The sequence below is a fragment of the Homo sapiens genome, chromosome 8 (genome assembly GCF_000001405.40).
Source record: "Homo sapiens chromosome 8, GRCh38.p14 Primary Assembly".
Classification (NCBI taxonomy): Eukaryota; Metazoa; Chordata; class Mammalia; order Primates; family Hominidae; genus Homo; species Homo sapiens.
In genome coordinates, this window is record NC_000008.11 from 110,911,988 (window position 1) to 111,033,883 (window position 121,896).

General features: G+C 33.8%; 1 long non-coding RNA gene and 2 pseudogenes across 2 annotated transcripts; 1 reads left to right on the forward strand and 2 right to left on the reverse strand.

Moving 5' to 3' along the window:
• Positions 21,276–22,546, reverse strand: MTCO1P47 (MT-CO1 pseudogene 47; annotated as a pseudogene).
• On the forward strand, positions 22,968–23,651 carry MTND2P35 (MT-ND2 pseudogene 35; annotated as a pseudogene).
• On the reverse strand, positions 25,703–115,446 carry LINC01608 (long intergenic non-protein coding RNA 1608). 2 transcript variants are annotated; one of them, NR_125417.1, is made up of 6 exons: positions 115,319–115,446; positions 102,917–103,045; positions 93,543–93,662; positions 92,674–92,782; positions 91,427–91,463; positions 25,703–25,740 (listed from the first exon to the last, which is right to left on the reverse strand). It is a non-coding gene; the product is annotated as a long intergenic non-protein coding RNA 1608 (long non-coding RNA). The 2 variants fall into 2 exon arrangements; NR_125416.1 differs by lacking the exons at positions 25,703–25,740; positions 102,917–103,045 and adding an exon at positions 70,963–71,153.
• Positions 115,447–121,896: the final 6,450 nt, after the last annotated feature.

Below are 121,896 nucleotides of genomic sequence, written 5' to 3' on the forward strand. Positions count from 1 at the left end.
TGATGAATCCTCAAAACATTAATTTGTTTGCACTCTCAGGCTACCCCCCTCTGTGGGCGGAATAGCTTCCACAGCCAGAGGACCCACAGGCAGAGAGATGAAGAAGCCATTTTTCATATACAGAAAATGTCTGAAAATGCCCTCCCGAGGGAATGTGGGCAGTTAACACAACAGATGATAGTACAGAAATTACCTGTTCAGTTATCATGGGGGCTTAAAAATTAAATCACCTGGGCATAAATGTTTTAACTTATTATTTTTCTAATAACATTTTAAACACTATTTTATTGTAGCAATTTTGAAAACCTAGAATATAGTATATGGTTTAAAAAACACTAAAAGCACATAAACACCACCACCCAGGAACATCTAGTAATAAAATATGTCTACACACACACAAACACATACACATATAAAATTCTATTTTACAATAATTTTTACCATTTTGCTTTCTTCTAGTCTCCTATTCTGTAAATTCATATGCAACCACTTACACTTATCCTGTTTTGTATTTAAGATAATATTTTAATTAACCTATTCCTAATGTTTCTAAGTATTTCATAACAATATTTATCAGAATATTTACATAAGTTCCATCTACTCTAGTTATCATACATAATGAGAGTTGGTGTATGGTAGATACACCGTTTGGCAAAAGAACTTAAAATTATTTAAACAGAAGGTATCTAACTTTTTGAAAACTTTTACATATAATGCATATTCATTGTAGCAATTTTGAAAATCTCAGAAAATATTAAATATGTCAAAATCACATAAAACTAAACCACCCAGAAATAATGAATTATGCCATAAACATTCAATTCTATAAAGGGTGCAATAATCATTTTTGCCATTTTATTTTACTCTGCTATTACATAAATATTCACGTATATGTTCGTATTTTAATTTGTAAGATGATGTTTTTTAAAACCTCACATGCAATGTTTCAGTTTTTTAGTAATCACTTTTTCTCAGAAAAATTGTGTAAGTCCCATTTCTATTAATCACCAGCTTTTGAGTTCATAAATTATATATACTCACACACAGAAATATACAAACACTATTGTCACCACCACGAGAAAACACATGGGTTTGTCTTTTTTCTTCCAAACTAATTTAGAACTCATTTTTGGCACTTTTATACATTTCATTTAATATATTTCCTGTCAAAATGTTGTTATTTTCAGAATATATGCCACATACTTTTATATGTCTATATAGGGAATAATTTTTTTTGGAATAGGAATCTGCTTTCATGGCAATTGATACATATATGTATTTACACACATGTAAAATTTGCCTAAAATCAATAATTAGGTTTTCTTGATACATTAATAAATGACTGATTCAGGGTAGGGAAAGGATCTCTATTCAGCAATGTTGCTTCAAATACAGTAGAATAAACAAATAATTAGCTGAAAAGATGTTAAATCAAAAACTTATATTCAATCCACACTAAACATCAAATTAACCCAATCTAAGACTCACAATTCATAAACTGCGTAGTGAGCATACACACACACACAGACACATAAGCACACACACACAGTCGCTAATGTCCAACTTTCCCATTCTACCCCAACTCACTAGCTATAGAATTACTCAATTTATAGTTCAAATGTTGGATTTCGATAAAAAAATTGTTCTTGTTTGGGGAGCTAAATTAATTTGAAGAATCTTAGCTTTTAAAAGACTTTCTATGCATTATTACTTCTTTTTAGTTTACAAATGCATAATTTGTGAACTCCATTATTTCATATATGAAACACTAATGGAAAATTTCAAAGCCAAAGCAAATATTTTCAAAGTATTTTAAAGAGAACCCAATTTTTTAAAAAAGGAGGATTAAAATCACAAAGTATACTTTTTGTTGATAAAATGGATATATTTTTAGGCCACTGCCAGCTGTATTACTGGCTGAGGGCTATATACCATATTTTCTCACAGTGAAAAGATTTAAGTTGGTGGAGGAAACTGAAGAACCTTCAGGCATAGTCACTGTTTACGTAATTATAATAGGTTTATGACTACTATCAGTAATTTCCTACTTTAAATAATCTTTACAGAGAGAAATGGCTTCCAGAATATATGCATACCAAGTGCAAATCTGAAAAAAAATTTTCTGTGAAACTTATAAACTTATAGTATACTAAGAATGAAACAAATTTCAAAAGTTATTGAAAAATAAACAAAACAAAAACAAACCAACATCACTCCATGAAATAAAAATAAGTTTCCTAAAAAAAAAAAAATACATGGTTATGTTCGGATCCCTAGTTTTTGAAAAAATGTTATTAAAATTATATCAATTATAAATGTAACCCTGTTTCCACAAAAAAACCTGAAATGTCTATACATTTTCTATATCAGTCAATATTATGAAGCTTTTAAAAATGGAATTTACTGTAAAACTTTAAATAATCAAAACAAGGAAGAACTATGTCCCAAGACTATTTTTGTTATTTTAGTGCAAAATAAAAAGTAAGGAAATCATAGTACAATAAAAGAATGTGAGCATTTTCCTTGGAGGTAATATAATTGTATTAATCAGTGTGGACTGATATAACAAAGATATCATAGACTTGGCAGCTGTAACAAGCATATCTCACATTTCTGGAGGCTGCTAACTACAAGACCAGCGCACTGGCAGTTCTGATGATTGATGAGGGCTCCATTTCCTGGTTCATAGATGACAATTTCTAGCAGTATCTTCACTTAGCTGAACTGGCCGGGGGCTTTCTGGGATCTCTTTTATAAGGTCACTAATTACCTCCTAAAAGTGTCACTTCCAAATACCATCATATTGGGTATTAGGTTTCAAAATATGAATTTTGCAGGAACGAAAACATTCAGTTTCTGGCAATATTGAAACTTTTAATGATAAAGGAAAAAGCTCAAGGAGGCCTGAGATTTAGTTCTGCTTGGCCTGACCTATGACTAATTTAGTCTAGGAGTAAACAGTTAGGAATATATACAAGTTTATCATACCATGATATATGGTCGGAATGATTGACAGGTGGTTTCCAGAAGAGTTAGGAAGTGCCAGGACAGTAAAAATAGCTATTGAGAAAAGAGGACCAAAGCTTCTCAAAAGTTCTGATAATACTTTATAACCTCTGGCCATATTTTCAGCACTGTGGAGCAATGTAGAAATTTTAGAGCTAGTAAAGCTGTGTCTCTGCCTAAAAACTACATTTAATCTCTATTCTTTGAAGCTGCCTTGGAGCAGATAAGCTTCTATGTCCTTTAAATTAAAGAAACTTAAGTTATTCCTTATTTGTGTCAACTATCTTTCAACTCACCACCATTATCCTATCACAGTCATACATATTCTACAGTAGATATGTAATTTTATCACACTGCTACTGTATCTTTATTGTTATATATCATCTCATCACATTCTATTTTATGCTTTTTGAATTTTTGTCTTTTAATACTCTTTTGACTAGCATAAACTGTTTTGAATATAAGAGGCCTGAACTTAACTTTGTTTTACCATTTCCTTAAACCTTTTAAAATACTTCTTGCTGATTCAGATTTCTCAAACTCTGTAACAGAAAACGAGTTTAATTTTGGTTTCAAATATTTCTATATTTGGCACTTCAAATTACAATCCCTGTTTCTTTTGTTCTTCTATTTTGTTCATCAACCACTTATTTTTTCTTTTGCTTTCATTGTTTTGTTTTTCTTTTTTTATACTGAGATGTTTTAAAAAGATGATAATGACATTAATTTTATAATTACCTGCACTGACCATTTTACATTAGATCATGTCTTGAGTTGGTAAGAAGGAAAAATATTTAATGGTAACAATTAGTAATAATAATGTGATTATTACATTGATCAGTGAAATTTCATAGAGTATGTTTTATTTGCATTACACAATAATAAGTTAAAAATATATTAGTGTCTTATTTTAAAAAAGAAGAGATACAAGGTCAAAATATGTAAGTAGTTTTTCCAAAATCAAAATGGATAGACAATTATGTGGCTAATTCTGGAACCTAAATATAAGTCTTCTAACTTCATGCTAAGACTGTTTCACCTGCATGTACTCCTTTTCCTAAAAAAGTACAGGCTCTCAGAGGGATATAAAAATTGTTTCGATTGGCCGGGTGCAGTGGCTCATGCCTGTAATCTCAGCACTTTCGGATGCCAAGGTGAGAGGATCATGAAGTCAAGAGATTGAGATCATCCTGGCCAACATGGTGAAACCCCGTCTCTACTAAAAATATAAATATTAGCTGGGCATGGTGGAGTGCACCTGTAGTCCCAGCTACTCAAGAGGTTGAGGAAGGAGAATCACTTGAACTCAGGGAGGTGGAGGTGGCAGTCAGCTGAGATCATGCTACTGCATTCTAGCCTGGCAACAGAGGGAGACTCCATCTAAAACAAACAAACAAACAAAAAACAAAACAAACAAAAAATTGTTACAAAATGTGAAACAAAATAAACTTGATTTGAGAGTGATTATATATTTAGTTTAGAACTTTGATCTTTGTAGGCAATGAGTTAAAATAGTACTATCACTTTCTTTGTATAATTTGGGCATTCAATTAGATCTTGAAATGTTTTGCTCAGTTATCTCTAAAATAAATGAATAAAAAATAGTGGGAACTGGTATAAGAATATAAAAATAAATATAAAATATACAAATCTTTGTTTTAATTTTTTGTGGCAAAATATAAGCCTTTGCCAAGTTTTTATTGTTTATTCAGTTAGTTAATTACAAATATTTTAAAACTTTAAAAAATATTCTTTATTTCCTACAAGAATAAAGTGCATGCATGTAGACATGTTATCATCACTACTAGATTATCGTTACAAATAAGAAAGAAATTTTAAAATTTCCAGTGAACCACTCCTTCTCCATGTTTTTCAGTGGGAACTCAAATCTCGGCTTCAATTAGATCTACTTTTATATTTTTCCCAATAGGGTAAAATTTAATTCGTATACACTACAGGTTATATTTTAAAACATACCATGTGTGACAATTCTGTTTCCAACATGAACATTATGCTGACATTGCATTTCTAAAGTGAGTGATTCCTGACACAAGGAGACATCCTAGGCTACTGACCTAGAAAAAGCTGGCTCTTCTTCAGCCAGTTTCGTTTCTCTCAGCTACTAAGAAAAAAACACAAATTCAGATGCTATTAATAGCCAGATTCTAAAATCTACCCTGTCATTGTAATATCTATTTAAGCCTCTCAAGTCTCCCAGATTAATGGAAGCCATTGAGCAGAGATCTACTACTGGGTCCTGTATTGGAAAGTGTTGGGTTTCTTTGTCAAACACCAATGGCATGAAAAATCTTGATAATAAAAAGTCATGAATATACCTTATTAATTTAATTTATATATATTGTGATGATTGTAATTGCAAGTAGGATAGCATAATTCAGTTATGAATTGTTTGAGAAGCTATATTTATAAATGTAGTTTCTCAAATTATGAACAGGAAGAAAAGTATGACTTACAGGTAACTAACAACGGTTTAGCACCATGAACTGTAAATTTAAATCATTTGGCCCCTTTATAATAAAATTAAAACACTTCTTGATACACAATATTTTTAAAAACCAAGAAACTGAAATTAACTCTAATATTAATTTGTGTTTTAATTTTTGTAATGATATGTTACAATTTAAAATTGTTTTATAGAGAAATTTTATATTTATTCAATTGTGTTTCATTCTGTTCAAGATTTTATAATAATTAATATGTTTCTCATTTGGAACAAGATGAAATAATTCAATAAACCATATTTGTTATAAAAATAAACTCAAAATTAATCTTAAACGCTCTTTTTAATAATTCAAACTATGAAAAGTTTTACTACTGCTTTGATGTACTTAGTAACATAAAATATTTTGTGTATTAAAACAAATAAATAGAATAGAATAATAGCCACAGAGAAGATTAAAATTATTAAGCATAAATATTTCAAATAAGGAACTTATAGAAAAAGTAAATACCCACATCTCTTTTGCAACTAGTGCTCCCAAACATAAGACAATTAATTTAAAACATATCTACCTCTGCGCATTTAAAACAATGAAATAAACATGTCTTTTCAAATTCTATTTGTAAATATTGCAAGCATTAAATTATTCTAAAGTTTAGGTTGTATTGGTTAATATTTAAGTATCATCTGCATTTAATCAAGTCAATATATATCTGTATTTATTAAGAGTCTGTTTTACATGCAAACACTGGCTAAATATAGAGAAACTGAAGCAGTAGAACTAAGTCAACTAACAGACGTGTATGTATATGTGTGCGCGCACATGTGTGTGTGTTTTACATCTTCAAGAGCCACACAATACTGCTGGAAAACAAAACTGAACACATAAAAAGAGAAATTATATGTGAAGTTATAAAACACTTCTGCAGAAGCAACACAAATATTTCAAAATATTGCAAATATGCTAGAATACGTCTTAAGAATTGTTATGATCAGAAAGAGTTAAAGCCACATTCATATTTAAAATGTTGAGATTACTTCCCTTGAATTTAATTTATTATGCTGTGCCCATGACTTCCACTTGATACTTGACATTTCCTTCTTTCTTTCCCAATCTGAGCTTTCAGCTGAACCGCAAAGAATGAACACGGTAGAAGTCCTTGTCAGGAACTAAGTTCAATGACACAGCAGAGAATTCAATTTCCTGTTGTGGCTTAGAGGCCAAGGGCATGATCAGTTTATTTCCAAAGGGTCAACTTTGTATGGGTGTCCTTTGAGTGACGTGGCCTGAATGCAGAAACTTCTTGTCTGATTTCTCAGTCTCACTATACACTTAAAAGAAAATGGAAGCGAAAGTATCTCTCATGCTTACTACCTAGGTTGACTCTTTTCAAAATACTCCGATCTTGTCACATTCAATGTATCTATATTGAGTTCTTTAAGAGGCAGCTGTAATATTTTAATCAAGATCAAATGCCAATTCTTCAGCACTGTTTCTATTTTATTATGCTAACTTCTAAAATCAAGCCCTACTTAGAAAAATTAGTTGTAAACCAAGATAAGTTAGCTGGGTGAGGAGTAGATACATTAGTGCTTCACCCAAGATACTAGTACGTATTCACAGAAGGAGTAGATAATGGTGTCTAAAGCATCAAAAGTTTGGAGATGGCCAAGTAAACTGGATTATTTTCTTTCTGTCTTTTTTACTTGGAAACTAATGTTAATAAGAAAACTTTCAGTACACATCTCATAATGAAAGCCAGATTGCACAGAACTGAACAGTGAGTGTGATCTGAGAAGTGCTGACAGTGCATAAATCTACTCTTAAAAATTTTAAATTGGAAGGTGATGATATATAGTAAGCAATTGTTAGGGTCAAAGGTAGTTATTTTATTTTACTTTTTAAGCTAGCATAGGCTTGAATCTATGTTTATAGTGTTCAATGAGCCCATGGAGAGAAAAACAATGAAGAAGAAAGAACATTATTTATGAAAATAGATTTCTGAGTATATGGATGTGGTTAAAGTTTCCATTGAGAGAGTGACTTTGAAAAGGTAGAGAAAAATAATGTTTATTAATGATTAAAGTGAGGTAAATTTGAGCTGTATTGTTAAAAGGTGGGAGAGTATAGGTGGGAATTGAACAATGAGAACACATGGACACAGGAAGGGGAATATCACATTCCGGGGACTGTTGTGGGGTGGGGGGAGGGGGAAGGGATAGCATTAGGAGATATACCTAATGCTAAATGACGAGTTAATGGGTGCAGCACACCAACATGGCACATGTATACACATGTAACAAACCTACACATTGTGCACAGGTACCCTAAAACTTAAAGTATAATAATAATAAAATAAAATAAAAAGGTGGGAGAGTAGAAAGAGTTTAGGTAATTAATAGCTAATGCTAATGCACTCTATTTAACAATGAAGATAGCAAGATAATAGGAAGTGTAGTAGTAAGGGTTTATGGATATTGATTCAGGACTAAAATGATGCTAAGAAGAAAAAGAAAGCTTGAAAATGCAGAAAATCTAAAGAGTTTTCTGCAGAATGTTGGTATCTTTCTCTACAAATAATTTTTCATGGCTCAGTATACCTGAGGAAAGAAAGTTTTTAGGACTGATCCCAGAGTGGCTATTTGAGGGCAGAAAATGCAACATAACAAGAGTGTAATGGCCCTTAGATAGCTGGAAAGAGGAAGATTACGTGGTTGATCATAAAATACAAATGAAATAAAAGAGAAAATTCGATCAGTAGCATCAGATAAAGTGATTCTTACTGGAGAATAAACGTACAAAACTCTTTGATGAGAAAGCAAAGTGACACATAAACGACAGATATGAATATGGAGCTCTGACTGAAGATACAGATATTAAGATTTATTATTTCTGAGGGTGATTACAAGGCTCACTTCTGGCCAAGGAATTGAGAAGTTGAATTTGAGAGCAGGTGAAGTCATTTAATTTGAAGAGACAAAAGTTTATTTTATGGTGCTTATTATTCTATTTGATACTGAGACCTTACATGATGCTAAGGAATGAAAGGTAGAGAAGAATATGAGCCTAGTGCCAAAGTCTTCAATAAATGTGGAAGGGGACCAAGAAATACATATATACTGGGACAAGGAGCAGAGATTTTCCAAACTACGCTTCCCAGTGGAGCCAATATATCATAATTATTTTGCTTTAAGCATGTATTTCATTATGCAACTAATAACTTTCTGAAAACAAGAGACTAATATGACTTCTGCTCCTGTCATTTAACTCAAAGTGTTTCAACCCATTCCCATTATTTATAACTACATGGGTCCTGATTAAAATACACCTATGGGGTAAGATGCAACTGGGATACAGTGAGAAGACTGGTACTCCTAACTGTCAAAGGTAATTATTTTAAACTGTTCTGAGAATTAGGAGAATAGAGTTAACACAGAGCTGTTGCTAGGATATAAACATTTCTCAGAAATTTTCCATATACAAACTTCATCAAGATCAATAGCTTTGGTTACTCTCCTCTCAAATAGTAATTAATTGAGAAGGGCTTAGGGCAAATTAATTACTTCTTTTTGTTTGAGCTTACTCATTAAAAATAACTTTCACATAGATCATAATAAACAGGGTTTGCCACAAAGTAAGTGCTTAATAAGTGTTGTTTAATAAGATTCTAGCAATGAATACAATGCTTTATAATATTATTATATTAAATGTAGAGTGAGGAGGGAGCTGGATGTAAGGACAGTTTTAACTTACAATACAGGAAAATAAACCCTTATTTCTTACTCTGTCTGAGAAGTAATGGGGAGGTTGGGTGGGGGTGGAAGAGAGAGAGAGAGAGCGAGAAGAAAGGAGACTAATTTTTATGGCCAAAACAAAGGTATTTCCATGGAACCTTTTGTTAAAGCCTCTGAAAAAGAAAAGAAAATGCCTAACATATTCTAGCCAGAAAAAAAAAAAAAAGGTTTTTGGAAAGATTAACTGAATATTTGTTAGTGTCTGTGGTTTGTTTAATTAAGTCTAAAAAGGTATGTCTGAAAAAAGTAATTTGAGTGTGAATTTTGATACATAGACCAGACTGGAACCATATGAAGAAAACCACAAGCTTTTTGAGAATTGTGTTGGCAAAAATGATGACAGTCTGGATCAAAAGGGAATAAGATGGTTTAATATGAAAAATACTTCTGTTCCTCCACTTTTTAAATTGAGAAAGCAAGCTGATAAAGCAACTGAGCTACAAAGAAAGGCATATTCTACAATTACTTTTGCAGAAGCGGGGAAGCAGGAAGGCAGGAAAGGACAAACCTTTTAAAGAAATCAGCCAAGAGCTTTGAAAAACAATGCACTGGGGAGCAAATTTTAGGGAACAAAGCTGAGGCATAAACAGAGGATAATCTGAGTCTATAGGGAAGAAGGACAATATTTTCCAAGTAGGATTTCCAATAATTATGAACCAGTAACTTCTTTCTTCTTTGGAACTCTCATTCTCCCCTTTTGCAAAGGGAGTATTTATTGCAGTTGTTCTGTCCCGGTTCCATCATTGGGTATATTTGGCAATTAACATGTATTTTCATAAATCTTCAGATCATGAAGAGCTGTATCCAACCTTAATGTAGAACATGGTATATTGAACTTCAAGGCTAATAACATGCATAGATAGGATTTGTGAGAACTTGATATGAAAGTAAATACATTTCCATATGAGAGAGATATGTGTAATTATAACCAAGAGAGTGAATGCGATAGAGGTAATTGTTAGCCTCTATTTAGAGAGAGATATGTGTAATTATAACCAAGAGAGTGAATGCGATAGAGGTAATTGTTAGCCTCTATTTATTAATTATCTCTGTATCCACAATCTTTCACATCCCATTATGTATTTTGTCTCACTAGAGGAATACAGAAATTCTTTTTGTTAATTTTTTTAAGCGAAAGCAAGTGTGTTAAGAAAGTAAAGGAATAAAGAATGGCTGCTCCCTAGGCAGAGATCTGAAAAATTCCTCTCCAGGCTTGAATTTGATCTCCACTGTTAACACTATTTTTGGCTAAAAAAATGTAGTAAAAATGACATGTGTCATTTTAAACCCTAGGTCTTAAGGAGAATTGCATGTTTCTTCTTGCCCACTTGTTCTTCTGCCCATGCCATCAGAAAACTTTTCACTGGATATCTGCTGTCCTGTCTGCTGGGCTTTGAAACAATACTAATGGGTGTGTGTGTGTATGGGTGTGTGTGTGTGTGTGTTTAACTTTAAATACATAAATGATAAAACCCCATGTGCGATGAGGAGCTAAGACCTGGACGTGGGGTGAAACAGCTCAGCTAGGCACAACAGGTATTACATGATCTGTAGTAGATCTGGATGCTCATCAGGATGAGATCATATCCTTATTTCCATAAGCCATTATGTTTTTGGAAGATGAATTGTCCTGGAGATATCTTATATATCATTTGCCTTCTTAAAGCCCTAAATATGTCTCTGTGTATGATAATTATGTCACTTATTTAAAATTACCTACACACAAACACACACACAGATTTGTATGTGTTTTTATCATGACATAGTTTCAGGACCTTGAATGTAGGGAAATAATAGAAACTAAAAGAATGAACTTCATAAAGTTTCCCTAAAGGAGTGTGAGAAAACATTTTAAATTTCCTGTTTTCAAGGCATGATAAATCTCTTGTTTTATTCGTTTAATTCCCTTCTTATATCCTTACCCCCAATTCAATTTCTCTTTCAATAGATGACATTAGATGACTAGGGGTCATCTAATGTTTATTACCGCTGTGGTTCTATATGCTTTTGGAAAATTTGAATAGCCATACCAGATACATATAATACATTTATATACATTATACCATTTTATTAGTATTTCACTAAATCCTATGTGCTTAAGACACATTCATATTGGTATTAACATTTAGAACTTTGATTTCTTCTGCTACATTTACCACAGGCTATACATGCATTCCTCCATTAATTGACAACTAAGTTGTCTCCAATTTCTTAGCATTAAAGATAATGCTACAATCTCTCCTCTTAAAAGGCATTTGAATTAAGGAGAGAAACTGGGCTTTCTGAATGCTGAAAAGAGTCAGGAATCTATAAATTCTGCTTCATGTCATGAGATATTTGAGGTCCGGTAACACATGTAGAAAGATAAATAAATTAGAGCCAGCAAGATATTGATAATATTCTACTCTACAATTTATTTTTCTCCCCATTATGACAGTTATTTTTTTAAAACAACAACAACAATCACAAAATGCATGATATGGTTGGACAATTTGAGGTGGAATTAGAAGGTCTTGAGATGACAGTACTATAAAAAAACAAATAGTGGAAATAGGATATGCAGTATAAGTTTTCATAAATATTAGTGGAGCAGAGGGGGGGGGTTTAAATGGCATGCAGATTACTATATTACCAACACAGGCTATTTCTAACAACACAAGTTGTCAGTTTGAGAGGTACTTTTCAAGAAAAGAGAACGGGACCTCCTCCTTTTAAAAAATGGAAATATTATACACCAATAACAGACAAACAGAGAGCCAAATCATGAGTGAACTCCCATTCACAATTGCTTCAAAGAGAATAAAATACCTAGGAATCCAACTTACAAGGGATGTTTAGGACCTCTTCAAGGAGAACTACAAACCACTGCTCAATGAAATAAAAGAGGATACAAACAAATGGAAGAACGTTCCATGCTCATGGGTAGGAAGAATCGATATCATGAAAATGGCCATACTGCCCAAGGTAATTTATAGATTCAATGCCATCCCCATCAAGCTACCAATGACTTTCTTCACAGAATTGGAAAAAACTACTTTAAAGTTCATATGGAACCAAAAAAGAGCCTGCATTGCCAAGTCAATCCTAAGCCAAAAGAACAAAGCTGGAGGCATCACACTACCTGACTTCAAACTACACTACAAAGCTACAGTAACCAAAACAGCATGGTACTGGTACCAAAACAGAGATATAGACCAATGGAACAGAACACAGTCCTCAGAAATAATGCCGCATATCTACAACCATCTGATGTTTGACAAACCTGTCAAAAATAAGAAATGGGGAAAGGATTCCCTATTTAATAAATGCTGCTGGGAAAACTGGATAACCATATGCAGAAAGCTGAAACTGGATCCCTTCCTTACACCTTATACAAAAATTAATTCAAGATGGATTAAAGACTTAAATGTTAGACCTGAAACCATAAAAACCCTAGAAGAAAACCTAGGCAATACCATTCAGGACATAGGCATGGGCAAGGACTTCATGTCTAAAACACCAAAAGCAATGGCAACAAAAGCCAAAATTGACAAATGGGATCTAATTAAACTCAAGAGCTTCTGCACAGCAAAAGAAACTACCATCAGAGTGAACAGGCAACCTACAGAATGGGAGAAAATGTTTGCAATCTACTCATCTGACAAAGGACTAATATAGAGAATCTACAATGAACTCAAACAAATTTACAAGAAACAAACAAACAACCCCATCAAAAAGTGGGCAAAGGATATGAACAGACACTTCTCAAAAGAAGACATTTATGCAGCCAAAAGACACATGAAAAAATGCTCCTCATCACTGGCCATCAGAGAAATGCAAATCAAAACCACAATGAGATACCATCTCACAGCAGTTACAATGGTGATCATTAAAAAGTCAGGAAACGACAGGTGCTGGAGAGGATGTGGAGAAATAGGAACACTTTTACACTGTTGGTGGGACTGTAAACTAGTTCAACCATTGTGGAAGTCAGTGTGGCGATTCCTCAGGGATCTAGAACTAGAAATACCATTTGACCCAGCAATCCCATTACTGGGTATATACCCAAAGGATTATAAATCATGCTGCTATAAAGAGAAATGCACACATATGTTTATTGCAGCACTATTCACAATAGCAAAGACTTGGAACCAAGCCAAATGTCCAACAATGATAGACTGGACTAAGAAAATATAGCACATATACACCATGGAATACTATGCAGCCATAAAAAATGATGAGTTCATGTCCTTTGTAGGGACATGGATGAAACTGGAAACCATCATTCTCAGCAAACTATCGCAAGGACAAAAAACCAAACACCACATGTTCTCACTCTTAGGTGGGAATTGAACAATGAGAACACATGGACACAGGAAGGGGAACATCACACTCCGGGGACTGTTGTGGGGTGGGGGGAGGGGTGAGGGATAGCATTAGGAGATATACCTAATGTTAAATGACGAGTTAATGGGTGCAGCACACCAACATGGCACATGTATACATATGTAACTAACCTGCATGTTGTGCACATGCACCCTAAAACTTAAAGTATGATAAAAAAAAATGAAAACATTAGATTTAAAAACAAGCTTCAAATAAAATACCTAAGACTATTTTAAATAAAGATATAAAACAAAAGAGCAGAAATCTGGAAGTAAAAACAATCTGAAAGTTCATACTAATTCAACATCAAGAGACTTGAGAATGTAAAAAGAAATAAATAAAAATAAACAAGCCAACAAATCATACTCGAGAAAAACAAAATAATATCATGCAATGGGAAATGAAAGGAACATATTCCATTTTTTCTTAATTTGTTTATTACAGAGCCTTCATAATGAGAGATTATCTTTATATTGACCATATTCAATGCTGATCCCTACTTGGCAGGTCATAGAAGTGCTGCATAAAATTTCTATAAGCTGTCTTTTTTTTTTTTTGGCTACTTCAGTTTTCTAAAGATATGCAGCAATAAATGTATTAAGGGAATCAAAGAGCATGATGGAAGAGAGGGAGGGAAAGAGGAAGACAGAACACAGACAATGAAATTACCTTTCAGGTAGCACACTGAATTAACAAGATAATTGAAGTATTAGAAAAGAAAAAGAACAATAAAGCAAAGAAAGAAAGAGATAGAGAAAAGGAGGGAGTGAGGGAGGAAGGGAGGGAGGGAGGAAGGGAGGAAGGGAGGAAGGAAGGAAGGAAAAAAGTAAGAGAGAAAAGAGAGAGAGAGAAAGGAAGGAAGGGAAAGAGAAGAAAAGAAAGAAAGAAGAAAAAAATAAAAATAAAAAGAAAAGAAACGAAAAGAAAGATAGAAGGAAAGAGAAGAAAGAAAGGAAGGAAGAAAGGAAAGAGAAAAGAGACAAAAAAGAGAGAAAGAAAGAGAAAGGAAAGAAGGAAGGAAAAGGGAAACAAATGAAGGAACATAAAAAAGAAAGGAATTGAGAGAGAAAGAAAGCAAGCAAGAAAGAAAGAGAGAGAAAGGAAGGAAGAAAAGAAGACAGAAAATAAAGAAAAAAGAGAGAAGGTAGTAAGAAAGAAAGGAAGAGAGAGAAAGAAGGGTGGAGAGAAAGGAAGGTAGAATGAAAGAAAGAGAAAAAAGAAAGAAGGAAGGAAAAGAAAGGAAGGAAGAAAGTAAAGAAAGGGAAGGAAGTAGAGAGAGAATGGGAAGGAAGGAAGGAAATAATATAGAGAGAGAGGAGGGAAAGAAGGAAGAAAAAGAAACAGAAGGAAGAAAGGGAAGGAAGGAATGAATAGAGAAAGGAAGGAAGAAAGAAAACAAGAAGGAAGGAAATGCATTTGTATATATAGGTAACTCAAACATGGCATGAATTGCAATTGTATCAATGAATTTGGTAGAAAGATTTTTCATGGATCTCTGCTTAGTATGTAACGCAGCTGCAGTGCTCAGTTGAGCTGGCATTGTGATGCTGCAGCTCTTGGAGTGGATGTGGTGAGATGTCAGCAGGGATCTTGGGATGTGGAGATGCAGGGGCTGTTAGGCCCCAGGGCACGGTGCAGTCTGGTGGAGTCTGGGCTCTAAAATGGCAGCATGCTTCAGGTGCTTGGCTCTTGGGAGTTGTGTGGGGCCCAGCAGGACCTCTCTCTCTTCGGAACAATGCCATCAGGTGGATTCCAGGCAACTCCCTATACCAGTCTCAGTGCTTGCAAGCGCTGAGGGCCTCTCCCATGGCTAGAAATACAGAGGATCATAGTGAGAATGTGGACCACTGGGAATCTCTCACTCACCTTTTCTCCTGCACAGAGAAGAGTCTCCTGGCTCCAAGTTGATCTTGGCCAAGTTGTCTGTTTCATTTTCCTCTTCTTTCATGCTCCACAGCTTCTCTGCCACTTAACTGCTAAATTTCGATGTTCTCTCTTAGATACTTTAGTCAACTTGTGATTCTGTACTCACTAACATGGTCCTTCCTTGCAGAGATGGCAAGTGTTGGATGCTTGTAGTCAGTCTTCTTGAAGCCCCCTCACATAAATAGTTTTTATGCCTGGAAATGACACAGCTTTCCTTTTGCTAAGCCTTTAGTTCAAGCGTTTGAGTAAATCAATTTAGAACTTGAAATTCAAATTCAAAATAAAGGAGAAAACTAAAGCAATTGTAATTATCCGTATTTTAGACACTTTAAAACTTTTTTCCTTAATGGTAGATAAAATAAATACTATTTATTCTGAATATATATAATATATATAGTAATATATATATATTAGTAGAAGAAGTAGAATTTCTACAAATGAACTTGTTGAGAATCAGGATGATCTCACATAGATTGTTTTAACATGAGACTGTCTCTTAAATCTTCTTTGAAGTATATACATTCTCAGGGCTTATAGACAGAATCAACTCTTTCTCCATTGTGTTCAAAATGAGGTCTAGACATTTTTCTTCTTTTAAATATTTCTCCATGATTTTAGTCTCTGAATTTCACATAAACTCTGAATATATTTATAGTTAATCTTACTGGAACTAGAAAAAATCTAAAATCAATTTATGGAGAGGAAATCTTTTAGAAACTGGCTTCTGAAAATATGATGTAAGGCCCACCAGCCTTGACATCATTTGGAAAATCATTAGAAATGTAGAATGTCAGAATTTATCCCAGGCCTATTGAGTTAGAATATACATCTTAACAAGTTTTATAGATAAGTGGGCACATTAATATTTGAGACACATTGCTTTACAGGATGAATCAAAGGTTGGCCTGATGCTAATCATTTTCAGTGTCCAATTTCTTCAGGATGTTCAGGTACTTATTTGCTGAAGAAACATCCATTTGATGAAAATAGATTGATCAAAATATCCAGTAAAAGCCCTCTATCATTCATTTAATGCTATTTACCATTTGGTCATCATGAGTTGATGTAGGAGATCGGTCAGGGTGGTAGGAAAATTTGGAGAAAGATGCAAAGCTTCTTGGAAGGCCGGAAGGTTTTACGAAAGCTTCAGAAAAGGGTTTGGCTGAAGGCAGCTGAATTCTCTCAGAGTAGATAACAAGGAAGTGTAAGGGAATTGATCTAGATAAGTTAGTTTACTTAAGCCTGGAAACCTGGCCTTTAATCATTCGCGTGCAGGACTACCCTCTCTCTGGGAGATGGTGGGGGGTGAGGGTGTGACTATGTGAATTGCCCACAAGTGTGTTGACTCAAGGCCTTTGTCATTAAATTTATACTGAATAGATGCCCACAATGCCAGCTTGTCAGTGCTGTGGCTGTTGACTCTGTACAGCACCTTCCTTGGTGTCTGTGGGTGGCCCGATCCCCTAGCCCACTCTTTCACTGGATATCGCTGTCCAAGTGCATTTGTTCATCCGTAGTTTAGCCAGGGTCTGCAGGTCAGACCCAATAGGTTCAGTATTATCATTTTACCTTTCTATACTCACAATTCAAAAAGAGTTTCAAGGCTGAACACGGTGGCTTATGCCTGTAATCCCAGCATTTTGGGAGGCCTAGGTGGGCGGATTACCTGAAGTCAGGAGTTTGAGACCAGCCTGGCCAACATGGTGAAACCCCGTCTCTACTAAAGATACACAAAAAATTAGACAGGTGTGGTGGTGTGTGCCTGTAGTCCCAGCTACTTGGGAGGCTGAGGCTGGAGAATCAATTGCTTGAACCCGGGAGGTGGAGGTGGCAGTGAGCTAAGATGGGGCCACTGCACTCCAGCCTGGGGAACAGAGTGAGACTCTGTCTCAAAAAATAAAAAAGTTTCATGGACCCAAAATAATTCTGTTGCATTTAAGCTATTAGGACAGAGAGAGATACAGAGCTGTGTGTAACTCTATTATTTAAAAATGGACCTAGTTCATTTTTACACAATACATGGGAAAGGACCACAAAGCTATTTGTCATTATTAGAGGTCAAATCCAAAAAATAATCTCACTACTGTCCATTGAATTGCTGAGACCCTAAAGCTTTGGAAATGCATTCTCACTTATTTTGAATAAAATATAAAGGACTCTTTATGTTCACAACTGAAGGTTAAAGTCATACTTTATATTTACTCTAAGAATAGAGTAATACTACACATATTTTTCCTAAGCATATTTATACAATTAATATATATTTATATAACCATTAATATCTAAATAAAGTGACAGCATTTAATTTTATAGTATGAAATATTACCTAAAATTCCAGAAGTCTTAACTTTTACATTCTCAACAACGTTAGTAAGTTTTATTTGATTTTATTTAAGACCACTGAAATAACATAGTTAAATCTACAAGGTTTAAGGGCATGAGATCAATTATAGCTAAATAGTACAGAAAGGGAGAATAATTATGCTTGCATCCCATTTGTTGACAGTTCTAAAATACGTTTTGCTACAGAGTAAAAGTGTTAGACTTATGATGACCAATTATTATATGATTTTAAATTCTGTTATAGAAAGCCTAGAGGGATTCCTTTTTTCTTATGTTTACTTGCCAGTTTTTAGCTTGTCCAAGGATGGGCAAAATTTATCATTTTTCTGTTTCAGTCGTTCAGTGCTTGTGAATTGTTATGTTATTGTTTCAGTTTGGATAGATGTGCAATTCTTACATTTTGCTTGAGACTCTGGTTGGACTCAATACCCAGATACAAAATAAAAGTCAACAAAACCTTTCAAGTTTTCTATTAGATTTGGATTGAAATAGGTAAAGTCAGAAATGTTGCAAACCAAATTGGAAAAGTGAAAAATAGCCCAAGGGCAATAAAGCTCTTAACTATAAAAGTAGTTAGCAGCATCATCACACAATTTAGGACAACACCAACCTATACACTGAGTATAGATAATATCAAGTTTCCTCATTGAAGAACTGAGTGTCTGCAATTTTATGCTCTTCTTTTTTAATTGTACCATTCAACAAATCTTTGCTTGTCACAGCTAAGAGTCAAAATTAACTCTATGTGGTACAGGATACACCTAGGTACTTGCACTAATAACTATGTATGTGTTAACTAACATATTCTTTTAATAAAGTTTTCCATTTTTAGTTCATTTTAAAAATGATATGTGACTTAGTCAAATATTCTCAAAATTCATGAGTGGGCAGAAAGTCATATTCAAAAACAGTTATTAAAAAGCTTATTATATGCCTTTGATTTTAAATTAACACCAGTATGATACTTTTCTAAAACTCATAATAAACATAAAAACTGAAATATGAAAATCCAGCTTCAAAACAACTCACTCCTATATTTGATTTGACCCTTATATGTTAAAACTAAATACTAACCCCAAATTATGTTATTTAATAATGCAAAATTATAAGTAATATATTACAAAGATAATTAAATGCTTCTCTATATCTGAGAATTTCAGTTATCAAATTAAAATAGAATTTTATGGCAGCATCTAAACATTGCATCTTAGATTATTTGTTTTCTAATTCTATAAGTTGATAGCTTGGTAGAAAGGAAAGAACATCACTGGGGTCAGATGGCATATTCTATCATTGCAGTATTTTAAATATAATTGTTCCTTTTTGCATAGTCCTTTATCAGATTTTTACATGTAATAAAATGGGTTTGTGCCTGTGTGTGTGTGTGTGTGTGTGTGTGTGTGTGTCTCTGTGTGTCTGTGTGTAGAACAGCTCCAGGTTCAGGTTCAGATACAGGCACACCTCTGAGATATTGATAGTTCAGTTCCAGACCCCTACAATAAAGCAAATATTGCCATAAAGAAAGTCATATAAATTGTGTGGTTTCCCAGTGCACTTACCTATAGGTACAGGCACACCTCTAGATATTGCAGGTTCAATTTCAGACCACAGCAACAAAGTAAATACTGCTGTAAAGCAAGTGACATAAATTGTGTGGTTTCCCAGTGCATTTAAAAGTTATGTTTATACTATACTGTAGTCTATGAAGTGCGCAGTAGCACTATGCCTAAAAAAGTACATATCTATCTTATTCCACTAGTGTTGTTACAAAGATATACCTGAGGTAGGGTAATTCATAACAAAAAATATTTATTTGGTTCACAGTTCTGCAGGCTGTAGAAGAAGCATGGCTTTTTCATCTGTATCTGGTGAGGGTCTCAAGCTGCTTTTACTCATGGTGGAAGGGGAGCTTGTCTGCAGAGATCACATGGCAAGAGAGGAAGCAAAAAAGAAAGAGGAGGAGGTAACAGTCTTTTGGAACAACCAGTTCTCATGGGAACAAGAAAACTCACTCTGCAAGAATGACACCAAGTCATTCATGAGGGATGTTCCTCCACAATCCAAACACCTCCTACACTGGAGATCAAGTTTCAACATAAGACTTGGCAGGGCCAAAAAAGCCAATAGAAATACCTTAATTAAAAAATACTTTATTGATAAAACATGCTAATGATTATCTGAGCCTTTAGTGAGTAATAATATTTTTGCTGATGAAAAGTCTTGCTTCAATGTTGATGGCTGTTGATCAGGTTGGTGATTGCTGAAGGTTGGGATGACTGTGATAATTTCAAATATAAGACAAAGATGAAATTTGTGGCATTTATTTTCTTTTCCTTCAATGAAAGATTTATCTGTAACATGTGATGCTGTTTGATAGCATTTTATTTATAGTAGAAATTCTTTCAAAATTTGAGCCAATTCTCTCAAACCCTGCTAATGCTTTTTCAACTAAGTTTATGTAATATTCCAAGTCTTTTCTTGCCATTTCAACAACGTTTGCCGTGTCTTCATCGGGAGTTGATTCCATCTCAAGAAACCAGTTTCTTTCCTCATCCATAAGAAACAATTCCTCATCCATTCAAGTTTTGTCATGAGATTGCACTAATTCATTCACATCTTCAGGCTCCACTTCTAATTCTACTTCTCTCGCTATTTCCACCAAAGCTTCAGTTACTTCCGTGACTGAAGTTTTGAAACCCTCAAAGTCATCCATGAGGGTTGAAATCAACTACTTCCAAGCTCTTGTTTTGACCTCCTTCCATGAATCAAGAAGTGTGAAAAATGATGGTGGTATTTTGATGGGAATTTCATTAAATTTGTAGATTGTTTGTGGCACTATGACCATTTTCACAATATTGATTTGATCCATCCATGAGCATAGGATGTGTTTCCATTTGTTTGTATCATTTATTATTTCTTTTAGTGGTGTTTTTTAATTTTCCTTGTACAGGCCCTTCATGTCCTTAGTTAGATGTATTCCTAAGTATTTTATTTTACTTTTTGCAGCTATTGTGAAAGGGGTTGAGTTCTTGATTTGATTCTCAGCTTGGTTGCTATTGGTGTATAGCAGAGCAATGGATTTGTGTACATTAATTTTGTATCCTGAAACTCTCCTGAATTCCTTTACCAGTTGAGGAACTTTTTAGAGGAGTCTTTAGAGTTTTCTGATATATGATCATATCACCAGCAAATAGCAACAGTTTGACTTCCTCTTTACCGATTTGAATGCCATTTATTTCTTTCTCTTTTCTGATAGCTCTGTCTAGGACTTCTAGTATTATGTCGAACAGAAGTGGTAAGAGTGGGCCTCCTTGTCTTGTTCCATTTCTCAGTGGGAATGCTTTCAACTTTTCCCTGTTCAGGAAATGCTGTGGGAAAAAAGTCAAATTAACACCTATAAACATGATGGAAAAGTGAATTTTAGCATAGGTCTGACTAAGTATATAACCTGAGAATAGGGGAAATCAGTGGACAAAGCCTCCTATAATAGCAAATACGGCTCCTACTGATAAGATGTAATGGAAATGAGCTACAACATAATATGTGTCATGCAAGACAATGTCTAGTGATGAGTTAGCTAGTACAATGCCGGTCAGACCTCCTAATGTAAAAGGGGATATAAATCCCAGGGCTCAAAGAATTGTGGGGGATCATTTGATGTTGCTGCCATGTAGTGAAGCTAACCAACTAAAGACTTTGATGCCAGCGGGGAGGGCAATAATTATAGTGGCAGAGGTGAAGTATGCTCCTATATCTACATCTATTCCTACTGTAAGTATGTGGTGAGCCCATATGATAATCCTAAGAAACCAACTGATACTATGGCTCATACTATGCCCATGCACACAAATGGTTCCTTTTTTCCAGAATAGTGTGTTACGATGTGGGAGATTATCCAGAAGCCTTGTAAGATAAGGACATAGACTTCAGAGTGGCCAAAAAATCAGATAAGTGTTAATGCAGGACAGGGTCACCTCTGACAGCTGGGTCAGACAATGTAGTGTTGAGATTACAGTCAGTTAATAGCATAGTAATGCCGGCGGCTAGGTCTGGAAGAGAAAGAAGTAGAAGAACTGCTGTAACTGGGGCTGATCAGACGAAGAGGGGTGTGTGATGTAGGGATATGGCCAGGGGATTCATGTTAATGATTGTGGTAGTAAAATTAATAGCTTCTAGAATAGAAAAGATGCCTGCTAAATTAAGTGAGAAGATGGTCAGGTCCACAGAGGATCCTGCATGTTAAGATTCCTGTTAAGGGAGGATAAACTGTCCAGCGGGTCCCACTGCCAGCCTCTACCATTGAGAATGCAAATAACAGTAGGAAAGGGGGGGAGGGAGAAGTCAGAAACTCACGTTATTTATTCGGGGAAATGCCATATCAGGAGAGCCAATTATGAGAGGAACTAATCAGTTGCCAAAACCTCCGATTATGATTGGTATAACTATAAAGAAAATTATGATAAATGCGTGGGAGGTAACAATAACTTTGTAAATTTGATCATCTTCTAGCAGAGTACCTGGTTGGCCCAGTTCTGCTTGAATAAGGAGGCTTAAGGCTGTGCCTGCTATCCCTGCTCATGCACAGAATAGTAACTATAATGTTCCCATGTCTTTGTGGTTGCTTGAAAACAATCAACGGTTGATGAACATAAGTGGAGTGAAAAAGGTAAAATGGCTGAGTAAACATTAGACTGCAAATCTGAAGATGGAGGTTAAGGCCTCTTTTTACCAGTCCCGAGGTGATTTTCATGTTGAATTCAACATGAAAATTCAGACTAAGTTCAAAGGAGCAGCTTCACTCCTGCCAGGGCTTCTCCCGCCTTTTTTCCCAGCGGCGGGAGAAGTAGATTGAAGCCACTTGATTAGGGTGTTTAGCTGTTAACTAAATTTTCGTGGGTTTAATTCCACCAATCTAGAGAGGGCTTAGCTTAATTAAAGTAGTTGATTTGCGTTCAATTGATGCAGAGTGGAGTCTTGCAGTCCTTAGGTTTGTTGCAGAAATTAAGTATAATTTACTTGCTAAAGGCTTTGAAGGCCATTGGTCTTATTTAACCTAAATTTCTAGATCATAGATAGTGTTAATGGAGAAATAGGTAAGAGGAGGGTAGAGATTATAAGTGGGGGGAGGGGTAATATGGACTTTGTGTTTTTGAACCGTCATTTTATTTTTATGTTATTAGATGTGGGGAATATTGTCACTGAGGTAGAGTAAATTAAGCGTGTGTAAAAGTATAGGTTGAGTAGGGTTATAATATCTATAATGGTTGGGGTAATAAGACTGTTGTTTTTTGTAAGTTCTTGGATGGTAACTCATTTAGGGAGAAATCCCATTAATGGGGGTAAACCTCCTAGGGATAATAAAATTAATGGAATTATAGGTGTTAGTCATGTTAGTTTATTTCAGGTGTGGAATATTGATAGGGTTGTAGTGCTTGTGCTCAGATTGAGTGTAAGAAATGCGGTAATTGTTAGAATAAAGTAAAAAATACTGCAATATAATTATTCAAACTCACAAGTGAATTATTTCTGTTGTTTATTGAGATGGAATAATAAGTAACTAAACCTTCCCACCCACTAAAATATCTAAAAATGGATAAACTGTGAAATATCAGTTTTCTGACACCAGACATTGAGCAGTCCTGGGTAATAATCCATGAGATAGGGTAAGCAAATTATTTAAGGCAAATGTTTGTTCCAGCTCATTGCCTGGAAAGAGTTCCAGGCCACAGGAAAGGAGGGTAATCAGGGGGGAGCCTGACTATCTCTGTGGGTTAAAGAGACCAATCTGAGTGTTTATGAGACTAAGGCAGATTGATTTTGCAGGGCGTAATACCAGGGAAGAGAGAGTTGTACTGAGAGAGCTAAGAAGATATGCAGAGGGTACCCCTCAATTCTTCACTTAAATATTGATCTGCTAACGCATGTGATGAAACTACTTGAAGCAGAGACAATATTTCCCCCCAAAAATAGAGGGAACAACACCTAGTGCCATCCTTGGTTCTGGAATGGTTTCTATTTCACTATCCAGAGTAAATCACCTCATAATCCCAGGGACAAATGAATAGTTCTCAGAAGGATATTCCCTCAGTAGTATGTCAACATTAGCTGTAAGTTAGAAACTGTACTGGTTCTACATAAAATCCTTAAAAGCATGGCTCAAAAGGATCAAACTGCTGTCAAGTAACTGCACCTCAGAACAAAGTTCGAGAACATGTATAGGTATATAAAAATCATCCAGCACCCGGCAAGTTAAAAATGCCAATGCCAAGATTACAATTTTTAAAAATCCCAAGCATTCAAATAAGAAGGAAAACATAGTCCAAAATGAGAAAATTTAAACGATAGAATCAGGCCTGAAATAATAGTGATGACATTACAGCAGAAAACAGGTTTTTAAATTTTTTTTTAATACCTGACCAACTAAACAAACAATTAGCGATTGTCAAGGATTTGGAATATATTTATCTGTATTAGTTTCCTATTGCTGCTGTAACAAATAACTAAGCTGAGTGGCTTAAAGCAACCTAGGTTTATTTTACTATAGTACGGTTCTGGAGGTCAGAAGTCTGCAATGTGCCTTACAGGGCTAAAGTCAAAGTGTTTATAGGGCTATTTTCCTTCTGGAGGCTCTAGGGGAGAATTCTTTCCTCTGACATTTTCAGCTTCTAGAGACTGTTCGTGACCCATCCCTCCATCTTCATATCCAACTTTGTAGCACATTTCTTCTTTCTCTGACCTCTTGCCTCCTTCTTATCATGATCCAATTATGTGATTATCCTTATAAGAAGGAGGCAGGACATCAGAGAGAGAAAAAAAATGTGCTTATGTTGTGATTATGTTGTCCTCTCCCAGAAAATCCAGAATAATTCTTCTGTCTCCAGATCTTTAATTCAATCACATCTGAAAAGGCCCTTATGCACTATAAGGTAACATATTTGCAGGTTCCTAAGATTAGAATGGGACCACCTTTCAGAAGAGGCATTATTCCATCACTGTTTCCTTCCTGTGAGGCAAAATGGTCATTCAAATGTATTTTCCAAAGTTCTTCCCACTTGGAGGATTTCACTTTTCTGTCCATCAGTGCCACTCTAGACAGTAGTTGAACTATGCCAGCAGTCCAGTTCCAACAGTGACAGCATACTGTGTAAAACAAGCTCATTTTTTCCCTCTTTTAATCTGGGGTTAGGAAACTCCTTATTAGGCCACATGCATGTGTGGACAGTGGAATGGTGATGCAGCAAGTGGATGTGTCCTGAGAATCTGAGCCCCCCGCTCACACAACTTACTCATTTGTGGCAATCTATTCAAGCCTAATTTCATATACACTTACACATGTACATATATCTTTCATTTCATAATGGGTTCCTGCTGCATGTGATTAGCACTATGATTTGATGGATCCTCATTGCAACAGAGATTATAGAGTAATTGGTGCCCCATTATTAAACAATTAGTCTTTATCAGGGTTCTGTACCAAGCAATGAGCTGGTTCCCAAAAGAATACCATGCAGCCATAAAAAAAGAATGAAAGCATTTCCTTTTAAGCAACATGGACACAACTGGAGGGCATTATCCTAAGAAAATTAACACAGGAGTAGAAAATCAAATGTCTCATGTTCTCACTTATAGGCAGGAGCTAAATATTGGGTACATGTGGTCATAAAGATGGCAACAATAGACACTGGGGACTACTACTAGATAGGGGAAAGTGGGAAGGAGTATGCGTTGAAAAACTACCTACTGGGTACCTTGCTTCCTACCTGGGTGATGGGATCATTTATACACCAAACCTCAGCAACATGAGATACACCCATGTAACAAACCTGTACATGGGCCCCCTGAACCTAAAATAAAAGTAAAAGAAACAAAAAGAAAATATTAACCATAGAGAAGAACCTAAATACTTGCCTCAAAACCCAAGAGTTTTATGCTGTGATTCTTTTCTAAGTCTCTACACAGCATCCTTACCTTGGACACATTCAGACAAACTAAGTCTGATGTGTCATAAGGCCTATGTGGCAGGGGGACTGGCACAGCCCTATGAACATGCTGCAGAGGTCTCTTTTGCTCTAAGCCCTACTCATTTTTAGCAGCTTTACATGTTACACAGGAAATGGGTCAGAGCAGCACATTCAGTTGACATATGTTGACTCCTAAATTCAAAGAGCTCCAGGACTGATACAGAGAGTTACTTTCATGGTTAATGCTAAGATCAACTGTATTTTCTAAAAAATCTAAATCTATGGAAATAAATTCATTTTCTCTCTTTTTTTCCTTCTCTCAAATTTTCCTTTAAAAATTACATCTAAGAAAATCTTCATTATTTTTTATTGATATATAGATGGTATATATTCTAAAGTAATAAAAACAAGTGATTAGCACTTTCTGAGAATGTTCTCAATTTGTGATGCTTAGTATTCTTAAACTCAGTTCCATGGTGACATGATTTAAAAGGGCAACAACGGGTGGTGATGCAATTATTGGCTGAGCTGAAAAGTCCCAGTGGGTGTTAGAATCCACTATAAAACAAGTGTTTAAGGACTCATTGTCAGGCACTATAACATTCAGATGTCTGAGAAAGCTTAGTACAGTTGATTGTAATAGGGCAATTAAATAGAAAAGCACCTACTTCTGTATTTATTAGCTTTGGTATTCCATGGGTATAAGCAACCCTTAGATCCTCAGATAATCTTTTTGATAATATATTATTTGGATGCAAGGGATATTGAACAAAGCATAATTGAAAAAAAGAGTAGGACAAAACAAGTTTTACTGCAGTTCTGAAAAAGAGAGAAAATAACATAGCTTTCCCTACCTATAAAATGTTAACAGGTATGATTAGTATTAGGGTTTAGTAGATGGCAGGCTATGGCCAGGCCTATCGTACGCCTGAGGATGCAGAGGAGTAGCAGATTAAGAAAGAAAGTGTTAATAGCTAATGAGCAACCAGTTTTTTTCTATCCCAAGGATGTGGGGGAGAGAGGGAGAAGAAAAACAGGGAAGATCTATCCCCATTTGTGAACATACTAATCTAGATAACAATTACTACAGAAATACAGAGTTCTTACCAACTGAATGCTGATAGCAAGATGCACCATAAGATGTCTGTATACAACTGCTTATGATAAACAGATGTGGGATTTATGGAATTTGGGGACATAGCCTGCTGCAAAATTTCATTGTCAATTATATAATTTATAAGAGATAATAATGGAGATGTTTTAAATGGACTGAAATAGTGCATTTGGTGTAAGTGATAGCATGACCTGAAGCCTTTAGAGATGTCTTTCTGAAAGGTAACTTTTCTATCCTAACAGAATAAAGACAATAAAACCATGTTCTAGCCCCTTTTACCTAGGGTTCCTTGCTCCATGCCAGCTGCATTACATGTATAGGAAATTATGGAGACTTGGGGGCTTTAGGTTTACCTATTTACTTGCATCCTCTTCTTGTGAACCCATAACATTTTCTTTTACTCTACTGATATAAGAGTAAACTGAAATGAAAAAAAAAAGGTTAAGTAATAGCTAAGAGATTATTTTTAACAATCTTTGAATCTAGTTCAGATTTAACCTGGTATAGACCTAGAGAAGGACTGGCTTGCTTATTTAATTTCAGGATGACTTTGTTTAAGTGGGAAGGATAGAGAAAAGTGAACAGAAACTTCTTCCACATATACATATAAACGGCCTAAGAATACACAAGTCCTCATTAGAGGCCTGCCACGTTAGAAATATTGAGCTGCCGGATCATTTACCTGAATTTGTGAGTATTTTCCATATATGCTTTTTAAACTTTAATGTGCATGTGAATCATACTGGGTATCTAACTAAAACTGAAATAATGGTTCAGTTGGTCTGGGGCAGATCCAGACACTAAAAAACAATGCTAATGCTTCATGAACCACACTTTGAGTACCAGGGCTCTAGGGGGTTGTGAGAGTGGACTTTTGCAATGGGAGATATGGTAGTGCTATATGGAATGCAATGGCAAAGAAAATGTAAGTAAATATTGAGAAGGAGTTTTTCTTAGAGGAGGAAGATACGGTATGTAGGATACCAAGACCCAAGCAGACAAGATTGAGCTGTGGAACAGGAGGTCAGTGGTAGCCTCTTCCCTGGATATTAGACCAGTCCTTCTGGTGAATCTCTGCTAAAGTACATGCTGCAACATATGCCACATGCTGTAAGCTCTGAAAATAATCTTCAAGAACATATTCCATTTTTTTGCCTCTTTTTCTGCCCTATGTACAGCTTCTCAGATATTGTGCTTCAGTGACAGCTCATATGCTTACATACATAACAAGGGTGTCTGGTGCCAAGAGGTCTTTGCTAAATTAGTATTAATGTTGCTGAAGAAAATCTGAGAGTATATAAATAATATCATAAGGACATGTTAGAGTGAGTCCTTGCATCGTGATGATGCTTCCAGAACCTTCTGCTGCTACTTTATTCTATTCAAGATACAATTGGTGATTTGGTTAATTATTAACAGGACACCAGATTTGAAGGTGTTGAAATGAGTCCATTACCTGAAGGTGTTAGCCTAGGAAAAAAAATGTGCATTGCTACTAGAGTGCAAAATAATACAATCATTTCGGAGAATGGAATGCCAAATTTTCGTAAACATACACATATCCCATGTCCTGGCCATTCCACAGGTAATTCCAAAGAGAACAACGTAAGTGTCTATCAACTGGAGAAATGGATTTAAAAATTGTAGTATAAAAATTTAATGGTATACTTCCAAGAAATAAAAAGAAATAATCTCTTAATGTGTGCAACAATGTAGATGAACCAGAAATACAATAGATTGAGCTAAGAAATGAGGAAACAAAAGAGTTCATACTGTGTTATTCCATTTAAATGAAGTTTAAAGACATTCAAAACTAACCTGCAGTAGAAATCAGAAAACTATAGCACAAGGCCAAATCAATTCTGCTCCCTAATTTTGAATATGTATAGCACTGAATAGAGCATTTAAAAAATATTGTTAAAGGATTATTAAAAAACGAAGAATATATGAGACAGAAATATGGAGCCCACAAAACTTGCAATATTTATTGCCTGATATATTTTAAAAAGTGCACTGATGATGCTGGCTGCATAGTGATAAAATTTAGAAACTAATCACCTCTTGCTGACTGGAAATTGACTAGAAAAGGAGCACAAGGAAATTTTCTAGAATGACAGAAATGTTTTATACATCATTGTAGTTGTGATTATGAGGGTCTTCAATTGTCAAAACTCATTAAACAGAACATTTGAATTGTGTAATTTTATTATAATTTGTACTTCAAATATATAATGGCATAACTTTAAAAACATCAAAATGTAATACTATTAAGAATAATGAGATGGTCCTAAATTAGCATCTGCCAGCTAACCCCTTGACAATCCTGGGAACTCAAAATAAAAAAGCAAAGAGCCTCTAACAGATCCAGTTCTGTCTCTTAGAGGTGGGCTCTTGAAAAGCTAGCCGTTGATTGGTCACTCCATGAGGGAACAATTTCTGTACTGGTGCTGAGTAGACTCGTGTTATAGATCAAGATAAATATCAGAATCCCTGCTGTAATGCTTGTCGCTGACAACTGGGACATGTGTCAACACCAGCAAGGATTGTATCACAGCTGAGGCATGCATATCATAGCTCCATGCACAGCACTACAGGGACAATTCAAATGTATCCAGTACCTAGTCAGTGACCATGCTTATGTCTCAACAAATGACACCTCCACCACATCAAGTGTTCTTGAAACTCCACCCAGAAAATACTAGACTTCTCCCTAGGAGTCAGCTGAATAGCTTTTCTGCTTTTCTAGGCTTTGCAAATCTCCAGACTAAATACTAAAGGAGAGCCAGTAGTATTATTACTAACCTGTAGATAGTCTAGATTATTATTGTTAGAGGTCAATTTGAGTAGAATCCTGGTGGCTTACTTTAAAAGTATGTTAAATACTGGCTCACAAAAGTTGTTGGATAAAATTAGTAAAGGTAGCCAGAAACAAAAGTACTGACATAGACTGAATATGAACATTATTCATGATCTTTTTTTTACATCCTGATCACTGTCAATATGAGCTTGGCATGGTCCTGGGATGAAGATGAATGGAGGCCAGGTGTGGTGCTCATGCCTGTGATCCCAGCACTTTAGGGGGCTGAGGTAGGTGGATTGCTTGAATTCAGGAGTTCGAGACCAGCCTGGGCAATATTGCAAAACCCCTTATCTCTACAAAATACAAAAAAGTTAACCAGGCATGGTGGTGCGTGCCTATAGTCCCAGCTGCTTGGGAGGCTGAGATGGGAGGACAGCTTGAGCATGTGGATATTGAGGCTGCAGTGAGCCATGATCAATGCCACTGCACTCCAGCCTGGGTGACAGAGCAAGATCCTGTCTCAAAACAAACAAACAAACAAACAAACAAACAAACAAATAGAAAAGATACAGTGGAAAGCCAAAGAGGTGCTAATACAGAGAAATGAGGAATAATTAGCAGAGGAAACATGCGGTGTCAGCCTGACACCCAATCAGCCAGGCAGATAGATGATTGTAGATAATCTGGGAAAATGTATGGGTGGTAGAGAAGGTAAGAGAAAGTGATTTAGGTTATCATGATCAAATGGCTACAAGTAGATACAATCCCTTTATAACCTGTAACAGTTGTTGCTGCAGAGAAGATCCTGGGCCCTGTTTGTATATAGATACTATAGCAATAAGCCAAGTCACTAAACTTATGAATTATGGAAGTCAGATATGATAGATTTTAATGTCACTTCATCATCAAACCACAGCTTTTGTGTTACCTTTCTTGACAGCAGTTTTGAAGCCAGAGGTGTGATCCTCAATAAGGCGAGATAATAGCAGGAATAACTTATTTTGTTAAGTCCATTAAGAGTATCCAAGTAGTATGTTTAATTCATAAATATTAGAAAGTAACAAATGCTGGGAATGTGCTGAAAAGGGAGGATGCCTGTACACTGCTGGTAGGAATATGACTTGCATAACCACTATAAAAAAACAGTATGGAGATTCTTCAAAAAACTAAAAACAGAACTACTATTTGACCTAGTGACCCCGTTCATGGGTATATATCATAAAGAGAGGAAATCAGTATATCAAAGAGATATCTACACTCCAGATAATTTGTACTCCATGTTTATTGCAGCACTATTTATAATTGCCAAGATAAGGAATCAACCTAAGTGCCCATCAATGGATGAAAGAAAATATGACATACACATTGAAATATTAATCAGCCACAAGAAAATGAAATCTAATCTTTGGCAACAATAGGGATGGACCTGGGGGACATTATGTTAAGTGAAATAAACCGAACACAGAAGCACAAATGTCTTATATTCTCACTCATATGTGAAAACTAAAAGAATTGATCTAATGGAGTGGAGGTGGAGAGTAAAATAATGTTTACTAGAGGCTCAGAAGGGTAGTGGGTGAGGAGAAAGGGATAAAGAGATTGGTTTTAATGGGTACAAATATGCAATTAGAAGAATTAAGATCTAGTGTTCAGTAGCACAATAGGGCAACTACAGCTAACAATAATTTACTATGTATTTCAAAATAGCCAGAAAAGTACATTTGGAATGTTCCCAACACAAATAAAGAGTAAATGTTTGAAGTGATACATATCCCAATTCCCCAGATTTGATTATTACACATTGTATGCCTGTATCAAAATATTACATGTACCCCATAAATATGTACAACAATTGTGTATCCATATATATAAAAAATTGGCATTGGTAGAAAAAGTAAAATTATTCATCTAGAACCAGGGAAGTTATAAAAATGGCCACACCGAACTAGTGAACATTGTTATATAAAAATTTGGACATAAAAGCCAGAGACTTATCTTTGACATGAAGAAGCTATTGAATATGTGGAAAGGTAATATAAAACTCTGCATAAATAATATTTAAATTTTTAAGAAAATTGCCAGGTGTAAACCCTGTCTCAGGGACTTGTAATATTTAATATGACTTAATGCAGTAATGTACTCTAAGAATAATATTGTATAATTGAAGTTATGGAAATAATTTTGAAAAATTAAGACACACTATGAGAACAAGCAAATATGGCATATACTCTTCTTCTGAATGCTATAAAAAGTTGCCCATAAAATAAATCAAAAGGCATGAACATAGTTTTTCACATTTATCAAGAACAAAGATATAAAGGGAAATGAATTTTATATTTCTTTAGAAAGTCCAGTCTCAAGGGGACAGATGTGGCAATTTCCAAAGTGACACAAGAAGCATATCTGATTACAACTTGCTAGGTACAAGGTGAATAACAGTTGACAAGTGAGATTACAAATGTCAATCTATCAAATATTTGCTTGTTTCTTAATTTTAGGAAATGTTTAGATAGTGTTACGACGTGAGGAATGTACATCTGGTGATAGTATATCTCTACCCTTAATTATGCCATAAGAAATGAACTAGATTTGGGTACTTATTACTAACTTCACGAGTAAGTACCATATGTACTTGCTTTTTAAATGTACTTACTTTTAATATGAAAGAAACAGGTACTACAGTGATGTGCTAGCTTTAGTGTAGGAGTTGGTAGGGGGCAGGAGATTAATGGTGTGGAATAAAAATGTGAATATGAGAAAACAATGATCAACAGCACAAGATTGCCAGTTGCCTTAAATACTAAATTGGTCATGAAAAATTGTCCTTTATAAAAACTCTTTGAAATATCAAGGAGTGTGAAAATCTCAAGCATGAATTTTAAAAATAATGATAAAATACTTGTGCATAAAACATTATTTCTGAGGTAGGCTAAAATGTAGTTCCTTACATGGTAAATATTTTATAAGAGGGGCACTCAAGTGTTTATGTAATCAGAAATATAATAAATATGAATTATGTTGTTTTTAAAATGTATTTTTTGTGGTTTATTTTTCTTTATTTCATTTTAGATCCAGGGAGTACATGTGCAGGATTGTTGCATGGGTATATTGCATGATGCTAAGGTTTGGCCTTCTAATGATCCTGTCACCCAAGTAGTGAACATGATACCCAATAGGTAGTTTTCTAACCCTTGCCTCCCTGTGTCCCTCCCTCATTTTGTGATCCCCAGTGTTTATTATTCCCATATTTATGTCCATGTGTATTCAATGTTTAGCTCCCATCTATAAGTGAGAACATGTGGCATTTGGTTTTCTGTTTCTGCATTAATTCACTTAGGATAATGGTCTCCAGCTGCATCCATGTTGCTGAAAAGGAAATGATTTTGTTATTTTGTATGGCTGTGTAGTATTCCATGGTGTATATATACATTTTCTTTCTCCAATCCACGGTTGATGGACATCTGGGTTGATTCCATGTCTTTTGCTATTGTGAATAGTGCTGTGCTAAACATATGAATGCAAGTGTCTCTTTGGGAGAATGATTTATTTTCTTTTGGGTAATAAATTCCCAGTAATGAGATTGCAGGCTGAAATGGTAATTCGATTTTTACTTCTTTGAGAAATCTTCAAACGGCTTTCCACGGTGGCCAAACACATTTACATTCCCTGCAACAATGCATAGGTGTTCCCTTTTCTCTGCAACTTTGTCAACATCTGTTCTTCTTTAAGTTTTATAGCCAATCTGACTTGTATGAGATGGTATTTCATTGTGGTTTTGATTTGCATCTCTCTAAAGATTAGTGATGTTTGTTAGCTGCTTATAGATCTTTTGAGAAGTGTCTGTTGATATGCTTTGCACACTTTTAAATGTTTTTTTTAAATTTTTTTTAATGGTTGATTCGCTTAAGTTCCTTAAAGATTCTGGATATTAGCCCTTCGTCAGATGCTTGGTTTGCAAATATTTTCTCCCATTCTTTAGGTTATCTGTTTACTCTTTTGAGAGTTTCTTTTGCTGTACATAAGTGCTCCAGTTTAATTAGGTCCTATTTGTCAATTTTGTTTCTGTTGCATTTGCTTTTGAGGACTTAGTCATAAATTCTTTGACTAGGCAAATGTCTAGAAGAGCATTTGCTAGGTTTTCTTCCAGGACTTTTACATTATGAGGTCTTACATTTAATCTTTTAAGACATTTTGAGTTAATTTTTGTATATAGTGAGTTTTGCAAAGATAGGAACAAGGACTGAGTAGAAAGTATCTCCTTATGCTGGAACATCCTGTTTATAGGAGAAAAACTAACCTGGATATATTCTAGGATCTATGTGTTTCCTTAAAGTCTTAGTTTGATTAGTCACATTTAGCACGAGTGACTTCATTTTGGTTTAATTTTGTCTGTTGGTGCGTAGGGAATGAGCTCAGTCCAAAACAAGGGCCTCCTATAATTTTGTTTTTAAAAAAAATTCCCCCTTTTTGGTCAGGTTCTCACTTAGGTGAGAGTGTGAACAAAACTTAGGGCCTTAACGCAATTCCCAGTTACAATCACTTTGGGTTTCTGACCTCAACATGTCATTCACAGGTTACAGTGTCTTCATGGTCATACATTTATTTCAGCTCTTGCTATTCCAGTGGAAGAGAGAACATTTGAAATTCTAGAGATAGCTGTATGCAAACATTTAAAACCTTTGAGAGAATATAGTGCACCAGGAAGACTATTTTTATGACTATCAGGTAGATAATACCAAGAGTTTGGAGTATGCTCCTTACCCGGGGTCCCCATAAACCGAGCAACCTAAAATCAAATATATCAAAGAATGGGCTAAAGAGTCTAGTCACTTCAATAAGCAGTCTCTTTGTTAATCCCCTGCAACTGAATCTCTATAATACCTAATGTTTTCTCCATAGGCCATAAGTGCCAGCAGCTCCACAGATACTTTTCTGTTCAGCCAGTTCTATTATTTAACATAACTTTCACAAGAGAATTTAAAGTCTGTTGTGTAACCATAGCCTTTACAGTAGAATCTTCTATAGAGCATATCATGAGGGATACATTTCTAACCATTGCCCCTTTTATTCCAAACCATGGAAAAAGGACCTAACAAATGAGGCCCTTCTAGAAGACTGAAGGCCTCCTGGCAATGTTTTCTTTAACCTATGATGTGGGTTAAAAGGAGTGAATCAATGTTCTGTTTTTGACTGATTATGAGGCAACATATGTACCATTAAAGTTTCTCACTTACACTGGACCTTTATTTTTTATCTATTAAAGTATAAGTTTATCCATGTATAAGGCTGGGTGCAAAATCATTCACACATAAAATTATACCCCATAAGTGCACAAAACAAACCCCCTTTTCATTTCATTCTATTGTTCATAGAGTCATAAACAAGGAAAATATTCTAAGATAAGAGTCTCATAACAGTAGAGAATTCATGTTCTTGGGAAAAGCTGTTCACATCAAGGATGCCATCTTCTTCTGGGGAGAAACTTTCCTGGTTAGCTTTACCTTAAGGTTTCCAATGGGTGTACTGTTCCAAAATTGTAGAGGGATCCTTCTTGGTTGTGAGATTGTGAACCCAAAGTTCAAGGTCCCAAAGTTTTGCTGTAGTATGGATGGCAAGGACAGTCTTTCTCTGATGTTCTCAGAAGATCCAATCTTCAGGTTCTAAATTATGAAAGGGTTGATTTTCCCAGTCAGAGAACCATAAAGAGCTTTCTTGATGTGGTGAAAATACACTGTAGCATAATAATCTACTGTTATAACATTAGCCCTCTTGCATGGGAAAGCTTTTATACAACCAGAAAACAAGCAATGAAAATGATAATTGAATGAAATTCCTTTATAAATGTTTAAATGGCCCCATCAAGTAGCCAAATGTACCTGAAGCTTTGATTGTTTTCCTAGGAATATGGGTTTGACAAACCAAACATGGATTATAAACTATTTTAGTAATCAATAAGATACCACACTGATATATTTAATTTAGATCATTTTATCTTTTCCATGATGAGTCATGGAATGCAGAACTTTTAATAACAAAAGCTTTAAGGACTCAGGAAGGACAAGATGGTCATTCTAGTTTTCCAAGTGTCCATGCTTAATTAACATTAGGCTTATATCCTCTTAAATACCAGTTTTTTTCTCCAAATTAAGTGCATAGCATTGATAACTGATGGGTTTGCATGCGTAATTTGACTTAGACCATGGAGTTCATTCAAATCGTATATATAAACAATTTCAGTACTGGCTGATTTAGCATGCAAATCTGGCAAAGTATTTCCTTTATATTCAATTTTTTTTTCTACTTGGCTTAGCAGTTTTATAACTCAGTCAGTTTTTTTCATTAAAGTTCCAGGAATTCTTATCCAGTTCAATTCTTGGGGAATTGGGGAATTCATGGGGAATTCTTACCCATGATGTGATTTTAATGTTATTAGAAACCTGTATTCAAGAGTGCTTTTCAGGGTCCTTTCCATCCTTTCATGAACCTCCTCAAAGACACCATATTCTAGGATTTTGTGTACTTGTGAAGCTTCATGCATCAGCATGAAGCAATTAACTGTGGAAATGACTTTAAACAGTTATACTTAAAAACACAATTGACAAGGAGATTTGGTTATTTCTGTGGTCTACAATAACTTAACATAATAACCATAATTATGATTGATAGCATATACTCAGGCATATTAGAATTTTAGAAACTCAATACAATTTTGGAACATATTGATGACATACACAAAAATATAACCTGAAGAGGGTTAAATATTAATCTTTTTTCTTTTTTTTTTTTTTTTTTACAATGATTCCCATGTAACTAAACATGTCAAATAATCCTGTTTACCTCTCTGTTAGAGGCTTTGGAGCCCTCTATGGCATTGCAAAATTAGAGGTCAGAAAAGACAGTTTTAAAGCTGAAATTTGATTTTGGGAAGACTATCAAACATGTTAAAGGTTTAAACACTTGATATGAAATAGAATTCCAGGTTACCGTAAGTCATTCATTTAGCTGAAATAATGAATCAAAAGTTTTAAAAAGGCAAAACCTTTTACTGATTAACAGAGGGAACACTTAGATTTCCAAACAATCTGTCTTTTGGCATTTCCTTCTTTTATCAGTAGTTTATTCAAAAGGCAAACAAAATCTTTCATTATCTTTTAATATTACATGAAAATCTTGTTCAACAGAGAAAGACAAATTTCATCCTTGCATTAGTGTACTATTACTGTCAATAACAATTTTTATTAAAACATTAGAGACAAATCTATCCAATTTTAATCAGTTTGATCATAAGGTGAGATTTTCATAAACATTTTACAACCCTTTACCATTTTTGTGAAAGAGCATATTAGTGCTCTAAAAAAACCTCTTGTGACTTTATTCCAATGCTCAATTTATAGAAAAACTTAAAAATATCCTTTTAACTTTTGCCAGTGTCCACATAGAACTTCTTTTTACAAGATTAATGTTTTTACAAACTTTCCACAACTTGTTTAAACCTTTAGCTTTATATTATTCAATTTAAAACAATCCTATCAACCTTATTCAGTTTTAAACAATCCCTCTAGACTAGGCAAAATTTACATTCACATGCCTTCTTATAATCATTTACTAACACATTTTACTTTTCTTACACACCTTGCATGTAATACAGCTTTTTATTTCAGCAATCTTCATTATGTGTGATAATAGTAACTCTTAGCAATTTTTAATGTTGGTGAAAAATCTGGTAAGTTATTTTAATTACATACCAGGTGGAGTTAAGGTCTGACTCTTTCCAGCATAGCTAGGGGCATGGCTAACTTCACATGTCCCCAGGCCTTACAAAGCTGCAAAACAGGCAAGTTGAACAATTTTCAAAAGCCAAAGAAGCAGTCTATGACCTTAAAGCATTTAGCAAGACTAATATCTGACCTGCCTAATTTAGACCAAATGTCTTTATTTTACCAATAATCTTAAAGCTGTTTATATTTCCCAAAGATTGCTAAAGTTACATAAACTAAAATAGGTTATAGTTTTTATTTTTCTTTTAAAATATTTGATTTAAGTGCTTATTTTCTCCTTAAGCCAATTAGAGTTCTTTTTTATATAAACATCACACACACAACACATATATAACTACTCAGACAGACAGAAGATCCAGCAGTGGTAGCATGTTTCATTTACCAGTTTCTGAATTGGATTACTGGTCTCAAGGTGGAGCCCTTCAAGAAACAGGGCTAGAAAAACATGCAGTTTCTAGGGCCTAATAAGCAGGCACAGGTGGAAGACAAAAAAAGTTCCCCAAAATTAAGGGTCCCATTTTTATACCAGATCTTAGATCCCGAAAAGGAGGAAAATGCTATGGCAGAAGACAGTGCAATGTTTTTACTATGCATTTTATTGCATGGCAACCCTAAATCAATTAGCCCATTTTGCAATTAGCCCATCCTTCATGGGAGCCTTATTTCTTAGTCGGGGGGTGGGGATGTTGACGTTGTCATACCTTCCAGTTGGCCAAGACCATATTTCTCTTATTCAAATGTGCCAAGAGCCTCCTATCACCCCATAACTGCCATTAACATTGCTAAAAGTATATCTAGTCTTAACATCTTCAGAGTGTTCTACCCACCTCCCATTTCTGGGATTTCAGGAGGAAAACAGAGATTTTTCCCAAAATGAGTTCTGTGCTGCCTCCTCTGTTTTTCCCAAGGAGTCCCATGCTGTTAGAACTTGACTATCTGTTTTTAATTAAGCTTTCTTTTTTTGAGGAGGAGTAGTCGCACTCTGTCACCCAGCTAGAGTGCAGTGGCATGATCTAGGCTCACTGCAACCTCCATCCCCTGGGTTCAAGAGATTCTCCTGCCTCTGCCTCCTGAGTAGCTGGGATTACAGGTGCCTGCCACCGTGCCTGGCTAATTTTTGTATTTTCAGTAGAGACAGGGTTTCACCATCTTGGCCAGGCTGGTCTTGAGCTTCTGACCTTGTGATCCACCTGCCTTGGCCTCCCAAAGTGCTGGGATTACAGGCGTGAGCCACAGCGCCCAGCCCCAATTAAGCTGACTTTTAACCATAGTATTCTTTTAAAAATTCTTTTCAAGCCCAGTTTGGATCAGAAATTTGCTCAAAGAAACTCAGAGAGCTCAAAACACAAATCTGTGGAGCTCTGAAATGGGAGAGAGAATTTACCCAGAATTCCCAGTCACTCTGAGAGATCAAGGGACACAAATGGGTCCTTGCAGATACCTTGCTTGTTCTCTCAGTGCTCCTGGAGGTCGTTAAAAGCTCTACTTCAGACCCTGCTTCTGACACCATCTGTTTAAAGAAAAACTTCAGGTGAATTAAGTTTTAAGGAGTTTGAGCAATGAATGTTTCACGAATTGGGCAGCCCCCAGAATCAGAGCAGATTCAGGGAAACTCCCTACATATATACTTTTTGTTAATGATATTTGGTATTTTCTCTATTTCAAGAGGTAGTTGTATTACTAGTAAAACTGAATATGAGCTAATATGCATTTCATTTCAACAATGATATAGAATTGAGACAAGCTTGTTATTATGTGTTACCATGAAAAGTTGTGATCATCAGTGTATGGTGTAGAAATATTTAGATCCTCCTTTTTCCTCTTCTTTTATTTTTCGTCTTCTTTTTTGCAGTAAAATTTAGAAAGCACTCACGCAATAATTATTGGTGCCAAAACTGCTCTAAAATTTAGATATTGGCCCATCAAATATTTACATAACTGTCTCTGTTTTCTCTGTTTTTCCCTGCCAATATTGTCATTCTAGCTTTTTTTAAAATATATGTTGCAAACAAAGTAGGTCCATTACAGGTGGATGGAGCATCCAATTGGGGTTGGAAGCACCACCTGACCTGTACTCTTATCTTTCAATGTGACTGCTGCTGTTTGGTTGTGGGTTTCTTTACCAACTTTGTAATTTTGAGTTTATATAAACTGGAAGTGAGCAGCTATTATGCACTGTGAATCTTTTAATCAATGTTCAATCTATATCCAAATGATATGGAGTCAGTATCATACAGCTTATACCATATGTACCCTACACAATACAATCCCTAAGTTTCTCTAGCTATCATTCTGTGTACAATGTGTGTGTATGTTTATGTTTGCTGTTTGTCTTTTCAGCAAGAATGTACAATCCACTGGGCAGGAAATTTGTCTGCTTTTATTCCTTGTTATGTACGTAGTACATAGAACACTGCCTGACACTGAATAGACGACCAACAAATACTTGTTGAATAAGTTGTGTTGTTTCAATGTTTCAAATACTTTGAAAAAAAGTATAATAAGAACCACAGCTAAGGTTTGGCAATTCAACATGATATGCTGGAGGCAAAATGTTAGTAAGAACCATTTTGTTTATAACAGAATTTACCTTGAAATTGCTTGATGTTTAAAATTCTAATTTTAAGGGTAGGCTCCACCTCTGGGGGCAGGGCACAGACAAACAAAAAGACAGCAGTAACCTCTGCAGACTTAAATGTCCCTGTCTGACAGCCTTGAAGAGAGCAGTGGTTCTCCCAGCACGCAGCTGGAGATCTGAGAACGGGCAGACTGCCTCCTCAAGTGGGTCCCTGACCCCTAACCCCCGAGCAGCCTAACTGGGAGGCACCCCCCAGCAGGGGCACACTGACACCTCACACGGCAGGGTATTCCAACAGACCTGCAGCTGAGGGTCCTGTCTGTTAGAAGGAAAACTAACAAACAGAAAGGTCATCCACACCGAAAACCCATCTATACATCACCATCATCAAAGACCAAAAGTAGATAAAACCACAAAGATGGGGAAAAAACAGAACAGAAAAACTGGAAACTCTAAAACGCAGAGCGCCTCTCCTCCTCCAAAGGAACGCAGTTCCTCACCAGCAACGGAACAAAGCTGGATGGAGAATGATTTTGACGAGCTGAGAGAAGAAGGCTTCAGACGATCAAATTACTCTGAGCTACGGGAGGACATTCAAACCAAAGGCAAAGAAGTTGAAAACTTTGAAAAAAATCTAGAAGAATGTATAACTAGAATAACCAATACAGAGAAGTGCTTAAAGGAGCTGATGGAGCTGAAAACCAAGGCTCGAGAACTACGTGAAGAATGCAGAAGCCTCAGGAGCCGATGCGATCAACTGGAAGAAAGGGTATCAGCAATGGAAGATGAAATGAATGTAATGAAGCTAGAAGGGAAGTTTAGAGAAAAAAGAATAAAAAGAAATAAGCAAAGCCTCCAAGAAATATGGGACTATGTGAAAAGACCAAATCTACGTCTGATTGGTGTACCTGAAAGTGATGCGGAGAATGGAACCAAATTGGAAAACACTCTGCAGGATATTATCCAGGAGAACTTCCCCAATCTAGCAAGGCAGGCCAACGTTCAGATTCAGGAAATCCAGAGAACGCCACAAAGATACTCCTCGAGAAGAGCAACTCCAAGACACATAATTGTCAGATTCACCAAAGTTGAAATGAAGGAAAAAATGTTCAGGGCAGCCAGAGAGAAAGGTCGGGTTACCCTCAAAGGGAAGCCCATCAGACTAACAGCAGATCTCTCGGCAGAAACCCTACAAGCCAGAAGAGAGTGGGGGCCAATATTCAACATTCTTAAAGGAAAGAATTTTCAACCCAGAATTTCATATCCAGCCAAACTAAGCTTCATAAGTGAAGGAGAAATAAAATACTTTACAGACAAGCAAATGCTGAGAGATTTTGTCACCACCAGGCCTGCCCTAAAAGAGCTCCTGAAGGAAGCACTAAACATGGAAAGGAACAACCGGTACCAGCCGCTGCAAAATCATGCCAAAATGTAAAGACCATTGAGACTAGGAAGAAACTGCATCAACTAATGAGCAAAATCACCAGCTAACATCATAATGACAGGATCAAATTCACACATAACAATATTAACTTTAAATGTAAATGGACTAAATTCTCCAATTAAAAGACACAGACTGGCAAGTTGGATAAAGAGTCAAGACCCATCAGTGTGCTGTATTCAGGAAACCCATCTCACGTGCAGAGACACACATAGGCTCAAAATAAAAGGATGGAGGAAGATCTACCAAGCAAATGGAAAACAAAAAAAGGCAGGGGTTGCAATCCTAGTCTCTGATAAAACAGACTTTAAACCAACAAAGATCAGAAGAGACAAAGAAGGCCATTACATAATGGTAAAGGGATCAATTCAACAAGAGGAGCTAACTATCCTAAATATATATGCACCCAATACAGGAGCACCCAGATTCATAAAGCAAGTCCTGAGTGACCTACAAAGAGACTTAGACTCCCACACATTAATAATGGGAGACTTTAACACCCCACTGTCAACATTAGACAAATCAACGAGACAGAAAGTCAACAAGGATACCCAGGAATTGAACTCAGCTCTGCACCAAGCGGACCTAATAGACATCTACAGAACTCTCCACCCCAAATCAACAGAATATACATTTTTTTCAGCACCACACCACACCTATTCCAAAATTGACCACATACTTGGAAGTAAAGCTCTCCTCAGCAAATGTAAAAGAACAGAAATTATAACAAACTATCTCTCAGACCACAGTGCAATCAAACTAGAACTCAGGATTAAGAATCTCACTCAAAGCCGCTCAACTACCTGGAAACTGAACAACCTGCTCCTGAATGACTACTGGGTACATAACGAAATGAAGGCAGAAATAAAGATGTTCTTTGAAACCAACGAGAACAAAGACACAACAAACCAGAATCTCTGGGACGCATTCAAAGCAGTGTGTAGAGGGAAATTTATAGCACTAAATGCCCACAAGAGAAAGCAGGAAAGATTCAAAATTGACACCCTAACATCACAATTAAAAGAACTAGAAAAGCAAGAGCAAACACATTCAAAAGCTAGCAGAAGGCAAGAAATAACTAAAATCAGAGCAGAACTGAAGGAAATAGAGACACAAAAAACCCTTCAAACAATCAATGAATCCAGGAGTCGGTTTTTTGAAAGGATCAACAAAATTGATAGACTGCTAGCAAGATTAATAAAGAAAAAAAGAGAGAAGAATCAAATAGACACAATAAAAAATGATAAAGGGGATATCACCACCGATCCCACAGAAATACAAACTACCATCAGAGAATACTACAAACAACTCTACGCAAATAAACTAGAAAATCTAGAAGAAATGGATAAATTCCTGGACACATACACTCTCCCAAGACTAAACCAGGAAGAAGTTGAATCTCTGAATAGACCAATAACAGGAGCTGACATTGTGGCAATAATCAATAGTTTACCAACCAAAAAGAGTCCAGGACCAGATGGATTCACAGCCGAATTCTACCAGAGGTACAAGGAGGAACTGGTACCATTCCTTCTGAAACTATTGCAATCAATAGAAAAAGAGGGAATCCTCCCTAACTCATTTTATGAGGCCAGCATCATTCTGATACCAAAGCCTGGCAGAGACACAACCAAAAAAGAGAATTTTAGACCAATATCCTTGATGAACATTGATGCAAAAATCCTCAATAAAATACTGGCAAACCGAATCCAGCAGCACATCAAAAAGCTTATCCACCATGATCAAGTGGGCTTCATCCCTGGGATGCAAGGCTGGTTCAATATACGCAAATCAATAAATGTAATCCAGCATATAAACAGAGCCAAAGACAAAAACCACATGATTATCTCAATAGATGCAGAAAAAGCCTGTGACAAAATTCAACAACCCTTCATCCTAAAAACTCTCAATAAATTAGGTATTGATGGGACGTATTTCAAAATCATAAGAGCTATCTATGACAAACCCACAGCCAATATCATACTGAATGGGCAAAAACTGGAAGCATTCCCTTTGAAAACTGGCACAAGACAGGGATGCCCTCTCTCACTACTCCTATTCAACATAGTGTTGGAAGTTCTGGCCAGGGCAATCAGGCAGGAGAAGGAAATAAAGGGTATTCAATTAGGAAAAGAGGAAGTCAAATTGTCCCTGTTTGCAGACGACATGATTGTTTATCTAGAAAACCCCATCGTCTCAGCCCAAAATCTCCTTAAGCTGATAAGCAACTTCAGCAAAGTCTCAGGATACAAAAATCACAAGCATTCCTATACACCAACAACAGACAAACAGAGAGCCAAATCATGAGTGAACTCCCATTCACAATTGCTTCAAAGAGAATAAAATACCTAGGAATCCAACTTACAAGGGATGTGAAGGACCTCTTCAAGGAGAACTACAAACCACTGCTCAAGGAAATAAAAGAGGATACAAACAAATGGAAGAACATTCCATGCTCATGGGTAGGAAGAATCAATATCGTGAAAATGGCCATACTGCCCAAGGTAATTTACAGATTCAATGCCATCCCCATCAAGCTACCAATGACTTTCTTCACAGAATTGGAAAAAACTACTTTAAAGTTCATATGGAACCAAAAAAGAGCCCGCATCACCAAGTCAATCCTAAGCCAAAAGAACAAAGCTGGAGGCATCACACTACCTGACTTCAAACTACACTACAAGGCTACAGTAACCAAAACAGCATGGTACTGGTACCAAAACAGAAATATAGATCAATGGAACAGAACAGAGCCCTCAGAAATAACGCCGCTTACCTACAACTATCTGATCTTTGACAAACCTGAGAAAAACAAGAAATGGGGAAAGGATTCCCTATTTAATAAATGGTGCTGGGAAAACTGGCTAGCCATATGTAGAAAGCTGAAACTGGATCCCTTCCTTACACCTTATACAAAAATCAATTCAAGATGGACTAAAGATTTAAACGTTAGACCTAAAACCATAAAAACCCTAGAAGAAAACCTAGGCATTACCATTCAGGACATAGGCGTGGGCAAGGACTTCATGTCCAAAACACCAAAAGCAATGGCAACAAAAGCCAAAATTGACAAATGGGATCTAATTAAACTAAAGAGCTTCTGCACAGCAAAAGAAACTACCATCAGAGTGAACAGGCAACCTACAACATGGGAGAAAATTTTCGCAACCTACTCATCTGACAAAGGGCTAATATCCAGAATCTACAATGAACTCAAACAAATTTACAAGAAAAAAACAAACAACCCCATCAAAAAGTGGGCGAAGGACATGAACAGACACTTCTCAAAAGAAGACATTTATGCAGCCAAAAAACACATGAAAAAATGCTCATCATCACTGGCCATCAGAGAAATGCAAATCAAAACCACTATGAGATATCATCTCACACCAGTTAGAATGGCAATCCTTAAAAAGTCAGGAAACAACAGGTGCTGGAGAGGATGTGGAGAAATAGGAACACTTTTACACTGTTGGTGGGACTATAAACTAGTTCAACCATTGTGGAAGTCAGTGTGGCGATTCCTCAGGGATCTAGAACTAGAAATACCATTTGACCCAGCCATCCCATTACTGGGTATATACCCAAATGACTATAAATCATGCTGCTATAAAGACACATGCACACATATGTTTATTGCGGCATTATTCACAATAGCAAAGACTTGGAACCAACTCAAATGTCCAACAATGATAGACTGGATTAAGAAAATGTGGCACATATACACCATGGAATACTATGCAGCCATAAAAAATGATGAGTTCATGTCCTTTGTAGGGACATGGATGAAATTGGAAACCATCATTCTCAGTAAACTAACGCAAGAACAAAAAACCAAACACCGCATATTCTCACTCATAGGTGGGAACTGAACAATGAGATCACATGGACACAGGAAGGGGAATATCACACTCTGGGGACTGTGGTGGGGAGGTGGGAGAGGGGAGGGATAGCATTGGGAGATATACCTAATGCTAGATGAAGAGTTAGTGGGTGCAGCGCACCAGCATGGCACATGTATACATATGTAACTAACCTGCACAATATGCACATGTACCCTAAAACTTAAAGTATAATTAAAAAAAATAAACAAATAAATAAATTAATAAATAAATAAAAAGAAAAATAAAACCAGCTCTTCCTCTAAAAATAAAATAAAATAAAATAAAATAAAATTCTAATTTTAAGTATAGTAGAACAATAATAACTCTAGGATATTAAATGACAGCACACCTTTAGCCAGAAGTTATTTTTTACTAGATCATTTAATTAAGTGAAGTTTATGAAAATTATAGGCATGAAATATATTCGTTGTGCTATCTTCTTCACTTAAAGTCCTGAAGCATGAGACGATGGTGTCCACTACTTAACTAGTGGAAGAAAATGACTGGGAAAAAAATAGATAATATGACATTCTTCCCTTCTTAACATTCCTTTCACAACTCTGTGGTTGTTGTCTATTCTTATCAATCACCTATGGCACAATATGTTGATTTCCCTTAGCTCCATTCAAACTTTAGGCTTTAAAAAAATTAATATAATAGTTGCTGTGGTTGTGTTGGTCTCTCTCTCTCTCTGTGTCCCTCTCTCTCGTTTATTAAAAAACTTATTCTTTGCCAGGAATAAGGAAGCTGAGGCTGAATAATTGTCAACATAATCTAAATTAAAGCCACAGGTCTGTGCTTTCCAAGACCCAATGTGCAAATGTGATTTTCTAATAATATGTATTCACTGTGAAGGAAGTAAGTTGGTTTTATATATTTTTTAATTTTTTGATAATGATTTTATTTTAAGAACTGTTTAGGTAAGTTCTTAATTGGTTTATTCAGTATCACTTATGCCAGAACCAAGCATAAGGAAACAATACCACTTTTAACACACTGATAAAATTAAAATATTTTCACACTCATACATAGAATATTACAAAGTAAAATAAACAAATGTGAGGTAATATCTTGCTCATGAGAAGTTTTGACACTGAGACTTATGTGTTTTGACATTACCTAAACAATGATAAACAACTTATCCTGATTCTGAACCCATCAAAATGACCACAGATGACAGTCAGAATATAAAGTTGTGGACACTACTTAAGAAAACCAGTCAATAGTATGAAACCATACAGAACAGTTTCTTCCTAATAGGTATTATGTTGGAAAATTTAGTTTTTAACATATGTTTTTATCTTTAAAAATGATTGAGATAGTAAGGAATCTTAGCAAGTAGCAGGAGGAATGCAGCCACTGTGTTCACATCTTCCTCAGAGAAAAGCCTTGGAGACTGATTTTTTACTCACCTGCTTACTACAGAGAAGCCATATGTGGACACTCGCACCTCTCGGTGACTTTATTTAGCCTAACAAATTAATTCAGGGACAATCACTTCAAGTAATAAGATATAGCTGAAAAATATAGGAGACAAGCATTGATTTCTTCCATTCTGAGCTATGAAGTTGATTCTAGACAGGTTCAAAATCAGAAAACATTTCGCCATGAGGCAATTTCAGTGATCTATTGTTCCCCCCAGTTAAAGGAAGCACCAGGTAGGCCATGTCCAGGCTTACTGTACTGAGACTTCCTGTATTCCTGGCGATTCAGTAAGAAAGACAATATTGAGTTAAGTATCTGTGTTGCAGCAAAGATTTTCTTATACAGTAATAGGGTGAAGTATTGAAATGTTTACCTTCATCTCCAATTATTAATAGTTAAATTGTAAATAGTACTGAGCAAGTCAAGATCACAGCTATATGAGAAAAAACAGCAGCATAAAGAGATAGTTGGTGTGGGTGGGAGATTAATATTTAAAAATAAATCTCTAGTTAGTAGACAAATATCCAAGCAGACGAGGTAGCCATGAATCCATAAAGGGAAATGGAAAAAGAACTTTCAGAGAAAGAGTAAAAGCTATTAAAGTTAAGAAATGTATGCAGTTGTCAAAATAAAATTTAGTACAAATTTTTTAATACACTTAAATTATAATATGCATATTTAAAAAGATCAAGAATCAAAGAACATGAGAAAAATCACTTGTAGAAATACATCCAAATGTCCATGTCTCTATTTATAATGATATACAAAATGTGAAATTCTACCATTCCTTTCTCAACTACCTTTTCCCTATTCATGCCATTTCTTGTCTGCTCTTTCATATTTGTTTTCTTAGTGGTCTGCTTATTTTAGACTGGTGTTTACACAATTCTATTATCATACAAAACTGGAATAATCTTTTGGACTCATATTGTTTTCGCATTACTCCTAGTTGACCCATTGCAACACATCCCTATTGTGCATATAATAGAGTCTGTCAAATCTTTCAACCTTAATTATTGTAATTCATGCTCAGTTCATGTTCCTCTCATTTAGTTCTTCAAACATACCAAGTCATTTTCTACCCTGTTGCCTTGGTATAAGATGCACATTATGTATGTGTCTCTTCATACGACTGGTTCTTTTTCGCCTTTCATTTCCTCCTCAGAAATAGCTTCCCCAAATTTCAGTATAAGTAGATGCTATTTTGCTATTCTTTTTCACAATGTTCTTTCATTTTTGATGGGAATAAAAATGATAGAGTCAAATTGGAAAATTATTTCATAGTTTCATATAAAATTAAAATATGCTTAACTAGTGAGTTGGTAATTTCACTCAAGAGATGAATATGTACCCAAGAGATGACAACATGTGTTCACATGAAAATATATGCACAGCACTATTCATTGTAGCCAAAAATAATGAACAATTTAAATTCCCATTAGCTGGAGAGTATATGAAAAATTTTGATATCTTCACACAATGGTATACTAATCGACAGTAAAAAATTTGACCTATTGATTCATGCAATGACATGTATAAATCTCGAAAACACACTGCTTAGCTTGACACAATAAAAAATGTATATTCTATGAATCTCTTTATATGAAATTCCAGAAAAGGAAGATCTAACTTATAGTGATAGACATCAGAATAGCAGTTTTTATGGGGGTTGGTTTTAATATAATGGCACAGAAATAAACTTTCTGGGGTAATGAAAATTTATCATATTTTTATATAAGTCTTGGTTACACCATTCATTATATAATACATGGTACAAATACATTAAATTATATACTTCAGACCTGTTTATTTCACTATATTTAAATTTTATTTTAATAATAATAATAAAATAATAAAAATGATTTGTCCTGCTGTTTTTCTATATGTCCTTTGTATGCTTCTATTTGTATTGTTAAAGTTACTTGGACTTAGCATGGTTTTTAACCACAGCAACAACCACAGATGTGCTGTCAACATTTTCTTGGCCATTTTTTTCTTTTGATTTTTTTCTCTTTTATTCTATATAGTTTCTGTTTGATATTTATGAAATACAAAATATATTTCTAATTAATATATGATAGGACTGGATGTTGGCACTTCAGATTTTTTACTATCAATTTTGTGATTTTCCCCAACTTTGCTCTACTTATCATTTTATCACATATATTAGTTCTCCTTATCAATATATTGTTTGGATTCTGTATGTTTTTGAAACATCTGTAAATGGTATAATACCGTGTTTTTACTGATATATTTAACTTGGAATGGTTAGAATAAGTGTAATGCCCTTATATGCCATGAAATGTTCCAGGTTCATGGCGTTGGATTTTCTTCTTTCAAAGGCCTGCTGGCTCCAGTGATTCCATATTCTAGTTATACTGTGTCCCTCTTCATGAGTCCACATGCATTTGTGTGTGTTTGAACAAAGCAGTTTCCTTTTGAAAGAGAAAACATACTATTTCATATACACACTTGAATTACAGAGATTTAATTAGGATATCAGTCTGGCATTTTTGGAATAATCATACCTAGATTTTTCACACACTTTCTGACTGAAGATCATATATTTCTTGATTTAAGTCACTCTTCTTATTGTCCTATTTTAGTTTTGACTTCCCTTTGTATCATTAAGTGAAATAATTTTTCTTAAACGAGGCTGAAAAGCTAATGCTCTGCCTTCTCTAGAGTATATTCACTGACCCTAATTTACTAATCTTACTCAATCTTTATATATATTCCTGTACAATCACATTAAAAACCAATCCCCATATGTGTGTGTGTGTGTGTGTAATATGTGTATATGATATTTAAGATACAAATATTCTTTTTGCTGTATAATACCCAGTGAATTGACTTATTTTTATGGCATGTATTATTATATTTTAGCATCCCTATATGCATAGGAAGATATTTAATTATGTACATCTGGCATATGTGTATATATTTACTCATACTTAACAACCGTGTTTCTCTATTTCCATACTTTAAACCAGAGGCTATGTTTCATGACTTTAAGTTTCATTCTAGCAAACATTAATAATTTTATAATTTTATTTGGAAACATAAAAAAATTGCCATATGACACTTTAGATATTAAGGTAAAATACATATATGTCAGGTTTGCTTTATGAATTAAATAACTCTAAGGAAGTCATTGAGATGGAGACATTAGGAAGGGCTCAAACAACTCTGTTAGCCTCTATGATGCAAACAAAAGAGGTAGTAATGAGGTCCCTAGTTTTAGGGAGATTGCACGCAGAGTTTTGTGTTTTGGTGTGTGTGTGTTGGTTGTTGTTGTTATTTGCTATTATTTTGTTTTTCTTTTCAAATATCTTTCCCAAAGTAATAATTTGGAAATAAACATAATTTTAAAAGAGGTTCTATTACATATACTCGGTTTTTAACACATATTATTCTCTTTTCCATTGAACCATATTTGAAAAATTCAAGTCATGTTTGCATATATATTTGATATTCCTGATTCAATTCTGTTTCATTTCCATCATTTCAAATCATTTATTCTAAATTCTCATGAGGCGCTTATAAAAATTAAAGAACTTAAATCTTTTATGATTCTATTTAAAATATTATTAACATTCACAGACAATTTTTAGATTGATTTAATAACCTTAGACATAGGTAAAACTAAGGTTTAAAATATTTTTATGTGACTATAAGGAATATAAGGAAAAGGTGAATTAGTAAAGTGCTCATGCCATCTTAATATAAAATGTACTAATTAACATTGATCCTTATGGAAATGTTGCTAGTGGTCTAACATAATACAAATAAATAAAATATGAAAATATAATTGATGTTTACAAACAGACTTCTAGAAAATCCTCAATGGCACATGCAGGAGAAATTTCACAACAATCTAATTTGTAATGCAGTTTTACTACATTTCAACACACATCTGTTCTCTCCTCTACTACAATAAAAACAAACAAACAAACAAACATATTTGACTTCTATTCAAAACCAGATTATTTTTTTACAATGGCTTCCAGACAAACATTACATTCCTATCTAGCATAGAACTCAATATACATTTCCTAACTGAAATTTAGGCAGTTGCTTCTATTCTCTCTTCCTGTTGTTACTTAGAAAATATATACTTCTGGTCCTAGAAATTTAGCCCCACTGGTTACCTTCAGAATATCTTTATCCTTTATTTTCCATTATTTATTATATCATTCCTTATTAAATTTTCAATATTGCTTGATATAGTTTGGATATGGGTCCCCACCTAAACCTCATGTTGAACTCTAATCTCCAATATTGGAGGTGGAGCCTCATGGGGGGGTTTTGAATCATGGGGTGGGTTTCTCATAAATGGTTTAGTACCATCCCCTTAATGCTGACCTCGCGATACTGAGTGACTTCTCATGAAACCTGGCTGTTTAAAAGTGTGTGACAACTCACTCTCTCTCTTGCTTCTGTTCCCACCAGGTGAGATGGCTGCTCCCCCTTCACGTTCCACTATGATCGTCAGCTTCCTGAGCCTCCACAGAAGCAAATACTTGTGTTATACTTCCTGTACAGCCTGCAGAACCTGAGCCAATTCAACCTCCTTTTAAAATAAATTATCCAGTCTTGGGTATTTCTTTATAGCAATGTAAGAACAGCCTAATACAGTACTATAAATTGTAAACAACAAACAACAAAAATGATTTTTATTTCAATTTGCATGTCCATAGCTCCTTTCATAACCACACTCCAGTCCCTGTCATAATTAACATATAACTAAGCTCACTCATATATAGACACATACATATATTTATATACACATACAGAAATACATTTTAATTTTAATATACTTAGATTATTATCTCTTTAATGGAAAAGGAAACTCCTAATACCCATATTCAGATGAATTCCATAAATCTAGAATCTTTCTTTGTTTATGATGCATACATTGTCTTTTTCAATAGTGAACACTATTAAGGCACTAATGTTCTAATAGGAAGACGATTTCTACACAAATTATTGTAAGAACATTTTTCTGGGGGTGGACTAAATTCTTATGATACCTCTTTTTAAAAAAGTACTCTAGTTTGTTAGCTAATTATAAAACCCTGGTTTAGTTTTCTTTTTTAGAATATTGACAATATAATGCAAAATGATATTTACTGCATAGTTTATTGTGAAAAGTAAATTCAGTAATATATGTAAGGCATCTAGAAGTGCCTGGATTATATAGTAAGCAAATAATAAATGATAATTTCATTAACACCATGTGAGTGACAAGATTCCAAAAAAATCATTTTTTCTCTGTTTCAGAATTTCCTGAAAATGTATTTTTTAAGTGTATAAGAGTGTACAAGCAAATATCATCAGACAGACTTAACTCCAAAGCATGCATTTCCTCTTAAATGTGAACAGCCTGTGCTCCAAAGAACAAGAAGCAGATAAATTTCTGGCACTATTTAAATTTATTCAAAATATGAGCTTTTATTGTTCAGAGTAAAATCACTTTGTGTTGATTTAAGCAAAATTGTAAAACAAGTTTACTAAATAAATTGAGTGTGGACCTTATAGAGATAGTAACTCAATACAATATCATTCAAGTGTCCCTTAGAAATGATAGCTAAGATGAATGAGTATAGAAATGATAAAATAAAATTTAGATGCCTGTACATGGCTCTGTGGACTACCAGTAGAGATCACAAGGTACCAACTCATGGAGTTGAGGACAAGTTGAGGAGTCCTTCACTCTTTCTGAACTTCTCAGAATGTCATACTAGGTTCCAGGTGCAGTTTGAACCACAGTGGTAAGGAGTTCTCAAATGAAGACTACACTACAGGAATATTGTCCCAGTTCTATTTTCTCATTTATGGGTTAAGTATGATAATGACTTTGTAAGCAGAACTTTGAAAGCAAGGGTATAGATCATTTTCTTACAGCCATTCCTGGAAAGCCAGCTGTTCAGTACCTAGAGTCCTTTGATCCTTAAAAATTAAAAAAGTAATAATGCAAAGTAGTAGTGACATTAATTATAGGACATGAAAAAAAGTGATTGATTACATCCAACTCTGGAAATTTGATTTCTGGTGCTGCCATTGCTTGATGCCAGGTAGGGATGGAGGGAGGAATTATTATTCACCCCGCAATCCCACTTGAATTCTCATAGTAGATAAACCTTTGCATGATCAAGAAGCAAAATAAAATTACAAATGAAAAAATACAGCATCTCTTGTAAAAAATTCTGAACAGATTTCCTAGAAAATAAAAAAATAAGGAGGATTCATTTACTTGTGAAATCTTAGAATGTTTCAATGCCCTAAGTGAGGTTTCCATAGCAATTCTAGGAAGCCTGATTTGGATTGTGACAGCCACAGCCACAAATTTTGCTTGTAGTATGCAGAATTTTCAGGGAGTTCGAAATGGTTTAGAAAAGTTGTAAAAAGCATCAATTGATGCCTGGTAAAAATATTTTAAAATCTTGTTTGAATGTTTTGTTATAAAAGCTATATATATATATATATATATATATATATACACACACTTGCTTTATATTTTTATTATTTTTATTTTATTTATAATAGTACTTAGCATGTTGTTTCACAGTTATTTAGATAAGCATTTCTATGATAGTTTATTTTTAGATTTATGGTTGCACATCACCTCTCCTGATAAAAATAGCTTCTTTTTCTGCCAGGCACTGTGTTAAGCAATTACAAGCATTGTCTCATTTAATTGGAACACCAACATTTACATTTTACAGGCCAAACCACAGAGGATTAGAGAGGTTAAGTAAATGATCCCATGTTACACAAATAATACGAGTTGGATCCCAAACCTAAAACATCAGTTATGGTTGATAATAATAGCAGGGTGCAATGCATTGTTACAGATTGTATTGTGTCCCCACACAATGCCATGTCGAAATCTTAATCTCTAGTGCTTCAGAATGTGGTCTTATTTGGAAATAGAGTCTTTAAAGAGGTAATCAAATTGACATGAGCTCATTAGGGTGAGTTCTAATCAACATGTTGGGTGTGTTTCTCAAAAACGGGGGGATTGGACACACGAACAGATGTGTACATAAGAAAGGCAATGTGAATACATATAGAAAGAAGACAGTCTTGTGACTGGAGTGATGCATCTGTAAGCCAAGGAATGCCAAGGATTGCTGGCAAACACCAGAAGCAAGCAGGTGCAAGAAAGCATTCTCACCTAGAACCAACAGATAAAATACTGCCTTACTCACACCTTTGTATCAGATTTCTTTCAGTCTCCAGTGCTGTGACACAATAAATTATAGTTCGTTTTAAGCTACCCAGAGCTATGATGCTTTGTTATGGCAGCAATAGGAAATAAATTTACCTCTTTAACAAAATTACTCCAGGAATTCTAATTTTGTGATATATTTGAGAAATGCAATTTTAAAGTAAATAGATGAAAGGAATATATCTGTAAAACATGAATGCTGTCTTATCATAAAGTGCTACTTCTCTCTGAATTTTAAACGTTTTGTAGCAATGAATTTATGTACTATATATGTGTGGGTGGGTTTGTGCCTGCGTGTGTATATATCTTGGGAGATACTTTCATTTATTATATGATATTTGTTAGCTACTGGGTCAAATGCCTTAATATTCAAACATTAATGGAGCAAGGGGAGTATTAATATCCCCTACTGAAAATTAATGAATGTCTCAAAGATTCATACCTGAAGTCATTAGAGAAAAGTACACTTGGGCAAAGTCCATAAAATTCAGCAGAAAGGGTTATTAATAGGGAATCACCAAAGAAGCAGTTTGGCATGCTCTGTATCTTATGGATAAAAGTTTAATCTTTTTGCTAGCACTGAGAAACAACAGGTTTAGTTTGCGTTCCACCCAATAAAAAATTAAACCAATCGATAGATGTGGACAAATAAATAGGTGTAGCTCTTTAAAAAAATCTCCCCCAGTAATATTTACAAGGTTTGAAAATAAACCTCCTAGATTTTTATCCTTGATCAAATCACATGATCAGAAAAACTTAAACCTGTACAGTGTTGATTTATCTCAGGACAATTTGATTTTGTTGAATTGCATTGTATTGTATCAATTTATAATTAGTAATTTTAATCTATTAATCTTTATTAAATAATAATATAATAAACTTTAAAAACCCATTGTTCAATATATTGGATGGATGATGTGGAAGACATTGATCAATAGAATTTGTTTTTCTTTATATGATTTGTTCTAGATAATTTGTAGAAAATAAATACTACGAAGAGTTGTGCTTGAGGCTAACATAACAATCTTAAATTCATGGTGTTTTGTGTATGTTTGTATCTCTCTCCTAGAAAGAGCTGTTAGAAAGTTGGTGTCACATTTGCAGAATATGTGGAATTTCAGCTCACATGAAATTGTGTACTATGCTTATTCATAATATCTTATCTTACTACTATATAATTCTTGTCTCTCCTTCCTACTTACTTGTAATTGCTATTTTTTCTATATCTCTAACTTCTTACATATTGCATTGCTGTTTTGACATATTGCATACCAGAAATTTTTATTCAGTCTGAGATTAAGCCAGAATCCCCATATAATGACACTTGACATACTTATTTGAAGTTAATGTACTATATATTTTTATGGATATAAGCATGGTTAAACATCTCAAACACTGACATATTTGCAGAATTTATTTGCTAAAACTCTCAAGTATACTTGTAGCAAAAAGACAGTATTTAATACTATTATTTGGCAGCTTGACAGACTACTTATTTTGAAGGAATTTGTCACTATAAAAAAATCTAAGAATGTTAAATACATGAGTTCATAAGTAAATAAGAATAACATCAATTAATCAAATACAATAAGTTAAAGGAAAATCAGAGTGGTAATTATAGGCGATTTAGCTAGAGTGCTACATTATGTTGAATCATAATTTATATGTAAGATCCACAAATTTTAAGTTGAATTTTGAAAACTATGTACAGCCATGTAACCACCAACCCAATGTAGGCATAGAACAGTTCCTTTGAATCAGAAAGTTCCCTTCTGTCACTTTTGCATTAATCCCCATCTCTGCTTTATTTTGTCTGTACTTTAGCACTCCTGTAAACAATATCACATAGTATTACTCTTTAGGGTCTGTTTTCTTTTGCTTAGCATAGTGGTTTGAGATTCATATACATTGCTGCATGTGCAGTTAATTCATCCTTTTTATTTCAGAGTAGAATATCATTATATGAATATAACATGATTTGATTTATAACATGTTATGAATATAATTTCATAAATGCCTGTTGATGGACATTTATTTTGCTTCAAATTCTATAGTATAAAGAAGGTGCTATAAACATTATTGAAGAAAAATTTTGAAGATCTTTTATTTACTTATTTATTTTATTTTCATGGGTACATAATAGATATATATATATTTATGGGGTATCTGAGATATTTTGATACAAGCAGGCAAGGCAAAATCAAAACATCAGAGTAAATGATTCATGTATCACCTCAAGCATTTATAATTCCTTTGTGTTACAACATTCCAGTGATACTCTTATTTATTTTAAAATGCACACATGAATGTTGACTGTAATATCACCCTGTTGTTCTATTAGGTCATATGCCTTTTATCTAACTATATTTTTGTACCTATTAACCATCCCCACTTTCTCCCTCCCGCATTACCTTTTGTAGCCTCTGGTTATCATTATTCCATTCTCTGTTTCTCTTTAATTTACTCATTTAGCATGCACAAATTCCAGGGTCTGAAACTACACATTCATAGGGTAGGTATATATTTAATTTAATAAAAGTGCGACAAACTGGATTCTAAAATGGTTGTAATATTTTATGGTATACATAGAAATGTATGAGAGTTCTAGTTTCTCCACATCCCGATCTCTATTTTGTATTGTCAGACTTTTTAATTTCAGTGATTCTAATATATATGACACGGAAATGTTCAACTCCATGATTACTACTGACATTCAACATTTTTTCACATGCATATTTGCTATTTGTCTATCTCCCATTGTAAAGATTATGGCCTTTTGAATTAGTCTGTTTTTATTATTGTTTAATTCTTATTTTTATCTAGATTTGACCCTTTGTCAGATACACAGTTTTCTGAACTTTATTTCAGACTTTGACAAGTCTTTATTTCTTTAAGTGTGTCTTTTGAGGACCACATGATTTTAATTTCAATAAAGATAATTTTATTAATTTTTAAAATCACGGTTCATGTTTTCGGGACTTTGTTACAAAAAAAATAAAAACCTTGCCTGACATAATAATAAAGATATTTTTTAAAATTCTAAGTTTTCTTCTAAAGTTTTATAGGTCTAGTTTTTAAGTAAAGAACCATGATTGATCTTAAGATAATTTTATTATATGGTGTGAAGCATGGATCTATGTTCATTATTTCCATGTACTTATCCGGTATTTCATCATCATTTGTTGGAAATATTTTGAGCTTTGGTTTTGATTTACTTAGTGGCATTGACAAAAAATAAAAATAAAACAACTTTATGATATATTTGTAGACCATCTCTTCTGTTGCATTTACTTATTTGTTTATCCTTAAGCTAATACTGCACTGTTTTGATTAATATAGCCTTATTGTAATTATTGAAAGCAAATAATTTAAGTATTTCATTTGTTTCTCTTGCAAGATAAATTTAACAATCTAAAGCCATTTGTATTTCCATAAAATTTTAGAATCTGTCAATTTGTATTTTAAAAGACTGCAAAGATATTGATTAGAATATATATTTATTACTATTTTATGTTAACCATATATATATGAGAATAGACAAAGTGTGAATAGACATATATATGACATTTGATAATTACAATTCTTTAAAGAAAATATTTTATTGATGCATGTACAGATAAATGGACCAATGAAATAAAATAGCTCAAAAAGTATCAACAACCAAAATGAAAACTTCATATATAAAAAATGAAGAGATAGAATTGTTACTCATTGGAGAGCCAATCAACTACTTAATTCTTGGCCATGGATGATAGGTAATCTATGGGAAACAAAATAAAATTGGAATATTACACAATTTATTTAAATCATCCATGTAGTTACACTGTATCAATCAATTTCCTGTAGACTAAACAATAAGTTAAAATATTGTAAGAATATATAGGAGAATGTCTTTGTGATTTCTATATTAGAATTTTTAAATGCTGTAAAAATCAATAAATTATTAATTATAACGATTATCTTTTTTATTGTCTTGTGTATTGATTTTAAGGAGGATTTTTTAAAAATCTGGATTATAATTCTTGAGAGACAGACAGAAAGAGAGATAAAGGATGCAGAGTCAAAAATAAACCAAAGTGAGGATAACATTTTTATACAAACAGGGAAGTTAAGAATATTATCAATGTGGATATCAGAGTGAATATGAAGGATTCATGAGGGTTTTAATTGTATTTTGATATATATTTTGTGATGGCATAGCTTATTTTTCATGTGACTGTTTGGATAGCAACCTGAGAGAATTTTTATTAACTAAGTAACTCACTCCTCCTTTTGAATTGATTATATGAAACTCAATGACAATGTTGTAGCCAACACAAACTATTCTCCTAGTTCTCATTGTATATTTTAAAAATTAAACACTGTACAACTCCCTTGGGCATTTCATCCAGATATATAGGATGTACACTCTTCATAGAGACTGTTAATATCACTTAAAAAATAAGAACACCAGAATTTTTTCACAAGTGTAATAGGGCATGAACAATGAATCTTTACTAGGCTCTACGTCTCAGGTTATAAACATTTTTTTTATTCATTGCAAAATTTTAAAAACAAAATAAAGAATTGGATGCTTCTCATGTTATACAGCTTTCAAAGTCATAGTGTTCGAAAAATTTTGTTTTATTTAGAAGAGTTTTTATTCTTAAGTAGGCTTTCTCCATGCAGCATCAAGTATTGACCCTAGGAATTACAAGCTTATTTAATTTATCTTTAACAGTATATATAATTGTTTATATATACTGAAATGAGAGAGAGGCAGAAAAACAAAGTAAATGCAAAACCTATATATAAATTTTAAGATTAAAAGTTGCTATTTTGTATAGTAAATTTGTATTTGTTAGCCCACAGATATAACAAAATGTATTGAATTATAAAACAATTAAATCATTTGGTACTTTGTAAAAATGATATTAAAGCAGTACAACTGACTTTTTATTTGTTATTTGCAAGAAAAATAAATACAAGTTAACCAAAACTGAAAAGCTTATCAGGTGGTATACTGAAACAATTAATAAAGGTATTGCCATCTAAGCAATATTTCATTTAAAATAATTTACATAAACCAGTTTACAGGGAAATGCTATAAAGTGCATACAAACATAGTTACAGGCATAACTTCTACTCCCAGAGCCTCTGAATGGGTTCCAACAAAAGAGACACTGCACATAGTATTGCTGAGGATAGTGAATAAAAATATATCTCAAAATATATCATGTTCTTAAACCAATAATTTAAACCTCTGTAGGATATAACATTGCTGTGTGATTCAGAATAGCCTCCTGTGTCTTGCTCTCATGGATTAAGTGATTAGGAAAAAAGAGAGCTAAAATGAAGCAAATCTTAACTAATTGTCTGTTTTATAATGGTACTACATATACAGTTATTTGGATTTACTTATTTCTAATCACCATCCAGGAGAATATATACACTGTTATTTAAAAGTTACCCTTATAATTCAATATTTGAATGATTAGTCTAGATAAATATCATATAAATATATCAATGTATAAATCTGCTAATATTGTAACCAATGATTTAATCTTTAAAAGCAAAAGAAAAGAAAGGCATATTTAAAGGCAAAAGCGTTTGGGTATTCAAATCTTGGTTACTAAGTAACTGAAATATTATTTTTATTTATTTCACACTATAGAAAGAAACATGAAAATAACAATGGTAGGCCTTTTGAAAGGACAGTTTGCTTGTCCAAGAGTGTTATAAAGACACTGGATTTTTTAAAGTAGATGTTATTCTTATGCAAAAAGGAAAATACATACACATATAAAATGTTTTTCTTTTCTTGTTTAGTTTCTCCATTACACCCATATATTACATATATTATACCTGTAGTACTCACATAGATTTTCCACTCAATATATTGTGATCTCAATCAAGATACAGACATTAATTTGACATGTAACCAAACAACCATTGTATAACACTGGAGGGACATCCCTCTTTCATTCTGTTTTTCTGCCTCTCTCTCATTTAAGTATATATAAGCAATTATATATACTGTTAAAGATAAATAAGCTTGTAATTCCTAGGGTCAATACTTGATGCTGCATGGAGAAAGCCTACTTAAGAATAAAAATAACAGTGGTCAACAGAAGAGAGAGAGAGCTGGTAATCTTGAACAGATGAAAGGCTATCCATAAAATGAGCTTCTTTGTTTGCACTTCCCCTTTACAAAAACGGACATCTTTTATCGCTTGAGATATTTTGGATTGGAGTTTTGGCCTTGAAATTGAAATATCACTGACCAACACGAAGATCAAGGTTAATGTCTATATATTATGGATAAACAATTATCAGGCTCAGAGTAATTAAATGAATCAGACAATATGCAGGTAAAACCAGTATGTATTAGAGGGTAAATTTTTTAGCATTTGTTGAGATCTGTAACGTTCAGCTTTCATGATGCTGCAAACAATAAATTTTATTTTTAGATTTTGTATTGATAAAACAGAGAAATCTTTATCTGACTTATTTAACACTCATCTCCATATATATTAAAATGCCTCAGTCCTTATTATACCATAACATCTTAGAGGAGTAAAATTAAATATAATTCACTTTTTAAAATCTTTTTTTCATAGAACAGAAAATTTTACCTTCTTTCTTCTAGGATTTATAATTTTCTGATAAGTAACATACATTTAAGATAATCCTTCATAATACCTTTACAAATCAGGTAGGTTAAAGATTTGAAAAATTAATATCTGTATCCCCTCCCAAATCACATGGGGTTTCAAATATAGCAAGGGGGTTAACTGATGTGGCATCTAGTCATATATCTGTAACATTAGTAACAAGCATATCTCTAGAGGCTTTTTTCCATTAATTTTCCCCTGTGGTTGTGAAGAAATGTTCAAATGTCAAGAAATGGTACATTAAGTTTTTTTCTTTGTAATATGAGTAATATAATCGCACAAATCTATATGACTAGAAAATAAAAAACTCTACTTTAAACCAAGATGATGATTGATTGAATGTCCATATGTAATTGCTGAAGTTTGTGTATTTAGAAATTGTTCAAAGATAATTTTGGACAATTTCTAAATATACCAACTGTTTATTATAATCAGATGTGCATTTTAGCAAATGTACTCAATGTATTTTTTGCTATACACATAGTAAAATAAAATTACTGCAAGATTTTTTAAAAAGTTGAACAAATTATTATTAAATTGAAATAATACTAATTAATCACTGTCAATATTCATGGATAAATTTTACTGTGTTTATGGGAAAATATATTATTTTATGATAATAATCCCATCTCAATAACTTTTGACCAAGCATTTTGTTTATTTTTTTCTCAATATCAGATAATATACAATTTTGTAGGTTGGAATATGATATCTAAATTCACACACACACATAAACATGTATACATGCATACTCATCCATCTCTCTTGAGATATTTAATTTGGCATATCATTTAACCCAAACTAAGTAAAAATTTCATGCTTCCTTGAAAGGGCAATGCTATATTTTTGTGTACTGTGTGTTTATCTTAACATTACTCATGAGAACCACAAAATATGAAATTTTAATATTATGAGAACAAGAATTAATATGAATGAAATAACCTAATGAAACGACCTGTCCTCATTCATAGATACATATGCTAAATGACATAGATTCCCATATGCTAGAAGAAGACACACATTTATAGGTATGCCACATTTTTTCTCATAGACCATCTGTCTTATGAAAGTGAAATTCTCATAATATTGTATCTCTCATCTGCTCTCACAAAATCTGTGAATGGTTTACCAAAAGAGAAATGAAGGCAGATGTGGGTAACTTCTGGGAGAATTTCTGTCTCTTTAACATTTAGAAATATAAGTATGAAAGTTGATGGCAAGGAAGGACAGAGGTATCCATATACACTGTTTTTGGATCCTCCTCCAGGTAAACAAATTGTCTATATCAATCAAATATTTGTTTTCTCTTTTTACACAAAAAAATACCTTTATAAATGTAACATAGGATGAGAAACAATTTATATTAAAATATTGAAAATTAATCTTCCATTTATTAAAGTAGGAATATTGTATCCCTAGATACTATTAGTATAAACTTTTGAGCTATGTTTTTTAAGGGAAAATATTAATTAATACGGGAAAATATATTTATTAAATTTTATATATAATGAAATTATAAATATTTTATCATAATATAATATAATGTTCACATTTTAGATATAATTATTGATTATTATACCAATTGTTTTATAACTGCTAAATAAAATATACTTTGATATACTCTTAAATGTGTAATTTTTCATTCTTGTGATGATACAACTACAGGCTTATCTTTGTAATTATAAAAATATCATCCCAAGAATGATTAATTAATCTATGCCTTAAAATTCTCATATGAAGATAAAATAAACTGATCAACAGAAACAAAATAGTTAAAAGAACATATTGCTCATGGTATTAACCCACTCCCTCCCATTTTCCTATATGTTTTTTCTTCTAATCTTACATCACAACAGCCCATAAGAGGAGTTAGTGAAACAGAAAATATTACTAGGAGGTGAGGATGAGGAAAAAATTCTAAACAGGCAAATTCAGACTGTTTCTTTTGACTGTGGAGGGAATAAAACTAAAGATTATGAGATGTTAATTCATCAAGGAATAGAGAGAGAGAGAACAAGAATGGAAAACAGGAGAAGAGAGGACAGGAAAAAGAGTATAAATAGTACAGGCAATTTTGACCACAATTCCATTTATACTACTTATAGTTTAAACACGTTAATGTGTAGAGCCTAATTTTAAAGTTTAACAATATATATGTATATAACATTAATTCAATAAATACTTATGGAATACCTGTTATGCCTCTAACATTCTTAAGGAACTGAGGATATAACAATGAACAACACAGACAAAAATTTTTGTCCTCATGGAGCTTATGTTTTATGGAAAAGAAAAAAAAGGCTAAATAAGTGATACATTTGATGTGATTAGTGCAATAAGCCAATCAAAGCTAAAAGACGTGTGTGTGTGTGTGTGTGTGTGTCCACGTGCATGTATGTGCCTGTGTGTTGGCCACAACACTGGGAAGACGAAATGTAGGCAACATACCAATGGAGGTAAAGGAACTTAACACAATGAAATTTGGTTGAGAGCACATCTGTCATTGGGAACAGCAAGTCCAAAGGCTCTGAGGTGAGACCTGCTTGAATCTGTTTAGAAAGATAAAGGAGGGGGTGGGGTTTTCCTCATGCAGAAGTTTACCTGGTATTAATCAAAATTTTCACTTTTATTTTATTTTACTTTACTTTTATTTCTTATTTATTTTTTTGAGATGGGGTCTTTCTCTGTCGCCCAGGCTGGAGTGCAGTGGTATGATCATAGCTCACTGCAGACTTGATCTCAAGCAATCCTCCCACCTCAGTCTCCTGAGTAGCTGAGACCTCAGGCATGCACCACCACGCCTCATTATGGTTATTATTTGTAATTTTTGTAGAGACAGGGATCTCACTATGTTGTCTAGGCTGGTCTTGATCTCTTGGTCAAGTGATTCTCCTGCCTCAAGATGGGAAGCCATTAGGAAGGTTTGAGTGGAAGGCTGACATTTTATATTTTTTATTTAACAGGATCCCTGCCTACTGTGCTGAGAATTAAAGGGAACAATGGGGTAGGAGAAGGAAAAGCTGATTGGAGTCAATTGGGGGAAAATTCTAATAAAAGACTTTTCCAGTTTGGTCTCAAGATGAAGTGCTGGAGGTGAGGAGAGATGGGCAGATGTAGGTGAGAGAATTTTCTGACAACTTGAATGTGTTCAGAGACAGAAAGATCCTAGTCAAGGTTCAACATAGCCCCTTTTACAAATAAGACCTCAATCAAAAATGCAGTATTGGTTTCCAATTTTGTATGAAAAATAAAAAGTGCATAGCAATCCCCCTTCTCGGTGTATATGCAAAGGAACTGAAATCAGTATGTTTAAGAGGTATATGCACTTCCATGTTTATCACAGCTCTATTCAGAATAATAAAGATGTGGAATCAATCTAAGTGTCCATCAACAGATGGATGAATAAAGAAAATGTGGTATGTATACACATTAGATCACCATTTTGCCTTTAAAAAGATGGAAATCCTATCATTTGCAACAACATGAATAAAACTATCAGACACCATGCTAAATGACATGAGTCAGGTACAGAAAGACAAAGCACTACATCATCTCGCTTACATGTGGAATCTAAAAAAGTCATAGAATAGGAGAGTAGAATGGAGGTTGCCAAGAGCTGTGCCGTGGAGGTGGGGGTGGGGTGAAAGTGTGGAGATATTTGTAAAAGGATACAAATTTTCAGTTAGACAGGAATAGTAAGTTTTTGAGATCTATCACAGAGCATAGTGACTATAGTTAATAGTAATGTAATGTATATTTCACAATTACTAACAGAGTAGATTTTAAATGCTCTCACCAAACAAAAAAATAAGTATGTCAGGTGATGGATATGTTAATAAGCCTAATTGAATCATTGCATAATGTATACATATATCAAGAATCACACTGTACTCTTATCATTGTTATTTTTCAAATAAAAATAAAATAAAAATTAGCAAATAAAAACTATATTAGTTGCTCACTGAATATGTGCATGATGTCTTCCCAAATTCTTCCCAACTGTGATTTCAATTATGTGACATCTGTCTTTTCTGCTAACTTTAGTATCCATCTTTGAATAAGATGTCATTCTGTAGTGTACTAGAATGGTATAGACTGTAGAGAGCTGTCCAGCATGAAATAATGCTGAGTTCAATGAGGCTATCTTAAAACATTTCAATCATAAGCAAAATGACATTTGAAAGTAGACTTGAGATCTCTTATGGATTGATCAATCTTTTCACTCTGTCTACTTGAGAGTATGTTGTTCTGGAAGTAAGGTCTATGACTATTGGAAGATTGTTGGCAGCATAAATCAGCATTTGTTTTAGTCTCAGAAGCTGTGCATATAGGTATGGGGAAAGGGAGAAGGTGGCAGTATATGTACCACAGATCATTTATTTAGGTGACTCCTGTCCACCAGAGGGAGGTCAACAATCTTTGTCCAATCTAATGGAAAATTATGCAATTGAAGATCCATCAGGATAAAGAGATCACACACATTTGAAATTCCTTCTAATGTTTGATGCTCACTGCTTATGAAGCCTTCTTTTTGTTCACTCGGGGGCATTCAGTGCTCAGGGTCTAGAGACTGACTTTATGTTGGTCTGTTCTTGGATTCTGATCTGTGTAAGTGATTTCTCTGCCTTCATGGCAATGCCTTTACATTTTTCCCTCAGTATTGTACTTACCTTTCTTCTTTTTGAAAGCTTTAGCCCTTATTTCCTGCCTGTGCTTCCTAACCAGGCACTTATTCTTTAATTTAACATGTTCAGAGAGCTGCCTTCCCTCTGTCAGAGAGGAAACTACTCAGTAGCAAGTCATATGTACTTTTCTAATTTTATATCAAAAAAAGCTTTAGGTGGTATTTGTTAAATGTTTCCTTTTATAATCAGTATTTCACATTGCTTTGCAGAAAAGTCTATAGATTTATTCATCTTCTACTAGAAAATTGTTCCTTCTTTGACTCTCTTGGTCTTATTTTCAGATATTTTCGAAAGATCTGGGTTAGTTTTTTCTTTGCATGTTTTCTCTTAAAAAAATAACAATTTCATCTACTCTGAAAGCCTTCTCTAACACTCATCCTCCAAATACAGATTAGAGATGCTTACATATGCTGATATAATATGTTGATGTTTAAGCAATCACCACAATGTATTTTAATTATGCTTCTTTATCAATATTGTCTATTTTTCAGTAAAATTGCTGACAGCAGAAGTCTATCTATTTCACTCCTGTACTTGTAACATGTAGCTCAGTACTCAGAGACTAGGTGATCAAATACTATAGAATTCATTAACTAATGGATATCAATGCTATGCAGATGACATCCAAAGTGGTACTTACGACTAGAATTCCTCTCCTGTGTTCCATTCTCATATATTAAATATTTATTTGTCCATATTATATTCTACGTTCTAAGACAGTCCCATCATTTTTTACCCAAACTAATTTCATTTTCATTCTTGAAATAAAAATGATTCTAAGCCACAGTCACACTCATAAGCTTTAAAACCTCCCACAACCTCTTTGCAAGCTCTTTGCAAGCCATTCTATGTTCTATATCATCTGCTCAAGCATGATTTCCTTGTTGTTTTCCTTCTACTCACAAAGAAAGAGTTTTGATAGTGGAAAATGTATTCATTTTGGTAAGAGGAATGTACTATTTGGGCTTTTGTTCTCTGATTATGTACCTTTGAAAACTGGCAAGCCCCTTACTTGTCTGAAGAGATCAGGCACAGTCAGGGTGGTATGGCCGTAGGACTCCCTTACTTGTCTATGGCTTGGTTTCTTTCTATAAAAATGAGATAATGATATTCTATGTTTTTTGATGGGGATTAATTATGACAATGTATGTAAAGCACTTAGAAAAGTGCTTATTGTATGCTGACTGCCCACTTAGCATAGCTGTAATTATGATGTTTGCCTCTTAATCTGACCAAGTTGAACTATCCCTTAGTCCACTTACTATATTGTACTTTAGAAACTCTGCTAATAGACATAGAGTGTTGCTGAGTCTCTACCCACTTGTATAACAAACCATAAAAAAAAACACAGATGGTTTGTTAATTCTCCTTGCTCTTCTTTTCTTTCTTTTTTTTTTTTTTTTTTTTAGATGGAGTCTCGCACTGTCGCCCAGGCTGAGAGTGCAAGTGGCGCGATCTCAGCTCACTGAGCTTCGCCTCCTGGGTCCACGCCATTCTCCTGCCTCAGCCTCCCGAGTAGCTGGGACTACAGGCGTCCGCCACCACGCCCGGCTAATTTTTTGTATTTTTAATAGAGACGGGGTTTCACCGTGTTAACCCAGATGGTCTCGATCTCCTGACCTGGTGATCCACCCACCTCGGCCTCCCAATCTCCTTGCTCTTCTTTAGAGCAGAGATCATACATAAAGCTGTCTGTACTCTTATAGCTCTGTTCACTTCTTCTATTCACTTGTTTCCATTTCCTCTTGAATCTGCTCAATCTGGAGTTTGCCTCTGGCACTCACCAAACTTCTCTAGGTCACCAGTGGTGTACATATATTGATAACTCAATAGTAATCACTCAGTTTTCCTCATATTAGGTCTATCAGCAATCATTAGCACAAATTCTTATTTATTCTTTCTTCTTGGGGAAGATACCACATTCTTCTGTGTTTTCTCCAACAACCACATTCTCTTTTTTTAAGTCACTCATTCTAGTTCTTTCTGTTTTAATCAATCTCACAAATGCTGGAGTACTTCAGGACTGAACGCTTGGAACTCTTCTTTTCTCTGTAAACATTTACCCTCTTTTAGTACTTTCATCCAGTCTTTTGTGCATAAATAAAATACATATTTTGATGACTTCTAAATTTCTACCCCAAACCTAAATTTTCCTCTAGAAATTGTGCTATCACTATTCACTCCACATTAGAAAAAATGGATTCAGCATTGATTAACCTAATACAGGTTTGGCTTGAATGTCATATCACTGGAGACTACATGAATCACCTGTTTAACATTGTGCACCCCCACCCACAATCCATCTACCAACTCCTCTTGCTTACTTTGTCTTCATATAATTTAACACTACCTTATTTTTCTCTTTTTGTCATTCTAACCCTTGTCCTTGATCACCTCTTTCATTGCATCATTGTTATTATCCTTGTCATTACTATAACATACATTTCCCTTATATTATAATAACGGAAATAATATAATAAGTATTAGATATAAAAGACAAATGCATTAACACTGTAAGCTCCATGAGAACAGTATTTATATCCAATACTTCCTACTCTGTAATTGGCAACATAATATAAATATTCATTGGGTGATGAAAGTATGTTTTGTGGAGAACGCTCATTCATTTTAGTATGTCATACATTAATACTTAGAAGCTCTCTTCATGTGACTGAAAGCATGAGTAATATATATACAGTAATGATATATATGAGTAATATATAATATATACATTATTAATCTGTGTTTCAATAACGTAAGAGCGTGTTCCAAAATTAATCTTATGATTTTACATTATATATTGCACATTATATATCATAAATAGTACAAATTAAATATTATGTTATATACAATATATCCAGGCCTAAGAAGAAAAATTATATAGAAGGAATCAATTATCATTGTTTTGTAGATCTGACTGAACTCCTCATTAGCTGATTTCTCCACGTTTTATGCTTGGATGTTATATAGAGAAAACTGATCCATCACGGTGAGTCTATAAATATGGTATATGATTCACTTTTCTATATATACATAATTATTAACCTGATTAGTTTAATCTTTTCTCTCCAGTGAATAGCTCCCTGATTAGTGTATGTCTTTATGGTGTATATCTGCATCTATCTATCTATCTATCTATCTATCTATCTATCTATATTTCTGATTTTTCATTATTTCACTGTTTCACAAAAGCATTATTGTGAAATAAATATTGACATTGTTTTCTCTTCTCATTATTTTTAATGTCCCATGGTCAGAAAACCTCCATGACTAATGCCACCTTACACATTGCATTTAGTGTTGGCTTTTAAACTTGTTCATTTAAAATTGAAAGTGCTGATTTTAGCCATGCGTTCTTCAATTCTAGAACTTATATGCACTGAATAGAGAAAATTTGGGGAAAATTCAGACAGTTTAATGTCATATATCCCATATGCCAATAGGTGCCACCATTGCACTGTGACAACCCTTTACGCTGTGGTAACAAAGAAAATTTAAGTATGAAATAATTAAATATAATTTGGGGGATATATGCAGCACTTAGTTGTTTCTCTCCCCTTGCAATAGAAATGGAAAATTAATTTTTCATGGAAGAAAATTTCTTGCTGTTATTCCATGTAGTTATGTTACTAATATAACCAAAAATGTTGCTAGACAACATTCCTGCGAGTATTCTAAACTTTTACAAACCCCAATTTTTTATTAAACAAAAACTAAAAGAAAATAAGCAAAACAAAGCAAAGGCCCACATCAGATTTATGTCTCATGTCTGTATTTACAAGTCTTTCTCTGAAAGTCTTTCAAAATTAATCTCTTGCTTAAATTTTACCATAGAAATGTAGTAATACTGTATAAAGTAATTTAATGATGTCACATGAAGTGTCTATTTAAAAAGCCATAAGGTCATCAGACATGAAACTCAAACTTTATGTAGAGAGAAACAATAGGCAATCATTAAAAGTAATTTTCTCTTTTGTGTTAGTGAATACATTCAGTTTACAATTTGCTGTCCATTGTATTCAAAGATAACATTCCTATTACCCTCATTGCATTTTCTTACAATTTCTGCTAAAATTAATTTGTCATTTATAGTTTTATTTTTCCAGAAAAATTCTACATACTGCCTTCTAATTAGTGGTTTGTGCTATCATTAGTGATATTCATCTTTCTTCTGTTTTTATAGAAAATAATCTCAGCTGACATAGAAATTTCTCCAAAATAAACTTACTTATATCTGAATGCCCCGTTCCAGGTTAATTTTCCTACCCTTCGAACTTAACTGAAGCATACTTATGAGAGACTTATTTTAATAGAGTGAGCAAAAGTATATTCTATACTATTTCCTGCTTCAATTTTATGGAACCTTAATCAATGTTGCTCAAATTTCTATGCTCATGTATTTTTTAAAATTCTCTCTATAGAAACATGGGCATAATTTCCTCTGAATACAATTTTAGAAATGGCAACAAAATTCAGAGTACTGTTAAATATAACAACACCATCTTTATCAGCTTTTAGTACATATCATAGCTCAGTAAAATTTTGTGATGTTGGAAAATATAAGAAATATGTTTGCAGCTAGGCGTGGTGGCTCAAGCCTCTAATCCCAGCATTCTGAGAGGTCGAGGCGAGGGTATCACCTGAGGTCGGGAGTTCGAGACCACCCTGACCAACGTGGAGAAACCCCCGTCTCTACTCAAAATACAGAATTAGCCGGGCATGATAGCACACACCTGTAATCCCAACCACTTACAAGGCTGTGTCAGGAGAATCACTTGAACCCGGGAGACAGAGGCTGCCATGAGCCAAGATCGCACCACTGCACTCCAGCCTGGGCAACAAGAGCGAAACTCTGTCTCAAATATATATATATATATGTTTTATATATATATAGTTTGCTTCATAAAGAATTACGAAGATAGACTTTTCCATGAGTTGTGAAATTTTATTGGAGTTTTCATCTGTCTTTTGACCAAGATTTTACTCTTAAAGAAGGTTATATATTATTATTGGAATGCTAAGCCATCTAGTTCTTACCTCTCTAATTAGCTTACTTCCTATTTTGCTATTGATATTTTCAAACTCACTTGTTTGAAATGTATTTATCTTCAGGGTTCTGAAAGTTTCCACACATGTATACTAGGGGCAGAGATATTTACTTTCTTCATGAAAATCAAGTATTTTGGATGAAATTTAAGTTTTTATGAAAATATAACAACTTTTTCCTCTTTCTCAAAAAAACAAAGAAGAAACCTCCCAACACTAATGGTAGGAACCATGGGGAAAAAATGACAAAGCAATTGCTAGCTATTCCACTAAAAGAGCAGAACAATGGGCTATCCTATAGGCTAATCAAGGAATTTATGCCATTACCAAAGCAAAGAGACTGCCAGATTTTGCTTGTGGTAGACTAAGACAACAGAGTATTTTTTGTTTGTTTGTTTCATTCTTCTATGTTCTGAGTGGAAGATTAAAATGCAATTTTCTTGTTTCAATTCCACATCATGTAATATGTCTATGCTAGGGAATGGAGATGAGAAAATAACTTTTTTTTTTTTCAGTTTGTAAGACATCAATGCATACAGAACCATGGCCAGGCAGGGCAGAAAGGACTTTTAATTACACAGAGCTCCTTCAGTTTCAGCCAGATATTATAACTCACGGCGTTGTTAATTTTCTTCCTTAGGAATGATTAGTGTTCTTTCTGTGGAGGAAGGGCATAATGGGTACACTCAGATCCAGACTTTAGGTAGAAGAGGTCATCATAGCAATTACTGAACTATGCCCAGTATCTATTCTCTCTTTCCCTCCCTCTCTCTCCCTCTCTCTTTCTGTTTGTGTGTATGCCTCTCTTTCCCCTCCCTCATTCTTGTTTGTTTGGGGCATGTGTGTGTACTTGGAGGGGCCGTAGCTGCTCATCAGAAGGCTGCATTTCTTAATTTCCTTTGCAGCTCATTTTAGCCATATGGCTTAGTTCATGCCTGAAGTATGAGAGTGAAAGTGATGTGAACAAATATCTGGGTAATTTCCTGGAAGTTACTTATTATAGACTTAATTCACACTCATAATTGGAGCACCTTGACAATCCACATTGCCAAGAATGGTAGAACCATAGCATCAGTTGGACACTTATTTTTTTACTAGTATGCATGAGAAAAATAGTATCTGTCTTTGACAACCCTCTGCAATTTAGTTTGTCTTCTAACACTTTAGTCACTGAACCTCCAATAATACAAGTATGGTGCTATAATTTTTCATATGCTATTGCTTTCAAGTAGTTAATATTTTATTTACGACTTTTAATAAACACAAGCAAAATTGGCTTATACTATTCTCCTCTCATTCTTATCTGTTTTTGAAATTATCATTTGGTTCAACCTGAGAAAGCAAATTACAATAAAAAAAATTATCATTTGGTTAGTTTAATAATGTACATGTAGATATTGTATTTAAAAATAGAAAGCAAATTTAGTCATTTTCTATGACTGAAATACATGATTTTTTCATGTATCATGCACTAAGGTTCACATTCTTATTTTCTTATGAATATAAGGCAAGCTGTTTTAGAACTTGTTATTTTTCAGTCAACAAGTCATAAAGAATATTTCTGGTGAATTAAATTCAAGAACATCAGAATGCACAGACTTTCTGGAATAGTGTGCATCAGTGCTAACCAAGAAATGTTTCTGAAGTACTAGAGATAATTATCTTACTTACTTTGTGAATCTGGAGGTATTAAATTTAGATCATTTAAAATAAGTGGTCGGAATCATATCAAAATATCCAGAAAATTCTTTATTTTATTATATTTTATTTATTTATTTTACCAATGTTCATAGCAACTCTATTTTGCAAACAGCGACACGGTGGAAACAACCCAAATGTCCATCAGTTGATGAATACATAAACAAAATGTGATATATCCATATCGTAGAATATTATTCAACCATAAAAAGCAATGAAGTACTGATAAATGCTACAACATGGATGAACCTTGAAAACATTATGCTAAGTGAAACAAGTCAGATACAAAAGGCCATGTATTGTATAATTCCATTTATACCAGATATCCAGAATAAGCAATAGAAGAAGAAAAGCTAAATATTGAGCTCTTGCCACATGCCAGATACTGTCTGAAATTCTTTATTTTTTTAATTTTTTTATTACACTTTAAGTTTTAGGGTACATGTGCACAATGTGCAGGTTTGTTACATATGTATACATGTGCCATGTTGGTGTGCTGCACCCATTAACTCGTCATTTAACATTAGGTATATCTCCTAATGCTATCCTTCCCCTCTCCTCCCACCCCACGACAGGCCCCAGTGTGTGATGTTCCCCTTCCTGTGTCCATGTGTTCTCATTGTTCAATTCCCACCTATGAGTGAGAACACGCGGTGTTTGGTTTTTTGTCCTTGTGATAGTTTGCTGAGAGTGATGGTTTCCAGCTTCATCCATGTCCCTACCAAGGACATGAACTCATCCTTTTTATGGCTGCATAGTATTCCATGGTGTATATGTACCATATTTTCTTAATCCCGTCTATCACTGTTGGACATTTGGGTTGGTTCCAAGTCTTTGCTATTGTAAATAGTGCTGCAATAAACATACGTGTGCAAGTGTCTTTATAGCAGCATGATTTATAATCCTTTGGGTATATACCCAGTAATGGGATGGCTGGGTCAAATGGTATTTCTAGTTCTAGATCCCTGAGGAATCGCCACACTGACTTCCACAATGGTTGAACTAGTTTACAGTCCCACCAACAGTGTAAAAGTGTTCCTATTTCTCCACATCCTCTCCAGCACCTGTTGTTTCCTGACTTTTTAATGATCACCATTCTAACTGGTTTGAGATGGTATCTCATTGTGGTTTTGATTTGCATTTCTCTGATGGCCAGTGATGATGAGCATTTTTTCATGTGTCTGTTGGCTGCATAAATGTCTTCTTTTGAGAAGTGTCTGTTCATATCCTTTGCCCACTTGTTCATGGGGTTGTTTTTTTCTTGTAAATTTGTTTGAGTTCATCGTAGATTCTGGATATTAGCCCTTTGTCAGATGAGTAGATTGCAAACATTTTCTCCCATTCTGCAGGTTTCCTGTTCACTCTGATGGTAGTTTCTTTTGCTGTGCAGAAGCTCTTGAGTTTAGTTAGATCCCATTTGTCAATTTTGGCTTTTGTTGCCATTGCTTTTGGTGTTTTAGACATGAAGTCCTTGCCCATGCCTATGTATTGAATGGTATTGCCTAGGTTTTCTTCTAGGGTTTTTATGGTTTTAGGTTTAACATTTAAGTCTTTAATCCATCTTAAATTAATTTTTGTATAAGGTGTAAGGAAGGGATCCAGTTTCAGCTTTCTACATATGGCTAGCCAGTTTTCCCAGCACCATTTATTAAATAGGGAATCCTTTCCCCATTGCTTGTTTTTCTCAGGTTTGTCAAAGATCAGATAGTTGTAGATATGTGGCATTATTTCTGAGAGCTGTGTTCTGTTCCATTGGTCTATATCCCTGTTTTGGTACCAGTACCATGCTGTTTTGGTTACTGTAGCCTTGTAGTATAGTTTGAAGTCAGGTAGTGTGATGCCTCCAGCTTTGTTCTTTTGGCTTAGGATTGACTTGGCAATGCAGGCTCTTTTTTGATTCCATATGAACTTTAAAGTAGTTTTTTCCAATTCTGTGAAGAAAGTCATTGGTAGCTAGATGGGGATGGCATTGAATCTATAAATTACTTTGGGCAGTATGGCCATTTTCATGATATCGATTCTTCCTACCCATGAGCATGGAATGTTCTTCCATTTGTTTGTATCCTCTTTTATTTCCTTGAGCAGTGGTTTGTAGTTCTCCTTGAAGAGGTCCTTCATGTCCCTTTGTCCCTTGTAAGTTGGATTCCTAAGTATTTTATTCTCTTTGAAGCAATTGTGAATGGGAGTTCACTCATGATTTGGCTCTCTGTTTGTTATTGGTGTATAAGAATGCTTGTGATTTTTGCACATTGATTTTGTATCCTGAGACTTTGCTGAATTTGCTTATCAGCTTAAGGAGATTTTGGGCTGAGACGCAGGGGTTTTCTAGATATACAATCATGTCATCTGCAAACAGCATATATAGTTAATGTTTTTGAGTTATACTTTTAATAAAAAATTACTTGCCACTGTTTAAAAATAACAGTAAAGCAACTGTTCTGATCAAATAATGACATGTTTATTTTAAGACATATTTAATAGCCTGGTGAATTAATACATTATTTATACCCAGCAACTACCATTTCACTTTTTCACAAATGTTACTAGATTGCGGAAAATTAAGAATAATAAATTAGTAAATAATCTCAACTATATTTCAGAGTAAATAATCTCAACTTACTCTATTTCAGATACATAATTTATATTAGCAATATTTGACTATTCAAAAATAAGTTGGAAATTTTTGTTTGGAACTATATCTAAATTCTACTACAAAAGCATATTGAGCAAGTTATTATTTGTTGCGGGAAGTAAAATTTGTTTATCATGTTTTGTAATAAAAGCAGTATTGAAAACATGTCATTAAATAATTCATATATGTTTTTCTCAGTATGGGCCAGCTCAGAAAATGGTCTAGGCAAAATGAAATTACATTCAAATTTCTGAAAACATACTTATAAGCTATTTCTTGTCTCTAGAGCATTATATATGTCCACAATTGTATAACTATTTTATAAGTAAAAATGAATCATGCAAATAAATATTATAGTTATCTTCTAAAACTAATATAGTTTGTGGCTGGCTTACATGTGTCACATACTCTATTTCCTTTGAGAATTGCCAAAAAAAGACATTTAAATGGAAGCTTAAACATTGAATACCTGCACATACTAAATGTAAGTTACAAGGATATTCATTTAACTGTGATTTTTAAATTCCTATCTACATTGTCTCTGAAGATCCGAGTGAATGAAACAATTAAAAATAGGGTAATCTCATAAAAAGCACTACATTCAACAGAGTGTGACGGAACCATTAAATAAAACCATCTTACTGTGGAGTTATGATGTACCAACATTTACTGATTTAAGTAGACAATGCCTTAATTGCTATGGGCAAGAATGTAAGAGTTTTCTGGTTAACAAAATGTCTATAAAATATTAATAATACTTTTTGAAGCATAATCTATTCACTAAAGCCAAAAAGTATATGCATCCTATAAGGTTTTACATTATTTCTATATTTTGAAATACCTAATTCCATGCTTTAATATGTACAGGCAGTTCAATGATACTTGAATGTATGCTACAATCTAGGCACTGTGATCAGTACTGGAGTTAGGAAAAAACGTAAGATGCTTTTTTTTTTCTGCAGTCAGGGGACTTATTTTTGAAAAGTCACCAGTGCTGTAAATATATGTTTGCATATTGTTTCATACATTATAAAGTAATCTCACATTTAACCTATTTGACTCTAAAAAAAATTTCCTGTGGTTCATAATAATCATTCCCATTTACAAACACAGTCACTCAGATTCTGACAATAAAAGTATAAGTTTACAATAACTTTCAAGAAACATGCAAATACATATATTTGCATGTTGGTTTTATTTCTAAATTCAGTGTTATTATTACTTCGTCACACTACTTTCATTTTAGTAAAAAACAGAGACTCAAATCCATCAAAACACCGGCCAATGTCATATCCTGTATGGAAAATGAGGAACATGAAATCTGTTCTTAAAACCACCAATTCAGGATTATGTTCATTACTACATGGCCTCCTAAGTTTACTGACAAACCTAATATTATATGTCTAACTAGGTCTGCCATAGAGATGGCTAAGAATTTTATTTATTTTTTTAAATAACTCAAAATTAAAACAAGATCAAAAGTTACTTAGATTCATCCTGTCCATTCTTTTCCATCAATTCAGTGGACTCACTTGATTTCCATGTTGGATTTCCATCTCTTCCTTGTGCATTTTAGTTATTTTTTTGAGTATGCGAAATATTAACCATTTATGAAAACATTCTTTATAACAACGTATACACACACATTCACTTTTGACCATAAAAAATATTGTAAGGAGGCCGGATGCAGGGGTTCACGCCTGTAATCCTAACACTTTGGCAGGCTGAGATGGATGGATCACGAGGTAAGGAGTTCGAGACCAGCCTGACCAACATAGTGAAATCCCATCTCTACTAAAATAAATAAATAAAAACAAAATTAGCTGTGTCTGGCAGTGTGTGCCTGTAATCCCAGCTACTCAGGAGGCTGAGGCAGGAGAATCGTGTGAACCTGGGGGGCAGAGGTTTCAGTAAGCTGACATTGTGCCATTGCACTCCAGCCAGGACAACAGTGCAAGACCCTGCCTCAAAAAAAAAAAAAAATATATATATATATATAGTAAGCAGTCTATCAAATTAAGTTAAAAATGTTACAGGTGGTCAATTGGTTGTTGTTATCTTTATGCTCACCAATATAATTTATTCTTTGGATACCATTTGTACCCTCAGCAACTTCAAATATTCTATATCTATTTCTGCATTCATTATATGATTCCATATATATACTCTATTTTCTCTGTTTAAGGCACCCATTAGTCCTACCTCTTTTATGAAAGCCTTTCAAAATGGCTATGTATTTATCTCTCTCTTCTTAACATGAAGCAGATAAAATGTGACTCAGCATATATTAAGGAATTATTTTAGATCTTTTTTTCTTAAGTTTTTTATCTGGAAAGAATTTCAGATGATGATCAAAAATTTTGCAAAATCAATTAAAACAATTCTGTTCCTGCATATATATCCTGGAATTTAAAATAAAAGTAGAAAGAAAATAACAAAGCAAAACAAAAAGAAACAGTTCTAGTTACTTGTATATCATATTTTTAAAAACTTATTACAAAACCACAGTACAAATATGAAAGCCGGAAACATAACATAGATACAATACTATAATCTCTAGACTTAATTTACTTTTAATAGTTGTTTTACAAGTGTACTTTTTGTTGTCTAGGATTAAATCTAGTTGTCATGCTTTTTCATTCTCCTTTATTTTTTGTTTTCCCAGTCTTTTAAAAAATATTATGATTTTTACATTTTTGAAAATATTGGCCACTTATTTTGTAGAATTTGAACTTGTGTGATATTTCTTAGTTATTATTTCTCAGGGCATCATATCAGCAGGCACAAGGCATCAGATGTGCCATTGTTAGTTGTGTTAATTTTGTTATTTGGTTATGGGGTTGTCCACTAAGTTTCTCCACTGTTAACAACATTTCTACTTTAACTAAAAATATGTTTTGCTGAGATTCTTTGAAATTTTTCTCTTACCATAATTTTCAATTATTTTTACCATCCATTGATAAAATTCATGTTATACCTATTACCATAATGTTTGTCAAATGGTGGTTTTTAATTTATACTATATTTTACATTAGTTGTAATACTACTATAATAAAGAAATTTCCCTTATTTTTTAAAAAAAGTATGCATTACATTGCTCATGTACATTAGTGTAGATTCATGAATTCTGATTTTATTTTTTGTGTAATACTCTAGTATGGACCATTATCTTTTGTGGCTCATATTGTCTCATGTTTGGTTGGACATTATGAACCTCTTAAATTGATTTTCTATCTATTACACAACTTCATCATGCTTTGAATACTTTCATACGTTTTGGGACCATTCTTATATTGGTTCTAGTTCCATTTTGAACATTTGTATGCTACTCCTGCAATTATCCATTTCTCCAATGAGTCTGGTTTCTAATTCTGGAGATGGAAATTCACAAAATAATATCCAGGTCTTAGATATACTCATTGAGTTGTCACTACTTATCGGTCTTCTCAGGGAATAGAGATAAATGCATCACACATGCATACACACACACATACACATACACATACACACACATCTCTCTCTCTCTCTCTCCCCCACCTCCCCTCCCTCCACCTGAGTTCACACTGACACCTGGTCCACAAGGTTTATTTTAGCCTTCATTTTTAAATTTTTATCTGCTTTATCTGACAGTGAAAAATCTACCTCTTATTATCCACATTTTGTTTGTTTAATTCTAGAATATAGATTAAATAGTTGTGGAATTGCTAATCTATACCCCATGCAAAGCAAGCTACTTACTGCAACAACACAGTTGCTTATAGTTCTTTCTTTTAGTTTTATCAGATATAGAGAAAATACCATTTTCCAAAGTTACTTAAGTTAGTTCTTTTCTTCACTACCTCCACTCTCTTTTGTGTGCAATTATGATATGCATTTGTACTATGTTAGGTTCATTTGCTTTTGTGTGTTTTTCATTTTGGATCCTCTTCTCCAACTTGATTTTAATTATTGTTCTTTGAGCCTGTGAAACTAACCACTATAGGCTTTAGTTTTAAAATATTGATAGGCCTCTTACATTTGTTTTTGCCTTATTTCTCTGGCCATTATAAACTTATTGAAGATAGAGATCAGAGAGATTTCATGTAAGTTCTTTTCTCCGAAGTGCTTGGGAAACATACAGACTTTGATAACCACTTATTTCTTAATGATTACAAACAGAAGAGAAATCTGAGTATCTGCACTATTTTCTCACAATAATTTCATGAACAAAACCAAGAGTAGAGATAGGTAATTTAAGGAATGGCACAGTCTTGGAACAAACTGCTTTGCATTCAAATCTTAGCTCCGAAACATAATAGCTTTGTAACCTGGATACAGTAAAATGACATATTTGAACTAGTTTTCCCTTCCATTAAAATGCAGATACTGTTAATTGTGATAATGGAATATGATAACGTATAAAAAGGTATCTCTCAGGAACTGCTGTTTGGTAACGTATCAGATATTACATATGAAATAAACATATGTGCTGTGTTCTTACAACCACGTGATTGTTACTCATAATATGTTTAGCAAAGTGTGTTGCAATAGAAGTGGGGGACTATATGCATTTTTTTCTAAAAAAAAGTCCTTTCAAAATTGTTACCAAAAGAAAATCGAAAGCTCTTTCAATCTGTCAAAATATTTTCTATTGCAAATGGCCACCTATTAATCTAAAGAGGAATTTAAATAATATCCAACACAATAATAGAGGAAAAGGCTATAATTTAGAAGTAAAAGAATATTCTAATCTAATGATCACTTATTTTTTTCTCATAAAATTGACTCCTACACTATTAAAGGTCAAGTCCATGTTTGTACAAAGGAGCTTTTTAAATAAACACTAAAGAGGATTTTCCAACCCTTTAAATTGTTAAATCAAGAGATATAATTTTTCATACAATAACAAGGCTTTTAACTAATACTATGAGAGTTAATAATAATCTTCCTACAACTAATATCACACCAAATATCCAGTTTATCATTCATTCATTTGTGAATTCAGCCATTTCTTATGGAGTTTTCACTACCTGTGAGGCATTGACTTAATTCATTGTGGTATAGAAATGAAAGGCATTGTCCATGACCTACATACTACTGAGGAGGGTATATATGTCAGGGTATTCTTACATACAAATTATCTGTATAGCATATCTTTTCAAAGTTACATAGATATAACAGAATTAAATCAATGTTTTCTTTTTATTTTTTTAATACAAATAATGGATTCCTTACAGTAGGTAATAGGTAAAAACACTTAGAAAAACTCGCAACAATTAACTCTGCAATTTAATATAATAATGGACTCAAGCTTGAAAACTGCTGATCAGATAACTTAGGTGGAATGTTTCTTAACCTGGGTAAACTTAAACAATATTATGTTTCATTATTGTTACAGCTTATATTTAAGAATTGACTTTCTGTACATTGATAGTAGATTAATTTCCCAATGTTTTTCTCTGTTACGGAGAGATGGAGAAAAGAGTAGAGTGAGAAAAATATTGTGTAAGGTCCTCATGGGAAAGTTTGCTTATTTTCAAGTCAAAACCTCACTTTGGAATGTTGACACAAATAGTATTGACCAAGAAGGCCTTAACATTGTTTCTCTCAGTTTGGCTAAACTTTAGACAGGTTTCTTCCTGACTGTACGCCCCTGAACTCCCAAACATCTACTTGCAGAAAACTTGCAATTATGAACACTTTCTTTTCCCCTTTAAGATGTACATCTTATTCTAGTCTCTGGCCAGTTCCACAACCCAGAAACCCCTTTCTCAAGGAAGATACTGCTATACTTGTCATTTGTGACTGGCTTATTGCACTTAGCTTAATGGTCTCCAGGTTCATCCACGTTGTCAGACCTGGAAGAATTTCCTTCTTTCTAAGGTTGAATAATATTTCACTGTATGCATATGCTACATTTTCTTTATATAAGATATCTAAAATAGTCAAACTCATAGAAGGGAGTAGAATGGTTGTTGCTGGGGGCTTGAGGGAGGAGGAAAGTGGAAGGTGTTTAATGGGTATAAAGTTCCAGTTAGATAAGATAATAAGCTCTAGAGATCTGCTGTACAGCCTGGTGACTATACTTAACAACACTATATTATACACTTAAAAACTTTGTCAAGAGGGAAGATCTTGGGTTAAGTGTTTGTAATACACACACACACACACACACACACACGCATAAACATATACACACAGGCATGCAAAAACAACAAGAAAAAATACTTACACAAGAAAGAGCATAGAGAAGCTCTTGGAGGTTATGGATATGATTATAACCTTAATTGTGGTAATGGTTTCATAAGTATATACATATGTTCAAATTATCAAATTGTAGCCATTAAATATGTGCAGTTTTTTTTTTAATCTATTACAGCTCAACAAAGCTCTAAGAAAGAAAGAGCCCCTGTCGCCAATTATGCAAGGGAGTGTAGAAGCCTTTTGTAAACAATCAGCCATTACACAATATAGATGGCCTGATCACTTTGAACAAGCTCCGCCCTAATGTCCTCCAGTATTTTTCCAGTAGCTCACCACAGCACTTAAAATCTCTTTTGTTACATATACTATTGTTTTAAAATGTGAACAATTAAAAAAAATCTATGGAGTAAATTTTAAATAATCTTTCAACCACCTTTTTCACTCTCACTCAAAATTTGATGATTATTTATTAGAATTACTTCAATATTTTTACATACATGCAAACATACAAATAAAATAGTTTTGATTCATTTATTATTTGTTCAGAATGAAATTATGTTTCATTGTGTTCTACTTTTTCTTTTACTCAGTTAACATTATATTTTGAAGATATTCTAGGTTGAAGCACAAAGACATACTTTATTATTTTAATCTTTTCTATAATACCAAATTGTCTAAATTGGCCACAGATATTTTAAGCATCCTTCTAGTGCTCAATATTTAGTAAGTTTTTTTAATTTTACTTTTCCATAAGTTATTGGGGTACAGGTGGTATTTTGTTACATGAGTAAGTTCTTTAGTGGAGATTTGTGAGAACCTGGTTCACCCATCACTCGAGCAGTATACACTGCACCATATTTGTTGTCTTTTATCCCTACCCCCCTCCCACTCTTTTCCCCAAGACCCCAAAGTCCATTGCATCATTCTTATGCCTTTGCGTCCTCATAGCTTAGCTCCCACATATCAGTGAGAACATACAATGTTTGGTTTTCCATTCCTGATTTACTTCACTTAGAATAATAGTCTCTAAGCTCATCTAGGTCATTGCAAATGCTGTTAATTCATTCCTTTTTATGGCTGAGTAGTATTCCTAACTGTGAGATATATATATATATATATACACACACACACACACACACACACATATATGATATATATGATGTATATGATGTTATCTTCTATAACTTTTATAGTTTCAGTTCTTAGGTTTAAGTCCTTAATCCATTTTGAGTTGATTTTGTATAATGTCAGAGATGAGGATCCAGTTTCATCCTCCTGCATGTGTCTAGCCAATTATCCCAGCACCATTTTGAGAAAAGGGAGTCCTTTCTCCACTTTATGTTTTTGTTTGCTTTGTCAAAGATCAGTTGGCTGTAAGTATTTGGGTTTATTTCTGGGCTCTCTATTCTGTTCCATTGGTCTATGTGCCTATTTTTATACCAGTACCATGCCATTTTGGTGACTATGGCCTTATTGTATAGTTTGAAATCAGATCTTCAACATAGTACTGGAGGTCTTAGCCAGAGCAATCTGACAAAAGAATGAGATAAAGGGCATCCAAATCAGTAAAGAGAAAGTCAAACTGTCCCTGTTTGCTGGCGATATGATTGTTTGCCTTGAAAACCCTAAGGACTCCTCCAGAAAGCTCCTAGAACTGACAAAATAATTCTGCAAAGTTTCCAGATACAAGATGAATGTACACAAATCAGTAGCTCTTCTACTACATCAATAGTGACCAGAGAATCAAGCCAAGAACTCAACCTCTTTTACAATAGCTGCCAAAAAAATAAAAATAAAATACCTAGGCATATACCTAACAAAGGAGTCAAAATACCTCTACAAGGAAAACCACAAAACACTGCTAAAAGATATAATAGATGACACAAACAAATGGAAACACATCCCATGCTCACTGATGGGTAGAATCAATATTGTGAAAATGACCATATTGCCAAAAGCAAGCCACAAATTCAATGCAATCTCCATCAAATACTACCATCATTCCTCACAGAGTTAGAAAAAACAATTATAAAACTCATATGGAACCAAAAAAGAGCCTGCATAGCCAAAGTAAGACTAAACAAAAAGAACAAATTGGGAGGCATCACACAACCTGATTTTAGTAAGTTTTTGAATGTTTCTGAACATGTAAGAAATAGTCTCAGTTTATTACAACATCTAAGCAATATATTCATTCCCCATGGATTTTAAAGAACACAAAACTCACTTCCCTTTTCTATTTGTGTATTATTGTATTATAATCATGCAGTTTTATTTACTGTGACTCTCAAATACGTTTTGAAAACTAATAATATGACTTTTCCCTCATCATTTAAAATTAAATTTCTATTTTTAGCTTTGTTTGTTGCATACTATTTACACTTCGCAATCAAGCCATTTTAGATTTTCTACAGCCATACTTACTGTCACATAAATCTTTTCCCTTCATATTTCTATCATTTATTGTTAGACGTGTTTCAAAGACACTTAATTAATTGTATAAAAAATATGATTGTTTTTAACTTTTGTGTGTGTTTAATGACTCATTCTAAAGACAAGAGGCTACAATTACCTTGAAAAACAGTAAGATAAGTTTTATAAAAAGATCAAAAATTAATTATATTAATATAGTATCCAACAGTTAGTAGGTGGTTTAGAAAACATCTAGATATTTCCTCTACTTAATAAATAAGTCTGTTGGGGGGGAATATTTGCAAACCACACAAATTAGTTAATATCTGGTAATTAGTTCTTATCCAAAATATATAGGGAACTCAATTGAATACCAAGAAAACAATCTGATTTAAAAATGAGCAAAGGACATGAATATACATTTATCCAAAGAAGACAGACAAAAGGCCAAAAGGTATCTAAAAAAATTCACAACATAAGTAATTATCAGGAAAATCCTAATTAAAACCACAATGAGATATCACTTAATACCTGTTAGAATGTCTATTGTCCAAAAGACAAAAGATTACAAGTTAGAAGAGGATGTAGAGAAAAGAGAATCCATATACAAAACTGTTAGTCATAATGTAAATTAGTACAATCATTATGAAAAATATAGTATAATGGTTCCCAAAAAAAATTAAAAGTAGAACTACCATATGACCCAGAAACCCCAGCACTGGGTAGTTACACAAAGGAAATGAAATCAGTATGTCAAAGCAATATCTGCTTTCCCATGTTCTTGCATCATTATTCACATATTTTCCATACTTGATAAATAAATATGTTCTATGTCTGTGATAGCTTATGACTTCTCTTAGAAAATGCATTCCATTTTACAGGAGTCAGTAATACATTTCCCAAAACTGCTAGACGTTTATTTTTTTCTTTTGTTTGAACTCACATCTTGATTTCAATATTTTATATTTCTGGGATATAGCCCAGATCCCAAGAACTTAGATACGAAATTTTGCTTTACTCCTAACTTAGTGATTTCCTTTCATGTTTTTAATTCATAAGTTATTTACTTTTCCTATCATGAGGCATCACGTTTAAAAAAATGTATTTCTATAACATAATAATAATTTGTGCTTTTTGTAGGAGTATAAAAATTATGAGTAATGGCTTGATAAGAAATATGAAAATATTTTGGATTTTATGAAAAATACAAGCTATGTGAAAATAACAATACCTGTGAAAGCCTAATTTTGTTTTTATTTAAAATATTTTTATTGCAATGATATACCAAAAAGAGAGTGTTCATTTGCAAACATTGTTAAAATTGGTTATAGAGCCTTGATTAATTGAACTGGTTAGCCGCTTTATTTTCTTTGGATATTTCTAGTGTTTAGCTATGAAGTTATAGTCATATTTATATTTGCATATAGTCATATTTATTTTGCTACATAATTGCCTAAGGTTTGGGTGTTAATTGCACTGTTGAAACTAAACATTCTTCTTTCTGCAGCATACCAACTTTCTCTTGTTTGGAGTTTCAGTCCCTAGTGTTTTTAGAAACAATGCTGCTTCTCCTCATGGTCATTTGGAAGACAAATTTAGAGATGACATAATTTGTTTTTGATTGCAGTAAACTAAATTAGTCTGTTTCTGACAGAGCCTCTCAGGAGACTGCAGCTATGAAGTCAGAATTCTTAGTCCAGATTAATCTCTTTCAGCAGTAAACGTAAAACATGATAATATTTCAAAGTTATATTTGGCACATGACACTCCAGTGGTTGATTATAATTGGATCTGCATTGCTGATATATTGCAAAGACTGATTACACACATGAATAGTGTTATTTTATTGTTATTTTGAAAATTTGGTGAAACAAAAGAATCCTAGTATATAATAACTAAAAAACATATAAATAACTAGAATTTTGAGACTCATATTAGCTGAATTGCCAAATACCAGAATATGTGGCAGAAGTGAAAGTAATATTTGTTGCTTTTTCTTCCAAATTTTTTTTTCACACTATTATGCCTTGCTGGAAAACAATAGTATCTTGTTTTGATGATTAGTCAAAAATATTCAATACCATGGCCTAAGATAGGAAGCACTAAAGTAACTTTTTCTGGAAAAGTAGAATGTGAACTCATCCCTGGAGAACTAAAAAATTTGGACACATGAGGCAAATAAGTGGTGGGGACCATTACATAAATAAATAGCTAAATTTGAGGAAGCTCTTTAGAAATATATAGAATTGTGTTTCAGATTAATGTGTCCCTTTGTAGTGGAAACTTTGAGTGACAGTTTAGAGAATATGCTACCTTAGAAATTCTACTATTGGCTTATAGTCTGTTCTTTGGCTTGTAGGCTTCCATGCCTAGTTTTTCAGTATCTTCTATTTTATTTTTCAGATGTAAAACACTGAAACACAAAATATGGAAAGAAAGAGACTGAAAAATACCCAAATTGAATAATAAAAGTTCAAGAGGCTTTTGTGTGTAAATTTGGCTTGGTGAACATAGAAGAAAAACAAATGTTTCCTGTTACCAAACCAAAGTATTAATAACTAGAAGGCTTGTGCTATCTCAATGGAGTGATATTGGTCAATGATTTCAAAATTTCACATTTCATAAGCTAAATTTTTGGAGTTTGTATCTCAATATACGTGTATTTAATTACGTTTGTAAATTACATGATATGCAGTAAACAAATTTATTATTTGCTTTTAAAACAAAAATATAGTAATTGAAGAGCATGAGATTAAAAAAAAAAACATAAAATTCCCCAAATTTCTGTTTGTTATACCAATGAATACACTCTAGGATGTATACATCACAACTTAAGAACTGCTTCTCTGGAGCATATCTCATAAACTTTACAAATTCTCATGCACAAGGGGCGCTCTGCTCCAGATGTTCCTTGGATGGGCAAAGGGAACAATTTCTTGTAAAATTCATATGGAGGATATTTTCTAAATAAGTACAGTTACCCTTTTTTGTGTCATTGAAATGACAAAGCACATTAAGTAATGCAACTTATAACCAGATTGCGTTATTTTGTTAAAATGTGCAGAGGGTACATTTTAAAATATAGCTTCAACTAGAAACTATATATAGATGAGTATAGGGGTTAAAAGAAAGTCTGTCACCAGAGTACATTTTCATAACCACATGGTTATACTCAATAGAATTGGAAAGACTTAGCCGGGGGCGGTGGATCACGCCTGTAATCCCAGCACTTTGGGAGGCTAAGGTGGGCGGATCACGAGGTCAGGAGATCGAGACCATCCTGGATAACACGTCTCTATTAAAAATACAAAAAAATTAGACGGGCATGGTGGCGGGCGCCTGTAGTCCCAGCTACTCTGGAGGCTGAGGCAGGAGAATGGCGTGAACCCGGGAGGCGGAGCTTGCAGCTTGCAGTGAGATGAGATCGCGCCACTGAACTCCAGCCTGGGTGACTCCGTCTCAAAAAAAAAAAAAACACAAAAAGAATTGGAAAGGCTTATTATTTGTATATCTGTGATTGAGAATGATAAATACTATCCATAATTTCTGAAATGTTATTTATACTCAATTTCTAAAGAGGAAAGGATCACAGTGATATTAATTGCTGAGTCTAGAAAATTTGCCATTCAATCTTTATTCCTGTAGGTTTTTTTTTCCCCATTGTCTCACTTTGTTGCTGAGGCCGGAGTGCAGTGGCACCGTGTCGACTCACTGCAACCTCCGTCTCCTGGGTTCAAGCAATTCTCCTGCCTCAGCCTCCCGAGTAGCTGGGAATATAGGCGCCCATCACCACACCTGGCTAGTTTTATATATATTTAGTAGAGATGGGGTTTCACCATGTTGGCCAGGCTGGTGTCGAACTCCTGACCTCAGATTATCCACCCACCTTGGCCTCCCAAAGTGCTGGGATTACAGGTGTGAGCCACTGAGCCTATCCATCTGTAGTTTTATAATATGATTTTTCTGTTCTTTTAAATTATTAGTTACATGGTTATCAACACAGTATGCTAAATATTTCAATCAGGAAGTAAATTCAAACAGTTATAATGAGTTTAAGTGTTAAAATTGCCCTGCAGTCTTATCAGTGACGTGATAATCAATTCTAGTTCATGAACCCTTGATTTGCACTATCCTATACAAATGCTATTAGCCACTAGAACATTTCCATCATCATAGCTCTATCGAACAATACTGCTTTAGTACTTTTTAGAACTTTTTATTCCTTTTACTCAGTTTGTATTTCAATATTTGCTTTTCCCCCCATGCATTCTAAATTAGTTAATTTTTTTTAATTTTAATAATGTATTTTATTTAACCCAATATATCAAAAGCATTATTTCACATATAATTACTATAAAATTATTGAGGTGGTTACATTAATTTTTTCATACCTTTTCATACTAACTCACATACATTTTAAACTTACAGTACCTCTGAATTTGGACTGGCCATATTCCAAGGTTAAATAGCCAAATGCTGCCAAACACTACATATTGGACAGTACAGCTCTAACTATAGCATCTCTTAACTTTTCCCTTGGCATTTCAGTGATTTTACCTAAATTTTATTCTGAGAAGCTGAGAAATAAGATCCCATGGTCTCTGTCTATAAAGGAAACAGCTCAATAGAGTTGTGAAGATGTCCAATATATACAAAATCTTACATATCTCAGAACATTCAAAAAGAGTCAGACCTATCAAAATGGTATCAAGAAAGCAAAAGGCTACAATGGGCAGATATTTTAAAATAAAATGCTAAGACTTTAAAAGTTTCATCATCATTGTTAACTTTATATTTTCTCTGCACTAACACTTTATCTGATGAGTTTTGAATCTCACATTTTAATTTTTCTGTGATTAAATTATAGGTTGGACATAATATATGCTATGACAGATAATGAGATATACAAGCAGCAGACTTACAAAATAAAAAGAACTAACTCCTACTAAGTTTATGACACACTATGCACTGTGCTAGGCACTTTCATATATTGTTTTATGTAACACTTGGCAACAACACCATGAATACTATTATTGACATTTAAAAGTGAGGAACAAAGAATTTAAGTAATTTCACCAAGTCTCATAGCTAATAGGTAAATGGTAGAGCCAGGATTTAGACCCAGAGGCAAAGTCTTCAAGTTTTCTTTTTTTTTTTTTAATTATACTTTAAGTTCTAGGGTACATGTGCACAACGTGCAGGTTTGTTACATATGTATACATGTGCCATGTTGGTGTGTTGTGCCCATTAACTTGTCATTTACATTAGGTATATCTCCTAATGCTATCCCTCCCCCTTCCTCCACCCCACGACAGGTCCCAGTGCGTGATGTTCCCCTACCTGTGTCCAAATGTTCTCATTGTTCAATTCCCACCTAAGAGTGAGAACATGCAGTGTTTGGTTTTTCGTCCTTGTGATAGTTTGCTGAGAATGATGGTTTCCAACTTCATCCATGTCCCTGCAAAGGACATGAACTCATCCTTTTCTATGGCTGCATAGTAGTCCATGGTGTATATGTGCCACATTTTCTTAATCCAGTCTATCGTCAATGGACATTTGGGTTGGTTCCAAGTCTTTGCTATTGTGAATAGTGCTGCAATAAACATACGTGTGCATGTGTCTTTATAGCAGCATGATTTATAATCCTTTGGGTATATACCCAGTAATGGGATGGCTGGGTCAAATGGTATTTCTAGTTCTAGATCCTTGAGGAATCACCACACTGTCTTTCACAATGGTTGAACTAGTTTACAGTCCCACCAACAGTGTAAAAGTGTTCCTCTTTCTCCACATCCTCTCCAGCACCTGTTGTTTCCTGACTTTTTAATGATCACCATTCTAACTGGTGTGAGATGGTATCTCATTGTGGTTTTGATTTGCATTTCTCTGATGGCCAGTGATGATGAGCATTTTTTCATGTGTCTGTTGGCTGCATAAATGTCTTCTTTTGAGAAGTGTCTGTTCATCTCCTTCACCCACTTTTTGATGAGGTTGTTTTTTTCTTGTAAATTTGTTTGAGTTCATTGTAGATTCTGGATATTAGCCCTTTGTCAGATGAGTAGATTGCAAAAATTTTCTCCCATTCTGTAGGTTGCCTGTTCACTCTGATGGTAGTTTCTTTTGCTGTGCAGAAGCTCTTGAGTTTAGTTAGATCCCATTTGTCAATTTTGGCTTTTGTTGCCATTGCTTTTGGTGTTTTAGACATGAAGTCCTTGCCCACGCCTATGTCCTGAATGGTATTGCCTACGTTTTCTTCTAGGGTTTTTATGGTTTTAGGTCTAACATTTAAGTCTTTAATCCACCTTGAATTAATTTTTGTATAAGGTGTAAGGAAGGGATCCAATTTTAGCTTTCTACATATGGCTAGCCAGTTTTCCCAGCACCATTTATTAAATAGGGAACCCTTTCCCCATTTCTCGTTTTTGTCAGGTTTGTCAAAGATCAGATTGTTTAACAAGTGTTGCTAAATGCTTTCAAGAGACCACAACTTTGCTAGATGCTATGTATTGTCAAGTTTCTGTCAGAAAATTTTAAGACATGGTTCTTTTGTTCTGGCAATTTATATGTTATGAATAATCTCACTAACAGTCATTTTGTTAAATGTGTATTGATTTGATAAATATTATGTGTGATCCATAAAATGTATGCATATATTTCTAATTTATTTTGAATTAACTAGATAGACACATAAATTCACATATAGAGTGATGTTTTCTTTAGATGATAGTTTATATATAAAGGAGAGATGTGACTATAAGACTTCAGGTTACACTTGGTAGACAAGGGCATTAAGTTCTGACTAAAACCTGACCATGATGAGCTTCTTCATTGGAACTGATTAATGATAAGTCAAAGGATGCTGAGTAGCAAAGCAATTCAAGTACAGCATTAGAAGCAGAGAGAAAACAGAAAAAAGTGGAAAATGGTTTGTTGGTTTACTTTTTCAATCTATTTATACAGTGGGGTTAAATTGTATCTGCTAAATAGTTTTGGTTCAAAAATAGTATAACCCATGGGAGTACGTTTTAAAAGATCAGGATCTTGTGCTGTACTTATTGGCTGTCCACATGCAAAAAATTAATCGGATCTTATGCCTTTTGCCAAAACAGGCTCAAAATAGATCACACACCTAAATGTAAAACACAAAACTATAGGACTCTTAGAAGATAGCATAGCAGAAAAACTTAGATGACCTTAGATATGGTAATGACTTCTTAGATACTACATCAAAAGCATGATTCATGAAAAAATAATTCATAAGCTGGATTTCATTAAAATTAAACATGTCTGCTCTGCAAAAGACAATGTCAAGAGAACAAGAAGACATTATAGACTGGGAAAAAGTAGTTGCAAAAGAAATATATAATAAAGGACTGTTATCTAAAAGATACCAAGAGTTTTCAAAACTCAACAATAAGAAAACAAAAACACTTGATTAAAAAACGGGCCTTGACAGACATATTATCGAAAATACATAAAGGTAGCAAATAAACATATGAAATAATTCCCACCTTATGTCATAATAAAGGGAAATAAAAGTTAAAACAACCATGAGATATTGCTTCATTCCTATTAGAACAACCAAAATCTAGAACACAGACACCACAACATTCTAGCAAGGATGTGGAACAAAAGCATCACTTATTGCTGGTCGCAATGTAAAATGGCTCAGTCACTTTTGAAGAGATTGGTAGTTTTTTATAAAAATAAACATACTCTTAGCATTCAGTCCACCAAGTGTGCTCTATGGTGTCTACTCAAAGGAGTTGCAAACTTATGTTCACACAAAACCTGCACATGGATATTTATAGTAGTTTTATTCATAATTGCCCTAACATGAAGGCAACAAAGATACACTTAGGAGATGAATGGATACATAAAATACGGTACTTCTAGAATATGAACTATTACTATTCAGTGCTAAAAAGAAATGAGTTCTCAAGCCATTGAAGGACTTTAAATGCATGTTACTAAATGAAAGAAGCCAATCTGAAAAGAGTACATACCTTATACCAGCTATATGACATTCTGGAATAGATAAAGCTATGGAAAGAGCAAAAAGATAAATGATTACTAGGAGTTGGCAGTGGGCAGGTAGGAGGGGAGATGATGAATAGTTGGTACACAGAGTATTTTAAGGTCAATGAAAGTGCTTTGTGTGATACTATAGTGGTGGATACATGTCAGGGTAAATTGTCCAAACTCACAGAATGTACATCAACAGCAAACCCAAATGTAAATGATAAACTTTTGGTGATTTTGTGTCAATGTTGATTCATCAACTGTAATGAATATACCACTCTAGTTGGGGGATGTTGATAATGGGGGAAGGAATGCACGTGTTGGGTAGAGGGTATATGGGAAATCTCGGTACCTTCTCAAGTTCGCTTTGAAACTAAACCTGTTCTAAAAAACCCATTAATTCTTAAATAACATGTATGTTATTATCAAAGGAAAGGCTTTTGTTTAAGCATGAGTTAGATATGTGTACCGAAAGGCAAGAAACCAGAAGAGAGAAATATGATTGTCAGAACAATCAAAGTAAAGCTAAGGGTCAGTAAATGTGGAGGCAAATGTATTATCTATGTAATAACGTAAAATATTTGGAAAATGAAGTTAGAATATCTGGATTGGAAGTCACCTCCCTCATCTATTCCTCACTTCTCACTCTTTATTTGCTCTTTCTACTTATCTCAGCCAAAAACTTGAAAATACCTTATAGGGAATGTCAGAAACTGGTTTCATTATAATGTTCCAGCCTCATTTTAAAACACTTCCACACTTTCTGTGCTATGACCATTCTGTGCTTTTTTTTCTCTTTCAAATGCCTAGGATCTCTCTCATTTCTAAGACTTTACAAATACTATAATTTCTATTGAAATACTTTCCATCATCCTCTTTATCTTCTTAAACCGCTATCTTTACAACATTAGTTTCCATGGAAAGCTTTTTTGACTTTTTACACTGTAGTAAGTACTCCTGTATTTGCTCCCATTAGTATCTAGCATTAATGCTACTTTAGTAGTTATTACAGTCTACTGGAATTTTCTACTCTGTATGGTGCCTATGATCTTCAAGAATCCTGAGGAAAGATTTCACAAATCACATTTATTACCTCTTATTTTTATAGCATTAGGTATACTAATTAATATTTTTAAAACTATTTGTTGAAAAACAAAATGCTTAGAGAATTTAAATAATACACAAAGTCACAGAGCTACTGACACTTAGGATACGGACAAAACAGCTTTACCTTCCTTCAGAGTTTTCTATCTCCAATGCAGAATCTTATTTGACCTTATATTATTACAGCTTTGTGTTGAAAGCGTATTTTCTCAAGTTCATGCTCCCTTTTACTATACCTGTGAGTGATACAAAATGAGAGTGTTTTAGGAGGGACAATATGTGGCATGTCTATTTATGCTAGAAGCCACTGTAAAATCTTATAGAGTGATTTAGGGATGATTTTTTAAAATAATATTTTGTTGGTAGATTTCAAAGCAAGCTTTTTTTTACAACTTTGCACATTCCATGGTCCATTGATATTAGTTGACATTTCAAGCAATGGTCTTAAATCTAGCTCCTCTACATTCAGTCTTTATTTCATTAATAATAGAAATGAGGAATACACTTTTTTTCTTGCCTAGTTCACTTAAAATTCAAAGACACAATTTTAGCCAAACACAATAGTAAAGATGTAGATGTGTGTATCAACAATAAAATATAACTTTATTTGGCCTTAAAAACAAGAAACAAAGTTTATTTTTTAAAGGTCTTTAAGTGGAAAGAACTGTTTATACATTCCTCTTTCCGCATTAAAGATACTTTTTACATGTATATCCTGAGGTATTTTTCATCAGAAAAAATATTTTAAAAATCTGAACTTTGTAAAAACTGTATTAGTGAATAACTCAATTTAGAGTTTTGTACGCACAAAAAATACGTGTCTACATACCGACAGGACTGGATGCCTATTGTCTTTATTCTCAAGCATCATTTCACTTATTCTGTAAATAAAACTTCTATGTCTTGTAAGGAACTCATCCATAAAGTTCAAATAAGGTAGAGATTGACTCTTAGCCACAGACTGTGTGCAGCTGTTCATGGGGCAACTGTGTTTACCTCAATATTGAGCATCTGACATGTGAGGGTTCAGTCAACGTCCAAATGTGTGATTTGATACATAGGAGAGAAGGCGTCAATGGTCTGAGGGTTGCCACAGACATCTTGTTCATTTTGTGTCTATAAAAATAAAATTAAGCAGAAGCAGTCATGAGATACTGTGGTAGGGATTTGAAATTTTTAGTCACCTAACATTTGAAAACGGCTTCTTTACAAGTGAATCTCAGTGTGGAAGAGAAATAAAGTAGATGTTTTCTCTTCACTATTCCCAAAAGCAAGACCATAAGATGTGAAGTATACATGACCAAATAATAGCCCAATTTGGGAAGCTTAATACTGAAAGAATAATGTAAAAATAGAGGAATAGAGGTTACTTAGAACAGTGAATTCAGAGTCCAGGCACATAGCAGTGAATATTCTGTGTTGTTCTAATTCTGTCACTACATTTTTCTTAGTCTAGGACCTACCCGGTGCATTGCAGCATATTTAAAATCTCTGGTTCCACATATTAAATGTTAATAGCAAATCCTCAAACCACAAATGGACCAATAAATTTCAAAAGGTCCCAAAGGCAGTCCCTAGTGAGAAATATTGTTTGGCCTTGCTGAGAAAATTTTTTGTTCCCTGCCTACTTTTTGAGTCTGGTTCTTGAAAATTCTTGCAAATTTTGTGAGCTACAAAATATTCTTTCCAACCATTTATTTACTGCTTGAATTAGCAAAACTTGATTTCTAATGTTGAAGACTGAAAACTTTAAATAATACAGACACAAATTCCTAACAGCATATTTGAATTCCAATGATGACAGTCATTTTTTTTCTTTATTTCTACACTTAGGTAGCATGAATCAATGGATTTTCCTTTTGGCCTATTACAGATCGAGTTGGGTTTCCGTCATGTCACCAAATGAAATATTCTTGATTAAAAATTTATGTCTAAAATGTCAATTTTGACCTGGAGAAAAAATGAATATAAACTTGAAATATTCTCGTTATATCGAGAGCTTTACCTGTGCTACTTCTACCACCTAAAAACTAAGCGTCAACTTTTGCTTTAGAGGTGTACTCACTGTCTGCTCTTAGAATCTCTTTTCGCATAAACATGCATATCTTTCTTTCATGTTTCATACAGGTCTCTGTCCAAATATTAGTTTATAAAAGACTATTCTGATGTTTATTTTTTTCACATTTTACTTTTACATATTATTGATTTATCTGGTTATATGCTTGTTGTCTGCTTCCTAGAGGTAGAAAGTCAGATCCATGAAAGAAAAAAATTGATTTTGTTTAAAGTTCCTTTTCTGGCACCTATAACACAATACTCCAAACATATAACAAATGCTAATATATATTGACATATGATTTAATAAATTAGGTGTACATGTTTATTTTTTATTTATACACATATACAATTGTCATTTTGGAGGAATTTGTATAACTCCAAGTAGGTAATATAGATAATTATGCTCCTCAATTGAAGACATATTATGATCATTCTAGATTTTAGATTCATTTCCATTTAGATTTCAGATTCATTTCCATTAATAGGATAAACTTTATCCTATTTTTTGATTGGACATTTTTATTATTGTTTAATGTAATTAAATTATACTAAAAATTCCTCCTTCTTTGTTATCTCCTTCTCTCTCAGGTGAATACTCATTTAATGTATTATTGAGATATATCTTCTGGTAATACATGTAACACTGTTTTTGTATGAATAGATTATTTTAATTAGCTCCAATTATATTGTTTTAGATTTTTCTTATTACATTTCTATATCTATGATTTTTAAATTTAATCACATTGCTGAATATATATTCATTTTGCTTTTGACTATTTAGTATTCTATATTATGCATCCAACATATATTTTATTTGTTATCCTATTAATGGAATTCCAGTGTATTTTTAGTTAACTGCTCCCACTAGCTAAATTACAATGAATACCTAAACACATATATGCTGTTAAAATTAATGGTCTTGCTGTATCATAGGTAACATGCATATTAAGGTTTAATATATATACTTTATGTATTTATTGATTATTTTTATTGTTTTTTTTTTTTTTGAGATCAAGTCTCGCTCTGTTGCTCAGGCTGGTGTGCAGTGGCATGATCTTGGCTCACTGCAACCTTTGTCTCCTGGGTTCAAGAGATTCTCCTGCCTCAGCCTCCCAAGTAGCTGGGACTACAGGTGCATGCCACCACGCCTGGCTAATTTTTGTATTTTTAGTAGAGACGGGGCTTTACCATGTTGGCCAGGCTGGTCTTGAACTCCTGACTTCAAGTGATCCGCCCGCCTTGGCCTCCCAAAGTGCTGGGATTACAGGTGAGAGCCACAATGCCCAGACACATTATTTATTTTTCTAACGAATGTACTGTTGATGTTTCTCTTCCAAAAGATATGATGTTGTGAAATACATGTCTGAAAATTAAAGTGTTTGCTTCATGCTATTCTGAATTTTAAGTACTCTTCTAAAACACAAAAACAATTATTGCAAAATAAGAAAGAAGGTATTCATTGCAATCTAAAATTTTCTAGGTGAATTTAAAATTTAACCTTATTTCATATGTAAAAAGTAAAAACAAAACATATTTCTGCTTGCTGGTCACTCTAAGATAAATAACATTTGAACTTGAATAAGATGTTTCAATATAACATTTAATTATGAATAATGAATTATTTGCTCTTGAAATTTTAGCTTTGCCCAAATAAAGTTATATGACTAGTTTTGCAAAGACCTGTCAATTTTATTTTCCATCAAATGCAATGTAAGGCAAAAAACTGCATCTTATATTGACTCTGGCATCATTTCAAATTTCTAACTTTTTTTTTTTTTCTCGAGATGAAGTCTTGCTCTGTTACCCAAACTGGAGCTTGGCTCACTGCAACCTTCACTTCCTGGGCTCAAGAGATTGTGCTGCCTCAGCATTCCAAGTAGCTGAGATTACAAGCGTGTGCCATCACACTTGGTTAATTTTTGTATTTTTAGTAAAGACGAGGTTTTACCATGTTGGCCAGGCTGCTCTCGAACTCCTAACCTCAAGTGATCTGCCCACCTTGGCCTCCCAAAGTGCTGGGATTACAGGTGTGAGCCACCATGCCTGGCCTCAAATTTCTAATCTTTTTAAAGCGATGTTAACAATTTTATCTGAAAGAAATGGCACCATATATGCATTAAATTCAACTGGTTATCTTGATAAAATTAAAAACGCAACAATATAAGAGTGAATTTTGGAGGCAAATATCTCTCTTGAAAACATAAAATTTGAAAATATTATATCTCATGAATTCTAAGAGGTTTTTGTTTAAAGATAATAATACACATGTGTGACTATCAGTACCATACCTATTTACGAACAAAAAATTCAAAATGTTTTATTACTAAATTCTAATACTGCTCATTTATGTGGTAATTATGATTACTTTTGTATATTATTATTCATATATAATCAGTACTTCTCTTATGGAAGATAAAATGCAGATGTGTACGTGTGTGAGAGCACATGTTAAAATTGTGTAGAAAGAGATAGCTTATAAATATGGTAAAAACATATACATTAAATATAATACCTTATAGTTCTAGTAAATGTGCTACAAAAATACTACAGGGTCATGCATTCTGATATAAAAAATAATACACCGTGGGAGAAAAGAAACAGTATATTTTACTTCATAAACCTAGGATGTACACCACAGCTAATAAAATTCTTAGTATTTGTTGTGTTAATTTGAAATAAGTTAAAGAAGCGATGTGTATGGTGGTAAGAATGCTAGATAAAGAAACAGAAGCTTTAATTCAAATCATATGTCACCCACACAATGATGCTAAACTTTTTGAGTTCCTAGATTACATGTTATTCATCTCTGCAACTGCAGTACATGAGTATCATTGGTACCCAACATTTCACAAATGAATGAATGTTTAAAATAGTTAAATAATGCAGACACCACTTACCAGGTGAATGACATGGACCAAGGTAATCACTGAATCATCTTAAATTATAAAATAAGATTAAGCTGTATTTTACAAAGTTCATACAGTACATGATAGCACTGTGTGAGCATGGTGGTCTCAGGATTTACTATGCCTCAGAAATGAATTCCTGGTTTCAGAGAGCTCTTAAAGCAGTAATTAAAACTAAATTTGTGTAAAATTGGGTGTAAGAAAGGAGTTGAGAGTTTATTCAGAAGAACAAATTAATTACCTAAACATAGTATGACAGTGTAAGGTGTTACCCCAAATGGCTCACTTCTAAGAAGGACAAAAAGCTCTTTATTAATAATTATGCCAGGGTAATAGGCTGAGTCATAAGTGTTCCCAGTAAGCTCAAACACTTCTTCAGTGGTACTACTTGATACATGTTTGATTATAGTTATCCATAGGTTAGTCAGAAATAAAGCTAATATACACTATATCTTTCACAAGAAAAAATTTCATTTCATATTTTCTCCAAAATATTATGCTACTCAGATCTCCTCTAATAGAAAAATAATTGAAGTCAACCATAAATCTAGACTGTGTGCATAATAAACCATATGCATAAATGAATCAAGATGTCAATTAAGTAGCTCAGAAATATAGACATCATCAAGTATATCCTACATTTAATTTACTGGGGTCAGTACATTTTTAAAAACCAATTGCCATGATATTTTAGAATGCAAATCACTCATGCTGGTTCAATTAGATCCAGAGTTAAAATATTTTAAGTTCAGGCCGGGTGCGGTGGCTCATGCCTGTAATCCCAGCACTTTGGGAGGCTGAGGTGGGCGGATCACGAGGTCAGGAGATCGAGACCATCCTGGCTAACACGGTGAAACCCCGTCTCTACTGAAAATACAAAAAATTAGCTGGGTGTGGTGGTGGGCGCCTGTAGTCCCAGCTACTCGGGAGGCTGAGGCAGGAGAATGGTGTGAACCCGGGAGGCGGAGCTTGCAGTGAGCTGAGATTGCCCACTGTACTCCAACCTGGGCAACAGAGTGAGACTCCATCTCAAAAAAAAAAAATACATACATATATATATATATATATATATATATATATATATATATATATATATATTTTTTTTTTAAGTTCATCTTGTGTGCTTTTTTCAGACATGTATATCATTTAGTACACCATTATAAGTTCTTATAATGTTTTATAATTTCTGTAATTATATAATTATAACTTACTTATAATTAAGTAAATAAATATACATAATTTGCTGAGATGGTATAATTAAAAGCAATGTTTATTTTTATCTTCTACTATGTAATAACAGCCAATCTGTTTTCCTCTGAATGTATTTTCTCCATTATTTTGTTCTTCATAGACAAACTGATAGGAAGCTTAAAAAGCAAACAAACAAACAAAAAAACCTTGATACCTATAATACATATAGTACTTTTGTGCTCACTGTTTTCCAGTTTCTAATTATCCTTTATAATTTGCTCCTGCTTATTTTTATAGATCTCTCAATTTTTCCTCTTACCAAATATAACTAAGTAATTACAAAGAAAAGTACAGCTTTATAACAGAATAATTTAACAAAATTAGAAACATTGGAAAGTTAAACACTAAACAGTTAAAGAAAGTTACTGCATTGGCATGAATATAACTGTTTTCTGTGATGACAAATCAATCAGTAAGAAAAATAATCAACAAGCAAAAATGAACTGTTAGAAATAAAAACAATAAAACCTTCAAATACTTATTTTAAAACACTTCAGAATCTTTAAGGACATTTTCTACATGAGCTGTTCCAATTTTAATTAGACAGGATGTGTAAAGAAATAACCACTGTAGCCAAATTTCTAAAGAATAAAATCTGTCACTAAGTATTAAATTCTCCAAGAAAGAAAGTCTCGCAACACTCGTCTACATGATGACAAACTTCTGCTCTGAAAGTGTGCCACAAATTACTCCTTCAGTTCTCCTATTAACAATTAAAATTGTTTAAATATATGGAATAACAAGGAAGTTATCTAAGCACAGTTTATAATTTTGCAAAATCAAGCAAATAAAGGTAAAATAAAAGTACGTTTCATGAGAAGAAATACTATGACTCCACACCTTGGTATTTTCAACGTCTAATACTATGCCTGGCACAATAAAGGGAATTCATTTAAAAAGTCTTAATTGCCTTGAGAGCTTGAAGTGGCTGTATTTTATTTCTTTTTATTATATATTATTATTTTTACAATTAATAACAATGCAATTTTTTAAATTTTATTATTATTATACTTTAAGTTTTAGGGTACATGTGCACAACGTGCAGGTTTGTTACATATGTATACATGTGCCATGTTGGTGTGCTGCACCCATTAACTCATCATTTAGCATTAGGTATAATAAAACATCTACTCTTAGGTCAGGATTTCAGGGAAACTGACTACATGCAGATGTTTAAACAAAAAATGCTCTAGATAATAAAATCTTTAATGGAGCAAGCATAGCTTATTGAGGCTGACACCTCAAGCCAATTTTATAGGCAGCTCTAGAGATAAAATGGCCTTTCACAAATGTCCCATATTGAAGAAAGGAGATCATGCCTTTGTCATCCAGCATCCTCCCTGTGGAGGGAGACAAACTTTCACAAGGCAGCTCCGTTTAGTCTAGAAGATGTGATTCTCATAGGCAGCCCACACTTGTGGAAGTTTAGGAATAAGCTCCTTCGTCTTGAAAGCAGGACCTTTGTAGAGCACCGCCTCACAATTTTCCAATCATTCCATTCCATGTGCCTTGAACAATGGACTAAGCCATTCACACATACTTGGAAATCTGCAAATGTTCTTATCTCAGACTTCATATATTCCTCCAGAAATTAGATAACCACGTGATCATGTATACTCTTTCAAGTTTTTCCTGTTTAGGGTGTTTTCCCCTGATGACTGTTTTCCAAGTACTTAAATGGGGCTGTAGTGTAGCAGTGTTTTATTTTCAGCATATACCCATACACTTAGCTGACCCATTACAGAACCAATTTTGGCATTTTCTCCTCCATCCGTTGATTACAAGAAACTCTTCATTTGGCCACAGATATGGGCTTGTAAAGAGCTGCAGTGTGATGGATCATTTGGGAATCTGGGTCATGGCTCGTGCACTTCACTTAAGCTCTCTGGCCCTGATCTCACTTAATTCTAAATGAACCAGTTTGTTCTCCCTGAACCTTATAAGTTTTAGGATGTAAGAAAAGACAGCCTATGATAGGCAATTCTGCTTGACAAGTCATGATCAGATATTCATCATTACATTTCTTAGGATGATTAGAACTGTTTATGGTAATATGTATAATTTTCTGCTGCAAGTGGTATAGGCGTATGCCAGAACATTCTGGGAACTACTAGAAACTCCACGTGGGTTCTTTTTCCACCTAGGATAACTAATAATATCAGTTGCAATTAAGTATAAGTAAGGGAATAAGTAAGCTACATAGGGTCTGCTTGTTTGTATGGCCCATTTAGCAAGGCATTTTCTAGATCATGAAGAAGTCCACCATATATCATCTTTTCTTCTTTGGTTGGAGGTATGAGACACTATAATTTTTATTTTGGACAAAATGTCCCTGCATGCTCCAGACCACCGATGTGTAAGGTCCTGGAGTGTTGATAGAATTCATCTCCCATCTTGTGGAATGCATGCATCTCACCAAAGTTCTTGCTGCACCTTGCTCTTTCAATCTATTTAGCCTGATGTCAGCAAGATAGAGGATAAATGTCATATTCTAAGAAATGTTCAGATTGTCCATGTTCTTCCATACTGAAACATCAAGTTAGAGATCTAACAAAGACTTAAGACAAAACTTTAAAATTATAACTCTTAGTCCTACTAGGTAAATGTGAACTTCTCCTCTTCCTCTTTCTTTGTATGTCTGGAAAAGCACATTTGCCAGATCCATGGCTGCAGAGCACGTGCTTGAAGCTATTTTAATCTGCTCCTGAAATTGATACTACACTGGCACACGATAAAAATTGGAGCTAGTGCTTGACTGTTACTGTGATAATCCACTGTTCTGTGCCAGGATCTATCTTCATTGTTTCTCTCAAGAAATTGGTTGTCATTCTAATTTTTTTCTCTTGTATGTAATATGTCTTTTTCTCTGGCATCTTAAAAGATATTATCTTCATTCGTGGTTTTCAGAAGTGTCTTTATATTGTACTTATTATGGCTTCATTTGCATTTTTCTGATTGTATAAACTTTTTTGCATTTTTGAACATAATGATTTATCAAGTTTTGAATATTAAATCAATATTTTACAAAATACATTTCTAATTCCTGCATTTCATCTTTTGGGCCTTAAATTACATGTATGTCAGACTGCCCTAGATTATCTCAGATCAATTGGGCTCTATCTTTTTTAGTTGTTTTTGCTGTTTACATTAGTTTAGATTGTTTTTATTGCTAAGCATTTAATTATTAATATATTTATTTTTTCTTCTCCTTTCTCTAAACTGCTTTTAATTTCATCCTGTATAATTTTAATTTCTGTTATTGTATTTTTCATCTCCAGTAGCTTGATTTGAGTCACTTTTATCTTTTCCATTTTTCACTTCATTACATTCATTTTTCTTGTTCGTAATAGCTGCTGTAAAGTCCTTGCCTGCTTCTTTCACCAATCTTATCATTTCTCATCATTTTCTATCATTACTGTAATTATAATTTATCTACTTCTTTACATTTATTTATCTTATAAGTTCTATTATTTGAGTATTATTTCTCCCAGAATTTTTCTTGATGTCTTTTAATTTTATATTTATATTTTTCATTATCTATGTTGTTTCTTTCTCTACTAATTGAATTTATTCTTCTTAAGGGCCACAATTTCCTACCTTTGCATGATGGTATATTTGATTGGACATTTGGTATCATAACTATTATACTTTTGAGTGATTGTGTTTTTTTTTCCTGTAAATGGTGATGTTCTTTGCTTCTACTGACAATTTATTTGTGAATTGATTGAATTTTTTTAAGTTTTCCTAAAGTGTTTTAGTAACAGCTGACTTGGACTATTTTAGCTGTACAACTGAAACATTGCAACTGTGAAGTTTTCACTAAATGTCCAGGTGTCTTTACATTTGCAAATTCTAACATAAGCATCTTTTAGCCCTTTGTGTGTTCTGTGACTCTAGGGTTTATCTTGCCTGCTTTCCATAACTTGGGAATCCTAATCCTCTGCTACATGTTTTTACAGCCTCTGAAAATAATAAATTCATATACTGATATGGTTTGGCTGTGTCACCACCCAAATCTCATCTTGAATTCCCATGTATAGTGGGAGGGACCTGGTGGGAGGTAATTGAATCATGAAGGCAGGTCTTTTCCCGTGCTGTTCTCATGATGGTGAATAAGTCTCATGAGATCTGATGGTTTTATAAGGAGGAGTTTACCTGCATAAGCTTTCTTTGCCTGCTGCCATCCACATAAGATGTGACTTGCTCCTCCTTGCCTTCCACCAGGATTGTGAGGCCTCCTCCTTATAACGGAAGCAGAGCATAAAAGCTCGAAAAATTTTCAGCCTGACAATGTGACAGAAAAGAAAATTCCATTTACTGAGGAAAAATCCAAGCCAACTGCAGAAATTTGCATAAGTAATGAGGAGCCGAATGTTAATCCCCAAGACAATGGAAAAAATGTCTCCATGGCATGTCAGAGGTCTTCACAGAAGCCCCTCCTATCACAGGGGCCTAGGAGAAAAAAGTGGTTTCAGGGTCCAGGCCCAGGGTCCCCATGCTGTGTGCAGTCTAGGAACTTGTTGCCCTGCATCCCAGCCACTCCAGCCATGGCTGAAAGGGGCCAATGTAGAGTTTGGGCTGTGGCTTCAGAGGGTGCAAGCTGTAAGCCTTGGCAGCTTCCACATGGTGTTGAGCCTGCCAGTGCATAGAAATCAAGAATTCAGGTTTTTAACCTTCACCTAGACTTCAGAAGTTGTATGGAAAGGCTTCGATGCCCAGGCAGAAGTTTTCTGCAGGGACAGGGCCCTCATGGAGAAACTCTGCTAGGGCAATGCAGAAGAAAAATGTGGGGTCAGAGCCCCCACACAGAGTCCCTACTTGAGCACCACATAGTGGAGCCGTGAGAAGAGTGCTACCGTCTTGGAGACCCCAGAATGATAGATCCACTCATAGCTTGCATTGTGTGCCTGGAAAAGTCGCAGACACTCAATGCAAGCCCATGAAAGAAGCCGGGAGGGAGACCGTGCCCTGCAAAGCCACAGAGGCGAAGCTGCCCAGGACCATGGGAGCCTACCTTTTGCATCAGTTTGACCTGGATGTGAGACATGGAGTGAAAGGAGATCATTTTGGAGCTTTAAGATTTGACTGCCCTGCTGGATTTTGGACTTTCATGGGGCCTGTAGTTCCTGTTTGTTTGTTTTTCCAACTTCTCCCATTTGGAATGGCTATATTTACCCAATGCCTGTACCCCCATTGTATCTGGGAAGTAACTAACTTGCTTTTGATTTTACAGGCTTACAGGCGGAACGAACTTGCGTTGTCTTGGATGAGACTTTGAACTGGACTTTTGAGTCAATGCTGACAGGACTTAAGACTTTGGGGGACTCTTGGGAAGGCATGATTGGTTTTGAAATGTGAGGACATGAAATTTGATAAGCGCCAGGGACAGAATGATATGGTATGGCTGTGTCCTCACCCAAATCTCATCTTGAATTCCTGCGTGTGTTGGTAGGGAGCCAGTGGGAGGTAATTGAAACATGGGGGCAAGTCTTTTCTCATGTTTGTTCTTGTGATGGTGAATAAGTCTCACAAGAACTGATGGTGTTATAAGGAGGAGTTTCCCTGCACAAGTTTTCTTTGCCTGCCACAATCCACGTAAGATGTAACTTGCTCTTCCTTGCCTTCCACCATGATTGTGAGACCTCCACAGCCATGTGGAACTGTAAGTCCAATTAAACCTCTTTCTTTTGTAAATTGCCCAGTCTCAGGTATGTTTTTATCATCAGCCTGAAAATGGACAAATGTATATACTTTACCACTCTTTTAAACTACAGTAGTAAAGTAATTCTATTACAAATTACTCCAACAGAGCCAGAAACAGAATTCCTCTACCTCTTCTAATTATATTTTGCACCCTTTTTCATATTGCATTCTCTGGAGAAATCAAAATTAATAATTTGGTGTGCACCATTCCTTATATTTACTTATAGGTAGGATAATTTTAAATTTCGGCTGATACTATAAATATTTCTAAGAAGCATTATTTTACCTATTATAAAAATATTAATCATATTTCCAATTTTAGGTGATAAAAATGTAAATTATCATATCACTTTACTTTGCTATTTGTTCTATCTAAAATGTATTTAAAATTTATTTTTTTTGGATTTCAGAAATTTCACCAGCATATGTTATTTGTTACTTTTTCAGTATTACTCCTGAAGTTTTGTGTAAACCTTTTCAACTGAAACACAATTCCATCAATGGTGTAGAAAGCTTTCTTCATTCATTCCTGTTCTTATTATTTCTCCTCCATCTGTTGATGTTTACTATATTGTAACTTCTATTATTTAAATATTTGCTCTCCTGGAACTCTTTGTCATGTCTTTTAACCTTATCTCTGTGTTTTTCAAATCATTCTAATTTCATTCCAGGGTGTGTGCCATATTTTATTTGTTTTGTATTTCAAAATATAAAGTTATTTTGTATCTCTTTCTGAAAGAGGTGATTTCTTTAAATTTATTTTATAATTTCTAAATTTATTTTGTGTAACTTAATGTTTTTCTGGAATCTTTTGTTTGGTTTGGTTTTCTCTTTTGCTTTCACTAAGCTCTCCTTTATGGCAATATACTTATGTATTTATATTGGTCTTCTTTCTTCTTTTTATTATTTCAGTCATGATACTTCAGCCATTGTGTGTGGTATCTTTCAACATTTGTTTTGGCTTTTCAGACTAAACAGACAATAAAAATAATACCTGAGTATTTTCCTCAGTGGCCTGATGTTGACTAGATGAACAAATAGTACTCCTTTCTTTTTAGGGGCAGCCTATGTTGAAAGACCCATCTTTTTTCAAATATAATATGTAAAAGGTTATTGGCAAGTTGACATTAATCCTCTATCAATGCTAAAAGAATATAAAATCTTAATCTTCCTACAGTTACAGCTAGGGATGTCATACTGATCTGCTCAGAAAATCAAGAGATTGGTTAGACTCACCCTATAGCTTTTTCTAAGGTACAGAGGTCTTCATAATTTCCTTGATGCCAAAAACATTAAATACCTACATGTGCATTTCTTTTGGCCCTATTTAGAACTCATATTCTAAAATGTAATGAGGATCTTCAGACTCAAAAAATTTGTGATGGTTAATTTGGTTGCTAAATTATACTACCAGAGAGGTAGAAGAGGAGACAGATATGTTTAAGTTACATTCATTCCAATAATTAGTGTACGTACTTATGCTAATACATTTTGTATTCCCTAATGGTATAACATGAGTTTGAAGATACAATAGTTGTCATTCTGTTAGAGATTAATAATAAAAATATCACATAAGTCTCAGATATCAATCTCAAACTTAGCAATCATGTTCCTAAACATTTGAATTACAGCATAAATTAATTTCCCTAAATGAATTTGAAGTGATTTATACAACTGACTTTAATGATTTATGTAAGTAAAATGTATGTGCTTTTAAAAGATAAGTACTATAAAAAGTATAACTTAACAATCAAAGACAATTGAGCACACTGCACTTACAAAAGAGTATTTTAGTATCTTAGTGCTTAGGTGACTAACATTTATATAAATAAGAGTGAAGTGTAAGAAAACAAGAAGATTTGAAAAATTCTAAATATTTGATAGAGTTTCTCTGAGAGAGGGAGCTTATTTTGTTTAGTGTGCTTTATACGTTACTTCAGATCTGGACACACAAATATATGTTTGTTCATATGAAATTAACAGAAATTCTGCATGGGCACTAAATATTGAATGTTGAAAGACTGCGAAAAAAGTCACATAATAACAAACCTCAGGTATTGGAGATGGCCAAGAAACTGAGAATTCAAGGCCAGGAATACCTAATATTTTAGAGTTAAGTTCCTTTTTGCATTGCAATGCAAAAATTCTTTTAAGGGAATGTCTTTCTATATAAATTCCTTTCATTTCCCTATATTTTAAGTGGAAACATTCTTCCCATATGAATCTAAATGATTAGAGTGATTTCATGAAAATATTAGGGTAGTGTCCCATTTGAAGTCACCAAATATAAAAAAAATGGAGAGCACTTGTTTTGAATTACAACAACCCATAAACAGAAACGACTGAAAGGAATCAGAAACTGAGAGACAGAGATGGTAAGTAACATTTGGCATACAGCAGCACTATTACCAAGTTTAAGGATTAGGGTTGAATTTCATCTGGAACTAAATGAAAAGTTTCACAAGTAGAAAAATGTGTTTAGCAATATAAAGCCAGCACTGGTGAAGAGCTTGAAATGCAGAAGTGACTATTGTGGAACAAAATAATTTCTAGAGGAAATGTGAATGGACTGGGAGAGGAGAAGTATTGAAAGAAACCATACAGTCAAAACAAATTACAGGAAGAGGTGCTGAAATATCGGTCACAGCAAGAATTCTTAGTGGAGTATGAGCAAAATTAATTCTAAGTATGTTAATTTAGAATCTAAGAACTGAATTTAACCTTTAAAAATCTTATATATTTGTGTTATAAACTTTAATCCTGAGTCTTCTTAATACGAACTACAAGTAAATTAACTTTTTAAGCTTGTTCTGGTAAGGTAGGCTCACACCTTCACATGGATCTTACAGAGTTTTTGAAAGGGTGTAACTACCACCAGTAAAGAAAAACTAAGGTAATTAGATGATTTGAAGAAACCTTAGAAAGAATGACCTACAAGGAAGTGTAGAACCAACCTCAATAAGAAAATAAAATAAATTATAGCAATTTTTCATTGTGTTAGCATCTTATAAAATGTGTATTTTGTTAAGTGTACTCAATGACACACTAATATGAAATGTTACATAATTTCTGGAAATTTTCCTTCTAAAGATACCATGCTTCTTTGTTAAAAGTCTCATTAAAAATGGGTACAAATATCTTGAAAACTATCCACACTTCCAAATATTGTTATTTAATTAATTTTCACTGTTTACTTTTTCACTTGTCTATTTTTTCTCTTTTCACTATTTCATCTTATTTTACAATCAAATTCATTACAATATCCTGTATTTGTCTTAAGTCCTTCTTGCTACTTCTTTGTAGTTCTCTTTTGTTTCAATTTCCATCTAATCTATTCTCTTACACATATTAAATAAACATTTTATGTGATATCATCTATTAGCTAATGTCTTATTTTTTCCTCAGTTATGAGATTACGCTTGTCATGTTTGTATGCCACTGGAAAGAGGGAATTATAACCAGAAACTAATTATACAAAAAGAAAAATTATGCATTATTTCTAATACATGCATACACTATGTATCTAATATATTTATATGATACATATCTATCTATCTATCTACCTACCTACTTATCTATATGGCATAGCTAACAAGAGCCAGGTTGCTGACACAAGTCTTTTTTATTCTATCATTATTTCCAAGTAGCCATGTTGTATGGTGAATTCCCATGAATTTGTCTGCAGTAAGTCAATAAGCTGATTGTCAGGAATCAGAGAGACTAATATGTTATAAGAGAAGATGGAGACTTCATAGTGTGATTTTGGATGTTAAATAACTGAGACATCAATTGTGTTTTGTTTGTGAGCTGCTATGCTGTGCTCTTCATCTCCTCTGAGCCTGTCTTAGAACAATGAATGTAGCACTGTAGTGAGCCAGCCTTTGGAGACAGATTGATTGACTTTGACATTAGCTACCTGTGTGAACTTGATCAAGTAAACTTGTGTAATTAGTTTTCTTGTTAGGCAAATATACATAATACCGATCTCCACTTCATAGGAAAAATCTAAGTCTAAATTGATATAGAATAGCGCCTACCCATATTCAGTACTGCCTAAGTGGTAAATATTACCCAGACCTTGCTCCCTCTCTATTTTTCCCTCTCTGCCTCGGTTCCTCTCTTCCCTTTCATACACACTGGAGCAAGTAAAGTTAGGTGGGTGATATCCTAGATCCATTATTCAATAATATTTCTATGTAAAAAAAAGAAGTTGTTTGAGAGTACTCCAGAACCAATCTTAGTTTTAAATAATTTGAGCATGATGAAATGATGAGAGTTTAGCAAATGCCATGATACATAGAGGTTGCAGTTTAAATTTAGGCACCTTCAGATAGAAGAGCAGAAATAAAGCAATGATATTTATTCTGTGTATGATGATTATGGGAATATTTTCATGATCAGTGAAAGTAAAATGGATGTATTGCTCTTTTACCTTTGGTAGAAAATGTTAGAGCATAAATGTCCATGGAAGAGGAACACTTTATTTGTCCCTAGAGGATAAATCGCTGAAGCAGCACAGGCCAGAATCCTGACAATTTGTGTACTAAGTCACCCACCTGTCACATGTGCAGAAATTGTTTTGTAAAATGTACCATAGCCAAGGAAGTTTTATTCAAAAGACAGAAAAAAAAATCTATGCACAGCAAACAATTTGTCAAATTTCTTTTAGAAGTATGAGCTCTGAACATATGGAGCAGTGTCAGTCATTAAAGAAAAATGAAACTGCAATGTGTCTACAAAAACGCTTTTCTGGTAGAAAGAGCTAGTTGTCTGTGTGTATCCCTTAAAAGAATATTCAATATCTGTAGAAAAAAACGAATATAATGGTCAATTTCCAGTATGTACCTGGGCATCCTAAAAGTGTTGACTTTGTGCTATTACATAGTATTAAAGTAGCATAATATCATTAAGATAAAATGTTTACTACAGTGCTACCTTTGCAAGTGTCCTAGTTCTACATTCTGTATCAGACAGCTTGAATTTAAAAATGTAATTACATTTGTTCAATAATCCATACCAGTCTACACGTAATGCATCTATTTTTGACAATTTATTGGATTTAATACAGCGAATGTGTCATTTATTTCATATCATGTTTTATAAATAGAACAAAGTATGTATTTTATACTTTAAAGATTTTAAAGTAGTTATCAACTAATTCCCTACCGTGTAATTTTTATAATGATGCCTGTGTAACATCAGTTTAAGAATTTAATAATGTAGGCCAGGCCGGCGGCTCACCCCCGTAATCCCTGCACTTTGGGAGGCCGAGATGGGCAGATCACCTGAGGTAAGGAGTTCAAGACCAGTCTCGCCAAACATGGTGAAACCCTGTCTCTACCAAAAAATACAAAACTTAGCCAGGCATGGTGGAAGGTGCCTATAGTCCCAGCTACTCAGGAAGCTGAGGCAGGTAAATCACTTGAACCCAGGAGGCAGAGGTTGCAGTGAGCTGAGACGGTCCCCCCTCCAGCCTGGGGGACAGAGCGAGACCCCGTCCCCAAAAAGAAAGAAAGAAAGAATGTAATAATTGATTAATTATATTTCCTTTTTCTATAGTGATTATACTTCAATGTTTTTACATAGTAATAGCAGGATGTTGTTTAACAAACCTGAAATCCAAAGTCAGGAAATCTGAATTTCTGCATTCAAGCACAATTTCAGCACATATTATTAATGTTAAATTTTATTTTTAAATACGTCAACTCCTGTGAACCTCAATGCCCACATATATGGAATAATACAATTAATATTTTTGGTACATATTTTGTGTTAGATATAGGGCTCACAAATGTGTACTCATTAATGATATGAGGTATAGTTTTGCTGTCTTTCCTTATTAAAATGAGAAACCAGGCTTAGTAATTTTTCCAAGGTTACAGAGCTCCTGGTAGGGCCAGGATATTGACTCAGGCATTTTTCCTGCAGAACTTACAATCTTAAAAAATGGAGTGTCCTATTTGTGTTAGATTGGCAACAGTAATGGCCCTGGAGTTTCACTCCTCCTTGTATTTATACTCTTGTGTAGTCAAGGTGTAATTCTCTGCACCTCAGCTTGACCATGTGTTCTGCCTTGGCTAATGTAGGGACCCAGGTAACAAATATCACATAAGTAGAGTTATGAATAGCAATTATACATTGGGCCTTGTGCTTCTGCCCTCTTGAAGAGAAGATCATGTCCCAGTCCAATCTGCTTACTCTGAAAGGAGGATGAGAGAAATGTGACAGACACTGAGCCCAGATGTCCCATTTATCTCAGCCAGACAGCCTTGATAAGCTAAGCCCCACTGAGATCAGTGAATTTCAGCCAATGACACATGAGCTATAATTATACAGTATTGTATTATTTTTGTAATATTAGTATGAGTTTGGGAATATTTCTTATAACCCAATAGCTAAAAGATAGACTACATCTCTAACTATAACATAAGAGGAATATTTACATCTCAGGTTTATGGAAAGGCCAAAATTTGAAAATATTTATATGTGGGAATAGGTATTCAGAAATGTGTTATTTTTACTTACTCTGATTTATACAATTTTCTAAAGAGTTTTTCAGGTGGTTTGAGAGGGCAAAATAAACTGTAATTTGGACACTACTCCCCCACTTTCTGTGAACATTGTTTATCAGAGATTACATTAACTCTTAAAACCTAAGGGCTTAACAGATATTTGACAATTACCCGGAAATCTTCACCCAGCTTCACTTCCAACACTGAAATATAATGGCCGATTGGATAAACATCTGATCAGTCATTCTATTTCTTCTTTGAATCAAATTCTATATATGCCTCTTTTTCTTTAATAGCATTCACACTGGCATAATGCAAACTTTCATCAACGCTTTCTAAGGCTGGATTAACAGTTCCAAGACCTATAAATAGACTACCAGGAAGTTGGTGCTTTTAGGCTAGCTACTTTCAAGTTAATCATCAATGCTCCCACTAGAATGATCTTTATAGCAAACAAATATGCACATCTGACTCAGATATTTTCAGAGACTAAGCATGTTTTATTGGATACATTCTAAATTATTTTGCATCACATAAAATACCTGTATATTTCTCTTTAGTTTCAATTCCTAACATTTTCCCATATTACACAACAGCCTTTGTCCCCCAAACACAAAATAAGCAAATCACAAGGTTCTGGATGAGCAGAGTTTCTTAACTATTTTATTTCTTGGCATATGCTAAGTCTTTACTGATTTGTATATAACAATACATTTTTCTGCAAATATTTTTTTCTTTCTTGGACCTAAGATAACTACAATTAATCTCTTTAATTCTCTACTCATATTATTAATTCTTAATCTATCTTCCCTATCTTTCTTTATTGCTCTCACTGCAGCTCTATTCAGAAAATATTTTTTCCTTTATAATTAATGTTATCTTCTCTAGAATATGTATTTCATAATGATCATATATGTTCTTTCTTTCTATCTGATTACATAGCACTTGAATATAATAAAGGTTTCACCAACTATTGGCTAAACACATTAAGTAAGTGATTATATAATTCATAGACAATCTATTCATATTTATTGATGTGTTTTTTTGAATAAAAGTAATCAAATTCCTATGCTATAAACTTGATAACCTGACAATTATTTAAGTTATGATGCGTATGTATGGAGTTGTATAAAATATTGGACTAAGTTACCATCTCTAAACTGACCTCAAAGTGTTGCAAAATTAACTAATAGTAAATCATAACAGATACTTACTATTAATATTTTGAGAATGTGAAGAGAGGATGTAAAAATTCTAAGTAGATATTCTGGATGGGTTGAATTTGCATGCTTACAATGAAATTTTATCATTGCACAAAGATGGGCTTCACCTCAGTGTTATTTTTAAGAGAAATAGTATTCTTTCATATGTCATATTGGAAGACTATCAGAAATTTATGGAATTATTCATGACAATTAGACTTTCTAATTCATGACATAGTTTGACCCAGCTAACATTTAAGCTCCCTGTGATGAATTAAAAAGTCAAGGGAGGAATTAATGTATAATGATGAATCCCCTCTATTTTTGCTGGACATTAAGTCTATTTACATGTAAGCTTGATTCTAATTTTGTGAAACATAACCTTAGTTTTAGCCAAACAAAGTCATCTTATAAAAATATTTGAAGTAGACCAGGCACAGTGGCTCATGTCTCTAATCCCAGCACTTTGGGAGGCCGAGGCTGGCAGATCACCTGAGGTCGGGAGTTTGAGACCAGTCTGACCAATATGGAGAAACCCCATCTCTACTAAAAATACAAAATTAGCTGGGCATGTTTGCACATGCCTGTAATCCCAGCTACTTGGGAGGCTGAGGCAGGAAAATCGCTTGAACCCGGGAGGCGGAGGTTGCAGTGAGCCAAGATCATGCCATTGCACTGTAGCCTGGGCAACAAGAGCAAAACTCCCTCTTAAAAAAAAAAAAAGAATTCAAAGTATAGGCAAATTTATTGTTAACAAATAGTTATTGAGCACTCTCTCTCCACCTATGCAACAATGTAGAGGAAGCATCACAGTAAGATTATGGGATATATATATATATATATTTACATTTTTAATATGTATATATATATATATATATATATATATATATATATATCCCATAATAGAAAAAAATGATGAAGGAGGAGCAATATTCAAAATAAAGCAAGGTAATAAATAAGTAGTAGAAAATCTGAATAGGAAAACAAGAGTTTTAAAAAATCAACTGGCATGTAGAATCTGTTTTTAGTTAGGAAAATAGTTGATAAAAAATGGGTGGAAGTTGAAGTGGCTGCACATGCCCTACTCAGTCTATTCTGGGTGAAATAATAGCAGAGGGTAGAAGAGAAATGCCTAACATCATTGACAATTTCCTAATTATAGAAGAGGTTAGCAAACTTATAAAAGGGAACATGCAATCTGAATAGTAATTAAAGGAGCCAGCCTCAAAGTTTCAAAGCACATTTTAAATAATTTTGTAATGTGCTGATTTTTAAACATCATTTGAAGTTATTGAAAGGAAATAGACTGAGTTGAAAAGTTATTCTTATTTTTTTCCTAAAGCTAGAAAAAATAAATTAGGCTTTTTGGCATAGGGAATCTAACTCAAACTGAGGGGTTAGTTTTATATCTAGAAACTACATGATTTGAATAAGCAGAAGCCATCTAACAACACATTGATAACTGACATAATTTAAAATTAACCAATAAAATAATCCAGCATTGTGTTCACAAAGATGCTTTCATTAGACACTAATTTTATGCTCTGAAGCATATTTTCTTTAGATTTTTCAAACTAAATATTTAAAAATTAGAAAAATTATTATAATCAACCTAAAATAATTAACATAAACAATTAAAATGTTTAACATAAACAAATAAATCGATTTTTCAATATTTTACCCAACTAGCAGGATTATAGTGATTTAATAATTATTTTTGATTTTTAAATTAAGCTTGGTTTTGTCTAAGTAATTCTCATTGGTATTCAGTGGAGTAAATACATTTTTCACTCCCTTTTACATATTAAGAAATGAAGATTGACAGAAGAAACTTGCTTATGTCAGAGAGATAAGTGGAAAAATACAGATTATGTTGGATCATTGTGGAACATATGTGTAATTGGAAAACAAGAAAAATATATACATTTGTATACAAATAATATTAAACTGTAAATTAAGTGCCATAAAAGCAAATAAAAAATAAACTGGGAAATATTTACAGTACATATTACAAAAAGTTCATTTTTAATGTGTATAGGTTTCCAATATTCATAAGAGAAAAAGTCAACAAAAGAAAAATAAAGTATATAAGCAATTTGCAGAATAAGTGTGCATGCATATGTATGTAGGCTACTGATTTCATATTATATATTATATATAATATATAATCAAGCTTTGTAATATTTAAAATCAATTAAATTAAATAAGAATATTTTATTTTAAAATCAATTAAGTTGAATTCGTCAATAAGTTGAAGTAACCAAAAATATTCCTTTCTGACTTGAGCTATAAGATTTTAAATATTTTACATTGTTGATGAAGAAATAAATTCAATGTTTCTGAAAAACTAATTTTACACAATATCTAAGATGGAACATTTAAATGTGATTTGAAACATTAATTTGCCTTCTATGAATAGGTAAAGGGAAATAATCAGAATGAAGGCAAAATATTAAGTACAAAGTTTCTCATTACAACATTATTTAGGCAATAGCAAAAAATTGATGAAAATTAGAGCAATAATAACAGTACTATAATTTTTCTGTAAATTATGGCATATTCACATTCTTAACTCTTTTAAAGTCAATAGAAGCACATTTATGTTTCATTTTATCTAAAATAACAATTAAGATCGTTCTTTTAACTATGTCTACTTTAGAAGTTTAGTTACTCAACCAATATTCTTGCTAACAAAATATGTTGATTTTATTTAATCAGAGTGATTAGACATCACTCTGCCTCTAGGTGACCTACATATAGAAGACTACATCCTGAGCTTATATGAAATTTGTGATTCATCTGTCTTAGTGGAACCATGACCCTTATTGATCATGAGTTTAAAGGTAGGTATGTGACCCAATCTGGCAAAAGCAACAAAATTTAGCCTTCTGAAAGCAAAACCTGTTTATTAGCGGGTTACCATTTTGGAAGGAAGAAAATAACCTAGGTTCTTAGTAGCTTTATTAAGCTGCAAAACTGCTAATTATATTATGTTTGAAGTTGCCTTACTTTTAAATCTCCAGTATGTGAGAAAACAAATTTCTCAATATTTAATTGAGTTTGAGCTTGGATTTAATGTTTCAAATACTCAGTAAATTCCTTATAATAACTAATACTTAGACAAAAAAAAAAAACCTTACCTGTAAACACTGTAAAAATGTCATCCACTCCCACAAGCAGAATCCTGAAGATTTTTTTCAGAAATAATAGAAACGAGAACAATGAATGTGGTGATCACTTAACAGAGCAGCGGATGCAGAAAAAGAAACTGTTGGGGGAATAAATAAAGATTCTTAAAGGAATATCACAAACAAATCCTCTTTTGAACAGAATAATTGCTTTAGAGGGGACTGTAAGGAAGACTGGAAAGGGAACAATCAAACTATTATATTACAGCTTTCATGCTGGATGCCATTATTGATGTGAAGGCACATTTCAGAGCTGACATTCAGTTTATAGAGAAATTTTACTGAGTCTATAAGCTCCTATTTGTTTGCATTCTCCTTTAAAAGATTCTTTGTGGTTTAGTTTGAATGTCTTTCCCTCTCCCCCAACCCCTGAGAAATTTCGTATTTATTCGTATCAAAAGTCTGGGGTCTTTTAAATTGCTATTAATATAGTAGGCCTGGATTGGCCATGAAAATGTTTCAATTCAAGCCCAAACCAAAATGAGACTAGCCAGTGGCCTCAAATTCTCAGCAGAAATGTTTTTTCTTGCAATAAACGATAATGTGATGGGAAAAGTTTCTTTGACATTTGTCTATGTGGGCCAGGATTTCATATCCAGTTTATACTTTTTTGAGCATATAGATGTATTATTTTTGACATTTATGCAGAGATTTTTCAGATTCTGCATGGGTCCAAGTCCCCGCTATCCACTCCCATCTCACACCATTTGCCAAGCTGTCTTTAAAACCAAAACCCTCAATCTGCTTGTATTGGTAATGATAGTGGGGCAGCTAGTTACTTCAAAGCTTATGTATTTAACCAAGAGTAAAGGATTTACTTCATTTTCTTTCAAGTGCAGTCTTTTATTTTAAAATATAAGATTCTGGAATATGTATCTAGAATTTTTTAGTTTAATATTTATATATTTAATTTAGATGACAGACTTATTTCAGGGTACCTAGTCTGCCATTTTGCTAGAAGAGAAATCTTTGGAGGAAGAATTGTCCCAATATAATTGCTTATAAAATATTAACAGGAAAACACCATATACAATGTGTTTGTATGCATGCATGTGTGTATGTCACTTAGGTAAAGTTACATATATATGTATGTATGCATACATGCACATATGTGTCTGTACGAATGTGTCTATGCAGGTGTATAAATATGTATATGCCTATATGTATGCAAAATTGACATTGCATACATATTTCCAATAAATATAAGCATGTTTGTATGTGTGTATATACATAGCTATGTGTATATTTTAAGAATGTATTTTATCAATCTATAAAATATATTTTGTCATTGTGCTAAGATGCTTAGTGATTTTATATTCCTATTTCTTCTGTTAATCATCTTGAAAATATATAAAGCTAGTATTCATTAGTTTATACTAAAAAGTAGGTTATTTAAAAACAAAAAAGATTTTTCTAATTTCTCAAACTGCAATTTACCATTCTGTCCTAAAAACTCACATAATACTTTAGACTTTTAATTTTTTTATTTATCTTTTTTTTTTTTTAGAGTTAAGGTCATATTATGTTGCCCAGGCTAGAGTACAGTGGCTGTTCACAGGTGCATTAACAGGGCATTACAGTCTCCAACTCCTGATTCTCCTGCCTCAGCCTCTGGAGGAGCTGGGACTATAGGCACACGCCACTGCTTGTGGTTTTGTTTTATATATAGGTCTTTATCTGCTTGTAGATAATAAGCTCTTTAATGATGTCATTCATGTTTGTTCCATCTTTTTGATTTATAGGAGCTAATAAAATGCAATTCCTTAAATAATATTATACAAAAGAAAGAGATGGTTTAGACAAAAATCCTCATAGCCATTTTAGCAATACTGAATCTATGAAAAAGCCAGTTTGATGTACTCACAGTTTACATAAGAAACCTTGAGAAGGTATGGGTAATCATGTTTCAAAATAGCTCCACATTAATAATAGAAAATTTTAGAAATTATTATATAATTTTTAAATATTAAAACCTCTTCTGAGTTTTGTGTTTCTATCTTAAACTTAGAAATACTGATGTTTTGCCTCTTAATTTAGAATTAACCACGTTTTGCCTCTAATTCGAAAACAGGACTACTAAACAACTATTGAAAATAGTGTATCATCTGTTTTGAGATTTACACCATCCATCTATTAGTTCTTAAAAGCTGTGATCTGAACTGAAAATACTCTGAGTCTTTGGTGTTAGGTGTCATTTGTTTGATTTCAGCTAGTCTTCAAATTATAGTCCTAAGTATTTTAGCTCTATCTAATTACACTTCAAGTACAAAAGGAAACTATTCAGTTCTCTAAGTTACAAAAAAGATTTCAAGAAATTTCTACCTAATAAAGTAACCATTACTAAGGCACAATATAAAAAGGAAAACTTTATAGCAAAGGGACACCAGCAAAGAAATATTGACACAATAACATATTGGATATTTGCTTTTTGAGTGTCAACTGTTGCTCAATGCAATTCTACCTAATAATGATTTTTAAGGTTACATCAAATGTTACAATCATGAAACCACTTCAGTCACTCACGTTTAACTTTTTTTCCAAATGCTTTTCCACAGAGTCATTTATTAGGATAATCATGTTAAAAATAACACTAACAACAATTTCAGCTGAATGCATACTTTTCACCTTAATCCTTATGTATATTCTTGAGGTAGTCTTTATTATTACTGTTTACACATAACGTTGAAACAGTCATATACCTAATGTGACAGAACCAAGAATTGACAACAAATCTATCTCCATACCTGTGCCAATTGTCATCAGAGGAAATTAATATACTAATAATTTTCTAGAAAATGTTTTACTTATTATTTTATGCCTTTTATGACTTTATTTCCTCCAAATTAAATGGCATATTTTTTGGCAAACAATCTTATAAGTTAAAGTCATTTATTTTCTTCATTTTTTTCCCTAAAAATTAAAAAAGAAAGCAACATTGTAGATCTTTCACTACCTGATTTCAATACTCACTATAGACACAGTCTGTCTTAGTTCATTGGTGTTGCTATAAAGAAATACCTGAGTCTGGGTAATTTATATTTAAAAAAAAAGGTTTACTTGGCTCATAGTCCTGCAAGTTATATAAGAATCATTACACAAGCAACTATTTCTGGTGAGGAGTTCAGGAAGTTTCCACTCATTGTGGAAGGAGAAAGAGAGCAGGCGTTATATGGCAAGAGAGGAAGAAAGAGGGAGGGAAAGGAAGTGCCAGTCTCTTTATAACAATCAGTTCCCACAGGAACTGACAGAATGGAAACTCACTTGTTACCAGGAGGAAGAGAAAGGCACCAAGCCATTCATGAAGGATCCACCTTCAAACCCAAATACCTCCCACTAAGCCCAACCTGTAATATTAACAATGAATTTTCACATGAGATTTGGAGGAGGCAAATATCCAAACTATATCACTGTCTGAAAACCAAACCAAACCAAACCAAACAAAAACAAAACCAAAACAAAATACAACAATTCCAGGAGTTTGACGCCATCCTGGGCAAAATAGTGAGACCCTATCTAAAAAATATGTGTGTAAAAATAAAAAAAAGAATAGACACATAAACTAAGTTGTATATAAAAAGTATAATAAAGAACTTAGAAACAGACATACACAAATAAGTCAACAGTTTTATACAAATGCAAAGAGGCAATTCAGTGGAGAAATAATAGCATATTCAAAAATGATGCTGAAATAATTAGACAGCCCTATGCAAAATGGTGGTACTAGATAGACTTTACCATTTAGAAGAAATTAGCTCAAAATGGAACATAGATCTAAACATAAACAGTAAAACTGTAAACTTCTAGGACCTAACATAGAAAAATATCTATATACCTTGGGTATGGTAATAAATCTGAATTACAACACCAAAAGCATAATTCATGAAAAAAAAGATAAGTTAGAATTCATTAAAATTATACTTGTGCTCAATGAGAAACACTGTAAAGAGAATGAAAAAAGTCAGAAATTGGGAGAAGATATTTGCAAAATACATATTTGATAAAGAACTTGTATCCAAAATATACAAAAAATTATTTAAACTCATCAATAAAACAACAAACTAACTTAAAAATGGACTATCATCTGGCCAAATACCTCACCAAAGAAGCTTTACATATGGCAAATAAACATACAAAAGGATGCTCAACCTCTGTTGTCATGAGGGAAATGCATATTAAAACGTGAATGAGGTATCAATACACAATTATTTCAATGACCAAAATCTTGCAAACTAGCAATACCAAATGCTGACAAGAATAAAGAGCAACAGGGAATTCTCCTATGTGGTGCAGCCACTTTGGAAAATAATTTATCAGTTTCTTACACAGCTGAATATCATCTTACCATAAGATCCAGCAACTGTGTTCTTCAGTATTTAGCCAACTTTTAAAACCATACGTGCATACAAAATCATGCGCATGACTATTTATAGTGGTTTTATTTAAAATCTAACCCAAACTGAAAGCAAGCAGTGTCTCCAATAAGCCTATCAATAAGCGAATACGTGTACAAACACTGGTTCATTTGTACAATAGGGTATATCCAAGGATAGAAAGGAATGTGCTGTCAACCCATACAGAGATGAATCCTAAGTGTATATATGTAAGTGACAGAAACTCTGAAAAGGCTATATTCTATAATATGCCATTTACATGACATTCTGGAAAAGAAAAACTACAGAGACAGAAGTCAATGGTTACTAGAGTTTGAGAAGAGGGAGTCTGAATAAATAAAACACAGAGAATGTCATGGCATTATGCAACTATTTCTTGTGATGCTGTAATAGTAGAAAATGACACTATACATTTATTAATACCAATTGAAAGTTATGACAAAATAGTGAATTACAGCACAAATAGTAAAACCTAACATATGAAGATTTTTTAAAAAGTTAGGAAGTTGGAACTTCCCAGGATGGAATGTAAAATGTGACAAAATAATTTAACTGTTTTACAAGTGTAGCAAACAACTTCACTGAAGCATGGTATGGGGAGATGTTAACCTGAGCAACTTTGATGAGTGGCATATGAAAAAATACAGGTGAAAGGAACTATTCATAAGCACTATACTCTATTCTATAAAGTTGTGTCTTATACGGGAATGAGTTAACAATTCTAGAGCCAATATATAAGAATGCAAAAAGTGAACAATTAAGTAAATGGATAGCAGATGGCAGAAACCGGGTTTCTTAGTTTGAATGTTAGATTACAGATCAGCAATGAGAGGAGACTGGGATGATGTATGTGGTAATGAATTAGCTCAATAATGATACAGTGGTTTCATGCAGGAAAACGTATAGATTTGTATCCAAATAGAGGTTGATATACACACACAGATAAATTTTTGCTTTGCCAGCTAACAGGCCTAGGAACAACCAACAACAATCAATAAACAACAATCAATAAACAACAATAAATGAACAAAAAAGGAAATAAAATGCAAAGTACTTGCGAAGGAACCAAACTCATGCCACATCCAGAATTATTATGTGTACCATTAAATTTAGAAGACAAGAGAGCAATCCATATTTACATCTTTAGGAAAAAAAAAAGTCAGCTTTTATATTGGATACAGGGAGTACACATGTAGGATTGTTACATGGGTATATTCGACCCAAGTGGTGAGCACTGTACCTAATAAGTAGTTTTTGAAACCAAGTCCCCCTCCCTCCCTTCCCTAGTAGTCTGCAGTGACTATCATTCCCATGTTTATGTTCATATGTGCTCAATATTTAGCTTCTGCTTATAAATGAGAACATAAGGTATTTCATTTTCCATTCCTGTGTTAATTCACTTAGGATGATGGCCTCCAGCTTCATCCATGTTGCTGCAAAGGACATGATTTTATACTTTTTATGGTTGTGTAGTATTCCATGGTGTGCATGTACACATTTTTCTTTATTTAATCCACCATTGATGGACACCTAATTTGATTCCATGCCTTCACTATTGAGAATAGCATGGTGATGAACATATGAGTGCATATGTCTTTTTGGTGTAATGAACTATATTTCTTTGGCTAAATATCCAGTAATGGGGTTGCTAAGTCTAATGGTAGCCCTGTTTTAATTTATTTGAGAAATTTCCAAATAGCTTTCCACAGTGGCTGAACTAATTTACATTCCCACCAGCAGTGTATCAGCATTCCCTTTTCTCTGCAGCCTTGCCAGCATATGTTGTTTTTCGACTTTTTAATAATAGCTATTCTGACTGGTGTGAGATGATATTTCATTATGCTTTTGATTTGCATTTCTCCAGTGATTAGTGATGTTGAACATTTCATAATGTTATGTCTTATGTCTTCTTTTGAGAAGTATCTGTTTATGTCTTTTGCCCACTTTTTAATAGTGTTACTTGGTTTTCTCTTGTTAAGTTCCTTGCAGAGTCTGGATATTCCTTGAAGAGTCTGTATATTAGACCTTTGTAAGATGCATAGATTGCAAATATATTCTACTATTCTGTAAGGTTGTCAGTTTACTCTGTTGACGGTTTCTTTTTCTATGCAGAAGCTCTTTAGTTCAATTAGGTCCTGG